General features: G+C 33.7%; 13 protein-coding genes and 1 non-coding gene across 27 annotated transcripts; 7 read left to right on the forward strand and 7 right to left on the reverse strand.

Moving 5' to 3' along the window:
- Nucleotides 1-653: 653 nt before the first annotated feature.
- Nucleotides 654-4,488, forward strand: LOC117927560. 2 transcript variants are annotated; one of them, XM_034847141.1, is made up of 3 exons: nucleotides 654-1,920; nucleotides 2,615-3,075; nucleotides 4,057-4,488. In XM_034847141.1, the coding sequence occupies exons 1-2, from the start codon at nucleotides 1,065-1,067 to the stop codon at nucleotides 3,037-3,039; spliced, it is 1,281 nt and encodes a 426-aa protein (XP_034703032.1). In that variant the 5' UTR covers nucleotides 654-1,064; the 3' UTR covers nucleotides 3,040-3,075; nucleotides 4,057-4,488. The 2 variants fall into 2 exon arrangements, with proteins under 2 accessions (XP_034703032.1, XP_034703021.1); XM_034847130.1 differs by having other exon boundaries at nucleotides 2,615-3,048.
- Nucleotides 4,489-5,561: 1,073 nt separating this feature from the next.
- LOC117928932 (sarcolemmal membrane-associated protein) lies at nucleotides 5,562-9,521 on the forward strand. 5 transcript variants are annotated; one of them, XR_004653677.1, is made up of 4 exons: nucleotides 5,562-6,814; nucleotides 8,165-8,615; nucleotides 8,990-9,098; nucleotides 9,367-9,521. XR_004653677.1 is itself a non-coding variant. In XM_034849090.1 (3 exons), exons 1-2 carry the CDS (start codon nucleotides 6,001-6,003, stop codon nucleotides 8,596-8,598), a joined length of 1,248 nt encoding a protein of 415 aa, XP_034704981.1. In that variant the 5' UTR covers nucleotides 5,562-6,000; the 3' UTR covers nucleotides 8,599-8,615; nucleotides 9,367-9,521. The 5 variants fall into 5 exon arrangements, 4 of the variants coding, with proteins under 4 accessions (XP_034704981.1, XP_034704974.1, XP_034704990.1 ...); XM_034849090.1 differs by lacking the exon at nucleotides 8,990-9,098; XM_034849083.1 differs by lacking the exons at nucleotides 8,990-9,098; nucleotides 9,367-9,521 and adding an exon at nucleotides 8,710-8,966.
- Nucleotides 9,522-12,388: 2,867 nt separating this feature from the next.
- On the forward strand, nucleotides 12,389-31,610 carry LOC117930908 (protein SPA1-RELATED 2; the record flags this gene model as incomplete). Its single annotated transcript, XM_034851698.1, has 7 exons — nucleotides 12,389-14,083; nucleotides 14,370-14,527; nucleotides 22,272-23,109; nucleotides 28,984-29,130; nucleotides 29,712-30,029; nucleotides 30,152-30,211; nucleotides 30,821-31,610. Coding segments are annotated over 7 exons (3,408 nt in total), but the record flags the coding sequence as incomplete, so codon positions are not given.
- A 100-nt stretch (nucleotides 31,611-31,710) lies between these two features.
- On the reverse strand, nucleotides 31,711-34,617 carry LOC117926680 (mitogen-activated protein kinase kinase kinase 7-like). 2 transcript variants are annotated; one of them, XM_034845900.1, is made up of 4 exons: nucleotides 34,446-34,617; nucleotides 34,168-34,287; nucleotides 32,129-34,072; nucleotides 31,711-32,040 (listed from the first exon to the last, which is right to left on the reverse strand). In XM_034845900.1, exons 3-4 carry the CDS (start codon nucleotides 34,005-34,007, stop codon nucleotides 31,913-31,915), a joined length of 2,007 nt encoding a protein of 668 aa, XP_034701791.1. In that variant the 5' UTR covers nucleotides 34,008-34,072; nucleotides 34,168-34,287; nucleotides 34,446-34,617; the 3' UTR covers nucleotides 31,711-31,912. The 2 variants fall into 2 exon arrangements, with proteins under 2 accessions (XP_034701791.1, XP_034701798.1); XM_034845907.1 differs by lacking the exon at nucleotides 34,446-34,617 and having other exon boundaries at nucleotides 34,168-34,402.
- A 4,318-nt stretch (nucleotides 34,618-38,935) lies between these two features.
- LOC117904142 lies at nucleotides 38,936-39,501 on the forward strand. The gene has a single exon (XM_034816657.1). The coding sequence runs from the start codon at nucleotides 38,979-38,981 to the stop codon at nucleotides 39,252-39,254; it is 276 nt and encodes a 91-aa protein (XP_034672548.1). The 5' UTR covers nucleotides 38,936-38,978; the 3' UTR covers nucleotides 39,255-39,501.
- Nucleotides 39,502-49,105: 9,604 nt separating this feature from the next.
- Nucleotides 49,106-50,125, forward strand: LOC117907750 (umecyanin-like). The gene is made up of 2 exons (XM_034821402.1): nucleotides 49,106-49,387; nucleotides 49,550-50,125. The coding sequence occupies exons 1-2, from the start codon at nucleotides 49,216-49,218 to the stop codon at nucleotides 49,891-49,893; spliced, it is 516 nt and encodes a 171-aa protein (XP_034677293.1). The 5' UTR covers nucleotides 49,106-49,215; the 3' UTR covers nucleotides 49,894-50,125.
- Nucleotides 50,126-54,025: 3,900 nt separating this feature from the next.
- On the reverse strand, nucleotides 54,026-55,885 carry LOC117928191 (ethylene-responsive transcription factor CRF2-like). Its single transcript, XM_034848115.1, has one exon. It carries the CDS (start codon nucleotides 55,209-55,211, stop codon nucleotides 54,228-54,230), a length of 984 nt encoding a protein of 327 aa, XP_034704006.1. The 5' UTR covers nucleotides 55,212-55,885; the 3' UTR covers nucleotides 54,026-54,227.
- Nucleotides 55,886-67,876: 11,991 nt separating this feature from the next.
- LOC117932073 (ubiquitin-conjugating enzyme E2-17 kDa-like) lies at nucleotides 67,877-76,268 on the reverse strand. 2 transcript variants are annotated; one of them, XM_034853113.1, is made up of 5 exons: nucleotides 76,161-76,268; nucleotides 75,964-76,060; nucleotides 73,388-73,515; nucleotides 69,002-69,106; nucleotides 67,877-68,268 (listed from the first exon to the last, which is right to left on the reverse strand). In XM_034853113.1, the coding sequence occupies exons 2-5, from the start codon at nucleotides 76,031-76,033 to the stop codon at nucleotides 68,125-68,127; spliced, it is 447 nt and encodes a 148-aa protein (XP_034709004.1). In that variant the 5' UTR covers nucleotides 76,034-76,060; nucleotides 76,161-76,268; the 3' UTR covers nucleotides 67,877-68,124. The 2 variants fall into 2 exon arrangements, with proteins under 2 accessions (XP_034709004.1, XP_034709010.1); XM_034853119.1 differs by having other exon boundaries at nucleotides 75,964-76,045; nucleotides 76,161-76,246.
- Nucleotides 76,269-80,663: 4,395 nt separating this feature from the next.
- Nucleotides 80,664-86,049, reverse strand: LOC117933996 (probable inactive receptor kinase At4g23740). Of its 2 annotated transcripts, none has more exons than XM_034855585.1 (4): nucleotides 85,809-86,049; nucleotides 85,359-85,515; nucleotides 83,719-85,037; nucleotides 80,664-81,822 (listed from the first exon to the last, which is right to left on the reverse strand). In XM_034855585.1, the coding sequence occupies exons 3-4, from the start codon at nucleotides 84,944-84,946 to the stop codon at nucleotides 81,164-81,166; spliced, it is 1,887 nt and encodes a 628-aa protein (XP_034711476.1). In that variant the 5' UTR covers nucleotides 84,947-85,037; nucleotides 85,359-85,515; nucleotides 85,809-86,049; the 3' UTR covers nucleotides 80,664-81,163. The 2 variants fall into 2 exon arrangements, with proteins under 2 accessions (XP_034711476.1, XP_034711485.1); XM_034855594.1 differs by having other exon boundaries at nucleotides 85,359-85,632.
- A 7,634-nt stretch (nucleotides 86,050-93,683) lies between these two features.
- On the forward strand, nucleotides 93,684-93,755 carry TRNAM-CAU. The gene has a single exon. It is a non-coding gene; the product is annotated as a tRNA-Met (tRNA).
- A 60-nt stretch (nucleotides 93,756-93,815) lies between these two features.
- Nucleotides 93,816-99,190, reverse strand: LOC117929231 (putative glucose-6-phosphate 1-epimerase). 2 transcript variants are annotated; one of them, XM_034849511.1, is made up of 8 exons: nucleotides 98,658-99,190; nucleotides 98,406-98,480; nucleotides 96,018-96,074; nucleotides 95,770-95,933; nucleotides 95,396-95,530; nucleotides 94,947-95,049; nucleotides 94,451-94,550; nucleotides 93,816-94,329 (listed from the first exon to the last, which is right to left on the reverse strand). In XM_034849511.1, the coding sequence occupies exons 1-8, from the start codon at nucleotides 98,760-98,762 to the stop codon at nucleotides 94,160-94,162; spliced, it is 909 nt and encodes a 302-aa protein (XP_034705402.1). In that variant the 5' UTR covers nucleotides 98,763-99,190; the 3' UTR covers nucleotides 93,816-94,159. The 2 variants fall into 2 exon arrangements, with proteins under 2 accessions (XP_034705402.1, XP_034705396.1); XM_034849505.1 differs by having other exon boundaries at nucleotides 96,018-96,092.
- A 3,569-nt stretch (nucleotides 99,191-102,759) lies between these two features.
- On the reverse strand, nucleotides 102,760-109,920 carry LOC117907122 (common plant regulatory factor 1-like). Of its 3 annotated transcripts, none has more exons than XM_034820524.1 (12): nucleotides 109,748-109,920; nucleotides 108,247-108,393; nucleotides 108,066-108,107; nucleotides 107,839-107,937; nucleotides 107,608-107,721; nucleotides 106,638-106,798; nucleotides 106,346-106,397; nucleotides 106,185-106,233; nucleotides 105,222-105,427; nucleotides 104,504-104,581; nucleotides 104,252-104,377; nucleotides 102,760-103,351 (listed from the first exon to the last, which is right to left on the reverse strand). In XM_034820524.1, exons 2-12 carry the CDS (start codon nucleotides 108,304-108,306, stop codon nucleotides 103,115-103,117), a joined length of 1,224 nt encoding a protein of 407 aa, XP_034676415.1. In that variant the 5' UTR covers nucleotides 108,307-108,393; nucleotides 109,748-109,920; the 3' UTR covers nucleotides 102,760-103,114. The 3 variants fall into 3 exon arrangements, with proteins under 3 accessions (XP_034676415.1, XP_034676423.1, XP_034676407.1); XM_034820532.1 differs by having other exon boundaries at nucleotides 107,608-107,688; nucleotides 108,066-108,113; XM_034820516.1 differs by having other exon boundaries at nucleotides 108,066-108,113.
- A 2,082-nt stretch (nucleotides 109,921-112,002) lies between these two features.
- Nucleotides 112,003-120,601, reverse strand: LOC117907058 (hydroxyproline O-galactosyltransferase HPGT1-like). Of its 3 annotated transcripts, none has more exons than XM_034820427.1 (12): nucleotides 120,289-120,601; nucleotides 120,049-120,112; nucleotides 119,596-119,645; nucleotides 119,294-119,484; nucleotides 116,734-116,791; nucleotides 116,519-116,591; nucleotides 115,968-116,091; nucleotides 114,929-115,016; nucleotides 114,771-114,821; nucleotides 113,418-113,489; nucleotides 113,192-113,304; nucleotides 112,003-112,353 (listed from the first exon to the last, which is right to left on the reverse strand). In XM_034820427.1, exons 1-12 carry the CDS (start codon nucleotides 120,399-120,401, stop codon nucleotides 112,331-112,333), a joined length of 1,020 nt encoding a protein of 339 aa, XP_034676318.1. In that variant the 5' UTR covers nucleotides 120,402-120,601; the 3' UTR covers nucleotides 112,003-112,330. The 3 variants fall into 3 exon arrangements, with proteins under 3 accessions (XP_034676318.1, XP_034676309.1, XP_034676325.1); XM_034820418.1 differs by having other exon boundaries at nucleotides 116,734-116,797; XM_034820434.1 differs by lacking the exons at nucleotides 112,003-112,353; nucleotides 113,192-113,304 and having other exon boundaries at nucleotides 114,759-114,821; nucleotides 116,734-116,797.
- Nucleotides 120,602-125,054: 4,453 nt separating this feature from the next.
- LOC117904358 (V-type proton ATPase subunit E) lies at nucleotides 125,055-128,954 on the forward strand. The gene is made up of 6 exons (XM_034816938.1): nucleotides 125,055-125,284; nucleotides 125,659-125,759; nucleotides 126,881-127,037; nucleotides 127,607-127,803; nucleotides 128,343-128,442; nucleotides 128,656-128,954. Exons 1-6 carry the CDS (start codon nucleotides 125,183-125,185, stop codon nucleotides 128,689-128,691), a joined length of 693 nt encoding a protein of 230 aa, XP_034672829.1. The 5' UTR covers nucleotides 125,055-125,182; the 3' UTR covers nucleotides 128,692-128,954.
- The last annotated feature ends 7,064 nt before the right edge of the window (nucleotides 128,955-136,018 follow it).

Here is a 136,018-nt window from a genome sequence, read left to right on the forward strand (position 1 = left end):
AATGAGTTTATTATGCGAGTTTCAAATTATTTTTTTAAATTATTAGACTTACTAATGAATCTAACACACTAAATTTTGTTTTATTTGAAACTTATTTGGCTAGTGAAAATTTTTAAGAATAATGATTATCAGAGCTATCCTCAGAGCTATTGAAGGCTTACTCGATCGTTAACTTCAAATTCTCATGAGATTAGTTGTGAGTTGGCCCAAACATCCACAATTATCCATATATATATTAAGTATAATACATCACTTGGTTTAGTGTTTGTCTTTACCAACCGGGACAAGGTTATCATAACCGGTAACTTGTATCACTATCATTGAAATTCAATTCAATTCAATCAAAACTTATGATTTATTAAGGTGATGAAATTGATATTTTTCTTTATTTTATTTGTTTTTTTATTATTTCTCTCCATCCTCTTAACCCAAACATGTAGAAGTAGTAGATAACATCATATGATGGCCGCCACAATCTCATATTTTTTAACATTATATAAGTAAGCAATCAATAATAAGAAGACTTTATAATTATGGTAGAAAGAAATCAACAGCGTACAAAGAAATCAGTTCCCAAAATAAATAAAAATAAGATAAAATAATTAATTTAAATGCAAAAAAGTTGGTGGCACTGCAGATTGGTTTCCACAAAAGGTCCAAATTTTCTCTCTTTCTGATTGACTTCTCCTCTCACTTTACTTTCTTACACGTGATAGGCAATACAGAGTTCCAGGTGGAAGAAAACGTCGGACTGGTCTCTCTTCACTGGACCGGTTTCTTCAGGCCTAGGCATTTTCCACAGCGTGGGCTTCTGCCATTTCTTCATTATTCCAAATCGGAAAGCTGTCTGCTTTCCACCACCGCCACATCCACACTTTCTCCATCCACTTCGCCTTCAATTTCTCTCCCATTCGTCAAAACTCGAGATAGCTGACCACGGCGAGCAGGTTCAGTTGAGCAGAAACTTCAATATTTACTCACATTTTTCAAACCCTAGAGTCCTTACACTAGCCGTTTTTTATTTTCTGGGGTTGGGGGGGTTTTTTTTGTACGGAGCATAGGAAATGGAGTTTGATCCGAGGGTTGTTGTGATTGATGATACAGAGGATGATCTCAACGGCTGCAGTGTTCATGAGTTTATATCTTCGTTGAGATCTTCGTTTCGGCCGCCTGATTTTGATAGAATGGAGGAGTACTTGATGTTGAGGGAGAAGTATCGGAAGCGAGAGAAGGAGGATTTAGAGGCGAAGACGAAGAAAATTTCGGACGCATTGTCGGCTGAACTCGGGAAAAAAAGGATAGAGAACGAGTTGCTTGAGGGGAAACACGCAGAAGAGGTTTCGGAGAGACTGGTGCTCCAAGGCGAATTGAATGAGTGTAAGAGAGAGTGCGAACGGCTCAAAGAGAATGTGACTCGATTGAGCGAAGATCAGAGGGTGATGTGTGATAGAGAGAAGAGAGGTGAGGAGAGGTATGGCAGGTTGTTGGAAGAATTGAAGAGAAATGAGGAATGTATTGCTCAATTGAACTGTAGGAACACGGAATTGGAATGTGAGAAAAGATTGGAGGAGGCTGAGAATGAGATGTGGAAGAAAAGATTTGGGGAGCTGGAGTCTAGGATATTGGCATTGGAAGAAGACACTGAAATGTTGAAGAGGGCAGAACCCAACTTTTATGAGAGAATGAAGGGGGACTTGCGACTGAGAACTGCAGGCTTCCCTGAATTGAGGGCTGAGCAGGAAGCAGGTACCATTATAAAAATTAAGAAAGAGATGGACCTGGAATCAACTTCGGGGAATTTGGAAACTATGCCAATTGATCAAATTGTGGGGAATTCTGTTAAAAAATATCATGCCTCACCAGGTGCAGGCTCTAGCTGCCATACCCCTCGCAAAGGAATCCAAAGTTTACAGGGCGGAGGTATGTAGAGAGTTAGTTTTTAATTTTATTGTGCTTTCTATCCATACTCGGTAATTCATAAGTCCCTTGGTTTATATTAACAAGTCTTTTTCATGTTTGCATAAGCTTTCATTCGGTATAAGCTGTGTTATCAGACTGGTGCTTTGTTTGCATATTTGTCAAAGTGATTTAAGTATGGTATGTCATTTGAAGTATAGGATAATTTGGAGGTGATTCTAAGGTTGGGCATTCGTTTCAACTTTTAGAAGTGTATTTTTGTGGTTATCTTTTCTCATGGCTTAGGAAGTCTTTGGTTGAGGGTCCTTTATCTTTGTTGAATTTCATTGATCATTTAATTCGATCCCTTTGTTGGTACTCTTTGAGCCCCCTTTTCATTAGGCACCTTCTCTAACCAATCCTTTCTTGCCTATCTGAAAAATGATCTAATACATGCATATGGGTGCATGCATGCTAGCCCACTCATGTACACTCATCCCATCTTTGGGTAATAACACTAGGTTTTGGTTAAAGTTACGGTATTGCCAATAACAAGTGTACATATCAGGTTATGAACTATGACAGTGGCTTTATGAAATTTGATTACGTTTCTTTCTTCAGACTTGAACTTCCCTAACATTATGAAAACATCTATCTATCATACACTGAGATCTATTGATCCTTGAAGTTTCTGAAATGATAGTTTTTTCTATGCTAGGTGGTGGAACACCAGCATTTGTAGGCTCTATCAACATCAGTGACAGTGATGATGAAATGCCCAAAGTAATGAGAAGTAATTCAACTGATCGTGATTCAAAAGAAGTTATGAGTGGAAAAGAAGAGCTTCCTCAAAAAATGAAACAGGTTATGCTTTTGAATCATAGAGGTACCCAAGATAAACTTGAAAGCAAACAAGAAAGTTTGGGTTGTACTGGTGCAGAAGATACTCCAAAAAGAAAAGAAGCTTCTTCTTTAACACGTAATCCAGTGTTTTTGAAGCGATTCAAAGGAGGAACTAATGCAGAAGATACTTGCGATATATTTAACAGTGATGATAGCTCCTCTGGCTCTGAAAGTGAAGGAGCTGAGGATTTTACTTTTGATCTGATTATGTCAAGACTTCAAAGCAACCAACGGGGATGATGCATTCAGGTATAACCGTATGACAAACAAAGCAAGGTCATTATTGTTTTCTTCATGTATTACTTTTATTATTAATAGAGATTCTTTGGATTTACAATTAATGCACTCAGACATGACTAAAGTTGCAGTGTCATTATTTAGTTCTTTTAGCGTGCTTTGGCAGAGCATTTTTCATTTCTGTTCTCTGCTGACAACCTACAGCATAATGGGGATATTTTTCCTTTCTTTCTTTTGTTCAGTTGCTCCTAGTGAAGAATACCATTTAATATGACATCAGTCTAATGAGTCCTTTTTATCATCTCATATATCTTCCTATATAAGGAGGTGATTTTGTGTGGTGGCTAGAAGATGCACATCGCAAAATGAGGTTGGCAAAAGCTGGGGACCATAAACATTCCGTGCATTTTTACTGTTTGTTCCTTTTGTCTCCGTGCATTTGAATTGTTCATTTCCTTTTGCCTTTATTAAATGATGCTTCACATGAGTCCTAACGAGCTTCTGCATCATAAAATGGGGCTTATGTCGTTTTCATCTGTTTAATTCTAAAAGCTTATGCCTCATGGGGCCTAGGGTTCCTTGCCAACCTGGAGCCAGTTTCTCTCAAGCTTTCTGGGTCTCGATCAGCAAGGATGCTGGTTTCAGTTGAACCTGGTTTGACAAATGCTTCTGTTAGCTTGAGCAGAAGATAGTATAGCATGGGTGACCTACAGGCCAAAAGATTCAAGCTGATTAAATAACTTTACTATCAAGTTTGTTTCATTTCATCCAATTGTTAGAAAGGAGATGTTATTGTTGTTTATATAGGAGTTGAATAGAATATGTTCTGTTTGCAATGAAACCAATCGTTCTTAATCTCTGTTTGGTTGCCAAGATAATGTTTAGAAGCATCCAGTATCAACCACTTGGAACCATTCTGTTCCTTCCTCATAGAAAGAAAAAGGAGAAGCTACGTATCTCTTGTTACATATTATTGATCTTTCTGTTGGTACTAAATTTTTCTGTACTCATTAATTCCAGGGGGGCTGCTGCTTTGGCCGAGTAACTGAAGAAATTCATTACAGAAGTACAACCCAGAAGGCCTTGATGCAACTGACTAGCCATTACCAGAAGGATGTCAGTTTTTGAATTTCCATTCTTGCATGGATTTCAAACCCTCCATCAGGTTTTTTTCTCCTCTAGGTATGAGCATGTATGTAGTTTTTCCTTGTCCGGCTTTTCTGAACTAGAAGAATACTTGGTGTTACGAATTTCGGTTTATGTAGCCTTTCCCTTTTAAGCCTTCTAGGGTTTCTCATACATGACAGTAAATGTTATGGATCTTGCTTTACGAATACTATCAAATCCTATGCCCTCTAAAATTTTCCATTCTATAGAACGCAGGTTGTATTTGTAGGCGATGCCTTGTGACCGTTGCATCTCTGCCTAATTCTAAATGTAACTTTTTTTGCAGTGTTTGAGTTAGCTTTTCCTTTATAATTTCCTGGAATTAAGCCTAATAAAATGATTTTCTTGTATTTGGTTTATAAAAACAAAAAATGTCAAATGTGTTTAGAAAATTATATGTTTTCAAATTATTTCATTTTTTATGTGAAAAAAAAAACTAAAATTTAAAGACATATGTAAAAATAATTTATTAATTTTAATTTTTTTTATTAAATGTACTAAAAAATGATTCATATGATTGATTTAAGTATAAAAATATATTGCTTTTCAAATAAGCCCTTTTGTATCCTAGTCTTATTTACGTGTGATTTAATAGCTACTATTTAGAATAAAATAGTAAAAAATAGAGAATTTTAATTATAAAAAATAGAAAAAATTTTAAAAAGAAAAAAGAAAACTAGGTGTTTTTAAAAAAAATCATTTTTAATTGTTTTTATTTTTTTAAGAGTTATTAAAAAATAATTATATAAATATAAATAATGATTAAAAGTAAAAAATATATATTAAAAAAATTATTTCTAAAATATATTTAAAAATATAACAAATAAGTTAAAAATATTTTAGGTTAAAAATCATTTTTAAGACCTATTTTTGAAAAGATTTTTCAAATAAAGTGTAAGACAAATTTCAGGGCAAATTTATGACTTGCTTGAAAACTGTTTTTTACAACAGTTTTTTGTTTTATTGAATAAAAAATATAGAAACAACAGTCAAAAATTATATTTTGTTTTTGTTTTAAAAATACAAAGTAAGATATTTTCATATAATATTTTTAAAATTATTTTATGTTGTTTTCCTTTGTTTTTTAAGAACTGTTTTAAAAATTAATTATATAAACATATAAAATGATTTAAAATAAAAGATTAGATATAAATATTATTTTTAAAATATATTTAAAAAAAAGTTAAAAATGTTTTAGATTTTCAAATAAATTTTTATTTAAAAAAAATTGGAGAATAGTTTTTAAAAATTGATCTCAAAATTGATTTTTTAGAATTGTTTTCGAACACCATTACCAAACATGGTCTATAATTTTTCACTTCCAACGTGATTACTTATAGTTAATTATTTTTTAAAAACGTTAATTTTAGTGGAATAACTTATAAGGGCAAAAAGAATTTTATTTGAAAGGGTAATTTTGTCATAAAAAGTAACAACTTCCTCGGGGGAAAGGGCTTTTCAGTGGGCGACATCGAATCAGCCTTCTTGTCGCATAGCAAAAGGTCGGAATGGTCCAAACCATAACAACCTGAAAGGCCAGCGGAGAATCCGTTGGAGTGGAAGAAACCGTTGGAGTGGTGTCTGCACGTTGGAGTGGTGTCTGCTGCACCCTTGGCTATTGCGACTTCTCATTTTCCACACCTCTAAACCTTTCTCTTCTCTCCTTTCCTATTCTCTTCCAAATCCAATTTATCCCCCATTTTTCACAACTGGAGTCTGTTCAGCTTCCGGTTAACAGAACCCTCAATCTCTTTCCCCATTTCCAAACCCTTTTCGTCCGTACATTGAACTTAAACAATGGAGTATGATCCAGAAGTTGTGGTGCTCGATGATAAAGAGGATGGTCTTAGCGGCCGCGGCGTTCATCAGTTAATATCTTCGCTGAAATCGTCGTTTCGGCTTCCGGATTTCAACAAGGTTGAGGAGTATTTGACGCTGAGGGAGCAGCAGTTGAAGCAAGAGAGGGATGAGTTGGAGGCGAAAATGAAGAAAATTTCAGACGGATTGTTGGCTGAGATTCAGAAGAAGGAGATCGAGAATGAGTTTCTTGAGCGAAAACATGCAGACGAGGTTTTGGAGAAACTGGTGCTTGAAGAGGATTTGAGGAAGTGTAAGAGAGAGTGCGAGGATCTTGAAGAGAAGGTGAATCGATTGAGCGAAGATCAGAAGGTGATGTGTGGTAGAGAGAAGAGGGCTGAGGAAAGGTATGGGAAGTTGATGGAAGAATTGAAGAAAAGCGAGGAATGCAGCGCTCAATTAAACTGTAAAAATAGAGAACTGGAGTGTGAGAAGAGAAGGATTGAGGCTGAAATTGAGATGTGGAAGAGGAGATTTGGGGAGTTGGAGTCCAGGGTTTTGGCTTTGGAAAAAGACACTGAGGTGCTGAAGAGGCCAGAACCCAACTTTTGTGAGAGTATGAAGGGGAACTTGGGAGTGAGAAATTCAGGTTTTTTTGAATGGAGAGCAGAGAAAGAAGCGGGTAGCCTTCGAAAAGTTAAGAATGAAATGGACATCGAATCAACCAGTGTGAGCTTGGAGAACAAGAAAATCAATGAAATTAGTGCCAGTTATCATACCCCAACTCAAAGAATCATGGATTTGCAGAATGGAGGTACTGGAGAGTTACTTTATCTTGTTTTCCATCCATCCATAGCTAATTTGGTAGCACATTTGATTTATATCGACAATTTCTTTGCATGTTTGCATATTTCCCAAAGTGATACAAGTATGATGCTTCATTAATAGGAGCCCTTGCTTTGCATGCCAAAAGAATATTTACTCTAAAAAGTATAAAGATAAACAGCCTTATCAAGTGTATCCCATAATGCAGTTGAGAACAATGGTGGCCTGCATTCACTTGATGCTTGGCTTCACCACCATCACCGTGAAAAAGGTGCTTTGTAGTCAAGACTTGAGTGAAAATCAAAGCCCCGGTTTTTTTGGCTAGGTGCTCTTATTTATATATTCACTCTATTTGCCCATAAACATAATGTTAGGAGTAAGTGAAATGGCCACAAGATCAGGTTCAGAGGATTATAAGAACTCTTGTAGATAGAATCACCCAATGATTGGCATGTCTAAGCAGTAGGGAGAAACTATTACATTATAAGGTTGCTTGCCCTTCTTTTTTTATTTTCGACTACAGAACAAAACCATATAGGGATTAAGTAGGTGTTTCATATAGTCTAGTCGTTAGTACTTGGATAAGTTCTACTAATGTTGTAAGGGGATCTCATGTTTGGTTAAGAAGGGGATTCTAAAGGCGTTAGATGAATATTGTTGAATTGTTTCTGAGTAGAACTAAAAGTTACTTCCTTAGAAATGATTTCTTATGTTGAATTTTGGGAATGCATTCAAGAAAATCCATGCAACTTTTGGCTCAATGTCCTAGGAAAGTTAAAAAACTTGGAAAGCTTTACTAAATAATGTGTTGTTTTGATTTGTCGTTATATCAAAGTAATTTGTAGCACCCTATTATCTGAAATTTTCCAACAATTCCTCCTTCCCCCACTCTTCCCCCTTCCCACCCCCCCTGCCCTTCCTGCCCTAACAACAAAACACAGAATTTGCCAATTATTTATTGAGGGTTAAGAACATTATTGGGCATAAATAACAGTATAAGTTTCTGTAACCACTTGGGTGATGCATTATTGTGCAAATGGGCACTCCGCTGACTCTTTTTCGGCAGCAATTACAAAATTTGTTATTAAGGTTTAGGTTGAGTTACAATATCACCAATATGTATCATTGACAACTACGCTCATCAGGTGTATGAACCTTGACAGTGTGATTACGAAATCCTATAAATTTGATTGGGTTTCTTTTTAAGATTACGGACTTCCCAAACCTCCTGAAACCTATATAAAAAAAAAAACTTCCCTAACCTCTTGAAAACATCTATTGCATATTGAGAGCTTCTATCCTTAAAAGTTTCTAAATGACAGTTTGGTCCATGTTATAGGTAGTGGAAGACCTGCATTTGTAGGATCAGTGGACATCAGTGACAGTGACGATGAAATGCCCAAAGTAATTAGAAATGCTTCAACTGATCGTGCCTCCAAAGAAGTTTTAAGTGGAAAACAGCAACCATCTCAAAGCATGAAAAATGTCATGTTTTTTAGTGGGACAGGTCCTGAAGATACACTCAAAAGAAAACAAGAAATTTTAGATTGGTTGGGTGAGGAAGATTCTCTGAAAGTAAAACAAGCTTCTTCTTCAACACATAATCCAGTGTTTTTGAAGCGGTTGAAAGCTACAATTAATGCTGAAGAAAATATCAGGGATACATATGATATTTCAGACAGTGATGATAGTTCTGACTCTGAAAGTGAAGCAGATGGGGTTTTTCCCTTTGATCCAGTTATATCAATTGCTCTCAGCAACCAAAAAGGATGATACACTAAGGTTTGAGGGTATGACTGATGAGGCTATCTCATTATTGTTTTTCCTCAGTTATTATTTTTGTTATTAATAGAGACAATTTGGATTTTTTGTTGATGCACCCAGGTAGGACTAAAGAAACAGTACCATTACCATTTTGAGCGTGGCCTGCAAATTAGGTTACTTATCATGCTAAGTTTCGCCAAGCATGTTCTATTTCTGTTTCTGCTGACAAATTACAGCATTAATGGAGGAGAAAAAGCATATGCTGTGTAAAAGAAAGAAAATAAAAATAAAAATAAAAGCAGGAACCATAACATTCTGTGCATTTTTATTGTTAATTTTCTTATGCCCCCCCCCCCTTACCTTGGTTTTTCTCAAGTCTTTGGTTCTTAATCAAAACCAGGATGCTGATTTTGGTTGAGCCTGGTTTAACAAATGGTTCTATAAGTTCCAGCAAGGTATTCAATGCTGCTTCAATGTTGGTTGTTCAGATTTGTCCAGCATAAAAAAAGGTACATTCCAGAAAATTGAAAATGATTAACTTTAAAGTCCAATTTGTTTTGTTTATAAGCGGCCAATAATCCAAAACTACTTGCCAAGATCATGTTTGTATGTTCCTTTCATCTTCTGTGCAGCCCAATGGAGCCATAGGATACCTTGTAGAGGGCCATTTAATATGGATCTCCAAGGACATGGAGATCTCCTACATTATCTTGTATAAATTAACTGCTTTGCATATTTGTTTACTTTGCTTGTACTAATCCTTACATGTTGATGCAGCTGCTTTTGCTAAGGTCAACCAGGTAACCTAAGAAATTGATCGTAGAGTTGTAGAAGTATGAATGACAGAACAGACTAACCATTGAGCACCATTGTAAAATCAATTTTACTGCCACAAAAAGTTCTGGAATGATGGGAGGAGTTTTTTGATTTTCCATTCTCTCATGGCTTTGAAATCCTCCATCAGGTTTTGATGAACGTGAATGGTGATTTTTTTTCCAGCTTTTCTGAACTAGAAGAATGCTTGATGTTTGTAAGTTTCTGTTTAGGAACTTCTTCCTCGGTTTAACAAACATGATAGTAAATTAAATGGTTCTTATTTTGTGAATACTATTAAATCCTATGCCTTGTAAGCTTATATAGAAAAAAAGATGTAAGGAAATCAAAGAATGATAGTACTTGTTTGTGTACTGTTCTTGAAAATGGAAAACAGTTATCTGACTCTAAAAATATATTTTTGATAAAAAAAAAACGGGTTTATCTTATTTTGATTTGGAAATTGGTTGCTTTTTGGAACAAATTTTAGGTGTTTTTAATTATTTTTTTAGAGTATTCGGTGCAACAATTGAAAAAGATGGGGAATAATTTAATTTTTTTTACATTGTATATAAATATATGGTAATCTTAAAACTATTTTTTATGTTTAAATTATCTTGAATGTTTTAAGTTTTTAAATAGATTTTTATTTTATATAATATATTTAAAAAAAAGATTTTAAGAGCAACTTTCAAAAATACTTCTGAAACCATAAATCCTTTTTTTTTTTCTCTTTTTTATTTTTTATTTTATGTTTTTGCCTCTCTTCGAATTTATTAGCCACTGTAAATTCTTGTGAAGCTGAGGGCATTTACATTAAATTGACTTTCCATGCGGGACGAGAAGCTGAATGGGGATGCCCTCTCACCTTGCGTACAGGCGCCTCACTTGAACTTCCAGTATGCCACTTCACGTCCGACACGTTTCCTCCATATTCTTTCCCGCCAAACGCGCTTGCTTTGCAAGTTGCACGTGGATGTTGCCAGCTGGCAACATGGCTCAATAAGAGCCATTGGTTTATCGGACTGAAACTATGGCCCACTAACGGCCACGTTAGATGCTTTCATTGGATCCACGTGGATTGTTTACGAGAATTAGTTTTGCCTATGATATTATAGGAATTGAGATAATTTGTAAGTCTGTTTAAAATTGTTTTTAATATTTTAAAATTTTAATTGAATAAAAATATACTTTCGATAAAATAATATTATAATTCATATGTAAAAATTTTATTCAAATACCCGTATTATAAAATCTTGTTTAGATATTAAACAATTTTCTACATTAAAAACCTATTATTTGTACTTTTATTTTAAGTTTTTTATGACGTGGATATTATTTATTGATTTTAAATCATAATTACTCTTATCTTAGAGAAAAATAAGTTTTAATTCACTAATTTAAAAAAATTTAATAAAAAGAATCCAAATTTTATAAATTAGATTTATTTTCATTTATTTAAAATTATTTATATAACCTTTAAAGCTATATATATATATATATATATAGATGTAATTTTAAAAAGTAGAATGAAAAAAATTCAAAATGATTTAAGAAACGCTATAGAAAAATAATTAAATGACAATCTCCATCTACAATTAATAACGGGTGAATAAAGTGGAGGAGAACTGCGACAGGCATTTGGGCCAGATCGAGGCCATTCCCTAAACTACAGGTTGGCTTAGGAGGCCCATCAATACTGGGCCCACTACAATAAAGTCTTAATCGGAGGAGCCATTCCCAATGGCACTTTAGTAATTAAAACACTCAACAGTCCCATTTTGGTAATTATAAATATTTATCCTCGAAAGTTAGTGGCCTCTCTTTCTCTGAGCTCGATCTGCTCAGCAACCGCCCGGAAGCTCAAATCAAAGGTATTTATTTACTTATTTATGAAAAAAAGGCAGAATTAATGTAATTTTACTATTTTAGACGGATGAAATTTGCAAATTTGGAGTTATGTATAATTAATTTCAAGGGTATAAGAGGGAGAAGAAGTCAGTATTTGGGTTTCTAGGGTTCCAATGGTTCAAAAATTATTCACTTCTGCTCTTTTTGGAGGATTCTACTCCATGATGTGGTGGTCGATTGGCTCATTTTTCTTCAGGTTTGGTGAGATTGGCGGTGATACTGTCACTTCCTAGTTAATTTTTCAGTTTGCTATACTGTTTGGTTGCTGAGAAAATCGACGGGAAAGTGAAAATTTGTGTGAAATCAGTCGAGAGGGGGGCAATAGTTTTAGGTGAATGAAATTGGGTTTCCCGGCTTTCAAAGACCCAACGCTGAAAAGTTTAAATTTCCTTGCTTTTCCGACTGTTTCATAGCAACCAGACGGAGTATTACAGTTTTTGGAACTGGATTATTGGCTTTCAGTTTGTTTGAGCTGGGGATTTTAGGTCTCTTTTTGTAAGTGTGACTTGTCAGTTTGGTAATTTTGGTTAGTGCATTCTACTTTTTGTTTTGGTTGAATGTCTCACACCCATACCCGCAGTATCTCACAGATACACACATTCACATTCCATCAATCTCTCTGCAAATTTCTGTTTAAAAATGCCTCACGATGAAGGTTTATTGCTGATTATGTTTGTTTGGTGTTTCTAACCTAGTTAATATCGAAGGTATTAACTCTTAGATTTATAAAAATAGAGTTTTGTATCCTATGTTTTTAAGTTTCTGTAGTTCCAAGAAAAAGGAAAGGCTAAACTCAACTAAATCAAAGGGTCATGGGAGGCTGAATTAGTTGGATATTTGTTTCTTTGGGTCACTAATAATGAATCTTTTTCATTTTAGGATATTCTCTCAATTACCAAATGGAGCATCTAGGATTGTTGTCAATCTCCAAAGGTTCTTCCATTATTTTCCTTACTTAAATTTATGAATTAGTGTTACTTTTATCTCATTAATTGTTTTGGCTTATTATTAATTTTTTGTTTCTGGCTTAATGAATATGTTTTTTCAGTTTCACTGCAACTATAACATCTGATTGAATGAACTTCCATTGGATGATATGGATGATGAAGTGACCACAATTGATGTGGCGGAGGGCTCTCACCTCCAAAGAAAAGAGAGTGAGTACTTGCTGAAGCCTGATAGCAGCAGTATGTTGAATTCAAGGGAAATGGTTATACCTGGTGAAGGTGATTATCCCGAGAGCTCACCCCAGGAATTCACAGGTATTTTAGAGGGTAAGAATGTAAATAAAACTGTAAGTTCTTTAGCTGCAGCAGAACATACATGTAGTGGCCATCTCCCTGTGGATGATGCTGGGATCATGGTTGAGGAGTTAACACTGAGAAATTACAATGGAGCAAACTTAGCTGTCGTTGGTCCCTCGAACAATAGAGATAGAATGCAGATCAGGCAGAACCAGTGGCAACATATTCATCTGCTAGCGGGTGGACAAGGAACTGGGAGTTCAGTCCGAGATAGTGTATGTAGGGACAATGGTCAGCCAATGTCAAGTGCATGGGAGGATGTGGGATACTCATCTTTCCCTGAATTTTTAGCTCAAAAACAATCTAGTCATGATCACAATGAAGTCAGGGAACAAGTTACAAATTGTGAAAATAGAGCTGTTTCAGGTGATACATTATCTCCTGGCGGGATCCGGACAAAGATTCTATCTAAATCTGGGTTTTCGGAGTTTTTTATTAAAAATTCATTGAAGGGTAAGGGTGTCATATGTAGAGGCCCAGCACGTGATGGCTTTGGTGTTGAGATTAGAGACTCAAATAATACAAAGGCTGCTGTTGATACTACTGTAGCTTCTGATTCATCGCTGAGTCCAAGTGCCAAAACTGCTACGCCATCTCCCAGTGGTCTTGCTCCGACTCGAGTCAAGAGTGTCATATGTACGGACACAGTATATGATGGCTTTGGGGATGAGTTTAGAGACCAAAACAATACAAAGGCTATTGTTGATAGTCAGGTAGCTTCTGATTCGTCACTGAGTTCAAGCGCAAAAGCTGCTGTACCATCTGCCCATGGTAGTGCTGGGACTGGGCCTTGTCATGGCCCCCTTCCTGATTCTTCTCATGATGGAGTCAATTTGAGAGAATGGTTGAGAGCTGGGCACCGTAAAATAAATAAAGTTGAGAGCTTGTATATATTTAGGCAGATTGTGAATCTGGTGGATGTTTCGCACTCCCAAGGTGTTGCAATGCAGAACTTACGACCATCTTGTTTTAAGTTGTTGCCATCAAATCAGGTTGCATACCTTGGATCTTCTGTCCAAAGAGAAATGCTAGAGAATGCTGTGGATCAGGATGTTTCCTTGAAGAATCTCCTGAGTGGAAAAAGGTCATTAGAAAAAGGTATGTTTCCCTCGATTAGTTTAAGTGGAAAGAAGCAAAAGTTCAGTGAAAGCATGAACACTTTTAGACAGTGGCCACAGTTTTCAGCAAGATATGGCTTCAAACTTGAAACTGCAAATAAAAGTGGCATCAATATTACTCGTGCACAAGATTTGGGTAGTAAATTCAATGAAGAACATAACCAAAATGCTGAATATAAGATTCAACGAAAATCCAGCAGCCAAAATGTTTCTTATACATCTCAACAGCTGTTGATTTCTGCAAGTGATCGGTTAGAAGAGAAGTGGTATACTAGTCCAATGGAGCTCAGTGATGGGGTCTGCACATTTTCATCTAATATCTACTGTCTGGGTGTTCTTTTGTTTGAGGTGCGAAGATAGTTTATTCTTCTGTTTAAGTATTTATCACATGAAACTTTGATCATGGTTTTGTATGATCTTGTGTCTCCTTAATGGATAAAACAGATAAAATAGTTTAGCAATTGCTGTTAAGTTACTAAATTGAATATATGGAGGCATCCTTTCAGCTCTCTGTGTACGCTCAATAAAAGCTATCTTATGTTATAATTGCTTATTGTTGTTCTATTAGTTTTTTGTTCTCCTTATCGAACAAACTGACATTAACCTTTGTGTTAATTTGGGCTGCTTCTTTCAGCTACTTGGATCTTTTGATTCTGAAAAAGCACGTGCTGCAGCAATGTCAGATCTACGTCACAGAATTCTTCCCCCCAATTTTCTGTCAGAAAATCCCAAAGAAGCAGGTTTCTGTCTTTGGCTACTTCATCCTGAATCCTCATCACGTCCGACAACCAGGTGACTCTTACCTCCTATCTACACTACCTATCAAAAAAAAGAAAAATCCTCCTATCTACTACTACAACTATTAGGATATACACAACTTAAGTTAAATGTCAAGTGTGGCGACTTCAGCATTGCGTCTCCCTGCTTGGTTGATGATATTGAGAGATACATTACTGGAGAAGATTACTAAAAAGTAGAAAAAAGGAAAAGAGAGAGGTTGGGTTGATTGTTTGAAAAGTTTAATGTTAAATTATGGCAATAGGGAAAATAAGTTGCTATTATCTAAAAGGGGAGTTGGGTTTGATAGTTTGAAAGGTTTAATGTTAAATTATTGGCAATAGAGAAAATATGTTGCTATCATCTAAAATTCAAGTTCCAATATGTCCTATGAATGCAAACCCAATGCAACCATACAGTAAATCATTAAATGCCATATATATATATATATATATGTATTTATATTTATATACATGTATGTATGTGTGTGTGTGTGTGTGTGTATGTATATGTATATAAAACATTCAAAAGGTACAAATGAAACCTTTTGATGAAATATGTTTCCAGGGAAAAGAGATCCTTTTCTAAAAAAATAATTGAAAAGATACGCTAAAATTTTCACAAATTTCTAGTCAAATGTCCATCAAGATGAGTGTACCCTTGAACCCTATTTGGATGTTGAAAAAGTAGGGAAAAGAATAGGAAAGTGAGATTTGAATCTTTACAGTTTCAGTTTTGAAAAAATGATGGAAAATGCAATTGAGTAGGTGTTTTGATTATTTGGGTCCCAAATTCCTCCTCAAGGCATGAGGAGCATCAGAAGTCGGATGACAAGAAAATCCCTTGCATCTTTATGAAGATGCCCTTGGAGTGGGCTAATATTAATACTTGTATAATTTGTTGGCAAAGAGATGAGCATTACAAGGAAAAATGGCATAAGAAGCTTGTGAAGTAAATGATAGGACCTGGACCATATACTCTACTTGATGGAGTGTGAGAACTATTGACTAGAAGAGGTGGGTAGTCGAGGAGATCAGGTCCTACATAAAAAAAACCAGCAACATGGTATTTGAAGAGAGAAAAGTCTAGTCTTTTAGTTTTTGTGGTAAAATTCTTAAAGAAAAATACCATTTTATGTTTGACATTTTAAAGCACAATCGCTATGAACTTGTTTTTGCATTCACTTTTCAGTTGGGTCTTCCCAACCAACTGAATTTCTTTTAGTGATTTTTTTTTTTAATCTTCACCAATTTTTTTTTTTTTTTTTTTGATAAATAAACCTTAAGTATATTATCAAAAGGCAAACAACCACAAAGCATACAGGATGTATACAAGGTAGCCTAAACCTCTAAGAGCAAGCTTCAAAACAAAAAACCTCACCAGCCCTTAAGTGGAAGCTAACCACTCCAAAAAACCTATAAGAGACGAGGACTCCTCTCCAATATACACTCTAACTCAACTCCCCAAATTACATATAAAAGAATTTTTGAGTTTTTGTACTGCTAAAGAAACCCCCCCTAAAAGTTAATCTTCACCAATTTTATTGTTATCAAACAAACTTAATTGACCGCATCACCAAAATTTAAATTTTGAAAGATGTTGTTCCTTCTCCTTGTAGCCTTGCTATTGCCAAGAGTGAAGAAGTGACAGATTTATGGGCTATTGAGGGGGCTAGGGACATTGGAGCCCTTTCTTTCAAAGGTCTTTTTAAGATTGCAAGTTAAGAGTTGGATCATTTTGGAGTGCATTTAATCTGTGAGACTTCAAGGGGTGGGGGCTGATAAGCTAGTTTGGAGTGGCATGAAGGAGGGTTGTTTCCCAGTGGAGTATGATCGCAACCTTTTCAGTTGCAAGTTTAACTTGTTTTTCCTGCTGAGGGGTTTGGTGATAAAGTGCTCCTCTAAGGGATTCTTCCCCCTTCGTTTTTTTTTTGGCTTCGAAAAGCCACATGGGGGAAGGATTTTAATTGTAAACAAATTAATGAGGGAATGACCCTTGGTAAACAAACATAGTTTATATAAGGTGTGCAAGGAGACAACTATCACACCATTGTTCCTAGTGGCAAACCCAATTGCTTCAAAATCTCTTATTTGCAATGTTTGAGATTGAGTGGGTTTTTTTCGGGGATAGTCAAGCATCTTCTGCTGAACTAGCATGTGAGAGGCTTGGACAAGGGGTAGAGAAAGGTGTGGAGGTAGGGTACTTTATTTATTTATTTATGACAAATAAGAAAAAAGATATATTAATAAGGGCCGCCTAAAGAGTGACCCACGATATACAAGACGTTTACTCCTACCAACAACAAACACTACCAAAAGCTAAAGCTACAAAACAAGAATGACTTAGGCCAAACCACCCTCACCAACAACCCAACCAATCGAGAAAACTGAAAAGAGTTGAAGGAACATCATTTATAAACAACTTTGCACATTGTCGAGTTTGCCTATTTATTTTTTTGTCTATCCTCCGCTTACCAAGGCCAATGAGATTGAGGTTGGAGCAGGTTCAGAGGGATTTTCTGTGGGTTGATGGGGCTCTTGAGTGAAAACCTCATTTGGTAAGGTGGGCGACGATTTGTTCAGATAAAAGAAAAGGGGGTTTGGGGGTTAAGAGTCTTGCTATTCTTAATAAGACTCTCCTTGGAAAATGGAGCTGACATTTTGCGAATGAGAGAGAGGCCTTTTGGAATCAAGTAATAAGGGGGAAGTATGGGGAGGAACGAGGTGGCTAGTGTTCTTGTGATGTAAGGGAGGTGCATGGTGTAAGGTTGTGGAAAGCAATTAGGAAGCTTTGGCACCTTGTTAGTGGTAGACTTTTTTTTTTTTTGTGGTGGGTAATGGGTAGAGAGTGAGTTTTTGGAGGGATAAGTGGTGTGAGGACACGCCTTTGTGTGATTCTTTCCCCTCTTTATTTGCCATAGCTGTTTCTAAAGAAGCTTGAGTAAAGGATGTTTGGAATGTCTTAGAAGGTGGGGGGAGTTGGAGTCCTCGTTTTACTAGATCTTTCAATGATTGAGAGGTGGATGAGGTGGAGAACCTTTTGTTATGGCTGGGTGGGAAGATAGTGAATATGGATGAGGAGGATAGGGTGCTATGGATGCCAATGAAGAGTGGTAAATTCTTTGTAAAGTCTCTCTATAAAGCCTTAGAGCTAGAATCTTCAGTTTACTTCCCAATAAAGATCATTTTGAATTCTTGTGTGCAACCAAAAGTAAGCTTCTTTGCTTGGGAGGCTTCATGGGGAAAAACTTTAACTTTGGACCAAATCTAGAAGAGGGGTTGGGCTTTAGCAAATGGGTGTTATCTTTGTCATTCAAATGAGGAATCCATAGATCCCTTACTTCTCCATTGTGTAAAGACAAGGGCTTTGTGGGAGATGTTCTTTTCTCTTTTTGGAGTTTCGTGGGTGTTTCCTTCTTTGGTTAAGGAAACCCTCTTGAGTTGGAATGAGTCTTTTGTGGGTAAGAAGTGTAAGAAAGTTTGGAGAGTAGACCCCTTGTGCATTTTTTTGGACAGTTTGGAAGGCAAGAAACAGAATTGCCTTTGAAGACGACGTGTTGTCCATCCAAAGGCTAATAAATGGTTCTTTTGTGTACTTATTATAGTTAGAGACTAAGTTGTTTATAAAAGATGATTCTTCGATGTTAATAGATTTCATTGATTGGGTGGACTCCTTTTGAGGGAGGAGTTGTCTCTTGTATATCTTTTTGGACGGTTTTCTGTTTCAGCAGCAAGGGGGTGAGTGTATCTCTCTTGTATATCATGGGCTGCTGTTTTAGCGCTTCTTTTTAATACAATTACTCTTTTTTACTTATATATATATATATATAAAAAATAAACAACTTTGCTTCTGACGAAAAAAGACAAACAAAAGAATATTTTAGACTTTGGATTGAAAACTCATCCCTATCGAAGGCGATTCTATTTCTTGCCTTCCAAATTGTCCAAAATAAGCATAAGGGGCCTGCTCTCCAAACCTTCCTATTCTTTACCCACAAACGAACCATGCCAACCTAAGAGTGTCTCTCTAACCAATGAGGGTAGCACCCAAGACACCCCAAATAGGGCAAAAAGCAACTCCCACAAGATTCTTGTCTTTACACAATGAAAAAGGAGATGGTGTATGGATTTTTCCTCAATACGACATAGAAAACATCTATTCGCCAAAGACCTTCCTCTTTTTTGAAGTTAATCCAAAGTTAATACTTTTTCCCATGTCACCTCCCAAGCAAAGAAATTGATTTTAAGTTACACTCACGTCTTCCATATGATGCTCCATGGAAAAGAAGTTGATATCCTCGGCTCTAAAGCAGCATGGAGCAACTTCACAGTAAACTTCCCGTTCTTTGTCTCTATCCAAAGTACTTTATCTTCCTCATCCTTATGCACCCTCAATTCCTTCAAGCGTGACAAAAACCTCTCCACACTTCCCACCTCCTAATCATTGAGGGGTCTAAATAAACAAGGCTCCAACCCTCCTTCCTTGGAATAGAAAAATCTCAAACATCCTTCACTCACGCATCCTTAGAAATTGTTAAGGCAAATAAGGACGGGAAAAAGCTATCCAAAGAAGTAGTCCCACACTAGTCACCCTTCTAGAACTTGACCCTTCACCCATTATCCACCAAGAAGGAAATCCTACTACTCACAAGACCCCACTCCTTATGGATTTCCAAAAACCAACACCAGTTCCCTCCCTCATTTCCCTAAAACACCACTCCACTTCTTCTTCCCCATACTTCACACTGATCATACAATTCTAGAGGGCCCCCTTTTCAATAGCAAAGCGCCAGTTCCATTTGCTCCGAAGAGCCTTATTGAGTGTGGAAAGATGCTTCACAGCCAAGCCCCATTTCCTTTTGTCTAGACAAACTGTATCCTACTATACTAGACGTGGTTTCCGCTTAAGAGCCCCACCACCCCAAAGAAAGTCTCTCTGGATCTGCTCCAATCTCAATCTAATTAGCCGTGAGAAGCACAACAAGGACATAAAATACAAGTTGCTTTGAATAAGGGTAATTCTCCTTCCTTTGGAGATGTATTATCTCTTCCACATGGCCAATCTTTTTCAAAACCTCTCTTCCACTCCATCTTAAACCTCCACAGACTTAAATGGGGCACCCAACAGGAGGCCCAATTTAGAGGAAGGGAGCCCACCCACCTTGCAATCAAGCTCAGAAGCCAAATCCTCAATATCATTCACCTCTCCCACTAGAATTAACTCACTCTTATCCAAATTTATTTTCAAACCCGATATTGCCTCAAACTACATAAGCAACCAGCTTAAATAAGTCATTTGCTCCTTAGAGGCTTCACAAAAAACTAGGGTGTGGTCTAGAGTTCTGTCCTGTTGGCATTGGAGAATTTCTTTCTATTGGAAATCGTTGATGGGCTAGAATAGGGTGAGATTGTGGTCCCTGTTTATTGTTTTTCCTTTTCTTCCCCTTTCTCTAGGCTCTTTATTGGCTTCCTGTTTTGCCTTGCTTTTGCTAGGCCTCCCCCTTTTTTCCAACATTTTCTGCTATTTGGCTATAGGAATAAATACTGAATATTGTTATCTAGGACAAACTATTGGGTATTTGACATAAATGATTCAGGAGTAATAGACTCCAGGCATGAGGTGGCTGTGGGCTGTACTATTTTAGGGGAATTGAAACTCATTTTCTTTTGTAGGTTCAGGTTGAAAGGTCAGTCTTGCTTTGTGATTCCAGTAGGGCTTTGTCTGATTAGTTGTATATTTTTCTTCTTTTTTCCCAACTAGTATTTCATTTCTCTCCAGTTTTTTTCCTCCTGTGCATACCATTTTTAACCGTCATCATGCTCCTAATCTCTCCAAATTAGAATGAATATACCATACTATCTTGGAGCTAGCAAGAGAATTAGAGTAAAACACCCCACTCTCCGTGACTTGATAATTGTCCATCACAAGCATACAGGGCAAGCCTCCCTTCTGTAAACATATAACTTAAAATAGAAGTATATCCCTACTATAGATTGCTTTGCCACATAGATTACTTCCATCTAGTCTTGTTTGGAATGGTCTAGAGACCCCCTAGACATGGAAAATTGTACATAATTGGACTTGATAGATGGGATAAACTGTGATGTAGCTTTGCTGTTTTTTGGTGGGACCATTTGCTTTTCCTTTTCCTTGGTGCCTCTTGGTATAGTCCTGTGTACATGGGGGGCACACCCCCTTTTTGTAAGGCACCTATTAATAGATTTTCTCTTTGCCTATCTAAGAAAAAAGGAAAAATCACATTGTTTCTAGTTAGTAAATCACATAATGTTAAGACTGATAGGACCGGTTCAATCCTGGTTCGGTTCTTTTCTGGTTAGTAGAAGAATCACATAATGCTAACTATGACCCTATGGCTTTTCCTGTTTAATGACCTGTTCAGTTATGGAAACATTGCCTAATAGCATGATAAAATCATCCAATGATGCTTGGAAATTAAGTTCATTTAGCACAAAAAGTGCATGAAAGTGGTTCTGTTTAACATATGGAAATTTCCATGCTGGACCCTTTCACTGGTGGGATATGTCATTTTTATGTTCTGTGCATTTCCTGGGAGCACAACATTTGTGAGTGTGTGTCTGTGTGTGTGTATAGATGCCTTAGAGGGTTTCTTTGGATGCATAAATGAATTCAGTTTTACATGCTTTTTTGTCCGTTCCTTTGTCCCCAACTGTAATGCGCTAATTACCAATGTTTTTAGAATCGGACCGGTGATCGAACCGGAAAAGTTACCGGTTCACGGTTCACTGGTCAGACCGGCGGTCGAACCGGTGACGTCATAAATATATAATTTATATATTATTAAAATTAAAAATAATTATAAAAATTTTAAAATATATATGAATAAATTAAAAATCAATAATATTATCAAATTAAATTATATTAATATTTTTAATTTTATTAAATGATATATGTAAAATATTTAAATGTGAATATATTAAAAATGAAAATTTATAATTTTATAATTTTTAAAAATATTATATTATTTTTATTTAATAATATAAAAAAATTTAAAATCCAATATATATTGTTTTGTTTGGCATATTAAATAACAAAAGGTGTGTAGCCGAGTGGTGTCCTAGGATGGCTATAGGATGGCTATAGAATCTAGGGTCCAAGGTTTCAAATCCTCTTGGAGGGATTTGTTATTTTTTTTCATTCATTAGGTTGGTTGGCAATCTTACATCGGATTGTAAGAGGAATGAGGATGCAAAGGATGCCTATAAAAGCCATCCTCATGGAGAGCCAATGCATTACCTCATCTGGTGGGCTCAAGACTCAGCCCACAATATGGTTGAGTGGGGTGTGGGCTTTGTCATTATAAGACAAGACCCAGCATGGGCTTTTGCCAAAGCTTTTTAATTTTTATACAAGGGAGCTTGGTTTAACTTGAACTGTTTGGTTCGATTAGAACCGTCCAGTTCCACCGGGTCACCGGTTCGACTGCTGGTTTAGGCGGTTCGTTACCGGTTTAATCTGTAAACGGTTTAATAGGGCAAACCGGACCGGAGATGCGACCGATCGACGATTGAACCGGTTCGACTAGCCGGTCCGGTCCGGTTTTTAAAACATTGCTAATTACTCTTTATGTTGATAGACAGATTGGCAAACCAATATTTGAGTGGAAATCTGCTAATTTTTAATTGGGGTCAAGCATGTTATCATGTTATTTACATTTTAGACCTTGAAATCAGATCATACTCTAATTTGGAGGTTTGACTTTACCTTTGATGTATGACAGAGAAATCCTACAATCTGAAGTAATTGGTGGACTTCAAGAGGTACATGAAGGTGACTTATCTTCATCTATTGAGCAAGAAGATGTTGATTCAGAACTCTTACTGCATTTTCTTATATTAATGAAAGAGCAAAAGCACAAACATGCCACCAAGTTAGTGGAAGACATTAGGTGCTTAGAAGCAGATATTGAAGAGGTTGAGAGGAGGACCTCTCCTAAAAAATCTTCACTCCTTTCTTGCTCACATAAAACTGCAATATGTGCAAGTGAAAAAAGGTTCATTCAAGAAGGGACCCCAAGTGCAGAAGCATGTTCTGAATTTCCTCACTTTTCTGATACATATGGATTAAGGTTGATGAGGAATATCAGTCAACTTGAAAGTGCCTACTTCTCCATGAGATCCAAAATCCAGCTTCCTGAAACTGATGCTTTAACACGTTCAGATAAGGATTTATTGCTAAATCGTGAGAACTTTTATCAGGCACAAAAGAACGGAGAAGACCTGAAAGTCACTGATCGCCTGGGAACCTTCTTCAATGGGTTGTGCAAGTATGCTCGTTATAGTAAGTTTGAAGTTCGTGGGATATTAAGAAATAGTGATTTCATCAATTCTGCAAATGTAATTTGCTCTTTGAGTTTTGACCGGGATGAGGACTATTTGGCTGCTGCTGGGGTATCAAAGAAAATAAAGATATTTGAGTTTCATGCTCTCTTTAATGACTCTGTTGACATTCATTACCCGGTAATTGAGATGACCAACAAATCAAAGCTTAGCTGCATTTGCTGGAACAACTACATCAAGAATTATCTGGCTTCAACTGACTATGATGGTGTAGTTAAGGTAAGCGTTTTCTCTTTTGAAAAAAGTTTTAAGGTATGTATTCTTGCACATTATAGAGTTTTTACTGAAATAGGGATGCTTGTGTTGGCATTTCTATGGTCTAGTCTCAATTTATGCTACCTTAGCATATTTGATGTGGAGAGGTAGAACTTTCTGACTGGGTAATTGATTATCATCATCATAGAGGCTATATGCTTGGTAAAATATAATCAATCCAAGTTATAATCTTATCTGCATTGATTTTTAAGGATATAGGTTTAATAGGTTGTGATTTGGCATCTTACATTTTGGATGCCATGGCCATATACTTTTGTTGCTGCAAAATTATTGTGTATCAAATCTCTCTTGATATATACTGATATATTTCATTCAATTGAAAATAATAAGGTTTTTGTTTAATTAAGATGATTTTCATTTTTTGATTCCCTTTGGGCCTCTGGCTGTTCTGAAATGAACTATAGGAACTTAAATTCCAGCATTTGTATGTATAGTTGGACAACAACTCAAAGTCTCCTTATGTGAGAAAGTGATTTTAGGCTTAAAGTACTTGAAAAATAGGGTTTCATGGGAATAATAATATTTCATTGAGATTATTCTTTTATAGAGTTTACAGCATATACAAATTCTTCAAATCAGGAGACTAAATCATTGATTAAAGGGAAAGAATTACTCATAACAATTATTTTCCTAAAAATACAAAGATTGACAACTAATAGCTAATTTACAACTTTACAAAGTTATTTCTTTCCATATCAGTTTCGGTTTTCCAACACTCCCCCTCAAGCTGGCTTAAAGATATCTTTTATAGCCAGCTTGCCAACTAGAAAATCGAATTGCCTCTTGTGTAGTCCTTTGGTGAAGATATCAACCACTTGTTCCTCAGTAGGGATATAGGTCATACAAACCAATCCGTTGTCCATCTTCTCTTTAATGAAATGCTTGTCCACTTCCACATGTTTGGTGCGGTCATGGAGAACCCGGATTGTGAGCTACTGAAATTGTTGCCTTGTTGTCACAATACAACTTCATAGGAGATGAACTTGTCATCTTTAACTCTTCCAGTAATCTTCTTATCCACGTAATCTCACAAATACCATGAGCTACAACTTTGAACTCAGCCTCAGCACTGCTTCTAGCAACCACGTTTTGTTTTTTACTTCGCCACGCAACCAAGTTGCCACCTACAAATGAACAATACCCAGAGGTGGACCTTCGATCCACTATGCTTCCAGCCCAGTCTGCATCGGTGTAGGCTTCAATTTGTAGGTGTCCTCGTAACTTAAACATAAGGCCTCTACCTGGTGTCCCCTTTAGATACCTTAGAATCTTGTAAACAACTTCAAAATGTTCTAGTCCAGGCGCATGCATAAACTGACTAACCATACTCACTGAGAATGTTATGTCAGGGCGTGTATGGGATAGGTAAATCAATCTCCCAACAAGTCTCTGATAACGATCCCGATCCTTCACATTCTTGGCATTTGTAGGTTGCAGTTTTACATTCGGCTCTATAGGTGTTTCAGCAGGCTTACATCCTAACATACCTGTCTCATCAAGAAGATCAAGAACATACTTCCGCTGATTTACAAAGATACCTTCTTTGGACCTAGCAAACTCCATTCCAAGAAAATATTTTAATGCCCTCAAGTCCTTAATCTTAAATTCCTCAGCAAGTTTCCTCTTTAGCTTCTCTAGTTCATTGCAATCATCCCCAGTTAACACAATATCGTCAACATACACAATTAAGATGACTACTTTACCTTCATTTGAATGTTTGTAGAACATCGTGTGGTCAACTTGACTTTGAGTATATCTATAATGCTTTATTACTTTGCCAAAGCACTCAAACCAAGCTCTAGGCGACTGCTTAAGTTTGTATAAGGACTTCTTCAATTTGCACACTTTCCCAACTCCAAAACTTTCTTCAAAACCTGGTGGAGGACTCATGAACACTTCCTCGTCTAGGTCTCCATTAAGAAAGACATTTTTAACATCCAATTGGTGTAAGGGCCAATTGGAATTTACTGCAAGGGACAACAAAATTCCAATCGAGTTTATTTTAGCTATGGGGGCGAAAGTCTCTTGGTAGTTTGAGTAAAACCCTTTGCCACAAGTTTGGCTTTGTATCTCTCAACACTTTCATTTGCTTTACTCTTTATTGTAAAAACCCATTTGCACCCTACAACTTTTTTTTCCCTTGGTAAATCTACAACCTCCCAAGTGCCATTCTTTCTTAAGGCATTCATTTCCTCAAATACTGCCAATTTCCAACTCAGTTCATCTAGTGCTTCCTGAATATTTCTAGGTATCACAAGTTTTGAAATATTTGTAGTGAATGCTCTATAGTTGTCAGAAAGGTTACTGTAGGAGATATATATGGCAATGGGATGTTTAGTGCAGACTCGGGTTTCCTTTCTAAGAGCAATAGGGAGATCAAGGTCAAGGCCCTGTGCAGGAACAACTGGGGCTAATCCTAAACCAGGTTCGGGTGCAGATATTTCTAGACTTGGATCAAAGTGTGATGGTAAACTTAGATCAGTAACAGGAGAAGAAGAAACATGTATAGGAGTAGGAACAGAAGGAGGGTTACCTGAGGCATTTAGAGAGCCATTGCTCAGGGCTTTCGGTTGACCATGTGCTGGGATGATCAGCTAGTCTTTACTTCTTCCAGAGACTTTTTTCCTTGAATAAACCACAAGTTCAAGATTGTTTTTTTTTTTTTTCATTCGTAGTATTTTTTCATCTGACAGACCAATTTCAGATTCGGATTCAATAAGCTTAGTTTCCTTATTTTCCTTTTCAAGAGAGATATTAAGAATTGCACTAGGCAAAGGTTCAACAATTTCCCAAAAATTTGGTTCCTTATAGGCTTCTTGGAGTGGTTAGCCTCCGACTAAGGGTTGGTGGGGTTTTTTTTGCTTTTCTTTTTGGTTGTGAGGCTTAGCTGGTTTGTATATTCCCTGTATACTTTGTGGCGTTTTTGCCTCTTTTTAATATATTCAGTGCTTATTTATAAAAAAAAAAACTTTATTAAAGTACTTAGTCCCATTATCAAATCTCAAAATACTGATTTTTGTTTGAAATTGGTTTTCAATCATTCTGTTAAATTCTTTAAAAATCTTTTTTACTTCAGATTTTTCCCTCATTAAATATACCCAACAAAGACGTGTATGGTCGTCTATAAAGGTCACAAACCATTTTTTTCCTGAAATTGTGGTTGCTTTTGAGGGTCCCCAAACGTCATTGGGAAAAAGATAAAATGGTTTTGATGCATAGTAGGGTTTTGGAATGTAAGTTTTACGTTGGCTCTTTGCCAATAAACAACTTTCACATTGAAATGATAAATGATCAACCTTTTGAAATAACATTGGAAATAAATGTTTTAAATAAGAGAAACTAGGATGGCCTAATCTGCAATGCCAAACCATTATTTGATCACGAACAGAAAGAAAACTAATACTACTTAGTCCTTGAGCAATTTTATTACTAGGAAATTATCCTCGAAATAATAGAGACTATTGATCATCCTAGCACTGCCAATCGTCTTCCCCGAGCTCCGGTCTTGAAAAATACAATGGGATTCATAGAAGATAACACAACAATTAGAATCTCTAGATAATTTGCTAACAGACAAGAGATTACAAGTAAGTTTAGGAACATGGAGAATAGATTTAAGATCTATTCCCTCAGAGATTTTTATTAGACCTTTTCCTGCAATAGGTGAGAAATTACCATTAGCTATCCTAACCTTTTTATTTCCAGGACACGGTGAATAGGATTCAAACATGTTTGAGGAATTGGTCATGTGGTCGGATGCTCCAGAATCGATTATCCATGGAGTAGATTTAAAACGACAAGATAGAGCATATAATTAATTACCTGTGTGAGCCACAAAAACACTAGGAGTACCGGATGTCAAGTTGGATTTCAGCAGTGCAAGAAGATGCTCCATTTGCTTAGTGGTGAAGGGGTTGGTCTCAGCCTCATTAGCAGTAGGAATAATAGCTCGGCCCGGTTTGTCACTTGTTTTTCCTTTCCAATTCGCAGGTTTCCCATGGATTTTCCAACAGTTCTCACGGGTATGACGAGGCTTGTTGCAAAAATCACACCAAACCCGTGGTTTTTCATTTGATTTGCGTTGAAACACAACGGCTTTATTATAGCCTCCACCCGTGGTAACCAAGGCTGAACCTTCAATAGCAACTCCAGGTCCCTTCTTGCCCAACATCACATTCCTCCGACTCTCTTCTCTTCTAACTTCTGAAAAAACTTCATCAATTGAAGGCGTCAGGGGTTGTCTTCCAATGATTCTCCCCCTTACCTCATCAAACTCGACATTAAGGCCAACTAAGAACTTGAAGATCCGATTGTCTTCCATGGTCTTCTTATGATGACATCCATCCTCGGCAGATTTCCACTCATAGGTGTTGAAGAGGTCAAGGTCTTGCCAGATCCGCTTCAAGGAGTTGAAGTACTTTGTGACGTTGTCCTCCCCTTGTCGTATCTCATCGAGTTTGAGGGTTAATTCAAAGATCTGTGATTGATTCCCTAGATCAGAATACATCTGATTTACATTCTCCCAAAGCTCTTGTGCTGTTGGATAGCACATGTAATTAGATCTAATGTCTTTTTCCATAGAATTCACAAGCCATATCATCACCATGGAATTCTTAGCATCCCATATAGCATAGTTCGGATCATCCACTATAGGAGCCTTCTTTTCACCCGTCAGGTAGCCCATCTTTCCACGTCCTCTGATGTACATCCGAACTGATTGAGACCATCTCAAAAAGTTGTCACCATTCAAGCGAATCGTGGTGATTTGGATAGAGTGAGATTCCGAGGTGGTAGGACTGATTTTTGAAGTATCGGTGATGATGGGATTGTTTAGAGAAGGTTGAGGAACAGTAGTAGACTCATTTGAAATATCCGACATGGTTTTAGAGAGAACATGGATTGAAAAAGAGGAAGAAGGAGGGTTTCGGCAAGCAAATTGCTAGCTCTGATTCCAACTTGAAAAATAGAGTTTCACGGGAATAATAATCTTTCATTGAGATTATTCTTTTATAGAGTTTACAGCATATACAAATCCTTCAAATTAGGAGATTAAATTACTGATTAAAGGGAAAGAATTACTCATAACAATTACTTTCCTAAAAATACAAAGATTGATAACTAATAACTAATTTACAGCTTTACAAAGTTATTTCTTTCCATAGCAGTTTCGGTTTTCCAACAAAAGTTCTTCAAAATAATTGCATTTCAAACTTGGTTGTCATACTCTCTAAAGACAAAAATAACTGTTTGACTCCTAGAATCATTCTATTCTCTCTCAAGACAATTAAGTCCTGACATATATTTGAGGCTTGTGGAAGGAACTATTCTGGGTAAGAGTTGTGCAATGTGGCTAGCATGAGACATGGAGACTCCTCATGTTGGCTGGCATTGGTGCATCATAAGTCTTTGAAATCAAATTCCTGTAGCCACATCAAATTCCTGGCATAGGTAGACATAGTTCCTAGTTGTTATAAATTCATAAAATGTATTTAGAGAATCCCTTTCAATATAATATTAATGTATAATTTTGACTTAAGTGGCTGCAGAGGACAATGGTTTATCTAAAAATTATGTTTAGAGATGTTTATGATCAAGGTGGGTGGTGGAGGTCCCTTAATTTTTTGTATTTTTTATTTTTTATTTTAATTATTATTATTGTTATTATTTTAAATGGGTTATGATAGCAACTTTGTATTTATTTGTATATTTAAGTGTATTCTCTTCTTAATTGTTAGACCTAAAAATTACTGGGAATATGCTATTGTCTGCTTAGTAAATTTACCTGCATTGCTCATGATGTGAATTGCTTGCTTCTAGTTATGGGATGCGAGCACTGGTCAAGGCCTTTCTCAATACATTGATCACCAAAAAAGGGCTTGGTCTGTTGACTTCTCTCGAGTGGATCCCAAAAAATTAGCCAGTGGAAGTGATGATTGTTCCGTAAAACTGTGGAGCATTAATGAGGCATGCTCTCTTTCTTTCTCGTCTTCTAAATTTTATGGCTCAAGAAAATTGTTGCTTAATTAAACCTAGTTAAATTTGTGGAATGCATTGTTTTTTTATTTATTTTCTCTTAGTAATCTATTTGGTTGGTCTTAAAGACATTGTAAATAAAAGGGTTGTTTTCATTATTTGTTTTATCATGAAACTAGATTTGTTCATATGAACATAAATTTCAAGATTGCTTCAAGAACTTTTATTTTCCTCTGTCTGTGTGTGTGAAGCTATACCTTCCCTGCAACTAAAATTGTAAAATATATGTTACTTCAGTAATTGTGAGTTTTTATTTGAGGAATGCCCAAGTAGGATCACTAGAAACTGTCCTGTTTGGCTGAGCTCCCAAGTGATGCTTGATCAAGGTAATTAATGGTCAGCATTTAATGGCATACTTTAAATGATGAAATATGCAGAGAAAAAAAGGAGGCTCCTGTATTTTTCTTCAGTTTAGCATCTCTTTGATTTAGATCTGGTTACTGCTTAAAAATCCTTTAAAAATTTACTTTTATGTTAGTTTAAAAGCCCATATGTATCTGTTTATTGTGCAGAAAAACTGTTTAGGCACGATAAGGAACATTGCAAATGTCTGCTGTGTTCAGTTCTCTGCTCACTCGTCTCATTTGCTAGCCTTCGGGTCTGCGGATTACAAAACCTACTGCTATGATCTGCGGAATGCTAAAAGCCCCTGGTGTATATTGGCCGGCCATGACAAAGCTGTAAGCTATGTGAAATTCTTGGATGCTGAAACCCTCGTTTCTGCATCCACTGACAATTCTCTAAAGATTTGGGATCTCAACCAAACCAGTTCTACTGGTTTTTCCATGAATGCTTGCAGCTTAACCCTCAGTGGGCACACTAATGAGAAGGTTGGTTTCTCCGTGCTAGAATCTGGGTATATTTCCCTCTCTTCTGAAGTTTGAATATATTTTGTCCTTCAATTGCATCTCTGAAATCTTACTTTTTCTTGTATGAACCTTTTGCCTCCTAGAACTTTGTGGGTCTGTCTGTTGCGGATGGATATGTCACATGTGGTTCAGAAACCAATGAGGTAAACACCTATTTGTTATGTCTCCTTGAGTTCATTTGATTAACCAAAAGAAAAAGAAATCTTTGGTTTGAAGTTTCAGAAAATATCCTGGATGATAAAATAAGCATGTCAGATGATTTTGATTGCAAGTGGCATAACTTAGACTGCACGACACTTTTTGTGCACCTTATGAAAAAAAATTTCTTGATCTGGCTGTGTATGTTGAGTCAAATTTATCATCACATGGGTCAAGGGTGTTCCCTTTTTCTTTTTTCTTTTTATCAAGCTAATTTTGGATTAGTTGCCATGATAATGGAGAAGAATGCTATTGCATGGGAAAATCCATCAATTTCTACTTTTAGTGTTGGAATAGGTCTTTAACTTTTTGAGTTAGTTATGCTAACCGTAAGTTTGGGCATCTTACGGAGGTCTTGTTTCTTCCAAATTTTATTTACTGGTGTGATTTCTACATCTTAGGTGGTCTTGTTTTTTCCCAGTTTTATTTATTTATTTATTTAGTGGTGTGATTTCTAAGTTTTATTTACTGGTGTGTGATTTCTACATCTTAGGTGGTCTTGTTTTTTCCCAGTTTTATTTATTTATTTATTTAGTGGTGTGATTTCTTCTTAGGTTTATGCTTACCACCGATCTCTGCCCATGCCAATCACCTCTCACAAGTTTGGATCCATAGACCCTATTTCTGGAAAAGAGACTGATGATGACAACGGACAGTTTGTTTCAAGTGTGTGCTGGAGAGGGAAGTCAAACATGGTTGTTGCTGCCAATTCCACTGGATGTATAAAAGTATTGGAGATGGTTTAAGGAAAGGGCACCATTCCTGGGATTATTATCAATGGCTTCTTTGCAGCTCAAGATTCCCAAAGTTATCTGAAGGCCTATTGTTGGACTGGGGGATGTAAACTTTCACTGGAAACACTATTGAAATTTGAGAATTTGAAGATGTTTTTGAGATGGGAATGTTGAAGAAGTCAGCTGAATGTCTGACAGCATTGAAGCTTGCAGTCCAAAGAGAAGCCAGCAAGAGTCACAAAAACTGACTCCATATCCTCAAATCAGATTTCAGAAGAAATTAAAAGCTTGAAACCCAAATTTCTTACTGCCATTTGGAAGAGGCCTGTGACTAAAGGTTTGAGTTCTGTGTTGCTCAAGATCAATGTCAATCACAGGCAAGTCTAAATGATCGGAACTCAAGATTGTGTTATGGTGACCGTTCCCAGAACTAATATGGTGAAAAAGGGAAGGTTGCCGAAGTTAAGAAAACTTATGGAGTGCTACTTCAACCACTCTTGAGGAAATTCCATATTCTGTTGTATATAAGTAATGTTGAGAAGTCCAAAGCCTACTCTTGCTATTGTATAGTTCCTAAATTTTGATATATAGTACAGTTTTGTTTTAAGAATTCTTACAGAAAAGGTTTATACCATATTCATTTTTTGCCATTTCTTGAACTACTTTGCCATGATGATGTCATGTAAACCAGAAAAGAAAAGAAACAAAAATGAAAACCAGCTAATCAATTACAGATCGTGGAAAAAGAACTGGTGTTCCTACTTCACAAGACAAACGGGATGCGGACATGGTGAGAATTCCTCTGTTCCTACCTATTAAACCAATATAACAATGATCTGAATCCGCATGTGGTGGTTGTGAAAAAAACACCTAGATTGTATACCAAAAGTTCAATAATGAGACGAATATGTGCTATGATACATCTGAATCTAAGGCATGCCCGGATGTTCTTCCCAGTCCCATCTGTGCCCCTCGATTCAGTTTCATGCCGCCACATGGTTTCAATGGCGCCGGTTTCTGAGCTTGAGCTTTTGGTGTTCCTGTGTAATCAAACATGTTTCAAGGATAAATACTTCCTGTAATGTGAGTGTAAATGAACGATATGAATGCAGGTAAAGGTAGACTAACCTAGACTTCTTCGGGTTTTTGATTCTGCAGATATCTTTGCGGGTGATATTTTCTTTTCTGGAGTCTCTGAACAAACTAACCTACCTTCGCTTGCTTGCAGAAATGGATCATCTACTAGCGCAACATTCTCATCCCCAGAAACTGAAGCTGCTGCCTCACTTGCTGATTCCGAGCTCTTGTCTTTATAGTCCAGTGAGGTCTTCTCTTTTTCTACTAGTCTATAAGCAAACATCTGAAAAGGAATTTGTGATACAGGCATTGGATCAAGGTTCCCCTCCACTGTAAGCTTCTTCACAAACCCTGCCTCCAGTTCAAAGTAATCTACAGGTGGCTGTGTCAATTCCGGTTGACTGTGATCAGGGTTCTGCACAAGGAACCTCTTGATGTAGCGAAGAATTCTACATATGGAAGAGAAACTTGGGCGCTGAACTGGGTCAGTGTGCCAGCATCTTTTGGCTAGGTTTGCAAGGTACTTGTGTGAAGGGAATGGGAAAAGAGGCCTCTCGCCTGCTCTTATGTTTCTGCTCATCTTGTCTCCTTGAAGATGGCTATCCTCAAAAGGAACTTTCCCAGTCAGAAGCTCAAAACAAAGCATTCCAAAACTGTAAACATCAGCTTTCTCTGAGAACTTGGAACTACAACTACTTCCTAGCTGTTCTTGCTCAGCCAGAACCTCTGGTGCATGCCAAATGAGAGGGTCAGTTCCATTCTGGCCTGGGGAGCTCCGAGAAAAAGTGTGATTCTTGATGGACGATAGCCCAAAACCCGAAACTTTTGCATGGAAGTAACCTTCAGTGGAGGAGTTCCTTGCCTTCAGAAAAATATTAGAAGGGTTTAAATCTCCATGATAGACCTTCATAGAGTGAAGATACTCCATGCCTCTGGCAATCTGAAGCATGAGATCAACCATGACCGGGAGAGGAAACAGAATACGCCTCCTTTGTCCACAATTTTCTTTTATCTGACTGTGAAGATCCTTGTTCATCATCTCCATCACAAGTAAGCACTCTTTCTTTTCCTCATCATAAAATCCACAAAGGTACTGCATTATGTTGGGGTGGGAAAGTGACAACAGAGAAGAAATCTCTGAATTCAATGGCTCAATCTCCCCAAAAAATTGCCTCAAAGCAAAAGCCTCCCCCAACCACTGAATCTCCTTACACTGGCTTCCCCCTTCCAATCGACGCTTCACCTGATAATCCTTTGCTCCTACCAATACTGAACCCGGGAAAAGCTTCCCGTTGAACTGCTCTGATCCATTTAGTTTCTTAAGCAGCAGGTCTCCAAGCTTCTGCTCATTCTTCCCAACTGACCCTGAACTTTTCTTCTCCCTAATCATTTCAAGAAGAAGCCACCTATCTTCCTTCCAAGCACTCTCCAACCTACTGCAAATTTCTCGGGTAACCAGGTACTGCTTTCCAAATTTCCACTGGAAAAGCTTGGGGTCATTCCACTCTTTCTCATACTTTGTGGCAAGTGCAAGTCCCGACATTTCTCCGGCAGTCTCAATTGCTTCAATGACAATAGGATAAGTGCAGAGCAAGTTATGGATGTGAAACTCAACAGAGTCATTGTTCTGGTGGAGGCTCATTGCTTTGCCCCACCAGTCCTTGGTGTCCAAGCAGTTCCTGATGTAGAGTTCTGCGTCTTTAAAAGCCCTGTGAAGCTCTCTTAAAGGCTGTTCAAGAGCTTTCCATTTGGTGTTCTTCTCTTCTAATCTCAGGTTCTGCCTGATCTCCTCTACAATTGTTTTGAAGGCTGAACTGAAGATATCAAACAATAAACAACACTGACGCCTGTTTATCGGTATGTCGTCTTTGAACACCATTAGAGCCTTCAAACTCCCCCAAACCTCTCCAATCTGCCGAAACTGCTCCATTCCAGACTTCACAGTGAAAATCCACTCTCTGGATACCCCAGAAAACACACAAACTGCAGCTAAATCTACAATACACACATAAAAAAACCCGGAAAAAAAAGTAAGCAACAAAAATTATGTTGTGGGTTGGAAATAATTTGAATGTATTCAGTTCTAGAACCTGCCGGGGAGATTTTCTTCAGCTTTAAAACTGCAACCTAGAAAAAACGCTGATTCCGATCTGATTCCTCCGAAACCAAAAGAAACTCAGCGCTATCCAATCTGATCTGATAAAAAACACCTGAATTGAATTGAAACAGAGACAAAAATGAAAACTGACGGAATCAAACTGTACTGGTAAAAAATCAACCATCACCTGGAAAAATCCAAACAGATGAAATCAAAAAGGAAAAAAAAAACGGAGTTTTCGAGGAGGAAACTTGGAGGAATCTAACCAACCTTTGTTTGGTTCGTGGGTAGTGGAAAATGTTTGATGAAGCAGTTGTCTGCTTCTAATTTGAATTCAATTCTTTGTGGGTGTGCGTGGCCTTTGAACTAGTCCGTTTCTCCATTGTTTTTCCTTCTTATAATTTATAAATGTGTTCCCGCCGGTTTCGTCTTCGTTTCAATTATTTTTTTAAAAGGCGGTTACTTTCTGTAACGCCTAACCGTTCATATCACATCCAACACGTTGTGCCTTCAGTGAGCGAGACGTCGCCGTTTTGTGCTACTACGACGTCGTTTTTGCAACTTCAGCACGTCGAGCACGTTTCTGCAACCGTTTTTTTTTTTTTCTTTTTATAATTATCATTATTATTTAATTTGGGGGGACAAATACTATGAATTGTGATGGGCTCAGAAAACAGGAAATGGTGGGAGTTGATTTGTAAATTTTAAGGTAGGCCTTAACGCGCAGTCTTATAGCTAGGAAGTGGTAGACGTACACACCTTTTAACCACCACCGTCGAAATAGCATATTGTCAAGGTAAGAAGTGATGATTAATTGAAGTCACATTGGTTATACCCTAAGTTCATTTGTTTTTCTTTGTATTCTTGTCCCTTCATCCTTATATCCTTATTCAATGGTTGGGATTAGAAGTTTTGCAGGGAACATTACCTTACCTTAGCATTTCTTTAAATGAGAATACTGAGCAATCCGTTGACGGTGAGGGTCACGTCCATCGGTCCTTGTTGGCTGAAGGCGTGGCGTCCACGATGATGGAGATGACCGTAGAAGACGCGGAGGCAGTAGGATTTTGTCAAACATTTGAAGTGGGTTTTGGTTCATGTACCAACAATTTCACGCTATTCAATATGGCCCCCATCTCAGTTAGAGAACCTTCCTGGACCTAACACTTTCAGAGACCTCCAAATCACCGCCACTGGGCGAAACTAAAACGATGCCGTTTCACAAAATTTTAAAAAAACCAACTGCCGTCGTTTTTCTCAAGAAACATCTAGGCTTTCATAATAAGATTTTAGGACAACAAAACAAGCCATTTGAAATAGGTTTTTATTTATTTTTTTGGTTTTACCCTTATTTTTATCAGGAATTCTTTTTTAAAATTAAATTATTTAGCTTATTTCATAAAGGGTAGATTTTTTTTCCATCAACGTTGTTTATTTTGTAGTCTCATTAAATGTGACAATTACATGTAACTTGTGAATGAGGGCATGAGCATATATTTGAGGGAAGGTGAAGATGTGAAACATATTTGTTCTTTGGACCATGCATCAATTCTATTTTTTAATAATTGTTTGTGCCTAATTGTTAAAAGGGTATTTTTGGTATATTAAAGGTATGTTGGGTTACTAAAAAATTTGAGAAAATATGTAAAGAAAAAAACAATAGAGAAAACAAGTAAAAAAGAAAATAAAAAATAAAAAATTTAAAATTAATAAATTACTTTTATATACTATTTTAAATTCATTTAATTAATTTAATTTTTTGATATTTTTGATAGGACAATAAAAAATATTTTCTTAATCATTTTCTTTTTAAAATTTTTTTAGTACTTTTCATAAAACAAATGTAACCTAACGATTTTAATTTATTTTTATTAACCTTGAGAGAAATAGAATATTGTCTTTACTTAATAGTTGAAGTGAAATGATGCGTAGCATGCAGAAAAACATAAAATCTAATTAGTGATTTTGAAACGGAAGAAAAGGAATATTATTCTAATGGACAAACCCTAGCCACCTTGTTTTGTGGAACTGAGAAATGATTTTGAAACGGAAAAGGAATATTGTTCTAATGGAGAAACCCTAGCCACCTTGTTTTGTGGAACTGAGAAAGAGCGAGCCTTTTAGCCCATTCCTCTCTTTGGATTAATTTTCTTGGTCGCCAAACAAAGGGTAAGAAATAGTTTCTCCGTTCAATTTTATTCTCCCTTCATAATGTCACACATGTTGGGTAAAATTCACTTCCAAGGAATTACATAAGGGGCATTCTTGTCAGTTTCATAATTCCTTTCCCCCCTAAATATTGCTTCCATGACTCGAATGAAGCTTGCACATTGTATTATGAAATTATACCTAAAGAGGATAATTAGGTAGTCGAGCAAAATTTGATTTTTTTTCTTACTTCTTTAATTAAAATATCTAATATCACTTCATCTATTGAAAATTCTAATAATATGACATAGAAAACCACCTATGCCTTCTAGAAATATTAAGGAATTAAAATTACGAGATCATAAATTGTGCAATTAAATCCACACTAAATATGAAGAGGAAATATATGTATGTACCTTGTAATCGTCGTTTCTTTGAAGGTTACACCTATTCTCATATTTGTGACATCTTTTTGCTTTTTAGTGGACTTGTCAACAAGATGCAACTACAAAAATGTTTTGGGTTAAGGGTAAATGATTATGACATAATACTTAGGACACAAGTTCTAAACTTAAACAATTATTAGACATATTTAGAAAATAGATCATTGGAAAGATTATCAAGTCTAGGTAAACTTAGAAACAATTTTCATTAAACCAAATTTGGAAACTTCGATAATTTTATAATGAGTTGAAAATTAAATTTTCAAATATGGGCAAATTAAAAAAAAAAAATCTTATAAAACCTAATTTAGAAAATTGGAGAATTTTGGAAAGATTTTCTCACCCAATTAAAATTCCAAAATTTTCATTTTTAGTTCATTTCCTCACCTAATTAAAATTTCAGAAAATTACCATTTCTATTTGAATTTCTCTACCAATTAAAATTTAATGAATTGTATGTTTCTTATACCTCATCATGGTCTTAACAATCTAACCATACTCACAGAGTTACAGGGGCAGATGAAATCTTTAAAAATCTAGCCTTCAAGGGCAGAATACTAGTAGGAACAAAATTGACAAGTTAATATAAATAACATTATATATACCAACATCAACCTTGGTTTTGATACCATTTGCTTGATTTGGACTTTGAGCATCCCATTGGGGTCGGAGCGTTTTATCACATAGGAAGTTATACTTATCTTGGCTTACCTTTTACATTTTTTCCATGACTTATTCCTAGAGTCATAATAATTTAAATACTTTAGCTATATATGATTGATTGAATTTGATATTAGAAAGGATAAGAGGGAGGATAACTTATTTTATATTCAATCAACCATAAAATAGGATAGGTGGTGAAATATGTTATCCATCATCTTCTTTACAATCCTTTTATATAAGATATATTAATCATAAGTTAAGTCGTAAGATATACTACCATATGTATCATATATTTATTTTGTATCAATTTTTTTTATATTACTTGTTTTGCAAAATAATTTTTTTTGTTATAAAATTAAATTTATGGTTAAAAAAAACTAAAATATTTATAAAATACTATATATATTATGTCGATCAAAGGTAACTTTTGTATACATAACCATGAAAGAGGCACGATATGTAACATCCTGTCTCCAACTATATAAGTATTATTCGCTCTAAATTCAAAAGGGTTTTTGTGGCTTTGAAATGTCTCATATAATTAAGAGGAACGCATATTTATATAGTGTTAATAACTTTTTTCCCTATTTAATATGAAATATTACAATATTCTTACTATGTGTCACAAAATTGTAAGATCAAACAAGAGGTCGAACAAACAAAGACCCACATTAAGATTGAAATTGACTCTAATACTATTTGTAATAACCCATTTCTAATCATTATATATAAATATTATCCGCTCTATGCCCATAGGAACCCTAATGGTTTTAAAGCTCATCGATATGGTTAAAAGGAACTCATGTATATACATATAGAGTCTACACTTTTTCCCCATGATATCACACGATAAGTCCATTTTGTTTATATTTCCATTTCAAGTATCATCACACATATTCCAGGCAACAAGAATACTAATATTTTCATGCTTTCAACTTCAGAAACATCAATATTATTAGCTTAAGGTGCTGTGAGGATTTCTCCTTCCTGAAAATTAATTAATTCACTGCAACAAGTGTTTTCATGAACATAGAAACTAATGGTAGCACATTAACCTCTTAAATTTCAGCAATTCTAGACTTTCATCTTCTATTTCAGACTGATCAAGCTGAGAAAGTGATGCCCCCTTTGGCGGTAGACTGATGATGTGGATATATATCTGCGGGGATGAAACCTCAAGCATCAACTTGGGCACATTATTTCTTCTTTGGGTGATAGCTAGCTTTCAGAAATATGAGGCCAACAATGTGTTGGGAATTTGAACCACTCAATTCTTGCTGCATTTATGCTTCATTTCCAATAGATAGCTTACGTTTCATTTTAGATGCAGTGACGAGTAGCTCTCAAAACCTCATCCTTGGTATCATAAACCGGATAAATTAAGAGCCGTAACCATCTTGCTTTCATGATATTAATTGCCCCCTCTCTTTTCCTTTTCTTCCAGTACCTACTCCAATCCTCCATCGCTCTCTATACTGGCTATAAAAGAGCACCTTGGCTTGAGTTTTAGTCACGGGATAGTGTAGACAACTTATAGTAAGGAGAGACCATGATGAGTGGAACTAGCTGCTCCAACATCAATCCCCATACCTTGTCTGGCTTAAAGCCAAATGGGCACCAAGTGAGCGGGAGTGGAAGCGACAGGGGCTGTTACTTCCAGATGCCTCTTCACTATCCAAGGTATCGAAAAACCGACTATGAGACCATGCCCGAGTGGAAACTCGACTGCCTGCTCACTCAATATGGTCTGCCTGTCACCGGAGACCTCACCCAAAAGAGAAAGTTTGCCATGGGAGCCTTCCTTTGGCCTTCTCAGAACGAATGAAAGTCCACGACTGATCACTACCCTACTCAATAATTTCTTGTGAATATTATAGCATTATATATATGTAAGTGTGCGCTAGAGTGCATGTATGTTAGCATAAGATGATGGTCTTGTATGAGCTTTGCCTTAGTATTATTGAGTGTCTGTATGGTTCAATCATCTAATGTTCATTCCACCATTCAGCAATGTAACATATTAAAGAAACTAGTGATTAATAGAAGTGATGAGTTCCAATTTGTAGTGTGTAGATCTATTTTTCCATGGCCATAAGCTAAATATAACTGCTTCAGCCTAGCTCCAACTTACATACTGGGAATATCTTTCCAAGTCATCTGTATATGAATCTAATGTTGTTAATTGATGAAAGACGAGATAGTTCAAAAGAATCAAGGTTTCATATATATACTAAGTGCGTGTTTGGTTGTGATTCTATAAGAAGTGTTTTTTACCTTTCTAATACTTGAAAAATAAAAATTTTCAAATGTTAAAAAGACTTCCCAAAATCACTGCCAAACGCGCGACTTGTTATGTTTAAGCTGAAAGGATGAGATAGAAAAGTTATTGGTTCTTTGGAGCTGGTGGGATGGCTTCTTCACAAAGACATCTATGAAGTCAATCTTTAATTTGGTGTCTCTGTTTTCACTATTGCAATCTTCTAATTATTTGTGCATCTTGTGAATTTTGAGTTAATCAGCTCAGCGACCTGGACAGATGCTAAGTAGAAGATCTCCATCGCAGAACAAAGGGAGTGGCTTAGTTCTTATCTGCACTAGTAGCCTTGTAATCACTCTTCACTCCCCAAATAATCATTAATGCTTTTCTTTTCTTGCGGAATCCGCTAGTTTATCCCAAAGGGTTTCTTTCCCATCAAATGGAAGATATAAGCCCCTATCAGTTTGATGGCTCTATGAGCTAGACATGGATGAAGGTGTAGTCGTATTATTGTTTTGCATTATTTTCATCTGTGAAGAAGAACATCCATTATTAATGACGGTATGACACCATGCCACAGGTGCAATAAGTTTTATGTGTGGTTTGCTTTGGCAGTAGGTCTCATTAAATATGACAACTACAAGTGACTTCTCAATGAGGGCATGAACATTGTGGGCAGTGGGAGCATATGAAATATTTTTCTAATAAACATTAGTATAGTTTCATTTGGATTTAGTGGACTTGTTCTAAATACATGAGGAATAACTATGCAATCAAAGTAAGTTCTTAATAAAAAATAAGTAGAGTTTAATCTTTCGTGAACTTCATGGTCCATGTGAAGATGGGTTTGGATGCATTTTAAAGACATGAAAGCTAATGGACCTAAAATGGACCATACCTACTAGTGTGGTACACATCTAGTAGTATTTTGAAGGATTCTACATTCAACCTCCACTAGATACAACTCTTGTCTTTAAATTTAAATAAATGGGTTGTCATCCAAGAGCTGGCCAAGTTTGGTACTTCATCAAGTTTCTTGATCTTTCTCAAATAAATCCTCTATGTGTGAACAGGTTCACTACCAACAAGACAATTATGATTTTCTAGAGATTAGGATAGGGAGCACTCTAGAGGCCCTGTGGCCTATCCTCTTCTTCAAAGGCCAATGCCAAGACAAATATCTATATCTACGTTCTAAGCGACTTTTTCATCCAGGACTTCTATTGATATTCCGGTTATAGGAGGAAAAAAATCTTGACTTTATAGATGTATAAGCTTATTCTAACCATTTAAATGAGTTTTAAAGTTATGAAAGTTTATTAAACTCGAAAGGGATGATATTTACACAGTTGAAATATCAGAGTTGAAAGTTGATTTTATACCTTGATGTGGGAGTTTGTTCGAACTTGCAAATGATCTCTGTTTATTTGGTTTTTTTATCCTATGGAATATAATGAAGACATTTTTTTTATATGGAGGTGATTATGATATTCCGATAGAAAAAATTTCTTATGCCGTACATGTACGAGTTTTTCTTAATAATGTAAACGATTTTTAAAGTTACAAGGGTTTATTGGACTTAAATGGAAAATAAATGCATGATTGAAAACGAGTGGTTATACTATATCTGTATCTATGTGCTATTTTTCATCACTAAATTGAAATAGTGAGTGTTGAAATGATAGAAGAGATAGGTGAGGGTGAGGGGGATGTAATGTAAGTCGAGTTGTGGATGGGTTTCATTAATTGTTGAGATGGAAGAGTGAGCAGTCCAGAGAATGATGGGTCATTTCTCTATGGTTGAATAATTCTTAGAGGTTCATCCCTATCCAACTTGTGAATTATGGCGCCCAACTACCATTGCCATCCTAAAAATGACCTCTTACCTAGTCAAACTCAGAGCAGAAAAGATCAGCATTGAACCAGAATATCAGTGGGCATTTCAGGATCGTTCATGATTTAGGGTTTATCATATTTTCAGACTTATGGGTCTACAATCGCTTCATGGTTGATTGTTTCTTTTCTTTTCTCTGGCTTATTCTTAGGGACCCTTTCTTTGTTGGCATTTGTTTCAGGGCATGGAGGTTTCTTCTTTTCCTTTCTTTCCTCTGGTTCTTTCTTAGGGACCCTTTCTTTGTTGGCATTTGCTGTAGGGCATGGAGGCTTTCAAGATTTTCAAATTTCAGTTAAGATTATAATGTTGTGAATCTGTCCCACCAAATAACGTGTATGCACATGGTCTCATGCAGAGCTGTCTCATACGTAAGGTATATGTGTAAAAATAATAATAATAATAATTAAAAATTAAAAAAAAAAATTGTATAAAATTTTGATAAATGATGAAACATTAATAACACGTACATTAAATTAGATTTTTTTATTTGGAAAATAAATATAAATATAATATAATAATATTAGACAATAAAAAAAACATGGGAAATTAATTGCACAAAATGGAGTGTATATAAGTATTTTGATTTCTTCTTACAAATTTTATGTATTACATATAAAAATAAATAAATAAATTTATAAGATGCAGGCAACTTAATTTTTAAAAATAAAATAATGACATAATCCTATGTGGCATGAAGAGGAATTTGATAATAAATGACAAAGGAGGCCAAAACCTCAATTTTTTGGCCAACGAGGCCATTTTGGCTGCAAACTAGTAAAAGAGATTTTCAATTCTGAGGGAGCCAGTACACAAAGGGCCTTTGATAAAAATTCAAAAGGAACATGACTCCGCCACACACGTCGGCCCACAGTGCCAAGCAAGACATTCTCAATTGGGCTTCTTCATTGGGCGCGCAGTGGCCCACCGGCCGAACTTGGGCCCATTCCAGCCCAGAAGAAAGAAAAGCACAACGAAATCTCCTTTAACGCCTTTTCATTTCATGGCAAAACAGTGAATGAGAAAAAAGACAGGGGCAATTCAGTCAAGAAAAGCCTTAAATGAAAAGAGAGCACGTGGGAGAATGTGGTCCGCATCATGTGGCGCCAACAAAGGGCACAGACTGGCGAAGCTGTCTCAGAGGAATCCAACGGAGACTCCTCACATGCCCTTACCTTCTCCCGATACGTACGCCTCTGGGTCCCACCACTCCTTTACCGGTTCACCGGTTTCCTCTCTCTACCTTGAAACATAATCGTTATTTATTTTTCCTCAACACTCGGCATCAGCAATTCGCCGGTGCAAATTATCCCATCTTTCACGCTTTCTCAAAGCGGTGTCGTTTTGTTCCTTCTTTTCACTACCTTCTGCTTTGTTTTTTTCTTCTCCTTTCCTGTGATATAATTTTGTTTCTCTCTCTCTGCGCGGCTCTCCTGAGCCAGTTGCAGGGTTGTCTCGGAGGTTTGATCTGAGAGGCGTCGCAGAGAGAGAAAGCGAGCGTTTTCACTGGAGGAGAAGAAGAGGAGGAGGAGAAAAATGGCGGTTTCAAAGGTAGTTTTGATGGCACTGGCCGTTCTCGTTTTTGTTGTTGCTTTGCCTGCCGTTCGGGCTCAGTCCATAGCTCCAGCTCCTGCGCCCACCAGCGACGGTCAGTTCTCTTTCTTTTTCTCGCTCTTCTCTTTTCGCTTTTTTGTTTGATTTCGTTTTGCTCTGAGCTGTATATTTCAGATCTGAGATCGGTTTCAGAGAAAGTTTGAAGTTGAGCTGTGAATGTATAATGGTTGTCACTGTCTCAACAATGAATGAAACAATAGTAACAGTTGTTTCTCTCTCAGATCTAATTTCAAGTTTTGAATGTGATGAACTTCCGCAATATCAGTTTTTTTGTTTTTTTTTTTCCTGTTTCCAGAAACGGCATCGTTCCAAAGCTCAAACTCCCTTCTTTGTTCTTACGTTTTGCCGTGATGTTGAAGTTTTGTGAGATTACTCGCATAGAATGCCTTGGTATTATTTGTTGAAATAGGACTGACATTAAAATGAAATGGATTATGTTAAATCACTTGAAATTGGATTTAAATCACACTCTTTATCATTGGAGAACCGATTCAAAACTTATATCTATGGTATAACATCTCCTATGAAAAAATTCATTCTCATTGTCCACAGCATTTGAATCACAAATTTTTTAGTTATTACCAAAATTAGAGCGTAATTATTGGACTCAGGTAGAAAAGAACTCATTGAGTTGTATTTATTGGACAATGTGTAATTTCGTGGTCAAATTCTTCTATTTTGCTTGTTTGATACTCGCAATGACATGGCTGTAAATTTTTTAGAAATCGAAATAATTTGAAAAGCTGGCTTAATAATTAATGTTAGAAACTTGCTTTCTGACAACTTCTACTATAAAAGAACGGGAAATATTTCATATTCACATGATTTCCAGATGGCTATATATTAGAGCCTTTGCATGTTAGCTATTAATGCAATTCAGTTCTTGTATCAAGGTGATACTGATGGTATTGTTATGGTTTTTCAGGTATAACCATCGACCAGGGAATTGCATATGTGCTGATGTTGCTGGCACTGGTGCTCACATACATCATCCATTGACCCACAAAGTGACGGAAAAAAGCTGAAAAAGAAAAGGGGAAAAAAGAAAAGATGTTTTGGTTGGAAGCAGCTAAGATTTAAAGAGTAGGAAGGAGAGAGTGTTGGTGCAGTATTTATTCAGGAAGAAGACTTGTTGGTAGATGGGTTATGTCTAGGTCGGACATGATGGTCTTGTTGTATGTAGCTTTCTGACTAGACAATATTATTTGGCGTGTGTTTTTTGCTAATTTTATATTCTGTTTGCTTGCAGAATTTCTTCCTTTTTTGGAAGAATTGTTTGTGAATCCTGTGTTCATTTTTCTGGTTGTTCACTTTGTGAATCATCTTATCTACAGACCTACAAATTAAATACATATCTAAAGGTCTATTCTGCATGGTTTTCAATAAGAGTAATCAAAAAACCGGTTTTGAGAATAATTTTAAAGCCAGGTATCTAAACTTTCAAATTAAAAAGTTTTCAAAATATTCAGTTATTGGCTATAACATCTTTTTTTTTAAAAAATTAAAATTAAAAACACCTGAAATTTAGTCTAAATTCATAAAAGTTGCAACAGGTTTTACCTAACAGATAAATGAATGAAAGGAATGGATAATAGATTGGTCACATTTCGGGGTGGCAAAGCTGTGATGTGACTCGAATAAGAAACCAGTGTTGTATGTCCCTTTGATAATGATAATTACCTGAAATGGAACGATAAAAGGACTAATTATCATGCATTTCCCTTGCCGTATATGAAAATCCTATGGACACGTTAATTCAATCCGCTAGGTGCCAATCCACCATTATAACGCCATTATTACCCAAGCGGCCACTTCCACCTGGTCCATCACTAAAATACAAAATGTTTAACTCAATAGATGTGTTTGATAGGCAAAAGATCTTCTGTGGGGCTGGCCTCAACCGCAAGCTGTAGCGTCTGATATCAGTTTAGGGCCGAAATGGTCTCGACGGGCAAAAAAATTATTACGTGTTAATTTCATTGCCTCAAGCTTTTTGCTAAATGCACCTAACCCTTATTAAATACCTTACCTCTTATATCCTTCTCATTTGTTATTTTTATTCACCTCAATAAAAAAAATATTTAACAAAATTTCAAATCAATGAATCATTTACATTTAATTAAAACATCAGAGAAAGTAATCTATTTATTTTTATTTCAGATTAAATCCATATTTTGAAAATATGCTTTTTTTAATAAATTACATGACTCCTGGGGAGGGCTAATTCGATAATAAGTTTGGCGAAGGTGCCTACATAGGGTTTTTTTTTTTTTTTTTTTTTTTTTTTTTTTTTTTTTTTTTTGGGGCAATGAAGCCATTTTGGCCCCAACTCTGTAATAAGACAAATATCAAGAAGGTGCGTTAAGTATGCGAAGATGGTGCTGTACTATCACTACTGCAGAAAAATGCAAACTCAATGAATACCCACAAAATAAACAAAAGGGGGTTCGAAGTTTATATGAAACCTTCAGAAAAATAGATGAACCATGAAGTGATATAAATGTGTCATCTTTCTATCCTTCCACTGTGAAATTGACCAAAATTAACTCTTACTAGAACCAAAATCAAAAGTACATCTTCCGGAACTTGCAAATTCTTTATAAATCCCCAGATTGGGTAATGATGAAACAATTTGGTGAGTCTGATATGGCTGGTTAATTCCTATTGAATCCAACGATAAGAAACAATTCAATCAAAGCTTCTTGCCAACAGGACCTGCTTCCTGTTGATTCTGGTCAGCTAGAGAGAACTTTTTCACTTTCTGCAGAGAAATTAGCAAAGGGAAGAATAAAGCCAAGGAATCGATTTCAAATACAATAAAGGGAAATCACAATAAAACAGCAGTATATATATGAGCAAGCAAGAAGGAGGATCATAGATGGCTAGAAAACAAAATGAACAACTGCAAGATTAACTTATAGGTCTTAAAAAATCAATTCCAAAATTATCATTTGCACTTCTGATACATATGTTTGATTAATTACATTGCAAGCATCTTGGGTGGAATTCACAAACTCAAAGCCACTGTTGACTCAGAGGGATGACCATCAAAGAATTATGCCCAATCAGTTATCGAATGCTCAAAACTACAAAATCAGAATCTCACAAAAGGCAAATTACAGTTTTCAGTCTACTATCCAGAATCTCACAAACAACTAAGAGCACTAAAATCCATAATTACATTATTTGGAGCCATTCCTGAACTATGGATATATTTAGGGGAGCAAGGGGTTGAATAAGGATGGTGCAAATGAGTAGCATCTTTTAGAAAGAAAAGAAATAAAACCACTAGCAGGAAGGAAGAAGGTGAATTAGATACTTTTTATTCTTATAATCAAGCTGCATTGTGAGAACTACGAAGTACCAGTGAAAGAAAAATGATTAACTATAAGGAAGAAAACATAATTGACTTGTTTGGTATTAAAAATGAGTAAGTCTTTTCAATGTTTGGTAACATGGAAAATTGAAAATTATATTAAAAAAAAAAAACAGAGCAACATATTTTCAAAAAAACTGTATCCAAAACATTTCCTGAAAATCAATCAATTTTAGCAAAATATTAAGCTATTGCTTTTCATGTTTGAAAAAATACAAACACTTTTAACATAGAATATAATCCAAAAACAAACAAGATGAGATTCATACAGATCACCAATAACTGAAGGTCAGGATCCTAATGAACAAGCAATATCATATACCTTTCAGTATCAAATACTTCATAAAATATAAAATGCAGGATGAGAAGATAACTGCCTTCAACTCTCTACATTCTCATTACAGTCACACAGAACATATGGTTAGTACTCCAACCTTCAAATTTTCCAATTATCAACAAAACTCTTTACAATTAGCACCTAGCCACAAATATGTCAAAAAAAAGCATAATTCCATCTCAATCTCAATGTTTCTTAGACTTTCTATCACACAAAGCCAGAAAAAATCGAATCTATTGCTAAAATCAATTTTCAATTTTAGAATCGAACACAGAAAACCACAACCAAAGAAATGAAGATCAAAAGATTATCAAATTCAGAGAATTGATCAAAGATAGAGACCGGTGGTTGGATCAGTAGAAGAGACCTTGTTGAGAACGCAATCGCGCAAGCCCTGCAACAATCGGAGGCATTTTTCTTGATCGAAGGCGGACTCCGTAACGCAGTTGAGCAGATTCAGGGCCTCCTGTCCGCATACGGCCTGAGCTCGGGGAGGTTCACCCATGGCTTTCTTCGCCTATAAACTTAGGGTTTTCAGAATCGTAGAAGAACCCTAGATGCTAGAAATGAAATGAACTGAAACGTGGATTTCTCTCTCCCGTGAATACAACTATTTAATCTCTTTCTCCTGTGTGCGCTCCTGGTTTCCAGAAGAACCGAAGCGCAATCTGGTAAATGGAAGTCAAGAAATGTTTCACCTTCTCCCGTGTGCGCTGTCAGTTTCTCAAGGAAAATTAATAGATTTTTTATTTTGTTTAATTTTTATAAATATTAATAATATATATTTGATAATTCAAAAATAAAAAATAAAAATATTATATAATAAAAAGTGAAAGGTTATTGGGTGTTAATTTTTTATTTTAAGTTTTAATTATAATGTGTTTAATAAAAAAAATGTATTTTTACATTTTTTTTTTTAGTATTATTATGTTTTAAAATAGAAAGTAAAAACAAACTACTATGGATTATTAATAATTTTTATTTTCAAAAAAAATCAATTCAAACAAGTGTTTTCAAATAATTAATTCATACCAGAAACCATATGGTATATGATGCGTAAGTAAGCTTTTATTTATTTTTATATTTTAACTCTATTTGGATAACTTTTAAGAAGTAAAAACACTTTCTTTTTTCAATTAAGGACTTTTAGTTTATGTATAGTTGATTAATTTTATTAAAAGAGCTTAGGACTTGAACATGGCAAGGTCAAAGATCAATTCAATCTTATTAATTTCAATTATTTTTATGTTTAGTCATAAGTCCAACTTTTGAATTTAGTTCCATAGGGAAGTCCAAAGCGGGGAAGATCCTTTGTTCAGGTCATATCCATTTCTAGTCATGGGTAAAAAGGAGAAAAAACTTAATATAAAAATTTGAAAAATATTATTTCTTGTAAAAGTTCTATTTTTATTTATTCAATTTGGTTTATATTTAATAACGTTTTTATAAATACTTGTTTTAAAATTATGACTTTGACTTCAATTTTTTTTTCTAAGTAAAAAAAAATAAAAATAGAAAGCTATCTAAGAAAAGGCATTATATTTAATCTTGTTACTTCTTATTCAAAATTTATAGCTTTATACTTTAGTTTTTTTTTATATATATTTATACCTCAATTTTATACATTTTGACTCTTGTTGTTTAAATTTTACCATAAATCTTGAATGACCTAAATCAAAAGTCCAACATGTTCCAAATCAATGTCATAGATTTTTTCAACCAAAATATTCTAATTTGATAACCTTAATTTAGGTCATAATTTGAAGGGTTATTTGATTAAAAGGGCTATTGAAACCCGGTTTTGAAAACTTAACTCTTCATTTTTTTTTTGTCATATTTTGACTAAAATACTCTTGTTTTTCTTGTAAAATAGCTCTGTCTTTTAAAGCTATATATAAAAATTTAAAATAATTAAATATATTTATGTAAAAAATGAGTCACTCTTTAATCATAAACGTGAAATAGGTTAAATTCACATATATAAAATTTATTTCGGTCTTTTTAACTAATTAGTTCTAATTTGGAATGTCAAGGGTATGTTTGGTTCCATTTTGTCATGACAGTGTTGCATTTCACTAAATATAGATACCAAATCCCCATCAGTAAAACTGAAAATTTTTGTATCCTCCCATTATAAAGCAGAATTTGACTTGTTCAAGAAACCTCCAACACAAACACAAGAACCATATACACCAATGTCTGTGAATAAAGCGCTTCTGGTTTTCTATTCAGGCTTGTGTTGAAGGGCACCAAATCCCTCCTTCAACCCCCACAAGGCACCAAAAGAAAGAGGAAAAAAAATCTGGCCAAAATGCATATCGTCAGCTTCCTCATGTTGGCGGCTGTGGCCTGTTTTATGACTGCACCGGCGGCTGCCTTCAGCCACATTGTTGGAGGAAGCTTCGGCTGGAGCACCCCTGGGAACCTCTCCTTCTACGAAGATTGGGCTAAGCCCAGGACCTTCGGCGTTGGCGACAAACTTGGTAAGTCCCCCAGCCCTTTTGTCCTCTCTTGTCTTTGATAATAAGTTCAACGATCAATTACCCAAGAAATTTAGGCGGTAAGGAACGGCCCAATTATGCATATCAAATCTATAGCAGATGTTTAAATATGGATGATTTTGCTGAGAGAGGAGGGAAATGCAGTGTTTCCTTTCAGGACGGGGGTGCACAGTGTGGTACAGGTTAGCGAGGAAGAGTTCCACAATTGCACGCAGAATGACGCGATCGACATGTTTTATAGCGGGCCAACGATTATTGAACTCCCAAAGACAGGGACCTTTTACTACTACTGTGGCGTCGGGACACACTGCGAAGCCGGCCAAAAGGTCAAGGTCACGGTGGTGAACGCCGAGGGCTCAGCTGGCACCCCTATCACACCTAATGCCTCGGTGCCAGCTCCTGCCGATCACAAGTCCTCCGCAAAGGAAGGTTGTGACGTTGGTACGGTTTCAGGAATGCTGGTTTTGCTGCTTTGGGTATTCATATGAAGTGAGTTGTCTAAGCGTACGTAAGAAACATTCAGCCTCGTGAATTGTTTTGTGATTCATCCACTTGGGCTGTATTTTTGTTTACCAATTTCCAACTATTTTTAGAATTTTGTGATGAAATGAGGTTGGTATTCACATGTTTATTGTCTTTTTTTTTGTGATTTTTGTGAGTGCTGATATATTAGAATGTCCATTTTTCTTCACAAACTAATAAGGCGAGTTGTGTTGGAAGCTATCACTTCATCTCTCATGTGGGATTGCATCTTGGGCCTTAATTACAAGCCCACCAGCCCAACAAACATGGTTCCACATACTTACTTGAAGATCTAGGTGTTATTTGTTTTTTTTACTTTTAACTCTAAATAGAACTTTAATGCTTAATTATTAAATTGTTTATTTTTGTAATATTTTATTTTTATTAAATATTAAAAAAATTAAAAAATATCAACATATTACTTTTTCCATTAAGAAAAAAATAAGTATTTTAACATTTTCTATTCAACAAAAAATTTATAATAAAAAAATATATATATTTTTTTAATACAAAAGCTTAAACAAAATTATAATTAAACATAAAATTACATTTTAAATTTCAAAACTAGGGTTAGTTGAAATCGGAAAATCGGTGAATCATAGCTTGTTTCCTGGTTACTAAAAATTGAATGAAATCGATATTTTTGGTATTTGATGAATGTTTTTTATATTTATTATTACGGTATATTTTATAAACTTTATGTGGAGTTAAAAAAATTTAAACGAATTTAAAAATCAATTAAAGTTAAATCCAAACAAACTTTGATCTAACCAAAGTTGATTTCACTCTTTCTTCCTTCTACATCAATCTAACCATAACTTTTTTACGAAGGAAAGTGAAGAAACAGGACCAAGGCATATGAATAAGTGGGAATCCCACAAGGAGTGCGTGCTGAGTAGTGGTGTAGGTGTGGGCTACCAAATAAATACTGAGAGGGCCGAAGTCATGATATTTACGAAGGAAAAAAAAAAACAGAGTGGATGGTTGAGATAAATCAGCACAAGGAGAGGAGATCTCCAGCGTTGGTCCCATCACTCTCTTGTCGGTATGTGAAAAGGGACAGGAAGAGGGCCTGCCTGCCCTCTCTCACACCCACACACTCCATCACTACCCCATTTCCATGCTCACTATGTCCCCCCCATTTCCCCCCTCTCCTCTCTAGTAGGAATCAGGAACCATTATGTTTTTGTTTATATTTCCCCATACCCATTTCACGTGACCACCTCCCTCCCACACCCTCCTTCATTGCATTATTATCATCATATTTGGTGGAACATCCATTTTATTTTATTTTTAAAATAATAAATAAATTTCCTTTTTTTTTGGGCGGGGGGGGGTGGTGGTGGGGGATGGGGGTCATACCGTCATGGTCACGGTCTTTCCAGCTGCAGCGGTGAGTAGGGGACGGGAGTCTAGTTGCAGTGGACCCAGTGATGGAAGACCGTTAACCTGACACACGTGTACGGCCATGGTTTCTTCTGATTACAAACAAAGATTTCCCACTGTTGTTTCCCTTTCAATGTATCTGTAAAGATTTTGGAGCCGTGTCTTTATTTATTTTTTTTATTTTCCTCTCATTTCCCAATCGCCTTCTTGTCTCTGTTTCAGACTGTTGTACTATATTTAATACCAGGTGGTAGAAGACTACAAGTCGATTCTTTGTCTTTTCAAATCAAATCCATTTATTTTTCATAATGTAAATTTGGTGGAATTGTGTGATATTGAAAGTTCTCTCTTAGAATTTGGTTAATTTAACAACTTAATATCAGTTATGAATTAAGTATCATAACTTAAAACCTATCACTTAACTCTCAATTTAAATAATTTAAAATTTTAAAATTATTAAATGTAACATTTGCAACCTTGCTAACATTCGGTAACATACAAATTTTTTCAACTCATCATGTTGAAATTAATTTATCAAATATTTTCATCTAGTAAATTTATGTATGTTATGAGAAAGGTTGAACATGCCATGCAAAATAAGAAACAAAAATCATACTCAGAAATCAATTTAAAAAAAGAAAGAGAAAAACACCCAACTGGGCTTTGAAGAGAACAAAAAGGTCTCTACTCAGATAACCAAGCCTTCCAAAGAACAATTGGTCAGAACAGTGTGAAGACAAAGATTAAGATCCCAAAGTATCCACACAATTAAGACTCTTCTGATATTGAGCACACTTCTGACTTCACAGCAACACTCATATGCAAATTGCAAGAGAAGAAGTAGCACCCTTGTACACGCATATACATATATACAGACTCAAAGCAGTGATTCAATGTGGGGGACCCTTAAAAAAAGTGGAAAAAAAAATTGTGAGAAATGAGAAGAATAAAAGGACCCAGTTGGCGGACCCAGTTGGCCTTGCAAGTAGGCCTGTGGCCAGTGCTTCCTCAACTTTTATTATGAAGGCCTGCTGCAAACGGGGGCAGTCCCTTATCGCCCAAGATCTACCCAGAAAGCGACTTCTCTTCTGGCCTTTTTCATGTGAAATTTCGGCTATTAGAAACCACGGCTGAAGTTCACCCAGATGGGAGGGTGGAAATGACCTGGAAAAGCCTTGGAAATTTCACTGGACTCAACCCCATTTTGGGAGGACCACGCTGTTGGCCAAGTATGTTTTTTGTATGTGATGTGGCAGATTGATTTATTAAGTCCCTTGGCGTTTTTTATAGCAGGTGTTGTTTTGGCTTTTGCATGAAGGTTATGGAATGAGCTGAGAAATCTGATGTTGCTGCAGAGATGGATTAAGGGTATTGGATTGCCAAAATCTGGTGTCATCTTTTTATGGGCCCCCAGTATAATATGCACTTCTTTTTATAAAAATTTCCAAAAATCAGAAACAAATTTCAGTATACACTTCTTTAAAACCCCTCTTTCATAAACAAAATTCTCCAAGGAAGAAAATAGTTTTCATTATTGTTTCCAAATCCAAACCAGGCATAGGAAACTTAATCCAGAAGACAGTTAGAGATGCTTACAAATTTGGATGTATGTGGGAAGCTGAAACAGCAAAATATGGAGGTGGGAGTGTCCATAAATTTGGATGAGTGTTGGGTTCGCATCACCGATCCTCTAAAATGATGGGAAGCTGCAGAATCCATATATAGCAAAGGCCCCACTCACAAATAGTCCTTCATGTATGGCCCAAATTGATGCACTTTGATTAACAAAATTTTACCCACAGACAAACATACGAGAAGGGTCCCAGAAGTAGAGAAAAGCCCTTAATCTCCCTATTTCCTACCATCATTTTGTGTGTGCAAATTGCAAACCAATGAATGGTCGGTCTCAAGACACAATAATTGCTCCTTTTTTCAAGATCCTGCTCCCTTGCTGTATTTTTTTTTTTTTTCCCTTTTTCCCTTTTTTTTTTGTTTGCTATCTTTCCTTAAAAAAATGAAATGGGTAGAATTCTCTCTGAGGTTTCAATATTCTTGTGTGGGACTCACTGCATTTTCAGAGCTGTGGTTTTGGTAGAAAGTCAAAACTGATTCGTGGGATATTAGACCAGAAAGTCTTCAAGCCAACTTCCCCAAAAAACGTAAGCTTGTTTGCTACCTCATTTCCTCTATGGAATATGATCAACTTCTCTGTAACTTCAAGTATATTGAGTAGACTAAACAGGAAATATCACATGTTATCATATTCTTTGCAACTTCAAGTATCTTGAATAGACTGAACAGGGGACATCAAATCGGAAAATGCACCTTGTATTATCAATTTTAGCGCCAATTTTGCTACATTGGCAAGTGACAGATAATGAAATGCTAGCGACACAGGTGCTAGCCATTTTCTATGTCTCAAAATGGCTGGATGCTAGTGGGAAAAAAGAAAAAGAAAAAGTTGCAAGTGTAGTATAGAGAGCCAAACTCCAATGCCAGCCGCCCAAATCCGTTTTTACCCACCGCATCATCTGGGCTATTCTTAGCATTCAAAAATGAAAAATCCATTTCAGCCTTTTTGGATATATTCAAGAGTATATGTGTTTTGAATTTTCATGTCACGTGCATTTAACAATTGTAACCAAAATTCCAAAAAGTTAAAAAAACAATTAAAAAAAAGGGGGGGTGGGGGAGAGGCAAAAGCAGATAAACGAACCCATCACCGTTACTTTGACGGACATTAAAAATCAATATTAAAAAATATCTATTATATATGATATGATAAATAAAAAGCAAAAAGAAAAAAAAAAATACAGCCGATTTTTTTGCCTGCCGGAACAAAATCTGCCGAGGAATTGGCAAAGCGGGCATGGAGATCTTTCATTGAACTTGTATGAATGAAGATTTTATCATTTTAAAGCGCGACGAGAGGGTCGGAGACGAATAAATCGCCGATGTCTTGAAAATACTCATCAACGGGACTCGTCGGGAATCTGAATCCGAAATCTTCACTCGATTTAAGGAAGATATCGCTGCAGTCTTCTCTCAATATGCTGTCTAGAAGATTCGTCTCGCCGAAAAACTCTGGTACTGAACTTTGGAAATCGAAGGCATCGTCAACAAATAGTGTGTCAAATTCCGAAACATCCAAAAAGTTATCCGATACGCCTGTGTCGTTTCCGATAATTAGGGGTAGTTCAGTGCTTCGAGTTTGTTTCGGGGTTTCGGGGATGGGTCCTTGCGACTCGGCTTCTTCGTTGATATATCGGAGAACCGAGGTCGGAGAGCAGAGATTGTTGTGAGACTCTTCGCCGGAGCTGGAGCACGTCACCGTCACCGGCTCTATTTTTGGCTTGGTCACCGCGGGGGGTGAAGCGAAGTTGGTGAGCGCGTCGGGTCCACGCAGCTGAATCGCTGCGTTGTCGTACACCATGGCGGCCTCCTCCGCCGTATCATAGGTACCTAACCAGAGCCGTACACGTCGCAGAGGATCTCTGATTTCAGCCGCCCATTTCCCCCAAGGACGTTGCCGAACGCCGCGAAACTTTTTACCCGTCGACGGCTTCGCCAGCTGCCGGACAGCCTGAGCTTCACCTTTTCCGGTGGACTTCTTCCGGCCATTTCTCGCCGATCTGCTTCTCCAAACAGTGGTGCCGTCGCTGTTATCTCCTGAACATGACTGAATAGTGATCTCGTTAACGAACTTCTTCACACGCTGACGCGCGAAAAGCTCACCCTCTTCGTCGCTGGAAGAGTCCGTTGCGTCACCGTCAGTGACGGAAATCCGTACAATTCTGGGCCCATCAGCATTCATACTCCTGCCGGTGAATTTCTCCGACGAGGTTGTCAGCAGCTTAGTACGCTTGCGGTGCTCACTGTACTTGATTGGGGACAACATGTTTCGGGAGATTTCTCAGATTCCCTCCGTTAGCATTGAAAGCAGAGGATGAAAGGGAAAGGGAGAGAGAAGGAGGGTGTAAAAATAGAGAACGGAGAAAAAGCAGAGATTCCTCTGAGAATAGAGAGGCACGGAGAATAAAGAGATAAAGAAAGCTGAGGAAAGAACACACGTTAAAGGGAAGCTTGAAACGCAGATAAACCTGCCATTAATGGATTGAAAACCCACAAAAAGCCATTAAAGCACCAGAAATTTCACGGAAAGTCACCAAAAAAGAAGAGAGAAAGAGTGATAGTCCTATAGATTCAGAGAGAGTGTAAACCGAACAAGTGACGGCAACCCAGTTGATATAGCACAAACGGTACGGAAAGCAACAGGATATGGTAGAAAGATAAATCCCGGAGCTTGTGTGGTATAGAAAGAAAAAGTAGAAATTTCCGGGAAAAGTTGCAGAAGAAAAAAAAAAGGAAACAGAAAAGAGACACTGTAGCAGCCCCTTTAAGAGTAAAGGAAAGGGAAGAAGAATAAATGTCGCAAAGCACCCAAGTTGGACACACGAAGCTCAGGACTTGCCCCTTCCGGTAATCTTCGAATGTACGTACTATTTTCAGTTATTTTCTCGGCCAGTTTCCGGGAAAATCAGACAGAAAACAGAGAGAACAATAGCTATGGAGACTCTGGACAACGGCTCTAGAGATGCACAAATGCTTTGGACTTAGCCAGTTGCTGTTTTATAGGATCCACCAGCCGAAATCGCCAAAACCCGTTAAACCATTATTATCATTATTTTATTATTATTATTATTTCTTTTAAGTACATTTTCCAAATAATAAACATCTTAATAAAAATTGTTTATAAGGAAACATGTCATCCCGGCGGCGACCGGCTCTTTTTCAGATTCCGGCCACTTTTTGGAGATATTTCACGAGCCGCCGCATCTGATGGGGACGTATGATTTCGACACGTGGTGATCTGGTCCGATAAAAGTGACGATCTAATGGGAGAGACGAGTTCGTGCTGACTCAGCCAAAGATTTATTCTTGGAATCAGGGATTCAGGTCACGTGAGACCGGTTCTGTTATTTTTAAAATTTTAATTAATAAAATGAAAATTAACTCAGTCAAATCACTGTTATCAGTCTTGCTTTGACCAAAAAGATTAACCGCCTGTAATTACGTTCACTGCCCATTAATTACTTCTTAATGACGCTTTATCCTTCGGTTTTCGGCTTGGCGGTGAGGGTGTTTCCGCCATTTCAATGGCTTTAAAGACTGTTAGTTTTGCTTAACAAGTGTGCTCCCTCTGGCCCATTAATTTTTTTTTACTTTTTACTGCTTCGTTTCTTAAATCTTTCACGTAAGATTGACGTGGCAGCACCCATAAAAATAATCTAAAGAGTTATGATTTAGTTTTGTTTTAATTTCGTACCAAAGGCTTTGGATCATTTCATTGTAAGGAAAAATAACAATTTATAATAAATTTATATATCTGCGCATTCTTCATCTATTTAAAAAAATAAAATTAAAAATAATATATATATATATATAATATATTATGTTTAATGGAGATGGAGTTAAATCATAACTCTTAGAAGCAGTTATTCGGTGGGTGAGAGAGCACACTGATGTATCTTCACCGGAATTAATCACCTCTTGCCACGTACAAACACATCAAATCACCGTCGTATGATCTCTGTTACACAGTACATTTCCATACACGTGGCGTGAAGTTGAAGCCTTGATCTGCCATTTCCAGGTGTAGTTTGCGCAGTAGGAGATTGTGGCCATGTTGATGAGGAGAGTAGCGCTTCATAAAGACGGTGTGCTTGTTCCTCTGGTGAAACGTACCAGGTTTTAAATGGGTCACGTGACCTACAGCTTTGAAAGCCTTTATTATATTATTTTTTATTTCCACAAGCAGAAATTATATTTCTTTCTTTTCCTTTTTCTAAATCAAAATTTTACAACTTATTTATTATTTTGAGCCAATGGCATTCAATTATATTTTCAGTGGTTGGCCAAACTTTTACTTAGAGTCAGTGTGTGAAATTAATATCCTCGTTATGTTAAAAGTAAAAAAGAGAATTGATTTTATTCTGTAAAATAATTAAAAAAATTAAATTAAATTCTTTAGATTAAAAGCTAAAAGAAAAAGTTATAACCATGGTAAATTTTTTTTTTTTTTCTTATTGAACTAAAAATAAATTTTCAAAAATATTTTATTTATTTATTAAAAAATCACTATTCACATTTAAAAGTTAAACTTCCTTTATTTTTACGGATCCTTACAATTTAACAATATGCGCAGGTGTTAAAAATTAATAACTGCAGTTATATTCCTTTAAAAATCCATCTAAATTTGGTCTTTACCATTATTAAATTTCAGGCTTTTAATTATGGGTCCTGTCAGAAACCATGTTCTCTTCTTTCCCACATCTCAACTCCCCCCACTTGAGACAGAAGATACCAAAACGCCCTCCCCAGCAAATGTTTAGAACCGAAATCGAGCAGGGGTGATTTAGTAATTTTAACTATAAATGGGCCATGTATGAGTATGATGGGCCGACCCATGTTTGTTTGGTTGCTTGGGCTTCAAGCGTGAGATCCGAACATCCCATCAGACAACGCAGCCGTCCGGCGTGTTTTTCTTTTCCCGCGGATATTAAACTTTATATAAAGGGGTTTCGCTACAATGACTACATGGTGTTGGGGATTTCCATGCTACCATTCTGTAAATGGAGTCTACTCAGTCTTTGGTGGTGTGTAGGTGTGTATATATATATATATAAAGCACTGTTAAATATTAAAATAAATTAAAGTACTTACCCCAAATTTGTGGAGTCAATCTAATGATTTTTTAAATACATATAATTTATAAAATATTTTAATTATGTCTACACTACTCAATATATCAACAAAATATTCTAAATAATAAATTAAAAAATAATTTTAATGCAAAAAATGATAAAATTATTAAGAATAAAGTCTAAAAAGCACTTTTTTTAGGATTATGATCTATAAATTATGATGATCCCTTTGGCAATTTATAAACATACAAGACTGATCCAAAAAAAAAATAATTGAAAAATAGCATAATATAAACAAAATTAGGAAGTTTCCACTTGACCCCAACCTTCCAAAACCAACCAAGCAGGCGCTTATTGGGAATTGCTTATTTGCACGTTGATCTGGGTGAGTTAGTGTTATTGGGTAGGTACGATTTGGCTTATTTGGGGAAAAAAGCACTTACATCCATGGTTCTGGATTGGGTCTTAGGTGTCAATGGATGATTGGTTGTTGAGCTCTCAACATCAACGGTAGATAAGGGAAAATGAAAGAAGGAAAATCTAGAAAGTCTAAAAATCTCAAGTGAAAACACTCCAATCATTTGCCGATTTGTCGTATAATCTACAATCAAACTTTGGATTATGCCTCAATGGCTAGTGCTTAGACACTTTCACAATGTAGACAGCTACATTCTTTTGGTCATTTTCTTGGGTCATTAAGAGAGAAAATCAACAATTTTATAATTCTAGTGAGAAAGAATTGTGGGCATAATGGAACCCAAATTTGGCTTATACGACGCTGAACTTTGATAATCATCTGATTAGATTTGTCTGAATTTGTACCCAACTATTTTGGAACCATTTAAATGTATAAAATCCAAATTTATCAAACAAAAAGAACGGTGGTTTTGGTTTTTTATTTCAAGCTTAATAAGTTCGGCCCAATTTCAAATTTGAATAGAAATAGACGTAAATATATATATATAATATAAAAAATAAAAAAAGAAGAAAAAAAAGGGTAATTGACCTTGGATAAAGTCAATCACATTTTTTACAATAATGAGAGTTTAAAAGTCAATTTTTTTTTTTGAATTTAATAAGGTTATATTTGGTCTTATAAAAAAATTAAGAAAAATAATTTTCTCCTATTTAATTTCATAGTAGTAAAACCCAAAAAAATAAATAAATGCAATAAATTTAAATATATATATATAGAAGCAATTCATTAATTTAATTTTTCTTTTATTTGTTTTCTTTCAAAATTTTCAAGAACCAAACATAATTAAGTGTTACTATTGTACTAAAATGTGGGGAATGTGTTTCATAATAATTATTATTTTTTTTAATATCAACATAAGTTCAATTAAAAATACAAAATTATTCCAAGTTGAATTAACCGCACTACCCATCATTAATCATATAGCAATAAAACTATTCTTTACTTTGACCAATAAAAATCTTGAGATTAGAGAAATTCAAAGGAAGAGTCATGACTCCATTGAAGGCATGGAGAAATGTGAGTGAAGATCCAAGGTGGGTATGTGTAACGGGAAAGACAAAATTAAAGCTGTTCAATTTCTTGGACTCTGCCCCCACCACCCCGTTTCTAATTTATGTGTAAAAAACCATAAACAAAAGACAAGTGAAGAAGCACACTGGATTCGACAAACCCCCTTATAACTTATAACTTATTGCCAACACCCGTATTTTTTTATTTTTTATTTTTTTATTTATATATATATTTTTGTTTGGCCTTTCAAATTTCGAAATTTCTGGTGGGTTTTTCTATTGTAAGTTGCGTGATTAGATTGTCGTCTTTACAGAGATACAAGTCAATCAACATCGTCTCCTAGAATGCCCTCTTTGAGCCACCAAATGGAGAGAAAATTTTGCTTCATTTTCTTTTTTTATTTATTTATTTTTTTTTGTGGACTCTTGTTGTGATCTTAAATCAGCTTGTTACGACTTACGATGCTGGAATCGAGGCGCCCTCTTGAATTGAGGAATTAATTATTGCATAATCATAAGTCTATAATGTTCTAAGTACAAAACAAAGAGAAATTCTAGGCGCCTCTTGTGTCAAAGTTTTTGTAAATTTGTTACATTATTTGTCACCAAAATATCTATAATTTCATCAAGGAATATATTAATATTAATGAATTTCATTTTGAAAAAAATAATAATTAAAAATATGAAAATATTATAAAATTTTGAATAAAATTAACTAAATTAAGTTATTAAGTCATTTTAAGTTATTAAATTAATTTACTGGAAATCCACTTAATATTACATAATTAAAATAAAATTTAAAGCATTAAAAGTAAGAATATGTGTCAAGTGTTACAAAATTTGAGGAATGTTATTAATTCATTAAAAATAAATTTAAGTTTTTAAAGGGAGTGATAGTTGTAAATGAATATCGCATGCCTCTTTACCAAAAAGGGGGGCCATTTCCCAAGATTTTGAAGCTTTATTTTGGTGTTTGTGAAGAATTGGGAAAAGACAAACAGAGCTCAGACTTTAATGGATTTTTAAGAAATTTGAAATTGGAAAGTAACTCCCATTACTGAATTTCAAGTGTCCTACTTCTTTTTTTTTTTCCTTTTTTTTTTTTTGCCCTCTTTTAACTATAGGCCTAACACACCATCTAAAATGATTTTCATTTAATAAGATTTTCTAATGAAAATAATATAATTTAATAGAGGTTGTTGGACATGATTCGGTTCGATTAAAGTGTTTTAATTTGTATAAATTTTATTAGAATTTGATAATTTTAGGAAACATTTTTAATCTAAAATGTGTTTAAAAAAAATAAGAGTTCATTTAACAATGATTATAAAAATTGATTTTAGCTTTAAAAATATTTTTTTTTAAAAATTCAAGTGTTTGATAAAATTTAGAAAATGTTTTTAAAAATATAAAATAACCACTTTTAATGCTTAATGAAAATATTTTTAAAAGAAATACCTATCAAATTTTTTTTTTTTAAATATCAATTGTTTCTTTTAAAAACACAAGAATTAATTTTTCAGTACTAAAAGTGATATTTTAGGTTTTCAAAAATGTTTCATAAATTTTGCTAAACACTTCAGCTTTTTTTAAAAAACATTTTTAAATTAAAAATGCTTTAGAAAATTATTACCAAAATGATATGTAATTTTTCTAAAAACATTTTCATAGAAAACACTATCACTAAAAATACTTTAAATAAAAACATTATAAAATAAACTCTAAAATTGACAAATTTTAAAAATACGAAAAATCTTTTATAGTATTAAGAATGTTTTATAAAAAATACTTTATAGGTAATTCTTTTCAAAACACATTTGCAGTAAATATTTCAATTAAAAATACTTGAAATATATAAAAAATCATCAAAATCACTCTTAGTATTAATTTTATTAAAAGTTCATTTAAGAAAAATGAGTAAATCTTCAATTATAAATAATCTCCAATTTTGATAGTAATTCTTGTAATATATCATATCATATTTTAAAATTATTTATCAAATCGTTATTAAAAAAACTTATTAAAATTTAAATAATATTGAAGAGTCGCACCATTTATTCTACATGTAAAATAGAAGCTAATTTGGGGAAAAAAAATAAAAATTCAGCGGCTCTTTTTATTATTTAATAGCTGAGTGGTTGCGGTAAATCTCATTGAAACACTTACCGACCCGTACGGATTTGCCTCGAAATGGAGGACAGAAATTAACTGCTTGGTCCGGTGGTCCCATGGTCCTCTCACCTTTCGAAATAGTGGGCGACCGGCAATGTTCGCACTTATTAACCTTTGCCGCCGATACGTGTGGTCCTCACGTGAGGCTGACGTGGCTTTTCATCAGACTGGAATTACGATTTAGACCCTCTTGAGTTTTCTCTCTTCCATTTTTCTTTTAAAAAGTTGTTCGACGATGTTTTAAATAGTATCTGAAACAAGCTGGTTATTATGCCCATTAAAATTTTTTTGTTTGCGTTGGAGTTGACTTTGATTGCCCACTTAATCCATGCAATAGATGAGAAAATTGAATAGCAATTTTTAAAATTTTAAAATTATCCAAAATTTATTACCATAAAAAAAATATTTCAGATCATTTTCTAAAAAAAATAATATATTTTAGGAAGACTAACACTCTGGAGTTATGAAAAAGAATAATTTTTGTATTTATAATTTAATTAATAAAAAATTTGATTAATAAAACAATGATTTATTAAGTATTTCACCAAATAACTAAAAGTCTTATTTTACATCAATTTGAAACCTAAATATAAAAATAATTTAAAAATATTTATGATATTTTCAATTATTTAAAAATTAATTGATTTAATTAAACAAAGTGATGAAGTCAACGAGAAAAAGACCCTCAAATTATGGGTTTAGGTAACAAGTATGAAACATGAGAGAATAAAGCCCTGGGAAGAATGTCATCAAACGCTTTGATGGGTTAGTTTACATCTCACTTGCCCACTATTATTTCAATTATTGGCTTAAATTATTTTTCACATGGCTTATAACTTTTATTTTATTTTATTTTTAATGCTACTTACAATAATATATTATTAAAATCTTGTTTGGTAGCGTTTGTGCAAGGATTAGAAATGATTTTTATAATGGTGGGAATTTGATAAGCTTTTTGAATTTAGAGAATTGGTTGGAGTGATTAATGGGTGATTTTAAAAAAATTATTTTTTAATATAAAATATAATTAAAAATACTATTAAATTATATTTTTGGTTTCATTTTTATCCAAACACTAAGGGATTTTTTAAAAAAATAAGGGAAATATTATTATTAAATACATTTTGTGATTTTAAAAAGGGTTGAAAGTGTTTTTTTTATAAGAATAAAGATTAGATAAATTTTTTAAATTCATTTTGAAAAATATTTTTAGACTTGTATTTGATATTCATAAACATTGTAAGTAATTTATTTTTTTTAAATATATTTAAAAAAATTTAAATATTTAATTTAAGAAAAAACATATTTATATATATTTTTAAAAGAAAAGCACCGTTAAACATACTTTTAAGTGGTTGTTCAATTTTTTTTTTAATATAAAATATTACAAAAAATACTAAGAATTTTTTTTCTTTAATATCAAAGAATTAAAAGATTTTTTTTAAAACGTTTTGGAATATGAAAGGAATGAAAAATGAATAAATAAATTAAGTTATGAACCAAATTATTAATGATTAGAATACAAGTGAAGAATGATTAGAGAATCGTTTTTCATATAAATTAATTAAATAAATACATAAAACTTAGGACAAGTCCACCTCAGCAACTGCTCCATCCATGTGGCGACTCGATCAGACCCTCGCCACCTCATTCACCACTGAGATTTTTTGAGATTCTCACATCGTCTTCAAAAATAGACAAATCTTCAAATTAAATTAGGGTCTATGTTACCTGATTTTCAGGGCCATGCCCCTTCCTCCACTCGTGTGCACGACTCCTTTGTCCCCTTAAAACTTTAGTATATAATTTTTACAATAAGGTTTACACATGAAATTATTTTTAAAAATTTGGGTTTGGAAGAAAAAAAAAATAGTTCAAATTAAATAATCCAAATACAATGTTCAGGACATACGACACAGTGTCCCATACCCTAAAATAATAAAAATATAAATGAAGTGAAACACAACTAGACCTTATGTACATGTTTTCCTTCTTTAACTTTACGGGGAACAAGACCACCTAAAAGAGACTCCGGTATTATTGACTCCTTATTTTCCGGGGTTTCTGACGACTCACTTGGAAATGTAACGACATGTCATATAATTATTTTATAAATTAATCATTTTTCATCGGATTGAATTTATTTACCTATTTGTTCCACATCATTATATTTTTTAATTCGTAGTTGCATTATTCTTCGTATCTTGATTATATTTTTCAAATCCTCGATTATAGTTTTTTTATTTAATATCAAAGATGGACCGACCTCGGGTTTAATAGGTTGAACCTACTAAACCCGAGGATAATAAAATTAGATTCACATAACTTTTTACTAACTCATCGAATTAAAGTCAACAATGCTAGGTTTTCCAATTTTGATTATCTAGTTCTAACCATCTAATACAATTATTTAAATGAGGCCAGGTGTTGCCTCACAATTGGCCAGAAAGTGACACCAACCTACAAGTCATCCAATGACTAAGTCTGCAGGATGTGGGAGATCAAGAGTTATGGGTTTTGACTTTGAATATGAACATCAAGAAAGATACCAAAACTAAAATTTAGGGCCTTGATGGGAGGCGATGTGCCCCTTTTCAGTGTCCGAGAAGGGGAAAAGGGCCATAAACATTGGGACATTGGCTTGAGGACAGGTAGATAGTGGTGGAAGTTGTGTATAGTGGGATACTGATGTGTGTTATACTCATTTAAAGAAACAAGGGCATCCCTAAAGTTTTAGGGTAGGTTTGAGGGTGTGCCCCATGTTTTCATGGCAAAAAAAAATTGCCTTTTGGGACTAAATTGGAGGGTTGGTGGAGTTATGGTCCATCCACCTGGTCTGATTCTGAAATCATTTTAATAAATGTTGTGAAGTACATACTCACCGGAGGATTCAACACATTAAGAGCCCACTATAGCGACATGACAGGAGATTTATGGAGGTTACCTTCAAACTTTTAGAGGAGTTATAAGAGTTGTTATAATTGGAATGAGTAGGTTATTCTTGGAGAGGATGTTGGGTGCGACATCATCGGGATGAGTCATTCAAATGAATGGTAATAATTGTCGGAGTTATTATTAGAATGATGTTAGTTGTAATAGTATCATTTTTAGAACATGTCGGTAGGGCGTGAGGGTGAACGCAATAAAAATTTCGTATATTTTGGATATCAATTGATTTTCAGATGAGATAATTAATAATAGAATGAGAAAAAAAGTTTGGCGGAACACGTGGAAAAAATATTAAAAGTGAAGAAGAAAAAAAAAAGGAAAATTAGACTACTCATTTTTTTTTCTTCTTTAATGATTTTTATATTTAAATCATTTTTATTATTTTTTTATTTCTTTATATTTTTCAGAATAAAACAAATAAGAAAATTGTGATATTTTTTTTGTATTTTTTTTTCTTTTTTTAATCGAGATTAGGAATTTTGGTTTCCTCTATATTATCAATCAAAAAATTTACTTTAAAGTTAAAAATATAAATCATATTATCAAATAAAAATTTTCGTAAAATATTATTAATTATTGATTTAACATGAATAACTATTTATAAATTTAAACTTCAATTATTAAAAATATTTTAACTAATATTTTTTAGTTTGTATTTCTCTAACCTAAATTTGAGTTTAATAGTTCAAACCTTAATCATATCATCTCTAATGTTTTTATTTCTTTTATTTTTTTATTTTTTTTTTAAATAACCAAATAGAAATAATGTCATAATCATCAAAACCTAAAATAAAATATGAGTAGTTTATAGAAGTTTGATAGCTATTATTTATAATTTAAAATATTTTATTATCATATTATCTCTCGTGATTAAAAATAATAATAAACACTATAAATAATTAAATAAGACTAAATTTTCTATAAAAAAAAACCACATAAAATATTAATATAAAGAGTAAATGTTTTATTTTTTCAATAACATTTAATTAAAAACAATTTTTACTTTTAAAAAATTCAAATTCTCAAGTGGTAAATTATTTATTTATTTATTTATTTATTTAAGGAATTCTTCCATTATATTTGATTCCAAGAAATTTTGAGTGAAAATATAAGGAAAAAAAATAAAAAAAAATAAAAAATAGATTAAAACTCAATAAATTATTTTATTTATTATTTCTAACTTATTTTATATATTTTAACTCCTCGATATAATAATTAAACAATTTTAAAATATATAATTTTAAGTAATTTTAATTATATTTCATTTTTTAAAAATATTTTTTATAACAAAATCAAAACATAAAAAAATTATTTTTTTAAATATTTTCTTTCTTTCCTTATTTTTCGATAATCACTGCATAAGTGCTATATATAAATACACTCTACTGGACAAGAATTTAAGATAGGTCACCCTTGCATCATAAGTAGATTAGATGTGAGATTTATTATTATTATTATTATTTATTTTTCAAATTGCCTTTTCTAAAGGAAACAGACCTCAAATGGGGCCTTCGGACTCGCACGTTTTCAACAGAGAAATGAAAAAGCTCACATAAGGTGATGAGTTATGATAAGAGCAGACTGCGGAAACACCACCTTCCTCTGAAGCCTTCAAGACAACTTCTCCCCATCTTTCCCCTTCCCCCTATCAACAAAGACTTCAATGAGTGCTCAGAGTCTCTGTTTTCCACGAATTTGTTTTTCTTGTTTGTCTTTTTATGAATTCAGTGCTAATCTTATTTTCAAAAGCGCAATACCCACCAAATCAGTCCCAAGAGAGAGATGATGTTGCAGAGGAAAATGACAAGAACGGATACATCCTCCCCATTTCTTCTCCAACTAATCAGAAACATGATTATTAACATTCATCCATGTGTGTTTCTAGGGTTTTATTTTGGCTTCGAATAGGCACCATTAAAATCAAATGTGTTGTGGAAAAGAATTAAGAGAGTGTGTTTGGTTGTAATATTATGAAATATTTCTAATATTTTTAATACTTGAAAAATAAATTTTTTTAAATGATAGGAAGACTAAAAAATAATTCTTAAAATGACTATCATACACGTTTTAAAGGTATGTTTAACATATAAAAAGTATTTATATTATTTTTAATATTTGAATTATGAAATTTTTTACAGAGGTTATAATCAATTTTCAAAATTACTATCAAACACACGTAAAATAATTGTCAAACACATTTTTAATATTTTTAATACTTGAATTATAAAAATTTTATTTTCATAGGGATTAGAATCACTTTTCAAAATTACTACCAAATGTACTTTAAATGTAGCATGTTAAATTTTGAATTCCATAACTTTGTATCCAAGTCTTAATTATTTGTATTTTTATACATTATCTAATTTAATGATTTAAAATTCATCTCACATTTGAGGGTTAAGATGAAGAGTTTGATAGGTGGTGATTTCGTAGTTTCCGGGGCTTTACAACCTCTTGAAGGCAACAAGAGAAAAAAGCAAATACCAAGAATATGGTAAAGGATTAAATCAACCACTGAAAATAGATATAATAGTTTGATAAAAATAGACAATTTTCCACTCCCAGCCACTTGGAAGTTTCAAACTCTCATCCTGGTTATAAAAATAAAAAATAAAAAATAAAATTTAACCAAAAAAAAAAAAACTAACTCAACCGCAATTCCCCCTGAATTCGTTTCAAAGTGAAAGATGGTGTTGAAATGTGGCATCCTAAATGAGATGTCTCATACAACTAAACGTCAATATTTTAGTAATGATCCATGCTCAGGCTGGAGAAGCTTCGGACAATCATCTATCATTTTAGATACTTTCCTATATAGTCTTATTTTATTTTTTGTTAAAATCACATTTTCTTTTTGAAATAATACCACAATTTGAATTTAAATTTTGGTATAAACATAAAAAAAGATGAAGTTAAACTCGAATATGACCCAATTTCATTTATCATCCGAAGCATGCCCCAACCAATCCAACCCAACTCGAATACGACCCATCCACGGCCAAACTTGACTCTAATTGTGCACTAGAGGTTTGATTGGATTGATTTTGAATGAGTTATCGGATTGATGGCAAACCCAACCCAACCTGACCCATGCAGTCCTGTTCAACAGGGCCAGGCAATTCTTCAGGCAAGAATCTCCAAGTTGTTATTTTCTTGGTCACTTTGGTTAACATCCAGTTAATGTCACTTGGCAAGAATCTCAATTTTTTGTAACCACCAAAAAATAAAATAAAATAAACAAATGGGTAAGTGAGGTTGAAGGAGCTTTTGGATATTTGATAGAGTCTGAAAGTTCCAAAGGCAAATTCCCATACAAACAATGAAAGCAGCAACTGTGTCTCAAGGAGGGCAGAGTGTTTCAAGCCATTCCCTTTTGGTCCCCATCTAATAGAATACTGAGATAGATCACACTTTCTTCATTTTTCCATACATAATTAACTTAAAAAAGACCAAAGTCGCAAGGGAAAGGAGCCCTCCTCTCACACACACGGTAGCGTACTAACCCATTGCATACTTCTGGGTCCAGCTCCTTGCAGTTGTCTCGTACTTGCTCCTGTCTGTCTTGTACATGTGAGCAATCTCGGGCACCAGAGGATCATCAGGATTTGGATCCGTTAGAAGAGAACAGATCGAGAGCAACACCTGCCAATGAACAAATATATGAACACTACCAATGCTAACTCACAAACAGCTTCCATTAAGTAACAAGGAGCTTGTAACTTTTTCCCCTCAAATGTGCTTATGGAGCACCATACTGAAGGATTATGTTTTTCATTGATAGCTCAGATATTTCAGAATGATTCCATATGACAACTCGCAGCCAAACCCTTTCATTTCTTTGAAGATATATCATATAGCACTAGATGGGCTAAGGTTCCATCAAAACACAGCAAAATTTGTTGCCACTTGATGGAGAGTATCTTTTGTTTCCTTTTTTTTGTCCATGGTGACCCATTCTCATTTCATTAAAAAAGGGGGTTGAACTCAATGATCACATCCTTTAATCAGATGTTTCTATTTTTTTCCCTTTTAAAACTCTTAGGCTCTGTTTGGATATTGGAAATCTCCTGGGAAAGAAAATGAGGAAAATAGAAGGAAATAAAAAGGTTTGAACTCAATAAAACCTTCTGCATAAAAAATAAAATTTTGACAATGCAGAAGTATTTATATATTCTTCATCAGATTTTATTTTCTTGCTTACTTTACATGATAAACCAAACAAGAAAATTTGGATTCTTTCATAATTTTTTTCCTTTGCCTAATCCTCTCTTCTTTTCCCTGGTACTTTCTGTAATCCAAATGGAGCCTTAATATATTTTAATGGTTGTAAAGCACAATAGATGGCAAGGTATGCTAGGGTTAAAGAACAATTGACCTTGGAAATTGTAAGGGCTGGGCTCCACTGCTCCTTCAAAATATCAAGGCAAATACTACCATTACTATTGATATTAGGGTGAAACACTTTAGTCCTGAAAGCAACCTGCATAAACCACCCGAAGTAAATAGAAAACAAGATCAGATCAGTAAAACTACTGGATGGTAGTTTCATTAAATTTTCAGACATTATACAAGAATAAAATTAGTAGTCAGAAACTTCAGCATGTAAAGCTATAACTATTACAACTAAATCCAGTCCAGTAGGGTCAAGTGGAAAGGAATTCCATGCATATTTGCTTGGAGGCCAAGGCTGAACAAATTGTTGCTGGGAATGCCATATGTTTTATAAGTGAGGCAGGTCCAGAAAGTCAGAATCAGTGTATAGTTTTTCCACAATAGGTTTCAATAAAGAATAAAATCACAATCTACCTTGCCCCACGCAATATATGTGGTGCTAAGGAACTTGCTTAGATCACAAGGCTGAGAGACAAAACGCTTTCAAGTGCGGTGTCTTTTATAAGAGTGGCAACCAGCATACTCAACATTGTTTTGCCCAGATCCCAAGGTTGGGACTAAATGCTGTTTTGATTGTTGCGTCTTTCATAAGAATAGCAAAATAGAATACTCAGCATTGTCTTGTGGATTTTCCACAGGGAAGTGGATTCTATTATCTTAAATAGACAACCATTCATCCTCCCCACTTTGCACCTATACATGTGTGTCACTCAGCATTGCATTCGGGTTTTTTCATGGTGACTAGCTGCTGTTTCCTTAGCTAAATGCTCTCCCACACTGCATACATATGCTTTTGATAGGCAAAGTCCAACTATATGCTTTTGTCCTTAATATACCACAAATTCTTCACAGGACAACTATTCACACAATCTGCTACCATTTGCAACAGACACATCTCTTACAAATGTTAAGTTACTCTTTAAATTCATGCCACTTCAATAAGGATTCTATATATGCCCCTCTACTTTCATAGATAATACTTCTGTTATTCACTTCCTTTAAGTCTCCTTAGGATACAAGTAAAGACTCACTTTTCCCGAAAGACTAAAAGTACAAATGGGACTCTGAAGTATCTCATTAGCTTTCCCCTATTCAAAATTATTTATTTTATTTTTCAAAGGTGGTCAAGCATTTAGTGTAACCACAAGTCAAAAACTTTAAGGGTGCAGCCTAAGAGCATAGAAATGCATTTGGGCCTTGCATTCAGGGGCCAACATTTTCATGGAGTCCACCAGTAAATAACTGTTATATATTCTATATCCAACTTCTTACTAGTAGTTTTCAACAAATGAGACATGGCTTAGTCTCAAACTAGTGAAGGAGATACAAGACTTGGGGAAGGACCAGGAAAGAGAGTACACAGGGGCGAGAAACCCATCATGTCACTCATGTGTACTTTGATGCACCCTTTCATAGGTGCCATTAATATACTTTCTGTTTTGCCTATCAAAAGAAAAAAAAAGTAACATAAAGAGGAGAGAAACCTATCAAGTGATGGAAAGACCCATGGAACCACCAAATAGGATCAACCATATCTGCAAGTTCATGATGGAAAAGACAAACATGCTTGACCGACATCTGCACTTCAGAATATTAGATGGTTTCATCCATTTATATTCAAGCAAGTTCTTTGTACAGTGGAAGACAAAGAAAACTGTGCTAAAAATGAATTTTTAAATCAAGCTATCTTTTTTCTTTGTAAAATAAATCTATTGTATCTTACCAAATGTAGATAGCATTTGATACAGGAGTGGAGATTTTATGACAAGAATCTAACAAGCTATAACCTAATATCCACCAACTTCTTATGACACAAGAGGCAGTTTAGGATGGGGTTGAAGAGCGGTTTCATAAAAGACTTTTAATGTGAAAGAGGCAATACATCTCAAAAGGGGGAAGGTTTATGCTGATTTGTAGCACATTATCTGGTTTGCCAATTTACTTCATATCTTTGTTCACCATCCAGATAAATGTTAGATTGAGGCCAGAGAAGATACAAGGTATTTTCTTAGGGGAGGAGGAGCCCCAGAGAACAATCTGCACCAAAACAAGCAAAAGGGAGTCATTTGTCAAACTTTTTTCTGCCTCTTTTTCAAACCCTAAACTTCTATCCTAATAGGAGATCTCATACTATTTTTGGAAATACCCACTATAGTCCAAAAATAGCTAGTAACATGTTGTGACATAATGGGTTAAGATGTGGTTTTTTGATTCTTAACAGACTTTGCAAAGATTACATCTATTCAGCATCAACCAATCTCTCTCATGAGTAAGTCTCTGGTTAAAATCTTCCCATAGACTGCCTCCTAAGGAGGAAAAAAGAGGAGGAAAAACAAAAAAACAAGTTCTCAATGGGGTGCAAGTACCCCAAATTTCTTTTGCTGGGAATGACTCTAGATTCTTAGCATCTAGAGAGTTGTAAAAAGATTTCACTTGAAACCGCCTTTTTTCCTCCATCCATAGTTAACTGTCTTCCCCTGCTCGTAGACTCACAGAATGAATGAGCTCCATAACCTGATCCACATCTTGGATCTCCTAATTCTGAAAAGCAGGGACCATTAGCCTCCACCCTCCCCTACCTCCCACAAATCTGTCACTCTATAATTCCTAGAATATGCTAGCCTGAAAAGCAACTGGAAAGTCTCTTTCAAGGAGCACTCTATCACCCATTTGTCCAACCAAAATCTGGTTCTCTGACCATTCCTCACCAAAATAGTAGATCTAAGGATGAATTCTTCTGACCCTCTTCTAATGTCTTTTCATAAACCCACACACCAAACTTGCCATGGAGAATCTTTCTCCACAGACTATCACGCTCATTAACATATCCATTTGTCTTACAAAGCACTATGTAGGACATCCATCTTTCTCATATCTAAGCCCCCAAACTTTTTATCATGCGCATTATCTTCCAACCAACTAGGAGCATCTTCCTCCCTTCTAACTGATCGACGCACAATAAATCTCTTTGTATTTTTCCCAACCAATTCTCACTTCCCTGAGAATTTTAAAAGGATCTGAAGTATATCAGAAGACTTGAGAGAGTGCCCTTAATGAGGTCAATCTTCTTCCCTTAGACAAGTATTGCTTCTTCCAAGAGGCCAATCTCCTATTAAACCTCTCCTCTACCAAATCCCATACAGCACAAGATTTATGAAAAGCTCCCATAGGCAATCCAAGATAAGTGACAGGGCAGCTCCTGACCCTACAACAACCAAAGAAAAATGCCACCCTATTCACTCCCTCTACTTCACCAACAGCTATCACCTCACTTTTTGCAAAATAGTTTAATTGCTCCAAATGAACCTCACAGAAGAGTATAAGTGTAATCTGCACACAGAAAATGATAGATTTCCAATGTTCCATTCCTTCTCCTGCTCTGCCTTCAGCCTCAAACCACTACTAAACACATCCTTGCACTACTCTGGAGATAAGGCTAATAAGAGTTTCCAAGTACAAACAGGTAAAAGGATAGAGGGATACCGAGCCAGAATTCCCTGTGTGTGAGAAAAAACCCTTCTAGAGGCTGCAAGAAACAATCGTTGTTGGGGCCAAACCTTCCACATCACACTAATGACATAACCAACTTTTTCATATTTTCTGGCTGAAATTCCAAGTGTAAGGTTGAATTTTCTAGCCTAAATTGATCTGAATTCAAATCCACAACTAATTACCCAATATTAAATCATGGCTTTGAAGGTATTAATTTGCCAATGCTTACAGAGAATGAAATTATAGAGGACAATCAATCCACTCAACACTAAATAATGAGATAAAATTTGAAGGGAAAAAAGTGACAGGATCACAAAATCTCCACATGTAAGTTAATAATTATCACTAGAACTAATTTTTTTTTAAACTTATAATTATTATTAAGTTGCTTTAAGAAACAATTACAAATTATAGTACCATGAAATCAAGGGATAAATCATTAACCATTAACCATTAACCATGATGACTCCCCTTAGAATAATCCAAGCTCTGCCTTAACACAAAACACTTGAGGTATAAAATTTTTCTTAAACAGTTTGCTCATGCCTTCATATAAATTAAACAGCCGGACTTGGGCTCCATAGCAAAAAACTCAAGCCAAGGAGACTTGAATGCATTGAATCTACAGCTTGGCACAGCAAACTGCCACCCCTACTTATAGATTAGCATTGAGCCCACAAACATTCAAACAAATAAAAAGAAGCACCTCAAAGAGATGTGCAACTAAAAAATTTCATATTGTAGTCTTGTAGACAATTCACAACAAATATACTGCACACTTCAGCAGCATGGCAACCAAGGCACTAAAAGAGAATAAAGGATGGGCTTGCCAGTAAAGATACCAACTTTTGATCAAATCAATTAAAGATAGCAGTACCTTTGGTGGTTTAAATGGATAATCTGGTGGAAAATGAATGGTGACTAGAAACACTCCACCAGCATATGGACTGTCAGGAGGACCCATTATAGTTGCTTGCCAATGAAACATGTCTTCAGCAACTGGGCCTATAAAATGTTGAAAAGAAAAATGTTAAACCAACAAATTGTACAAACTGTCTGATAGATAAGTTAGAACACTTGTCTCAAACTATCTTTTCTATAAATAAAGTAACATGTTACAAACAAAAGAAATTCAAAGTGTGTCCAAAATTTACATCAAATTAAACGTAAACACGTGTATAATCAGCTTAACAGCAACAGAACACATTAGAAACATTAAAGTCAAAAAAGAAAAAGATCAGATGAACCAGTAGGACCATTGCTTTTATAAAGACTTCTAATGCAAAGGGTGACAAGATCCACTTTTGAAATAAAGTGGATTAAATTCAATTACAAAATAAAGACGAAATGAACAGAACTGATAGAAATCAGAATGCAACAACATATTGGGTAATAAGGAATTCAGTCAGAGGAACAGAAAACATAGAAGTACTCAAAAGTAACTATCAATTTCAACTCTTGATCAAAATCCTTAGCACTTGTAGGAATCCTATCCATGGGAAAAAAAAAACATAAAATTCATCAATAAATATCTTTTTAATGCAAGTATTGTTTCAACTCCCAATAAAAATACTTAGCCTACATAGGAATATTTCCCACCAGAAAAAAGTAAAAAAGCAATTGTAAAGTTCATTCATAATTTTTTTTTGATAGACATAAAGTTCATTCATAATATCAATTTACTACACACTCATGCAAATGCATGTGTTGCAACATCTGGCCATAGACACGCCAACATACAGTTTTAGATTAAGTTTTTCTGAAATGTGTTTCTGTTTTGGCATAACTGTATAGAGTCTGCCAATAAACGGATGGTATGGATAAGATTCCTATGCTCACAAACCCAAATGCAAATTGATAGTATGTTTATAAATCAAATCTTAACATTCTTTGGCATGTGATACACAGACATCCTTTCAAAATGGGCCAACTTGAGCTTGGTCCTTTTTTCTCTGTACATTGCAACCTCTGTACAGAATGGTTGGAAATAAAAAGATTACTAACACAGACATCCTTTGGGTAAATAAGACTACACAGCAGGCTTCCGTGTTTAACTTGAAACAGCATCACAATAAAGGCACAAAATTTTCCAAAAACCAGTATAAGCTATCAAGGTTCTCCAACTTCAGCATACAATGTTACTGGGGACACTAATTGAAAAGTGAACTACAAGCATTTCAATTACAACAGATGGAATTGGAACCAGTCCATTTCATAGCATGAAATGATAACCTGGAAAATGATGTTCCAGCTTACCTAGACCGTTCACATGGTAGGCACAAACATTCTAACCTTGTAAGGGAAAATCATTCAAGATTCACAATTAAAAAAAGGCTAAAGCTTAAATTCGAATTAATAAAACCTACATATGCAGCAAACTTTATGATTCACAGGTAGCATGTTGGACACGTCAAAAAATGTATGGTGGTACCAGTGAATGCTTTCAAAGAGTTTCATAAAGTTCCATTGACAACAAGGAAAATCTGTATTTCAGAATCTATTATCAAACAAGATTAGCATAGCAACATCTGAAGTTGGTCAAATTACACGGAGGAATGGAGGATAGTCACAAGAATAGAAAGGGAAATGATTCCAAAATTACAGTAATGATATTGACAGAATTCTTTGGCTGCACTGATGAAACAGTACTTCCTGAAAAAAGGGAAGAACAACACAAAATAAGATATTCAATAACATGGTAAAGACAGAGAAAAATTTTAGGCTGAGGTGCACGCAGCCAAACAATACTGATTAAACAGCTAAATTTGCTATGCAGACAAGGACAAATGCTTTGTATATCAATGCATTTCCCAGAACTCATACCTGAATTCAGTATGAGAAGTTGCTTGGGTATTCACATGAAGCCTAAAAACTAAGCATATAAATTCCTAGGAACTAAAAGGCCCCTTCCCCCTTTTATCTCTCTACTCCAAATCCTAAACAATAAAACGGACCACCAAAAGAAAGTGAAACCCCAGAATCAGAGTTTAAAATGTCTACAACTACGGCATCCACTTCTTGTGCTTCATAAATATTCGGAACTCAACCCATTGACGGCATAAAACCAAAAAAAAAAAAAAAATCCCGATAATCTCAAAAAAAAAAAACCACACACAACTCATTTCTATGAGCCCTCTGTTCGTTTCAACAGAAACCAGCTTCTGAAACTTTCCTAGAAAATTTCTCCTCGAACATTTAGATGTCAAGCTTCAGAAATTTCATCATTCTAACTTTCCAACATTAGCTTCAGGAATATAAATAAAAAGAATAAGAAAATCTTCAGAGCTGAAATTTTATTTTTGTCGAAAAAACTTATCCAGGAAACATTTCGAGTCAGAAACAAAATACAAAGCGAAGACAAATTTCTCCGCAGATCACGCACACCAAAACAGCAACACCGACGAAAAGGCAAAGAAAAACACGCGGATCTAGGGCGAAGAACGAAGATGAGACCTGCGCTGCAAGACGTGGGAGGATCCTTCTGAAGATCCTTGAGCTCTTTTAAGATCCGCTTCGACGCCATCACGACCAAACCCTAGGTTCCGAAACCCTAGATCAGACGAACAATCAAAAATCGAAAATCGAAAATCAAAACCAAATCGCAGTTTCAGATATGAAGATTCGGAGATCGATTTTTCTTTCTTTTTCACCTGAGATCCTCCTGGTTGGTTGTTTCAGAGAACGGGAGAAATTTTCATCGAATCGGGAAAATGGATATATATTCACGCAACTGCGGTATCAGGACTCAGGGCTCCGGACTCTTGAACCGGCTCCTGATTGGTTTGTGTTTCGAGTGGGGCCCACACCGTGGTTTTAAAATTTTAATTTGCCAAGACAAATGATGCTGCCAGGAATATTTTTACTGTTTCCACGTAGAAGGAATGGATGTCATCGGATGAGGGGGCGTGGGAGCAGTGTAAAACGGTGGTAGTGATACATGGGGATGTTTGAGACGCGGATTTACCGGTTACCGGGTGATTTTTTTTGTTTTGGGTTCGGACAAGAGTTCGGCCTGGATGTCCTGTTTGGCGAATTTTGAGTACCACGTGGAGTGTTTATCCTTAAACGAATTACCGGTTGGAAGGAAATTAAGGAACGGTAACCGGTTCCGCCTATTTCTAATAAAATTATCTTGGGGAGAGATTTTAATTCAATAACAGACCATTCTAGACTTTGAACAACAGAAATTTTTTTTAAAAATAAAAACAGATTTAAATTTAATAATTTTAACTCATAGTTTTATAACTTTTTTTAATTTCAAAAAATATATATAAAATAAAATAAAATATTTTTTTCAAACTTCTTCCATAATTCAAACGATAAAATTTGGATAATTTGGAGAGCACGCATAAGCTCACATTTACCTCTCCACAAACCAATAAGGCTTAGGTAGTAGGATTCAATATATGCCACATGTGGTTCTCCATTTTCAATACAAGATTTGAATCAACAAGTTTACACATGCATGTTCCCAACAATCCTATGAACCAAACTTAGGATAAGTAAGTTGTAAAGAGCATAAATTTGATGCAAAATAAATTTTCCATGAACCAAGATTTATTTATATGAGATACAAAACCTGATATCCATATTTGTTTTACAACTAAGATACATAGGAAATTGGCACAATTAGGTCATGCGCTCTATTTAGGTATTCTTGAGAGTTTTAGAAAATCTAAGTTCTCACAAAAAATGGCCCTACCTCCACTTTCATGCTTGAATCCATCAAGTGCGTCATGAACCTAAACATACCACCCAAAAAGGATGTAGTGTTGATTAAAAGTATGCACTCATCCTCGATAATGGTAAAATATCTTTTATCTATATTTTAGGAATAGACTATTAAATATAAGTAGTTGATAGAGCATCTCACAATCAATAAGTGACTCATTATTATCAATATGAACCTACTTATTGTGATCTCAATTCCTATAGGTTGGTTTCCCATCACTCATGACTTTGTATTAAGCATAAGTCACATGCCCCTTGACGTATCTTCCACTAATCTCCTATTAAGTATTTTAGTAAAAAGATTAGTCACATTCAACTTTGATCTACCAAAATCTAGGGATATGATTCTTGTCTCAAGTCATTGCCATAAGGGTATATGTTTGCTCTTTTGATTAAATATCTTACTTTTCGCATGGGTTATTGCGACGTATGTTGTAATCACTTTTGACTTTATATTAAACATAAACCTCACCTTCCTCGATGTTTCTTCAATTAACTTCATATTTAGTAGTTTATTTAGAGGATCAATTAAATTTAGCTTTAACTTAACAAAACCCAGGAATATGATTCTTATCTCTAACAACTTTCACATAATGTTGTGTCTTATATGTTTGTTCTTTCCATTAAATACCTTATTTCTAACCTTGATTATTACAATTTGAATATCATAATGTATATATATAGACAATGATAGTCTCATTTATGAAGAGATATCTGCCAAAAGGTTTTCAAGTTATTTGGTCTCAAAACTTGTCTTCTTTAAGGGGAGAAATTTGGCTTTTATAACAAACTAAGTGATGTAAGGTTACTTTTAAGACTTCTAAGAAACCCCGCACCCTATAAGGGTAAAGACATATTCATATCCATTAGTGGATTTCATTTAACTAGAGTCAAAGATCTATTAACATCATTGTACCCTTCAAATACATTTGGAAATCCATTATAGCATAGGTCATGGTCGATGGTGTCTCTCAAGTATTTAATTACTTTGTAAACAATCTTATAACGGTCCTGGTTAAGACTTTAGGTATATCGGACTCAATCTGCCTACCACATAAGCAATGTTAATTCTAATACAATTAGTTAAATACATCAAACTATTAATGTAAAACCTCTAATCTTGAGCAATTGAATTAGAAACCAATGATTTCTCTTGCACTTTACTTAAGTTTAATTGGGTAAACCTAAAACCATTCAAAACAATTTTCACATTCTCAGTTTAAGAAATTAAATAAAAAGAAATCATTTAAATCTAGTTTAACAACTTTCATAACCCAATTATTGAGGGTAATACTCGAAGCATTACAAAAGTCATAGTAATTATTTTTTTATATTTTTCTTAGTCAAAGTTGTTTTGTATAAAAGCTTAGTATTTTGGTACAATAAAGAATAACAATCATCACTCCATTAAATTATAGGACATGGTGAAAACTATAATAATGCAGTGTTCACCTTGATCAATGATAAAATAAGTTATGTATCATAGTATATAGAGGATTGTATATAATCCTTGAGGATGGTGTGTAGAGGGCAAATTAAGGTAAATACGATATATATCAAAATCAAAATGATCAAGTGAAGTGGATTCCAAATCAACTAAAAGCAATGAAAATTTGTAAATGTATTTGAAAAAAATAAGAATGTGATCAAAACTTGAAGAAGTAACTGTTGATTAAGAAGTTTTAGGAATCGAATTGTCCTAGTAATTGATCATTATGATGAATTGAAACCTTTCCCGCATCTATCTTAGGTTTGGCAACAGGTCTATATCTCATCAATCTCAAGATAGAATCTCAAGTTTGATTAAACTAATTTTGTATAATTCAATTCAATTTCATCTCTAATGACTTCCTAATAAATCATATAGTGAATCTACACAACGTTATTAAAACTACTATTTTAAAAAAACATGCAATGAAGAAAGTGGATCTTAGTATGTTAGGTGTGTGGTTGAAAGTTTTATTGATTCTTTTGATAAGCCTTTCTTGCACAGTTTTGGTTGAGTGTGAAGAAAGTTTTCCAAGATTGAATGAAGTTTAATAATATTTTTAGAATTAGCTCAATATTGAGCTAGAAAAGTCATTGGATTATGGTTTATTAGGCGGATCACTGGGTCAATCATAATTAAACCATGATATCTATGTAACTTTATAAATATATAATTTATATATTAAAATTTAAGATAATTATAAAATTAAGAATATATATATGTAAATAATTCAAAACTTTATAATATTTGTTTTTTTATTTATAATATTGTAAAATTTAATCCAGACAATGATAAATATAAATCTATTAATATTTTTTATTTTATTAAATAAAACACTCATAATATTTAAGTGTAAAAAACGAGTCAATCCATGAATTGTGAACGTCTCGGGCCCGAGGCATAGTTGAGAAACATTTTGAAAGAACTAAGGGTCTGTTTGGTTCCTGTTTTCAAGAATTATTTTCTGTTATTGAAAACAAAAAACACAAAACACTTGTTTAGGAAAAGATGTGTGTTTTTATTTTTTGTGTTATTAAAAACCACTTTTTTGAAAACAATAAAGAGATGTTTTCATTATTTTTTTCACTGTTAAAATAATAGAATGTTTTTCGTGTTTTTTTTCCTTCTTTTTGTGTTTTCTTAGTTGTTTTTTGTGTTTCCACAAATGTAAGCTCCACCCAATCACCACACCCTGATCCGCAAACCCTTTCTTCTTCCTTAAATTATTAAAATTAATATAATTACACTTTGTCATCATGTGTTTAAAAAAATCATAACTGGTATAAAATTTTCAAAATATGGAATATTTTTTTTAAAATTTAAATGAATTGTACATATGAAAATTATTTATATATTTATAATATCAAGTTAATGGAAGAAAATATTTTATTAAAAAAAAAAAAAAACTTTCAAACATGTTTTTGTTTTACTTTTTCTAAATTTTTTTTTATAAACTCAACCAAACATGCTTTTTTTGTTTTTGAGAACAAAAACTGTTTTTCAAAATTCAGTTCCCAAACACATTTTAAAAAAAAAAAAAAAACACAAAAAACTGTTCTCAAAAACTGTTTTTCAAAACAGTTTTCAAAAACATCAACCAATCAAGCCCTAAAATTCTAGCCTGTAGCCCCGGTGTTCTTGTTATCTTACGTGAAAGCTTACTAATTTTGTGGAGTGCATATTCTTAAAAAATAATAGATTAATGTGCTACACAAATGTTTATTGCTAGGAACCCATCGGAAAGCTGGATTTCACTCCTCTTGGCCGTTTATGCTCCTATATTTTAGCTTTTGTTCATCAATTTTATTACAAATCCAAAATAAAAATACTCCAACAAATCTGTAAAATGTGATCATTCGTTATAAAAGGCTTGACCTATCATTAACAAACTTTAATTATGTAAGATGGTCAAAATCCAAGATAGCGACAAGTAGACAGAAACAAAAATTAAAAGGGAAAAAAATTTAGATGAGGTGTTCAAACCGATCCAACAATAAGTACAAGGCAAAAGAAAGGGTAATAATTGATGTTTCGGCTGGGCGGAGCAGCACATGGGGTTGTATCATCATCATGTTTTTGTGAACAGTAATCGATAGTAGAATCAAACACACTGACTTCGATAGACCAGTTGATGCTCAAACGGAGATGAAGAATAAGAGAGAACCAAATTGGAGATTGGGTTATGTGCATGAAGTTAAACATGAAAAATACAGAAACAAGACCAGGAAGATTACATGATCTTCGGCCTGATGTGCTGATAAGTTGATAACAACCTCAAGCGAGAGACTAAGGTTACTGGGATCAGTTTTGATAAAACTTACTGGAATTTGTTCATTGACAGGGAGAAAACAGCATTTCATGATGAGTTGAGATGAAAAATACACAATAAATCAACTTTAAAAAGATGAAAATAGAGGGGTGTCAATGGCTTGCTCACTGTGAGGGAGAGGAATATGTTCCAACCGTGGTTGGCAATGGTGTTGAGCCTTCAGACCGGGTTTCGAAAGATGACCGATTGTCAGTATCAGTATGCCGGACATTTTCTATTAGTCTCACTACATCTGGCATTTTAGGTCTTTGGTCTGGCATCCGAATCACACACCCCATTGCTATTTGTAACATCTCAACCATCTCTTCCTCTATGTTTGGATACCTCATCAGCTCTACATCAAAGACTTCTGCTGTCCACTCTTCTCGAACTACAGAATGAACCCACCTGACCAAGTGGATAACCTCATCACCGCCGGTGGCATGGATAGGGGACTTGCCAGTGAGGAGTTCCAGCAGCACTACTCCAAAACTGTAGACATCAGAAGATTGTGAAGCTTTCCGGGTATCAGTCACTTCTGGGGCTCGGTAACCAGCAGCACGGGAGATTGGTGGAGCAAGTGGGCTCATTACTGTTGTTAGACCAAGATCTGAGACACAACCATATCCTCGAGCATTGAGGAAGATGTTTGAGGACTTTATGTTGCCATGGACAAACTTCCCGCCATTCTCTGCATGGATACGAGCAATTCCTCTTGCTGCACCTAGGGCTATCCTCAATCTTGTATCCCAATCTAAAGGCATCCTATCGCCTCCTCTTTTACCTGCAAAATTACAATTCTTCAGATGATGGTTAAAAGCTGTGCACTCATTTTACTTCTTTACATGTTCAATGCAGTGGAGACTACTTGGATTGAAGGAATAGGGCAAAACTATTCTGCATCTTTTATTATTCATTTGAATTACTCTGAGTAAGCAACATAATAGTAAAACAAAATGAGACTATTGTAGAGGATTTATTTTGCTTTTCACCTCAGAACGGTCATACAAATGGAACAGATCGTCTCTAGCTTTGAGTCTGTCAACCAATGACCAATGCTCATGTTAAGGAATCTCTGTCCTCAAAAATCAAATTCCTCACAATCTGTATGTGACCAATTGGTCTATAAAAACCAAGTCAGTATAGGAGAACCAACGAAGTATGTCCCCAAAACCTAAATATGGCATCATTAAACAAATTTTTAAATTAGGTTGAATGAGCCTAGAAATGACTGTCAAACCTTGACAAAGAGCATATCCAACTCTTTCATCTGGAATAGTTTTGTATTGCATTGATCTATTAGAAAATATGTTTAGAACATGATGAACATAAAAATGTTACTGAATCTCACACCAAGGACAATTTTAGGGTACAGGGAATGAAAACTAGTGGTAACATTTCCTTGGATGCCAGCAAAATTATACTTGTGTTTCTAAAGCATAGTTGACATATCATTTGCCAAGTTCATTTGTAGTACTCCTAAAGCTTGAAACTCCTCTGAAAAACTTGGTAAACCAGAAGCCTACTGATTAAAAAGTCTGAATTTTCCATATATGGAAGATATTGAAGTAAGTGTTTTTTGTGACATTATCCTTTCCAAGATTACAATCTTGTGCCAGAATGTACCTCACAGCTAACGGATTTTCTTGTACAACTAAACCAACATAAGCATGTAGAAACAAATATGAGACATAAATTCTAAGAAACCGGAGTTTTTGAGTCATGCCTCAAATGATCCCTTTTTACACCTGTGGTAAGTTCCCATTAAGACTATTATTCATTAACCAACTTGTGTAACAATTCCTCTTTTAAGTGAATCTTTAATATGGTTTAGAGACATATAAAGATGACAAACAACAATAGCCATGCGGAATGTCAATTAATAAAAATAGAGAATTCCAGTGAACTGAATATGAATCTGTAATGAATGTAATTTATAACTCTTTAAAGTTTATTCTGACATTAAAGACGTTACTTTTTTAACAGTAGGAATGGCTTAGAAAAAATTCAAATGGAAACTCAATACTTAGGATAAGGTGTACCACTTAATAGATGATAACTTGTGAGCTTCAGAAAGCTCCTTTCGTCCTGCAGAAGATTCAATCGAGGAGTTACCAACAAAATCCATGATTCTGTGTTTCCTCACTAGGTACCACATGGCTATCTAGAGGGAACCTACTAATTAGGAATCTAGAATGGGTTGAAGGTTCCATCCATCTGTAGCCACCCCCATCAAAACCAATCACAACTACTGGCTTGCTAAAATAACAAGATTGTTCCCAAGTTCAAGAAAATATTATTTATAACTTCTTAAGCAGCATAAAAATGAGTAAAATCCACCTTGAAAAAGGTAAAATTGATCAGAAAGGAGGTTGCCTTGCCTTTCCATGGAAATGATCCAAGTTCTAACAAACTATATATATGCATAAACCCTATAAAGCTAAGGGTCTTTTTTTACCATGGTAATTTCCTCCTAATTCAGAAAAAATATGGTCCATCTAGATAAAGAAAGATGGGTGATAAAGAAGTTTCAGATAAATTGCAACAAGATTAGCAGACTTCTCTAAAGAAATTGCTACTAGCAATAGCTGGCTTTCAGAACTTCCAAGAGAGAATAAAGCAAAATGGAAGATAATTGCATGAACAACTGTAAATAGCAGAGATGAAGAAAGCAACATACCATGTAATATTGTAGAAACACTCCCCAAACTGTAATAATCATACACCATTAACTTCTCATCCTTGGAATGGTAATATGCCCTTAGTTCAACCACATTCTCATGCCTAATATTCCCAACAACCTCCATCTGTTGCTCAAACTCCCGCTTCCCAACACTAACCTCCTTCAACCTCTTGACCACAACTGTGGTAGCATCCTCGAGAATTGCCTTATAAGTTGTGCCGAATGTACCCTTTCCCAATACCTCAGCAGAAGCCCTCAATAAATCCTCTAAATCAAATACAAAGTTACAGCCGTCAAAGAAAATCAGTCTATTATTCGCATCTTGACTCCCTGGAATTCCTTTCTCTGGTGACATTCCACCCTTTTGCAACTTCCCTGAAAACCCATCACCTCCTTTTCTTTTTGAGCAACAAACTATCAGCAGGAAAGCAAAAGCCACAAGCCCCAGAGCACAAGCAGCAACAATGATTCCCAGTAATGCCATCTCCCCAATCTTTCTAGAATTCCTAGGTTTTGGATAAGGGGGAAAGGAGGGTGGAAGAGCAGGAGGAAGGGGAGAGGTTTCAAAAGTAATGTTGTTACCGCTGAAAACCAATGATGGAAACCTCAGAAGTGATTTAGGCATGCTGCCACTGAGATTATTGTAGGATAAATTTAGTTGCTGCAAACTGGATAATTGAAGATCAGGAATTTCACCAGAGAGTGAATTGTTAGCAAGATTCAAAGCCTGAAGGCTAGTCAGATTGGATATTGAATTGGGAATACTACCATTGAAGCGGTTGTTGGATAAATTAATAATGGTAAGATTCTTCCAAACTGAGAAATCAGATGGCATTGGCCCAACAAAGTCATTATATTGAAGATATAAAAAAGTTAAATTTTTGAGGTTGACAAAATCAGAAGGGAAGAAGCCGGATATTCGATTGGATCTAAGACTCAATATCTGCAGTGCTGAGAGGCGACTAAGAGTGTTGGGCGGAATTGCACCCTGAAATCCAACTCCAGGCAACCGAACACTTATAACTCGGGACTTATCATCACTACAAGTCACTCCAGTCCAGTTATTACACACAGGAGAGTCTTTATCCCAATTGATAGGGTGCAGGTGAGGAAGATGGCTCACAAATTCAAGTAAGGCTTGCTTATCATCAACAGGATCTGCATTCCCTAGCGAGAAAATCAAACCCAGCGAGAAAATCCCAGAGAAAATGTACAGAGTTTTCATGTCTTCACACTTAGCCTGAAAATCCAACAAGTTAAGCTAAAGAACAAGCTGCTATTTCCAAGTTTCTTCCCGCCCTCATCTAAAATTTCAGCTGAACAAAAACCAAAAATAAAAGTAAATGAATTCAAAATAAAAATAAAAATTGTAAGGAATAAAGAAAAAGAAAATCAGATTCCAAGATTGTTGTCGACAAAAGTAGAAGCGACTCTGAAAATTTTCCCTTAAAAAAACGAGCTTGCAGGCTTTGAATTGGGCATTTTGGTCAAAGGAGCAGCATTTTTTAAAGCTAAATTCGCCAGAAATCGAGCTTCTTTTTGTTCTTTATTCTTTAACTTTATAGTTGAATGGCGAAATCGAGACTTGTAGAAGAAAACCGAACCTCGGTGGAAGCTCCATCCACCAAGCTACGTACCTCGCTTTCCAGATCTGACCACAGCACACTCTTTTCCACCCAAAAATCGCTAAACTTCGAGCAACTCCGCCTCCACGCACCAACAATTCACCGAAACAGCTAATTGAAAACGTCGATTGAAGCTTCAAAGTTCATAACATCAAAAATGAAGAAAAACCTAGACAATGAAAAGGGTCGCAACAACAGCAATAGCAACATCATCATGATTCATACTTTGACAACAGTAACCGAAATGTAATCCATCATGATAGCTCCTCTACCCTGATTTCCCTCCCTAAAACAGCATCCAATGCGAATGAGCAATAATACTCATTCAAAAAGCGTTGAAAAGGCACAGAAAAATAAATAATAATAATACTAATAAATAAACCATAAATTTACAGAAAAATTTGCAATTTCGATTGCGAGAGAAAACTTCGCGAGAAAGCGGAGAGAGAATGTGGGACTCACAAAATCACCAGCATTTCGCCATTGCAGGGCTGAGTCGAGGTCTGTGAAGATTTCAAAACCACAGTGTTTTGGGTCCACCACTGTATGTGCCAGAAAGCACACAGAGAGAGTGTGCGACTCAGAAAATCACCAGCGTTTCGTCATTGCAGCGTTGAGGCGATGTCTGTGAGATATTAAAACGACAGCGTTTTCTGCTCCGTCACAGTAACTGACGGCAGGGGATAAAGAGATGGGGGGGCATTTAAAACTGCCAGCCTTTCGGGCGGGTTTGTTGCGTTGGGTTTTGCGGGGTGATGATGTGGGATACCAGCCTAGTGGGGCCCACCAAGTTTTATTTGTTTTGTTATAAAATAATATTATTCTATTCTGTCGCTTCTTTTTGGTGACTAAGACAAGAATAGATGTGCCCCACGAAACGGCAGCCGTCGATCGCAGTTGAGGAGTCAGATCTAGCCGTTGGATGGGCAACTAATGGTTTGTCTGCTCTCTGCGTCTCATCTGGACTCGGTCACTCAGGCGAGGATATCTGGTGGGGTGGAATCCTCTACAGTCGAGACTTGTGTATTCGCTACAACCACAAGGAAGAAAATTTAAACTATTAAAAATCGTCCGTACGAGTACTAATGTTGTTTTGGATGAGTTTAAGTTAAAAATAATCTATTGGTAGAAAAAAATGGCAAGAATAGTACCCATCTCAAAATATTTGTCAAATTAATCTTTTTACATCCACGTAAGCATCTACATGGATTTTTTTTTAAGTGTGCAAAACCACCGTTGGTGACTGTGGTTTTAAAAGTTTCAAAAATATCCTTAAAACCACAGTTTGTAACTGTGGTTTTACAATTTTCTTTAAAACCACCATTGGTAACTATGGTTTTACAAGTTTCAGAAATTATTTTTAATTCATCTATGTTTTAATGATATTATGATTTTAATACTATTTTTAAAATATTTTTTACCATAATAACCATAAAACCACTTTTATTAAGGAATAACCTAAAATCATAATCATTGGCATTAATTTTTATATGAAATATAAAATTTTAAAATAATATAAATAATTTATTTAGTTATTTTAAAATTTTAAAATAATATGAAAAAATAATTTTCTTTAATTCATATGTGAAAAAATTCATAACACAAATAAATATTTTATTTATCATAAATATATAAATTTTTATGGAAATGCAGACGAAATTATTTTCTCAAAATTTTAAGGAAAATATGAAAAAATAAAGATAATATATATATAATTTTAAAACGTAAAGAAAAAATTTATTAAGGATAATTTGTAAAAAAAAAAAGTAATTTTAAACCGACAATGGAAAATTGTAAGAAATTTTGAAAATATCCTTAAAAATCACTGTCATAAACTGTGGTTTTACAAATTTTTTTTAAAACCCTAGGGTTTCACAAATATTTTTAAGGGGAACTCATGTAACCATACATCAACTAAAAAAATATGAGATTTTAAAACTTTGCTTTTTTATTTTTAATTTTAGTGTAAATTATGGATGTACCAAAATTTCTTAACGATGTACCAGATTTTCTTAAAGTTCTTTTTGAGTATGAAAAATTTATATATTTATAGTAAATAAAATATTTATTTGTTTTATGAATTTGATCACATATGAATTAAAGAAAATTATTTTTTTCATATTATTTTTAAATTTTAAAATAATTAAATAAATTATTTATATTATTTTAAAATTTTATATTTTCATATAAAAATTAATATTAATAATTATGATTTTAGGTTACTCCTTAATAACGGTAGTTTATGGTTATTATGATAAAAAAATATATTTTAAAAATAATATTAAAATCATAATATCATTAAAACATAGATGAATTAAAAATAATTTTTGAAACTTGTAAAACCACAATCACCAACGATGGTTCTAAGGAAAAATGTAAAATCATAGTCACAAACTGTGGTTTTAAAGATATTTTTGAAACTTTTAAAACCAGTCACTAATGGTGGTTTTACACAATTAAAAAAAAATCCATGTAAATGCTTACGTGGATGTAAAAAGATTAGTTTGACAAATATTTTGAGATGGGTACTATTCTTGCCATTTTTTTCTAACAACGGATTATTTTTAACTTAAACTCGTTTTGGATCACCTTGGCGCCATCTCTTGATGACGTGGCAAGAACAGGTGCACAGTTGAGTGAAGCCAAGTGGGCAGCTTGGTGGCACGTGACTATGTTTAAAATTACTAAATGGTCCGACTGTTCAACTTTTTTATTTTTCATTCAAAGCACATCATGGTCCGGTCCACATTTGTACGGTACCGAGCGTGACATCCTATTTTTCCTTCTTTATAATTTGAAATTTATTGAAGATCCAATTAAAATTTTGTAAGATCCCGAGCATATAAAGGTATTCTATATTTTCACTTTTTTTCCTTATTTTTATTCTTGAATCTTGGTATTTGTTTTGTAAAGTATTTAAAATTTATAATATAATAAAAATGATTTATTATCAACTTAAAATTCTTAAAATACATCTAAAAATTTATATATATATATATATAAAAGAAATAAGAAATAAACTACATTAATTCCACTTTTAATCAACTTCAAGAATTATAAATAAAAGAAAATTTGCGCCCTTCATTCAAACAATCCATCAAAGATAAGTCGTTGCTGCATCTAGACAAATATAACTGTCACATAACTCAAAATCATGCACATAAGAAAATTGATGTACTCATATGAAGTTAAAAAGGAGATATTCATTTATATTTATAAATACTAACTAAAAAGTTAAAATCTTATGTAGTATTGATAGTGACCATATTAAAGCTATAAAATATTTAGTAGTTACGGTGGGGAAGAGAATTGAACTTAAAGCAAGTCTCTTTCAAGGTCCCAACAACCTATGAACATCATTTTATAACAACCTATCTTAAATCTATAAAGTGATTAGTACTTAATGGTAGGAAGAAAATTGAACTTAATGCAAGTCTCTTTCAAGTTCCCAACGACCTATGAACATCATTTTATAACATTCTATCCTTAAATCATATCAATGCATTATAAATGTAAGAAGCATGCTTGCAAGTTGAGGAATGGAGGCCCATGGCTAATTGAGCAGATAGAATTTTGACAAGTGTCTGAAAACTATTCTCATATTTGCAACTACTTCCTTTGGGAGCATCCAATTATTAAAGCAAGTTTCAATTGGATTTTACTAATCAACCTTCACCCAATGCACGTGCAGTATCTCAATTTGTACACAAACTTATAATAGGAGAAATTAATAGGTTTTTGGATTGTATTCTTTTAGCAATGTTGGACTTGGGTTTGGGCAATTAAAGGATTGGAAGTGGATAGAGAGTTGTCCAATTAAAGGATTGGAAGTGGATGGATGGTTGAGACATGTGGGGAGGGATTCTACGCAAAATTTTCAAGTTAATTTAAGGGTTTTGGAAGCATTTGTTTGGAAGGAGAATAATGTAAATGGGCACATCCTTTGTGGGGGTTTTGGGATGCCAATGAATATTTGTTGATAGGGTTTAAGGGTATGAATTATATGATTCCAAGGAATGGTCCATTTTGGTCACTTTAGTGGGGTTTGGGGCGCCATGGCCATAAAACTTATATAGGGTTTAAGGGTAAGATCCTAAGAAATGGTCCATTTGGGTCACTTTGGTAGGGTTAGGGGTGCCTTTGGCCATATAAAACCAATATAGGGTTTAAGACCATGGTCCTAAGAAATGGTCCATTTCCTTCACTTGGATGGGGTTTGGGATGCCCTATAGCCATAAAACTTATATGGGGTTTAAGGGTAGTGTGATTCTAAAAGATGGTCCATTTGAGTTCAACCAATGGTATTTGGGGTCACCATGATCATAAAAGTTATATGGGTTTAGGGTATGATCCTATGGAATGGTCCATTTGGGTCCATCTAGGGGTTTTTAGGTTGTCACAGCCTCACAGGACATACAAATTATTAGGCCTTTAGGGTGTATGTGATCCTAAGGAAAGGTACATTTGGGGCCCTCCAAGGGATTTTGAGGTGCCAATAGCCCTAAAAATCATATGGGTTTTAAGGGTGTGGTACTATGTGTTGCCTTCTTTTGTTTCACTACTTATCTTTCATGTCTTGATTTTGTTATTGTCCTTTTTTGCAACTTTGTTTCACTGCTCACTATAGGACCTCTGGCTCTATCAACTCTCCTAACTATCAACTCTCTTAAAAGCATTTGTTATTGGGAAAGACGCATATCCTAACCTTATAGTGCATTTACCCAAGTGCTCACGTTGAACACAAGTGGCGCTATCAACTCTCATAAAAGCAATTGTTATTAAGAAAGATGCATATCCTAACCTTATAGTGCATTCACCCAAACGCCCACATCGAACACAAGAGGAGTTGATGGACGTGACCAACCCTCCAACTTGCCAACATTTATGCTAAAAATAAAAAATCCTTTAGTTTAAAAACTTTTAATCCTAGATGATTCATTCTTTAAGGAATGGTTTAAGGGTATGATCCTAAGTTCATTTGGGTCACTTTGGTGGGGTTTGGGGTGCCTATGGCCATAAAACTTATTGTCAATTGGCGTCACTTGGGTGGGGTCTGGGGTGCCTATGGCCATAAAATCTTATATGGGGTTTAAGGGTAATCCAAAGAAATGGTCCATATGGGTTCATCTGGTGGGGTTTTGGTGACTATAGCCATAAAATTTACATGGGTTTTAACTTCTAAGGGTAGTATGATCCTAAAAGATGGTCCCTTTGGGTCCATCTAATGAGATTTGGTCTGACCTCGGTCGTCCAAAAGACATACACATCAGTAAAGGTCCATTTAGGTCCCTCTAAAGGGTTTTTGGTGCCAACAACCCTAAAAATTATAGGAAAAATTACCCTTTAAGGTAGGCTGGGGAAAAATATGATTGAAAATGGTGGATAGATTTGATAATTCTTTTGAATAGTAGGGTGAAATTATAATAATTCTTCCAAATACCTTATTTTGTTTAAATGCCAAGACTACCCTTAATAAGTGAAAAGCAATAGTAAAAGAAAAAAAAAAATTCTTTAACCTAGTTGCAGCTTGTTGGTATTGAAAAAGAAAAAAGGAAAAAAGGAAAAAGCTCTAACACTTCAGGTCATGATTTAAAACCGTCTCCACAATGCTTGTTTTTTTGTGTGAATCTAACAAGAAATCCATTAAAGGTAAGATTTTTTTTTAAATGTCAAAAAAACAAAAATACATCAATTTATGCAAAATAAATAAAGAAATAATTTAAAAATCAAATTGAAGGAACGAAATGTTAATAATTTTAACAATGTAGGTCTAAGATATTAGATTTGAAATATTGAAGGAGGTTTTGAGAAAGAAATTACGTTTTTTTTTTTTTTTTTTTTTTTTGTAAAATGTTATTTATTTATTTATTTTTATATTATTTTGGTCATATTGAAGATGTGTTTTTATTTTTAATTTATTTTTCGGGTGGGTTGTTTGATATGATTATTATTAATTTCCATTAAAAAGGTTTGCACTTTAGTTTTGTTGTTGAGACTTGTTTGACATGGCAGAAGAAAAAAATTTCTCAGTTGTTTCATACTTGTTTAGGACTACTTTATTTGTGTATTTATGAACATATTTGAATTTTCATTGAAAACTAAAATCTCTTTTATATAGGACCACTTTGTCTTTTATTATGAATTTTGTATAAGTATTATTTTGGCATGATGTCTTGAATGTCTAGTACTTTGAAGGTTGTGTAAAAGAACCATTACTTCAGTTATAAAGTACAAGTACAATACAAATGCAATATAGTTACAATAAAAAAAACATTAACATTACGATATATTACAATATACCAAAATGACAAAATATTGAATTCGTTTTTTACTAAACTAACATTTCTAGGTTATCATGTTGTATTCCTATCATAAAGCATCCTTGCAAGCCAAAATTATAAAAAGATAACAAAAATACATTATTGTAACTCCAATACATGAAGTTGTTGATGGTAATTCAATGATGTATAAAAAAAAATCTATAAAATTAATTTTTTTTATATAAAAATATAGAGGCACAATAAAAATACATTACAATAACATTACGATACATTACAATAACAATAAGGTAAAATTTTGAAAATTTCAAATTTCTTATGAAACTGGGTAGTTGTGGGTTTTTTGGCATATCCTTAACATGTCTAATATACAAAAAATATTGTTCTTTATTATATAAAATATGTCTCAATTTATTATAATTTTAATTTATTTATTTTTTATTTGTTGTAAAATTTTCCTTGGTTGTAATATTGTGAAATATATTGATTTGATTGTCGGTGAAAGAAGATGTACTTCTCAATTAGTAAATGGACTTGGGAAATTTAGGGTAAATTGGTCTAACAAAAATGTTAGGCCTTCAGAAGAATTATCAAATCTACCTACCATTCTCGGTAATTTTTTTTCCCTGCCTACCCTTAATGGTAATTCTCCCAAAATTATATGGGTTGAACCTTGGTTTGGTTCTTCAAAATTTTCAAAAAAAGAATAAGATTGAAAAATAAATAAATTAGAAGATAGATTAATATTAATAAATTATTTTTACATGTTTATTTAAACTTATTTCACTTATTTTTTTTTCATCTTTTATATAAATATTAAATAATTTATAATATAAAATTTTTAATTAATTTTAATTGTATTTTATTTTCATAATACTTTGCAAAACCAAATATCACTATTTAACTCTCATGTCTTATCAAAGTGTTTGGTACCAAACATATTATACCAGCATATAAAAATATTGCATCATAAAAAGATAAATCATTCGGAAAGGGTAAAAATCCTTTAATTTAAAAACATCTAATGGTAAAATAACTAAATCCTCAAAAACCCTATATGAATTTACAAAATAAAAACATAAGAATGAAAACAATAAATTATACCATATCAATGTGAGTAAATTGATAAATTTTTTGTCGAAAATATTAAGGAAAAAAATATTAAGAAAAATGGTTTTTTTTTTTTATTTGATTACATAATAGGAAATATAAAAGAAAATAACTTAATTATTAAACAGGGCATAAATCTAGCATTATATTAAGTGGATGTTTGGTAAGCCAACTTAATAACTTAAATTCATTAATTATATTTGGTAAAATAATTTAATGGTATAAATAAAAATAAAAAACAACTTTAAGTAATAAGTAAAAATAATTAATTTATTCTTAAGTTTATATTTTCATTTTACTTTTTTACCTTAATTTGTTCTGGATATCTTTATGATCTCTTTTACTACTCTGTGACCTTCACTGTTGTTTTACCTCATTTTTCATAATTATAATTTATAAAGATAAATATGTTAATCTAATAATTTAAAATAAATTTTAAATTAATTTTATCAAACAACCTTAATGTTTAAAATAAAAATTAAGTAATAATACGGGTGGTGTTTGTTTTTTTGACTTTTTACTGAAAACCATTTAGTTTTAGAATTTAGGTTGTTTGTTTTTTTACTTTTTCATGACTTATTATAAACTTTTTACTAAATAGAAAAAGCCAAAATATTTGGCTTTTTCTAAATAGAAAAAATAACACAATAGTTTTTTTTACTTTTTAATACTTAATAGAAATAAAATACTACAAAAACAAACAACCTAATATTTAATACTATTAAGTATTAAGGTTCTATTTAGAATTAAGTAAAAAAACAAACACCACAGTTTTACCAAACACCCGGAGATTACACCAATACATCCCCACGATAAATATTAAAATAATTAAAATTTTAAATTAAATTCTACGTTGATTTTGTGATTGGGAATTTGGGTCGGGGTTGGAATATAACGTGTTTGGTTTTAAAGGTATTAGTTAAAATGAATTGCCATGAATATCATCAAAATCAGAGTGGCGCAGCGGAAGCGTGGTGGGCCCATAACCCACAGGTCCCAGGATCGAAACCTGGCTCTGATAGAGTCCTTTTGTTTCATTCTCCAATTATACATTTTTAAGCAATGAAACTGCAACTGCCCAGATGATCAAAATGAAGTCTTCATTCTCGTAGGTAATCACAACAACATTTATACATTTTTAAGCAATGAAACTATACTGTAGAAATCTCCACTTCCATGGAACAAAAAAACTACCCAGATGATCAAATGGATCAAACTATACAGTAATGAAGCAAAATTACTCCATCCACTACTTCCATGCAACTGAACAACTGCCCAGAGGATCAAAATGATCAGACTGTATACTCATGAAGCAGAAGTAATCTACCGTTTTATTCGATCCCGGATTCCAAATCCAACACTAGTTGTTGTAATTAGCAGCAGCAGGAAGCGGGTTGGTTTTGGTTCATTCTCAGAAAACTCAGGTTAAGTTGAGGGGATGACATAAATTTCTACCCTGCCTGTCCATTCCTCTCCTGGCCTCAAGGTGATCTGTTTCTCGACTGCTGCCCCATCAACACACAGCATCTGTTTGTACTCATCATCCCCAAAATCAACCAAGGCCTTGGCTTTCTTGTCCCATGGATTCCACACCACTGCATTAAAAAGCAGCACAAGAAACAAAAAAATAAAAACAAAAATACTAGATGTTGAGACAATGGTGTTGTTCATTGTTTGCTGCTTCTCTAGATTGAATTCATGAAAAATGGAACTTACCCACATCTGGAAGTCCTTTCTTCTTTATGAAAAATGTTCTCTTGTTTTCATGATCAAAAACTGCAACTACATCTGGAGAATTAACATAAACTCGATCCACCTGCAAATTGGACAGTGCTTAATAAGAAAGAGCCATTGATTACAAAATCAAAGTAATTTCGCAGAATAGCAACATAAACCTAAATCCAGTTCAATATCTATGGATAAAAGGGAGACCATGTGCATTCTATTCTTCAGTTGTTAGCATCAAAATATTATGACTCCTCCAAATATGATGGTTTTGTAGTGGGGTCTGCACTATCTCTTATTTTTTCACCAAGTGCAAACAACATCAGAAGTTCAATGGAGACCAGTGAGTATCCCTCTTTGGAATTTGGTTTTAAAAATAGTTTTATTTTTTTATTATCTAAGAATATAAAACAGTTCCAAAACTATTTTTGAAAACGTTCCCAAACAGGTACAATTTGGCTACTTGTGATAATTAGAAAAGGTTTACCTCAGATTCAAATGTTAACGTATTTCCTTGATCCGTGAAACACTCTTTCTGGAGTAAGTTGTCAAGATAGTGGAGAGTCTCCAACCCCTCTATCCTCACTTCGCTGTTAATTAAATTTATGCTGATTAAAGTCCAAACCTCACTGGAAAAACATCTAACAGTACAAGCCTTAAATTGATGCTACATGAATAATGCAATGTACTAATTCTACTCCAGATTTAACCACAGATATAGTACATTTCTTCCTTGTTTGAACAGATTGCTCATGATATACCTGCCGGCAAACTTGTAGTTTCTGATATACTTAATATGGGTATCATGGCATGTTACTTCTTGATTTTTATTTTTCGTATCCTTCAAGTGTTAATAATCAAGGTGATATCGCCCAGCTTTCACAGGAAATAATTACAAGAGAAACTAATCCCATTTGAACTAGGAACTTGCCATACCTGATGTCTGATATGGAGAAATATGTATGAAACGCAATGGAGAAACTAAAAGGCTTGCCATCGACATTCCTGATGCGTGATATTAGGGTTAGATGCCCATCCACATTCAGAGACACCCTAAGACGAAACTCGAAACTGAAAAAGATTGCCCAAGCCATTGACATAAGTGAGGAAATTTTCAGTTGAAGTGTTCATTAAACTTGGCATGAGATAATCTTGGGTTAAGCCATAATGCATGCAAGTGCTCATAATCAGATGACCTAAAATTCTTTCCCAAGTTAAAAGGTTAGTTAAATGTTCAATAAAGATCCTTGACTTCATCATAATTTCATCTAAGGACGATCATAAAGTTTCATCACTATAAATGTTTATACCTGTGTGGCCAAAACTTCAGATCATTTTCTGTTGGTTTGAGCAGCAAGTCAACATAGGCTTTGCCATTGGAATCATTGGGAGGCAGCAGAGGAGGATTATCATCGATAATCCAAATCTTGTTACTAGCAAATCCATGTTGCTCCAGCGTTCCATGGCTTCCAAACTTAACACATATTGAAGCAAACCCATCAGTCTTAGTGTAATCAAAGATTGGCATTTTACCCAATATCCATAACCCTAAGACTACCTGTGGAAAACAAATAGGAATTCCTCCTCTCACTGCTACTGGTGGCTTGAAGATCGCCTGCAAGAGATGGAAACCCTAAAGTAATTCAGTTTCTTGATCATAAATAGTGCAGTTAATGTTATGTCAGCGAAAGCTTTGATGCCAACAATGTTAGTTCAAGAACACAAAGATAAAACAATCACACATGCGGTACACGAGGTTTTAACGTGGTTCGACCAATCATGCCTACATCCATGGATGAGAGAGAATGATTTCACTATACAATAGAGAATATTACAAAGGACGGAACCAAATACAACTATTGGGTTCCTGAAACATCACATGTTTCCCCACTCCTTGTATCCATACCTTACTACGAGCCCTCTCGCTCCACAAAGTACCTCTCGTTCTTCCTCACATCTCTATCCACCTCGTATAGTCTCTACAGATCCATTTTCATCTCATAACTTTTCCCCCCCATAACCTAGAATATTTATAGAGATATTTCCAACAACCTTCCTTATTCTATAAGGAAGTCTAATCTTACAATAATATATCAACCTAGAAATATTCTATATAATATTCTTTACAAAAAAATGAATCTATACTAATTAGGAATTTGGGACACTTCCTAACAATCTCTACCTTGGACCAAATTCCATGAAGCTAATCTTCAATCTCTCCATGACACAAACCTTTTTGTATCATATCATCACGAAAGAGCAATCGACTCCACCTTCAGTGAAAATTCCTTTTGTTTTCATCTTGTGTGCTTTGTGATCTTTTACTCTTCCAGAAATCTTCAACCCAAGCTCTGATACTAGTTGTTATGCTAGCGAAAGCTTTGATGCCAATAATGTTAGTTCAAGAACACAAAGATAAAACAATCACACATGCGATACACGAGGTTTTAATGTGGTTCGGCCAACCATGCCTACGTCCACGGATGAGAGATAATGATTCCACTATACAATAGAGAATATTACAGAGGACGGAACCAAATACAACTATTGGGTTCCCGAAACATCACATGTTTCCCCACTCCTTGTATCCATACCTTACTACGAGCCCTCTCGCTCCACAGAGTACCTCCCGTTCTTCCTCACATCTCTATCCACCTCGTATAGTCTCTATAGATCCATCTTCATCTCATAATTTTTTCCCTTCATGACCTAAAATATTTATAGAGATATTTCCAGCAACCTTCCTTATTTTCTAAGGAAGTCTAATATTACAATAATATATCAACCTATAAATATTCTATATAATATTCTTTACAAAAAAATGAATCTATACTAATTAGGAATTTGAGACACTTCCTAACAATCTCTACCTTGGACCAAATTCCATGCAGTTAATCTTCAATCTCTCCATGACACAAACCTTTTTGTATCATATCACCACGAAAGAGCAATCGACTACACCTTCAATGAAAATTCCTTTTGTTTTCATCTTGTGCTCTTTGTGATCTTTTACTCTTCCAGAAATCTTCAACCCAAGCTTTGATACTAGTTGTTATGTCAGCGAAAGCTTTGATGCCAACAATGTTAGTTCAAGAACACAAAGATAAAACAATCACACATGCGGTACACGAGGTTTTAACGTGGTTCGGCCAATCATGCCTATGTCCACGGATGAGAGAGAATGATTTCACTATACAATAGAGAATATTACAAATGACAGAACCAAATACAACTATTGGGTTCCCGAAACATCACATGTTTCCCCACTCTTTGTATCCATACCTTACTACGAGCCCTCTCGCTGCACGGAGTACCTCCCGTTCTTCCTCACATCTCTATCCACCTCGTATAGTCTCTACAGATCCATCTTGATCTCATAACTTTTTCCCTTCATGACCTAGAATATTTATAGAGATATTTCCAACAACCTTCCTTATTCTATAAGGAAGTTTAATATTACAATAATATATCAACCTAGAAATATTCTATATAATATTTTTTACAAAAAAATGAATCTATACTAATTAGGAATTTGGGACACTTCCTAACAGTTAATACCATAAGAAAATTGGAAAATTGGGAATTATAAGACATCTCGATAATTTAGAGACAAAAATCAATTTGGGAGCAAGAAAAGCCAGGCATGTTGTAGTTTGCTCCCATTCCACATTCTTGAAAATGATTCAGCATTTGCCAATAATCCAAGAATAATTCATTCTCTGGGAATCTCAGAGCAATTCCAGAATTTCATTACCATAGCCAGGACACTAAGCAGAATACTCTCATTCCACATTCTTGAAGATGATTCAGCAAGTTTGCCGATAATCCAAGAATAATCCATTCTGTGGTAATCTCAGAGCAATTCAAGAATGTCATTGCCATGGCTAGCTAGGACACTGAGCAGAACATGATAAAAGGGGAGGAAATGGTTCATTTTGCTGAATACCTTACTACTTGTGAATAACAGTTCTTCTCCCCGATGGGTTTTCCATGAAAGAACCTGGCCTCCATGCAAGCTAACCTGAATGCATAACATCAAAAAATCATAAAAACCATAAAGCAAGATAGAAGCTATGCTCCAAAGCCAAAGCTAAAGCTTCCACAATCTCAGTTAGCTCCTCTATATGATAAATTGAAAACAAACAAAATCCAGAGGTAGCCACAAAGAAATGAGAAAAAGGAGGGCAACGGATCATACCCTAGCAGAAGCCCCTCGACTGTTTTGGAGCACAACTTGATCAATTCCATCGCTGGCCTTTACAACTTCAGCTGCTACTCTGTGACCCCCAGCTGATACATCCATTTCACAAAGAGAAAAAGGGCGTAAGTAGTAAGGAACAAGACCCCGATTCTCCTTCTCTCTAAGAGACAAAACTTCAAACACCTCTCAGATATAAGCTAAAAGAATAAAAAATCACTAAAACAGTTGAGAGTCTTCAACTTTTCTCCGAGAAAAACTTCCTTGTGACAAACTTATATTCTTGTGAGCACACACCAAGAACCCAACAGCCAACTTAACCGTCTGAACGGATCCAGTTACAGTCTGACACAGTAACTGAATTCCCTCTAAACTAACTCACACCCATTTCCCCATTTCCCCTAAAAGTCACTTCCTGCATTGTCAAATGTCAATGGCACAGAAAATAACCAAAAAGAACTACTAGTTTCCCATGAAATGAATGTTGAAAAAGCCCAGTTTTTGTCAAGCACAACAATCAGAAAAGGTGGAAAAGTACAACACATACATTGGGGTATAATGGGGGGAAGATGGAGCCAAGTTTCGGTGTATGGCACTGTTCTGACGATAAAGAAAGATTGAAGGGTCAGAGTGGAATAATAACATTCCACATTGGATCTCTTAGAAGATGACTGTCTTGTGACAGAAGGAATCTTATAGAAAGTGTGGGAAATTGTGGATGTAGAAGATGCGTGAGATGTGGTGGCTTCCAGGCTTTGATGTGGACTTCAGGGCCATGAACATGCCTCCATGAATACCTGAATTAACCACCCGTTCAAAACTAAAAGCCAAAAATCTATGACTAGTTTTCACTGTTTGATCACTTTTCTAATAGATTCTTTTATTTAAAGGACTTTTTTTAAATAAAAAATTAATTAAAATAATAAAAAAATAGTCTTGATATTTTTAAAATAGTATATGTTTTAAAAAAATATTAAAAGGAATATGTAAAGAAAAATTTATTTTTAAAATTATATAATCTGATTTTTTTTTTTTTTTTTTTTTTAATTTGTGAGGTTGGGCAAGGAATAATATTTTCCAACATCATGTCCTCAAAGACTAATGCTTAACCATGGTAAAATAAAAATATGAACATAGAAAAAACGTGATTATTAATATAAACAATATATCATGAAGATACAAAAAGCATTACTAATAATAAAAATAATTTAATATCTAAATATTTTAAGTCTTCATTTTTATTTGAAATAAAATAATTTAAAAATATGTTTTTTTTTTTTTTGGGAGAAATGTTATAAAAGAGAGTGGTTAAGGAAATTATTTTCTAAAAGGGGTTTAAACTTCCTACTATACTATTTTATTTTTATTTTTTCATGTTTAGAAGAGTATAAAAGTAAATAATAAAATATAATATTTTGAAAAAACTATTCAACAAGTCATCATGTGAAAATCGAATCAAGAATCAATTAGGATCTTCTAGAATAATAATTGCGAATGGGTAATGTAAAATTTTCTAATTTTGTAATTATTTCAAAGTGTCATAAGTTGAATCAAACAAATTCAATCTTAAAAATTGACAAAATGATTTTTTCAACAAAGTGTATAATAGCACTTTAATATCGCAATCATCAACATCTTATCATTATTATTATAATTTATGAATTTTGTATTGTAGGCTTTCAACTCCCAATCTTACAATCATGTAACTAAATCCGTACAAAGAAGGAAAATAAAAATTATCAATGAAACCAAACCACGTATACTCGTGAGTAGAAAAAAAAATTAAAAAAGATTTTTAACATGGTTTGATAATTAATGTGATTCCTACGTCCATGAAGTGCATCAACCCTTAATAATCCACTAATTAAAAATAATAAAAAGAGTTAAAATTGTGAAACTCTCGAAAACACCTCTTAATTGTAACCGCATTCTTTAAAAAATTAAAACTCATATAAAATGGTTAAATATATAATAGGGGTAAGTTCGACAATCATCATATAAAAAAATTTCTCTAGGATGTTCTATCCCTCAACCCCTATGAACCGATTGGGCAGCTCAATTCACACGAACTCACCAGGGAGCTCAAACCCTACGAGCTGATCAGACAATTTGACCATTGACATCCCGAGTAAAACGTAACAAAATTGATTTAGATTTCACAATTTAACATAAATGATGTTAAATAAAAACTTAAGACATCTCTAAAGTAAATTATATTTATTGTTAATTTAAAACTTATTATTTAATTTTTAATTTAAATGCTAAGATGAATTTAAATATTAAGACCGTCTTATAAAACCAACTTAAAATTTAAAAGTTGATATCACTAAATCATATTAAATTATATCACAATATTAAATTGATTTATCGAAATGAGAAGCACCGCTGAAAAAAAAAACATAGTACAAAGTATTCATAGTATAATTGTTTGGTTTTCTTGGTTACACTCATGGTCCACAAGAGGAGATATTGACCCATAAATAGCTCAAATCTTTGAATTTATCCATGATTTCAAAGATTCCAAGGGAAAAATGAGTGTAGGTTGGAAATAACTTCACTTGGCAGATAATATCCGTCCGAGTCTAATTCATGCTCTCCAGTTTCTTTTCCAATCTGAAACCTTCATGCAGCTTCTTTTCAGAGACCTGTCCAAAACATACAAGCAAGCAAAAGCAGCTATTTGCTGTCACTATTAGTTACGTGCAAGTGTGCAACTTCCGTCTCTCTGCTTCCTTCATGTTCTTTCACTCTTCAAAAGGGAGGTGGAAGGTGGGAGGCTGACATAAATCAACCCATATTTAGAGAAAAAAATAACCCAATAAGATTAGAGACTAACTCTAAGGGTATGTTTAAAAAAAATTTCAAAATTGGTTTTGACAACGGTTCTTAAAGACAATTTTTACTTTCTTTTAGGAGCTATCTTTCATTGATCATAAACCCAAATGAAAAAATAGAATTAAAAAAAGGAATAGGGATTAAGTTCTAAACTTTGATTTTTGATGATATAGTTTTATTGGAAGATAAAGAAGTGTGATAAAGATAGAGTCCCGATGTAAAAGATGTAACCTTCCATTAAATGAACTATTTTAGGGTTTGTTTTTTCTTCCACGACACTCCTTAAAAAAAAAAATATTCTTTCACTACCTTACTAAAATTGGTGAGACCAATGTTTGAATTTTTTTTTTTAATATCTCTTTTCCTTGGATTAGTACTCTGGACTCATATATCAAAAGCTTGGTACGGAATTTGAATGAAATCAATTCTTTTAATTTGAATTAGTATTGAGATTACACAATATCGAACCAAGAAAAAAAGATACATTAAATTTATTTTCTTTTTTGTATATTGCAAAAAAATATATATATATTTGTGCATGTGCCTCCGAGAACCATATGGTACTCTATTCTATTACACGATTTGAAGTAACCAAAAAGCCAGACCTAGCACGGTTGGATACATAAATATAATGCCATCAATAATTTTCCTAACGCACATATAATGCTACCAATAATTGTACTATTTGTTAGGTACCATTTCTTTCACTCCGCCTTACTTCAAGCTGTGTCGCACTTCAAAAGGGAGCTTGGAGGTAGACATTTATGGCATCTTGCCTAGTCTCAAGCATAGATTTAAGATGGGCACAAGGCAATCCACGTCAACAAAGAATACAAAACAAAAACTGATAAGTTTAAAGACTAAGGGGCATGTTTAAAAATGTTTTCAAAAATAATTTTTAAAAAATAGTTTGGAAGATGTTCTTAAAGACAATTTTTTGGCTATTTAGGAACTCAAATATGAAAAACAATTTTCTTCGTTTCTTCTTTCATGGTTCACGAAAAGTATCATGCACTAGGTATATTATTCTTTATATTTTTAATTGTTATTCAAAATGCTATATAATTAACAAGTGAAAACAATCAAAATTTATTCCAAAAAAACATCATTTTTTTCACAAGAAGTTCTCAAAAATTGTTTTTTATTCTTAAATTCACAAAACTATTTTCGAAAACAGTTCCCAAACATGACCTAATTTTGATAATCAACAAGGCAACCAACAATAATCACTATACATATATGGACAAACTGATTGGTAATTAGGAGATCTACCAAGCAAAAGCAACATGCTTTATTTTTAAGCCCATCTTACTGCAAGAATCCATACACTAAACCTCTCTTTCAACCCCTAAAAGGTCCTCTTGAAGTTTTCAGCAGAATCTGGAAATTTAATAAAACCACATTAAACCAAACAAAATGGGAGAGTTGTGAAACTAGGAATTAATCAATGCCACTAGTATTTATCTCTGTTCTGCCACATGCTGGCCTGGTTTCTAACTGCATTATCTAAATCTACCGGTGTTTTATACAAGTGGACCGGGCTGCAAGTCAGAAGCGGAAACCACATTATTAAAGAAGATTGTGATACACTGTGAGGATACAGATTAAGACCAGGTTTCTGATCAGCCTGCCACAATTGCATCTGTCCTAGAGTTTGATTTCAATAACTGATGGAGCTTGGTTTCAGAATTTGGGTTCTCTTGGATCCCACATTCCATCTGCACATTTTGGTTAAGAGAGTTGGAGTCATTCAGCTTATATACCTCCTCAGGACTGTCAGGAAGGATCAAATCAGCCTCAATCTTATATAGAGCCATCTCTCCTTGCAGTTCAAGCTGCTGTTTATTTTTCAGCTTCTCCTGCAAGATCAAATTCATGTAAGCTGCAGTTGCAAATGAAGAAGAACAAGAAAATGTTTGGTATGAGAACAGGCGAACATGACCAGACATGCCATCTCAAACATATTATTGCCACTGGGGTTAGCCATTTGAGCTTCCCCATTTTTTTTTCCATACCCAACCTGCAGGCCATCTGTTCTAGTTCATTGCCAAATACACATCTGCAACCTCACTTGGTAATTTGTATAAACCATAGTTCCAAAATAAAAATTAACTATTTAGTTAACCCAAAAAACCTAAATGCTACTTTAATTGCTTGCTCTTGGTTAGACTCTGTCTGCATGCAACCCTAATTCCAAAATCTTCATTCAGAGAGCTAAAGTCCAGATAGAATTAAAAAGAGCAGGGGGAATCTAAATATCAAGGACACAGATTGACCACGGGATAGGATGTGCTTGAACAGAGGGAATCCAACCATTTCAGTTGGCTCATTTTTTTTGGAGAATCCACAAAAATCCCATTCCAATTTCATGAAAATAAGTCCCATATTTTGTATTAAATCTTCAACTAACAAAAGTCCCTTTTAGTTCATTGAATTACAAGATCACCTTAGACCATATTCATTATTCCATGCACCCAGCTTTAGTGTGAAGCAATGCTACCTATCCACAGGTCAGTGTTTCATGGGAAGTCAAATTGCCAACCTCCTTTAGGAGAGCATCACATCTGTCAAGCTAGAAATTTGATGGTCAGGCCACAGTTCTTTATGACCTTTGTGAATCCAATCATCAAACAGCCAATTGTACATGATGTCTTATGCATATTGTTTGAGACGCGAGAACTTCTTTCTCCAAGACAAAACATTGCTAGAAATGAAACATATAAATAAATAAAATTTTCTGTGAGGGGAAGGTATAGTACCCGTAATGCAGTATTTTCTAGCCTCACTTTGTCCAAATGCTCTGTTAGCTTGCTTATTTCAAACTTCAGTGCCTTATTCTCCTCATTCAGGGTTTCATATCTCATTCTCAGTTCCTCATTTTCAGCCTAAAAAAGATTTAGAGTAAAAAAGAACCAAATGAGCTAAGAGACAAACTGGCATCCATGGATAAAGATACATTGAGTCGAATGATACTGAGAAGTCTAATGAACAACAGTTTATATTTCAGATACCTGCTTCCTCAACCTGGACTTCTTAGCAGATTCTCTATTAGCCTGTTTCCTCCTCTCTCGCTTCAGCTGCCGTTCATCCTGAGAAAATCAACAGCCAAAGCAAATAGACCATGAGGGGACCAGTGCACTGGAAAGCATAAACTCTAGGTTAATCTATATACCAACTTGGTCCCAACCCAACAACTTGTTAAAATTCAGCAAGTCAACAAAGTCTTAAAAAATGCACTAGTATTCAAAGAAATAAAATTTGTGATTTATAAGCTCTCTCTGTCTAATTGAAAAACAGCAAAAACAACAAAGAGGTGTATGTGCACCTATATATTATGTCCCATCCACTTGGAAAATAGTTGTGCCTGACTAAGAATATAAAATGTGAGGATCATCTAAATCCATATTTTTCCATCATTCTGCCCTTGAGGCCTAGTTCAAGTGGCAAAGTCATGAGGTGGGGATGCTGGATGTTCCAAGTTCAAATCCTAGAATGAAGAAAAGAAAAGAAGTCTCTATGAAAAAGGAAAAAGAAAAAAAAGAAGAGATTATTGCATCATTCTCACAATTTATAAATTGCAGCAGTGTCTAAGACCATTGGAAACAAAAAGGCAAACAAGTATTGGGCCCACAAGCCTCCGATTATTAAGGACCAAACAAAGTACATAGGCAAAGACTTCTTAGCACAAATAAGCAGGACAAACAAGATTGCCATGATCGGTTGTCATACCTGTTGACAGACTTCAAAAGGTGACCCTGCACTAGTGCTAGAAGTAACACAAGCTGCATGAATTTCTTCATTTCTATTAAGGGGTCTGACAGATTTTCCTGCAACATTTGTAGGGGCCACAGAGTTCACAGAAACCTTGTGGGAAGCTGCATATGCTTCTCCTTCAGATAAGGAACCAGCAAACCTATGGAAGTTCCCATCATTGTCTGTCACACAAATCAATAACCAAACAAAACAGTAAGTAGGGAGTGATTACTATTGACAGCATTTTCTAACTATTAGTGACCAGAAACAAGATTTTCTTTTCCATTATTCCCATTCTTTAACCAAAATTGGCAAGAAGAAAGGAGAATGTTACGTGCAGGGTATGGACATGATACAATTTGCATAAGCTGTCAAAACAAAACCTAAAACACTAAGCCATGAACACAGAGAGGGAATTGGCAAGAAGTACAGAGAAAGTTATTTGCAGGGTGCAGACACGATACAACACAATTATGCTGTCAACACAAGTCCCCAGAGACTTGGCCATGGACAGAGCAAACATAAGATACATGTGTGTATTTGTGCATGCACATCCTAAATTTTGCATAACTTGTAAGATAAAGCTCAACAAACATATCAAACATCATAATATTTAATATTGACAATTTGTTATTGCAAAAGACATGGTTAAAATTATTATTCCTCTCTTCCCTTATTATATTGATTCTACACAAGCATATTTTTTTATCTAATGAAATGGCTACTTGCGTTTCACCTTTCCTGTGTATCTTACAATGATAATTAATAAAACTGTTAGACCATACAAGATTTGTCTGACAGGCATCCAAACAAGTCAGAAGAAGTCATACCAACACAAAGGCACTGTTCCCTTTTAAATCAAATGATTGTGCAGTCCAAGCAGTGGAAGATACTATAGAATAAAGCTTAAAATATAATAAAATTAAAAGCATATCATACCAGTAGAAAGGATGCCCTCAGAACCGCTATTCCTCTGGGGTAGGAATGCCTAATAGAACAAAAATTGCAATTACTAGCAGGTTCATGCTTTACAATGCTTACTTATCAAATATAAAGGACAAAAGAAAAGATATAAAACATATAGTGAAAGGAATCCTCACTCCAGTGTTTCCATCACTTCCATCAGTAGAACCATCAATACCATGTTTCACACTGTATTTGATCACAAAATTTAGAAGTTTGTTCAGTTATGTTCTGAAAAAATATCATCAAAGCAGTCAATTTTTTACCTAAAGAAATCTATCAAGTGGAAGCATTTGAATGGATAACTTCAACTCATAACCAAGAACATGATGCACTTAGAGAGTTTCCATCATCTCAAAGTTTACCCAGTTTGGGCAGTTTGCTTCCAATAAGATGAGTAAAAGCAAGAATGGCTTTAGGCCCACAAACCTCTGTGACACCTCATAGACTGAGCCTCTGGCATCGTCCTCAGTGCTAACATTGCCTACAGGTACTGCCAGCCCATCCAATCTTTTAAACTTCTTTCTAACGCCTTGATCCATATCCACTGATGATCTAGAAGGAGCTTTTTTGCTTAATGGAGTTGCAACCTGCATCACAGTTAGTATGGTAAGATCCACATTCTATTTGTCACTGCCACCATGCAGTCGAAAGACCTGCTGCTTCATATCTTGCTGCTAGATGAATATTGGGTAAGATAGGCTTTTGACACTAACACATTATATTGACATCTTTTAAAGAAAAACTCAGATATCCATTCTTGGCCTTCACAGGCAATAACAAGGTCTTGTACCCATTTGGGTGTAACCTCTAAGCATATGCAAGCAGTTTATGGATGTATTGATGTATAAAAAAATTTTCAGGACTTAGAAATATTCACAACTAGGAATATCAGTAATTCAGGACACAGTAACTAAAAATATCATGAATAGGAGGGGAAATGTTTAACAAAGAATTTAGGTGGAGAGGATGAAATGCCCGACACAGAAAGAAAGTGGTGAGAAGCAGGATGGCATGGAAAAAGCACGATATGTTAGCATTCTGGATCAATCAGAATAATTCAGAGATTTCATGAATAATGCATAATTATTTTGCAACACTCAAGTTAGGATCAATACTTAATTATATGCCATAAGATTTGGTCATATAAACTCATAAGATTTTTCTTGTATAGACTTAATGAGTATAATCTGATTTCAGCACTAACATTTCAAAAGTACCCTCTCTTGGACCATGTCAATACATGTTAATGGGTGTTGCTCGACCTTTTTTGTTCTGTAACTCGAGTAATATTCTTTAGCCCCTTCAATTCTTTTTTGCAAGTCACTTGTATCAAGAACAGCTGAAAAACAAAGAGTTGCAAGTAGAAAACTACAATGCGAATAAAAGGCAGACTTACAAGAGGAACTGCAGGATGTGCATGAACACCTCCATGTGAGTAGATTGCCGTGTAGGGCAACCCATAAGGTGGAATCAGTGGCTGAGATATCAATGTGTCAGATGGAGAATAACTCTGTCAAATATTACAATTGGTAGCAAGGATCCTTAAATGAGTCTGACAGAATTGCAAGCTAGAAAAGGCAATCAAGAAAGGAGAAAACACCATGGATTATTACAGGAACATGAATACCTGAGATGGAGCCCATACATATGGATAAGGAAAATGACTGCCCGGGACTGCAGAGTTGAAATGTGGTGCCAGAAGAGGGACTCTAGATCCATAGTATGCCTGATGGAAGAACAGATTGGTTGAATTGCCAATAGATTATAAACTCATGAAATTAAAATGAAGATCTATGTCCAAACTGTTATATTGCCGACCCAAGAAAGCAAGATTGGACTTATAGAGGGAATAACCTGTATAGATGCCCAGTCAGGGTAGAGAAGATGGATGTTGGTCTGTTCCTGGCCATGAAAAATAGACAGACCATTACAAGAAGAAACAAAACAAGTCTCTTTCTCTCTTTCTCTCTCTCTCTCTCTCTCTCTCTCTCTAAATTATAAGTTTCTAACAAAGGGACATCCAGGAACAGCTCACCTCTGCAGAGGAGGATATTTTATCAGATTTAGAAGACATCTCAGCTTCACTTTTTCCCATGGTCAAGTACCAAATTAAAGAGGATCAAATTGCTTTTCAGCAGATGTAGGATCATATAATGAGGTAGTCCAGTATCCTGTGTTTTACCTTTTATTTTTCAAAATTTTCATGAGAAAAATTCAATCAGCACCAATGGGAACAACCATACCGATATGCAATAGACACAACACGTAGTAAAAGAGATTAAGGAAATGCATCAAATTTGGAAAATGGTGAGACAGAGTATAAAAAAGAGCTTGGGTGGAATAGATTTTATTATTTATCTAGCAAGGACAGACACAATGACGCATGCACATCACCAGATCTTCAGTCCCAGGTTCAATATCACCAGTCAAATGAAGAAAATTGAGCTCAGATGGGCAATGAAATTAGAATCTAGCTCATCAGAGATCCAAAAAGAATCTGTCAAAAACCATGAAGTTGCCTCACTATAATCACTATGCCTGCTAAACGAACTACCATCACTATGAAACTTGTCTCCAATTTAAAATTCAAGATTCAACAAACCACGTAGTGTTATCAAAATTAAGTAATTCATTTCACAAAAGTGCTAGGAAATATTGTAAGATTTGGCCACGCCTGAAAGATATAACCGGTTCAAGTTATTTCTCCAACAGTGAGCAAAATGGTTTACTGTTTTCAGCAAACAGAAAAATTGAATAGAACGAAAAAAGCTATTCAATCCCAACATGAGTGTCAACAAACTCACGCACATCAATATCTTTTCACCCACGACAGCCTTCTAATAAGGAATGTTGAATACCCAAAAGAAAAACAAAATAAAATTTTTCTAACTTTAAGTTTGGGCTAAAAATTTTCAGAGTGAAATTCACCAAAGTACTTTCAAGTTAACAAAAGCAAAAACTAAAGTTATTTATAAATTTCCGAGTTTCACTCTGAATGAGCAAAGGCAAATTCCAAAGAACTGTACAATAACGTGAATTTAGTATCTTGGCTGTGACCTTTCAGATTAAATCCATTACCACAGCATCTAATGAAACCAAAACCTACAATTCCAATGACAACTTTAAGGTTTTGCTGGATAGATTCTAAGTTGATCTCCCGGAAAAAGATAATGCGTTCTACCAATATGAACTCCAATCCAAAGCACAGGTATTTAGGAGCTTTACTCAAAAACAATCTTCACAAATACTTCAATCCCCATGCCTGAAAATTTTCCGTCTTGCATCCCAACACTCAATTTCCAGTGTCCAATGGTTTAAACATTAAATTCTAATTAAGAAAACACAAACATGGAAGATTGAGGACATCATCGTTGAAAAACATTTAAACTTCACAAATAAAGGAACACTCAAAATTCCAGCTTCTCTGTAAATGTAACAAATCAAAAACCTGGATGAATTCCATGATAATTCTGAACCTTGATCAAAGTATTCAATAATCTTCTTTTAAAAAAAAGCAAAAATTACATTCAATGTACCTGAAACTGTGAAAAATACGAATGCATAGTAAAAAGGAGCGACGCTGCTACGACTTCATTTTTCTGAAGCGAGAAAACACCGACCCTAGGGACTCGGTTTCCGGCATTTTCTTTCTCGGTGTCGTGTGAGAAAGGAGAAGATTTTCTCGAGAAAATGATGCGGAGGAGAGAGAGGCGCCAAGACAACGGCCACGTCAGGCAACGCGTGTCAGTTGATTGGATGGTGTGAAATTTGAAGCGAACACGCCAGCTAGGAAGCGGAAACTGTGGGGCATCATCTTATTAATCACGGGGCCTGCATGACTGGCGATCTGGAAACGCCTAGCTGGCTAGCTGCCAAGCCAGCTATGACACGAGGCTTACGTGGTTCGGATATCTGGCCCACGCCACTCACGTGGTAGGAGACATGCCGGCCCATGTGGGCCCAAATTGTGTGGTGAATGGTTGAACACGTGTTTTATTATTTTAGTGCGTGTCATTCCAAATATATATCATTTCATTATTCAATTTATATATACTAGGGTAGTCATAATTTTTGGCTACCATATCAGTATCACATGGTTGCCACTGGCGGAGCCAGTAAGGGACCAGGGGGGGCACATGGCCCTAATTTTTTTCCCCCAAAAATTCTCAAATATAAAAACTTTAAAAAATAAAATTTAATTTTAAATTCTCAAATAATAAAAAAATAAAATAGAGACTTTGTACTCCAAAAAAAAAGATAAATTCAATTTTAAATTTTTGAAATTTAATTTAATTTAATTTTTGTCATGCATACAACATCTTATTTATTTTTTATTCTTTTTTCCATATATAAAATTTAAAATTTATTATAATTTTTTTAATAATATTAATTTTTTTTGGTAATTTTGCATTTAACATTTTATTAAATAATTGTTTTAAATTGTAAGGTTTTTTTTTTCCAATTTTGAGTTTGAATTTTTTTTAGTTTTGAGACTTAGTTAAACAATATCTAATTTAGAAATAAGTTAAATAAATATATTAGATTGCAGTGCTATTTAATTATTCACATTAGAATTTATATTTGGCTTTAAATTTGTATTTTACTAATAGTGTCATTGTAATATTATTATATCATAAAAAAGTTTAAGGAAAAATATCATTATTCTCAGTTGATTTTATCCTTGATTCATTTTGGTAACAATTTTTATCTATTTTTTTAGGATAGTTTTAAAAAAATAATTATATAAATATGCATAATGATTAAAAATTAATTATTATATATAAACTCTATTTTTAAATATATTTTAAAACATAGAAAAGAAATTAATAACATTTTAGAATTAAAAAAAAACTTTAATTTTTTCTATAAAATTTAGGAGAACAAATTTAAAAAATCATTTGTAAAAACATTTTCCCGTAAAAGCCTTATTCATAAAAGAATTAAATTTATTCAAAAAATATTAAATTCCTTTGATTTTTTTTTTCTATAAGAATTAATAAAATTATAGTCGTATTTCTCACTATTTTCTAGTCTCTTTAAAAATTCCTTTGAATTATTATTATTATTATTATTATTATTATTATTATTATTATTATTGTAAGTGTTTATCTAGAGATATATATATATATATATATATATATATATATATATATATATATATATATATATATATTAAATAATAGAAATTTATTCTAACTCTTGTTTTATTAGTAATTATTATTTAAAAATATTTTATTGATATAACTTATTAACTTATAAAATAAGATAAAAAGATAAAATTAATTAAATATATTCTATCTAACACTCACTAAATTTTAATATATTTTATATTATTTTATTTATTTTATATTCTATGTTCATTCTTTTTCTCATACATAATAAAAATCATTTTTTTTAACATATTTTTTTTCTTTCTAATTTTTGGAACCAAGCGTAACCTTAATGTCATAATCACAAATTTCTTACCTCATTACATTAGTTATATTTTTCAAATTCTTCTTATTTCTACTCACATGTTTGTATCGTGATCACATTCTTAATATATTTTACCAATTTATTTTATAAAATAATTCAAATATTTTTTTAACAAATTCTGAATTAGTTTACAAATTTATCCTTTATAATCTATTTATAAATATGTATATACATCTAACCTAGGATAAAATTTGACTAAATAAAATATTCTATTAATTGGTAAAATGTTTGCAATAATAGATTATAATATATTAATCAATAGCAACTTTTTTCCTTTAAAAAATTAATAATAATAAAATAAAATATAAAAAACAAATTTAAAATATATTTTTTCTATAAAACAATGAAATCATTAGTACAGGTACTGTCAAACAATGAAAATTAATGGAGAAAGATAATTCTCATGATGCATCATACAAAGGGGAGGCTCCTTGTGATTGTTTCAAAACCTCTGTGAATGATGAGCAGAGCTCTGGACAGCCGACAGGGGCCTTTTTGAATCAACAAACTAACAAATTGAGGCAGCCAGAGCTGAAGCAAAACTCAAATCCTCCCTTGCTCACATCGAGAGGCAGCCAAGGGGTGAGCAGTAAATGAATGATTTTTACTGATTAAATGTACATGACGTGTTGAGACAGCTCTAATCATACACCAGCACATATCGCTCCTGAAATATAAGAAAGATGTCAGCATGGCATTGGATTTCACATTCCACTGTCAGAACAGACTATGGGGTAACTCAGAATTAAAGTCCGTTTTGAAAGTACTTTTAGAAAATATTACTACCATAATAAAAACCGTTTTTAAAAAACAATTAAATGTTTAATAAAATTTAAATAGCATTTTTAAAAGATTGAAAAATCAACTTTCACAGTGCCATTGTAGCAAACTGCCAGGTTATCACAAGCACGAAGTTTAACTCCAAAATTTTCACATCTAGCCAGCCTTTTCCGACACATGCGACACTGTTTTTAAGTGGTTGAAATGTTAGACATGTTTTACAGAATCATTGTCAAACAAGCTCTTAGTGAGGAACAAAACCCCAACTTGTATTAACTTTCAAAAAGATACAAGAAATGATCAAGGCCTTCTCAGAAACAAGACTCCCACAATACTTCTTGGAGGTAAATTTTGTGCTTGTGTTGTGACCACCAGTTCACCACTCTTGTGGGGATGTAGCACAACAAAATCTGGGTAGCTCTAACCCTTTGATCATTCTTTTTTCTATCACATGCTTAAAAATTTATCATTTTCCCATTTCCACCTGTCCAAAACACAAACAAGTGGACTGGGGAAAATGGAGGGACGCATAATAAGGGTTTGCTCCTAAAGTCATTGAAGATGATTTGTGAAAGAAATCAGGAAGCCAGAAACAATGAGAAACTTGACCAGAATATTGGAAATAATCAGATCAGTTGTCGCAGAGAGAATATCAGAGGTTCAAGTAGGTTTTCCTGTTCTTTTTTCTTCTTTTTTAAAATTAAAATGAGTGGTAAGAGAGATACCTGATGCCCAGGATGAGCAGCAAAATTTTGTATCATCAATATACTTTACATCAAGTCCAATAAACCATGATCCCGTGGTAACATCATCATGGGCATATGAGAGGAGGATAGATCTGCAAGAACAAAGGATGTGATTGTCAATTAAGGCGCTGCCAAGTCTCTGTATAGCGGTTTTTTTTTAGGCAAGGAGAAAAGGCAAAAAGTATTCAGACAAATATATACTGACCTATTTATTGAGATAAACTGAGCCAAAGCTTGCGAAATTACATAAATCTCACCTGATGCATGCCGGAAGTACCTGCAAGATATAAGAAATAATGTAACGTCGTAATTTCCTATCAAGCACTAAGTAATCACAGAATAAAATAAGACCCCATGGTTAATAGCATGTTTGCCACCCGGTTAAAAATGCCAGATTAGGACAAGGGGTTATGACTTATGTATGCATAAAATATTCTATACTAAAACTGCATATGGTCTTATAAAATAAATTTGGACAAAAGGTTCAAATTAAGTTTAACTGAACTACCAGTTCATGTTTCTCTTTCAATGCTTGATAAGAATGATTATTTCATCAAGAAATGACAACTGAGCGAAATTTTATAGAACAGTAAAGTGGAAAACTCTCAAGAAGTTATTTCCACCTATAGATAGAATAATTATTCTCCATGTTCAAGATTTACTCTCCATACCTCATTGAAGCAAGCACAAGAGATCCCTCTTATTGTGAGGGCCCCTTTGGGCTCACAAAGGACAATATCTACAAGGTTGGGTGTGGGTCATTACAAATAGTACCAGAGTCGATCCCCAACCCCGATGTGGGAGTTTGTTTGACCTCATGAGGGGTGTTGGTTGTTTAGCCCTGTAATTCCATGGGATACGAAAAGGACGTTATGTCTGCATGGGGAATGTTTATGATGTCCCACATCGGATGAGAGATAAAGTTTCTAACGCTATATAAGTATGGGTTCCTCTTAATCCTGTAGATGTATTTTAAAATCATGAGGGCCCCTTTGGGCCCAGAGCGGACAATATCTACATGGTTAGGTGCAGGTTTTAACTATTGTGAAATCAGAAACTTCGCATTGTATTGACATTTCTCACATACAGATCATAGGGCATAACAACAATAAAGTTCAAGTGTTTGAGGATTTGAGTCACGAACAATGATTTAGATGGAAATCAACATCATATTGCAAATCATCACAGTACGGTCCTTCAAATTAGGGTTCTCCCAACCTTTTTTGAATTTAGGTTCTAACTCAGTTAATCTAGTGATAGATTCTCCTTGTGGAAGGAGACAAAACACAATGAGAATTTAAGAAGCAATAGAACGAAAATTAGTAAGGAATGATAAGCCGGAGACTTTTGATATCATGAAAGCAAAAGAAACCCAGATTATGAAAATGCAACATATGGACAATCAGGAATATCATGAAAAATTTTCATGAACTAAAATGTGTGCTCCCAACTACTCAGGTGCAACTAAGAGACTTCCTAACTAGTTAACAGAACTACAAAGTAATAATTACTTATCTTAATATAAGAGATGAGATGAAATCAATACATAATTACTTACGACTTTCCATCACCAAATTTCCACCAGTCTGGTTCATACCACTTGTGGGTCCTACATAATTCAAACGATATAAAGAAAATATATGAAAGTAGAATATAATACACAAGTCATTTTCTCATTATTAAACAAAAAAAAAAAAACACTTTGATTATACTCACGACTCAGAGAAAACTTCGCCTGATTTCATACACCCAATATAAACTCGAGGCTTATCCAAATGAGTTGCAAGAGTTGCTCCTAGAGTATCTGTATGAAAATGAAGGGTAAGCCATCACACCTTTGTAATTGCATTTTATTTGTCAACATTTGAACCGGTAAACATTATAAGAGAATTGCTTAGGCTATTAGCCTACCTGTTAGTTGCCTTAATATACCATTGTCAGTCTATTCTTTAATTACTTAAAAGTTTTGGGTAAAGTGGTGGTTTAACATTGAGGTCTTAATCAAATTCACCTGAGGAAGGCTAAAGTTATTGGGGAATTTTGGGTTCAAACTTCACCCCTTGTGTTTGCTAAGGCTATTAACTTAAGTATCAATCACTCAGTATACATTGTTGGTCAATTACGTAATAGCCTAAGCTATTGAAAAAGGTGAAAGAAAGAAAGATTAGTTATGGCAAAAGTGATGCTAACATATAAGGTTTAAAGTAATGCTCTCAAATAAAGAATAACAGACTTTTGTGCTAAGCATTTAAGAGCAGTTTAGCACATAAGTTATGTCAATATTACTTTTCACAGAAGGTGAATCATACTATTACTTCTTATGCAAATTATTGTCGCCCTTATTACATTAAAGACAAACTAAAAATTTCTGTAAATAGGGGTATAGAGGCTGCAGGGCAGTGGCAGGGGTTCCTGATGGTTTTCTTCTTTCCATTGATTTAAGCAGATTTAGAAAAATCCTAGAGAAACAAGGTTTTAGCTTCCCATAACTTGCACCAGTTAACTCCGGGGCTTTTCAAATTGGTATGGAGTTTGCAAACTATTAAAAGATGACTATTGCAAACTGAGAAAATAAACAAAACAATGAAAAAAGAATAGAAGAGAAATGGAAGTTCACTAAAAGTTTCATGTTAATAAGAGTTAGCCTACAGGCCTCCTGCTTTTTCAGATGGAACAACATGCAGGTGAGAGATAAAGCAACCCTGAGAGGCACAATATTGTTCATTACCTAATCAAATCATCAAGGACTACATACCAATATTCACATAAACATCGTCATTGACCTTTGCATAGAACTCAGCATTCCAATTCTCTGCAGCATGAATAAAGAACAATTTTGACTTTTTTGGATGCTCCTCAGGTGCCTCCACATGGTTATTCTGTTGCAGAAAGAGATGAAAAGGAAGAAAAAGTTACATACTAAACTTTGCTCCTTTCCTTATTTATGTTGATTGGCAAACATGCAAATGATTTTTTTTCTTTCTCATTTTCCTTTTGACAGCGAACCATTAAGTTGATCAAAAAAGGTCTACTAAGAAGAGTACAAAGACCTCATTTTCATTTTGACCAAAACTGGAGGTTGCATTGGCTAACATTTAAACGGAAATGGGAAATCAATAATCAGTTTTGATGGGCCAAATCTTGTCGGTCTCCATTATTGAACTTTCAAACATTCAGCCTCAAAAGCATTGAAACTTTTTTCAAAATAGCCATATATTCAGGAAAGTAGTAATGTAAATCAAATCCTTCGTAACATGTGAGACATTATAAAAAATTTAAATAACTCCATTTAACAGTTGAACATACAAGAATAATGAAGTCATTAGTCCGCATATTTTCACTGTCAATATCCTTGTCTGAACTGTCTCCGCGATTTGCACTGCAAGATAAACATAAAGTTAACTAAACAGAGAACTGTAAGCATCTTTTAAAAAGACAAGATTTTAAAGTTCAATTGGTTCAAAACAAGAATAACTGGTATTTTAAGCATGTTTTATATATTTTAATCATCAAATCAGGACCTTCTTCCTATCACAAATCGTATAGCAATGCCTTTTTGGGCCTCCAGTCTTCTTAAATCTGTACCTGCAGAAATGGCACTTATTAGGTAAGTACTATCTAAAGAAAAATGTTAAAGAGAGGTAGCAAGTTACTTCTAACAGACATAAATGTAAAATAAAAACTATAACAAAGGTCAAAATTAGACAGTATTTCATATTCTCATTTACATTACACAAACTCAGATTAGTTAAAAATAGAAAAATTCAATCTCGATAAAAACAATATCCAACCATTTCTAGCATCCTGGAAGGGTACTATCAACAGACCTCGGCTTCAGCCTTTTTGCATAAAGTGGTCACCGAAAAGGCTAAAAAACTTGTTTTCATGGTTGACCCCTGGAAAAATTGCCACTACACCAAGCAATAGCCACTTTGATATTGATTGAGGAATCAACTTAAGTTTTGAAAAATCAAGCGTATATAGAAAGCTCAAACAGGTAGAACCCAAAATCAGAATAAGGTTAACCCAATTTCAACCAACTCTATCAATTTTAATTCACATTCATGTGGCTCATTGACAAGCAGAAATATATGAAGGATACCGGCGATCAGGTCACATTTCAACCTGGACCATTTTCCAGTCATATTCCAGTTCAGTGCAATCAAGAAAACAAATTATATTAAAAACTGGAAGATAATGAAGACAGATTCAACCAAATAAACCATCCACTTCCATAAGAACCAGTTAGCCCGATTTAAGGAAAATTAATATGTATGTGTGTGTATTAAAGGTGGCATATCTTTGTGCACACCTACAGAGTCAATCAAATTAAAAGATGGATAAACCATCCTAAGAATTTAAATTTAAGTAAATATATCCAAAACCTCAAATAACAACCTTTTTTATGGAATTAGTATAACTAAAACTTGATGTTGCATGAACTTTCAAACTCAAGTTAAAATTTTATATTCAGAACCAAAGACTCAACCAACAGAAAGACAAAAAAGATTGGATCAGTCACTATTTCAGTTTGGTGATCAATTTAATTTTACTATGTTCATTCACTCAATGACACTGTCTAATTTGTCCAGGAATTTACATTTGATTTGGGGAAAATGAATATTAATCAAAACCATCACAAGAATACTCTGTTTGCAATTATTTAGAGCTGATTATTGTACACCATTCTATCAGTACAGTGTATCTAGGCTATATAGAATTTTTCAACACATGAACACCAACAACTAACTTCTCATTATGATGATCTAAACTCATTTTGTTTTCCTTTTTATTGCTATAACATTTTATACCAATGAACTCCTGTCCAAAAGCAATTCCTTTATTAATATTAATTGGAGCTATTCCATGTATTTTCAAATGTAGATATTCTTCATTGTTATTCCTAATTTCCTACTCAGAATTTCTTCATCTTAAAACCTTCATGTTGGCTCCCCAAGCATTTGTTTTTCTCCATTTCCCAAGTTCTAAATCCATTATCATAATTATTGCCTTGATAGGAAACAGGAAATATTTTATTAACAGAAACAAAGAAATGGGCATTATTTAGTACAGGGAAGGATAAACTATCCTTCAAACTGACATAGAAAAAAAAAAAGAGACTAAATACCAACTTTCTAATCTTATTCATGTCTTCCAAAACTTTTATTTTTTTTAGTTGTCATCCAAACTTTCCACTTAGCATACATTGTTTACAAAAATTTCATAGCACCAACACACACATCTCAAATATAATTACCTAGTATTCCAATGAGCTGCATTCTCTGATTGGCACGAAATGGCTAATACAATTATCGCACAACATATATCACTTAATAGAATATCCTGTTCATGCTTAACAAGTGCTTCCTTAACTAGCAACCATGACCCATGATAATAGATTCATTCCATAAACTTAACATTTCCATCTGCACACTTTTCCCCTTTGTTTTTCCTTTTTCTTCTTGGGTGGTTAAAAACGATAAGATAATTCTCAAATGAGAAAAATAACCACTTTTTGAACATGATCCCATTTGGACAAAATGCCCTTCACCAATTTTTCCCTCCAATACTCAATTTTTACCATCTGTTCTTCTATTCTCTTATCTGTTACTCCCTCTATTTTTCCTCTCATCTGTCATTCTCTTTCTACACATTCAGCTATGCCATCTATCAATGTAGATGTGTCACCATTCTTTCTCTCTAACAAGATGTTCCTTTTTTTTTTCCTTTATCTTATGTCAGCATGAGTCTGAAGTGAGGGTACAAGAAAATAAATGAAGGATATCATCATCCAAATGTCACATTGAAATTTTCCAAAAGGAGGAAGTTATTTGTCCAATTTGGGAATTATCTTGCCCCTTTTAATCAAATATCCCTTTAAGATATCAAGGTATTATTTCAAAGTTTGGTTCCTGTCTTTATCCCTTATAGGCTTATGAATTTTCAGCTAAATTAAAATGGTACACCTGGGAACAAGATTATAACAGAAATTTCAGTGTGTTAAGTGCAAACTGGGTCATTCTCTGTGTAAATCATACAAAGAATAAAGACCGAAACTCACAAACAAGAAGGGTATTCTACCAGTTGGCATCCATGCCCTACGGATTGCATCTCTATTGTTCTTGCGGCCAAACTTTGTAATAATTCCTACAACAGCTAAAAGCTTTTTCTTAGGAGTCCTCTTATTTTCTGACAAGTGATTTGAGACAAAACCTTCCTGCTGTGCTGCTGCTAGCTCCATCTCAAGGGCCGCTAACTTCTTCTGTTGTTCCCTAAAAAATAAAAGAACCACCACTATGACCTCTAGATTATATTTTGTCTATTATAACAAAATCCCCAAAAAGGAACCCAACATAAAGGAAGGATAGATTTCATCTATTTACCTGCATGCTATAATTTTCAGTGTGTCATCAACTGATATGGCTGATTTCGCCTGAAAATTATAAAAATAGAAAAACCCATTATCTAGTCAATTACTCTGAATGATTAATTTCAAAAAATGAAAATAGGCTGGTATCAACTCCAATTATTTCAATAAAAAATTAAAAAAAAGGACAAAAACAGAAACAAAGAAAGAATAAAAGGATGAGCTCATGCAAATCACCAGTTTATTTGACATTGTAATGTAATGCTATAGAAAATATAATTAATTTAAACCATGATGGACTGATTCTGTTTCCGAGCAATGTCCAAGACCCCCTCCGTGTCATTATAACTTAATCTCAATAACAAAATAATCCCCAAAAAAAATGCATGAACAAACTGCGAGGAAGCAAATTTGAAGCTACAATTGAATACCAAATGGTAATACATAAAATTAAGGATAAAAAAAATACCTGACCAGTTCTCCTATCAAGCTCTTTAATCAAATAAACCCTATTCTCAGAGTCCAGCCATAGCCTACCAGTAAAAAAATTCCATAATAACAATTTTTGAAAGAAAATATAACAATTATAATCAAAATCAAAGCATCACAAAACACAAAATCTAAATCAACGGAATTAACCACACCATCAGCGCTATTACAGCTGAGAAACGAAAATTAATTCACAATACGAAACAGTGCGAAAACTCACCGGCCGGCGACGTAAATCGATGCCATAGAGGCAAACATGGTGAGCATGAGAACCGAAACTTGAGATCGGAAAGCCGAACCAGCTAGCCGGTGATTCGATCCCCGGCTATACATTTCTTCCCTGTGAAGCAATGAAGACGACGATCTTCAGAGACTTCTCATCAATGGCTGCCCGACCGGGTTGAATTTCGGGTTGTTGGATCTCTCCGACCAGATTTCGGCTCCGAATTTGAAAAAACACGAGTATTTCGGAGAAGATAAAAGAGAATAGGAGTTGACAGATGAGACGTTTCAACAGTTGGCCCTCGACGGCAACGAAATGGGGGCTAATGTTGAGGTGGTATGTCCTTTTTCGGAAATTAATTTAATTATTGAATATTATTAATAATTGGAAATTATTTAAAAATATATATTTAAGCGAATGCCGGTTTTAATTAATTATTTCTTTTATATATAAAATTACGATGAAACCCATTTGATCGGTCTGAATGTAAAAATTAAAACTGATTTTTTTTTATTTTTTATGATTCATAAATAATTGATTAAATCTGTCTAAATTGATATGTTTGGTATGAATAAAAAAGCAATTATTTCAAACACTCTAACGCAAAAGTTAAAACTTTACTTAATTTAATTTTATTTGAGGACTTTTCTTATTTGAGGTCCTATCCTCCATGTGAGAATCCACCATAGGTAATAAATACCAACTTTTGAAACACTATAACATGTCTTGTTTCCTTCGCTTTTCTTTAAAATTTTGGAATGGGAATTATGAATGGAATCTATTTGATTTAATTTTAAAATTTTAAAACCATAATTATCAAATTATATATAAATTTTCATCAGTTATAGTTGTCGAGTTGGGGTTTATTCCGATCATTTTTACGCACCCTACTCAAGCTTTTTTGAATTTGTGTTCTTGACATATTTTTGTTTTTTTTTATATTTCAAATCGAAGTTAGGGATGAAGTTGAAATTAAAATCACTTCATCAAAGTCATAATCCCGATTTTGTTAAAAAAAAAAACAATATTTATATGTAAATACAAAAGTATCATATCGATGCCTCAAGCTATAAATTTAGACCGTTAAAGTTATATAATGAAATCTCAACCATTAAAAAAATATAAAAATATATAAAACAAAGTATAAACAAACTAGGGGTTTTTTTTAACATCTAGGACAATTTAAAAAAAAAATCTTAAAAATGGGCCAAGGTTGCATGGTCTCCCATAATTTCCATGTTAGTCATACAATAAAAAATTAAATTTATATTAAATATATCTTAAAAGAAAAAAAAAACAGTTTTTCTTAGTAAATGTCATTACTTTTCAATTTTTCTATAAAAAATAGTAAATAAATTAAATTTATCATTTTATTTTAAAAAAACAATTTATACTGAAATTGATTTTTGAAAGAACAACTTTTATAAATATAAAAAAATAAAAATTTGATTTCTATAAAAAAAGAAAAAGAAAAAGAAAATTATATTGAAGTTATCTTTTAAAAAATTGTACATTAAAATATACATGGAACATGTCATTTTAAAAAATTACTTCAAAATTGAATGAATTATTTTTCTTATAAGAGTTTATGATTTCAAAATGAATTTATTATAGAAGTCAAAAAAAAAAAATTGAATAAATCTACCTTTAACCTATACAATAAATTACATCTGATCTAACATATATTTTTTTAATGACACCCTAAATGGTATCTTCCAATCCACCTTTGATTCAAACTCATTTCCGTTTTTCAAATTTAGTATGAATTAATAATTCTTGAAATAGATCTATGGTCATTGCAATGGTTTGAATATGTCCACTATTTTTATTTATTTTTTATACATTATAAATTTATTTTGAAATATATATATTTCTTTTTGCTAAAAATTAAATAATTTAAGGAAGTTTTTTTATCCCATCATTAAACTCTCCCTCTGTACTACCAACTATTGATAGAAAAAGTTACACCAAATAATTAAAAAATAAATTTCGAGTTAAAGTAATTGATTTCATGGCTGACAATAAATAACCTACACAAAATAGTTTTTAAAAGCAAATTTGAGAAAACATGATTAAACATACTTATGTTTTATTTTGCTTTTAAAAATTAGTGAAAACAACTTATACTTTAAAAATTGTTTTCAATTTCATTTTATTTAAAAAATTATTTTCAAATAATAACAATATTGTTATGAATTTTTAAAAATTGTTTTTTTTTAAATAAAAATTTGTTTTTAAATCATATGGTCAAATATGATTTAATTTAATTAAAAAATATCAAGAATATGAAGATATATTTCACATTATTTAGATCATATTTTTCTTTATATAATATATTGTTTTGTAAGTAAAATTTCCTTTAATCTAGTTTTGATGAGTACTAATGGTTTAAATCAAGTTAAGTATTTTTGGGTTTATTTGTGAGAATTTTAAAAAAGGTCAAACAACTATATAAAAAACTAATACCATGAAAACTCGAAGGTTGTAAAGACTTGAAATGACCTATAATAAATTGTAAGATGGTGTTTGTTGGTATACTTAAATCTAAATTGTTTTTTATGCGCTATAAGGTTTATTTTCATATTTCCTTAAACTTAAAACAAATATTTTTTATCAAAAAAATTGATGAATTTTTGTGTTCAATTAAAATCTTGAGCTAAATTCTCTATAAACTCGCTTTAAAAGATTTCAAACTTCAAATTGAGATTTTCAAGCACTTCAGAATGCAATTAGTCAAGAGGGTTTTAACATTTTATTTATCTCTTTAAATAGTCAGGTATAACTAATCGAGGCATGACTTCGACTAGTCAAGGACCAATCAAATCGATTACCTGGTTAAGAGTCCTAATGACCTTCAAAGTATTAAATGACCAACGAGTAATGAACTAATTAAATTAATTGCTCAATAAATTGAGACCTCATTTGTAACTTTTAGGGTGTTCGAGTTATAAACCTATAAATTGAAATACTTTGGAATTTTATTAATACGAGAACAACTATTTTTTTTTTTTTTTTTTACTCTCATTCAAAACTTTTCCTCAAATTGTATCAATTTCTCACATGCAAATCTTTTTGTGGACCCTCATATCCATCTTAGCTTCTATCTGTATCGTGAGATTAAATTGATATTCAATTTGAAACCCTTAGAAAAGTAAATGAAAATGACATGTCAAACTATTATTAAAGAATTTGTATCTTTTTTCGTAGTTTGAAACATTCACTTCACCATCCTTTTAGGTGATTTCTTTAATCTAATCAGTCGCTTTTCACACGTTATATTCTTATTTATTTATTATTTTTATTTTGGTTTTATTTATTGGTATTTAAGCAATTTATTTTTGTATTGTTATTCAAGGATTCAAAGTTTACTGTACATCGAGGGTTTAAGTTCATCATAGTTGGGCATTTGTAGTCATGTAAACTACTTCCAAAAAGAACTTTTTGTTTTACAGAATATAAAATTATTTTTTAATTTTTAAAATATATTTGAGAATTTTTTCATTAAAAAATAGTTGTCTAATTTTAAAATTATATTTGAAAATTTATTTATTTTAATTTTTTGAAAAACAATTGTTTAAAAAATAAGTTGTTTTAAAAACAGATTGACGTATTTGCAGGTGTTTTCTAAATAAATATTCTGAAAAATGATTTAAAATATACAAAATATTTAGAAATTTTTTACATTATATCATGAAACTCTTATAATACGGCAAGAAAACTATTTTTTGTTGGCCTATTTTTATTTTATTTTTTTAATCATTTAAAAGATATATTAATTTCACTTTATACCCCTTAGTCCAGGAAAAATGGTATTTTAACCCCTATTTACCTCTATTATTCTAAAGTCAAACCCAAAATTTTTAGGCGGGAATGCCTCTACAAATGAGTGGTGATATAAATTAAATAAATGTATAGGGGAAAGCAAGGGAGGAATATTTGATTATTTATGATATCGAAGAACCTTCACCCGCATGGAGTGACAAAATTCGGACCATGTGTCATTTATTGGGACGATACTTTTCAATATTCGTCCTAACTAATTGGATGGCCCTGATGGGTCGAAGGATAAAACTTATTTTAAAAAATAATTTTTGTAACATTTTATAATATGTTTAGAGAAGACCATATGCCATGCATTCTTAGTCCTTTATTGCCATTTTTTCAGATATTAAATAGTATTTTAAAAACGAAAAAAGAAGAAGTTAAAATGTCAATTTTTATTAGACAATGCCAATATTAAGTTAAAGGTAAAAACGGATAAAATAATATTTTAAGCATTGATTTGGATTTCAAAAATTTTGAGGAAAAAAAAAAGAAATATAATAAAAAATAATTATAAACTTAATTTTGTAATTCTTAAAAAAAAATCAAATATAATTAAAATTAATTAAAAAATTATATATTTTTAAATTATTTAATTTTTATAGAGAAAATGAAAATCAGGTTAAATGAATTAGAAGAAGCTTGTAAAACTAATTTAATAAATTTAAAATTATTTTTTATTTTTCATTTTGTTTATTTTTTAATTTTATTTTATTTTTATATTTTTTCTCATAATTTTCGAAAACTTAATAAAACTTTCTCACATCTTTTAATTTTTCCTTTGCTCACCAACCCTCGAAAATTGGTGGCGGAATTGCATATGTAAAACTATATGGTGGGGAATTGAAAATGATAAAACCTGAGAGGGGCAAAATGCAAATTACCCATAAAAGATAATAATGTACAAAAAGACAAGGCAGGGAAGGGCCATCATCTCTTAAGCTGCTCTTTCTCGGATCTTTCTCCATTCTCGGCCTTTCGTCTCTTTCATCGGCGATCGACGAAGGCTCTCAAACTCTAGAAGATCTACTGATTCCACAGTTCGCGATCTCCACCGTCAGATCCGAAAATGAACGACGCAGATGTCTCCAAGCAGATCCAGCAGATGGTGAGATTCATCCGCCAAGAAGCGGAGGAAAAGGCGAATGAAATCTCTGTATCCGCTGAAGAAGTAAGCCTACTCACTCAAATGTGTACTCTCTTTTTTCTCTTCGGATCGTTTGGTGCTAGGAAATTGCAAGAAAATCAGAGGAAGGAAAAAAAATTAAAAAATCAAAGGAATCTAACTACAGGCTGTTGTGAAGTTCCTAATTTTCTTTACTGGCAGGTTTGGTTGGTCGGAAGTTGCTAGAAAGGAAACTCGCTACCGTCTCTTGTGAATTTACTATTTTTTTTTCTCGTTTTCTTCGATTCTTTAGATTTTAAATCAAATTAAATACATAAATTTGTAGTCGATTAAGCTGTAGAGTTTGGATCAGATTGATACATAACGTATATGGATGTGGATTTGTTATGGTATTGATGGTTTAGTGGCGGTTTTTGTAGGAATTCAACATTGAGAAGTTGCAGCTTGTTGAAGCGGAGAAGAAGAAGATCAGACAGGAATATGAGCGAAAAGAGAAGCAAGTTGATATTCGGAAGAAAATGTAAATTACTGAATTATGTACTTGATTTCTTTTGCATTTTTGGTGATCACATTGTGAGAATTGGTTTGTTGTTAAGCTCTAAGCTATGGATTTCTGATCATTGACTAGATTTTAGTATCGATTAAACTATGGACTAGGTTATGGTAGGACATTGATTCATCTAAAGTTTATGATATGCCCGGGTCATGTTGTTAAGATGCTGTGAGGATTTGCCCTGATCAATATTCAGGTACCGCAATGAAAGACAGATTGTTTTGGCTGCTCGAAAATTGTGTATTGAATTAAGAAAGTCAGCTTTAAGAGTTTCAATGTTTTAACATGTCAATTTATTTTGGTTTAAGTATGCATGAATTTGGTAACTTCATAGAGTAAGGAATTTGGGCTGAGTCATATTGGAGCTGGAAAGGATTTGTTAAATGAGAAATCAGATTAGGGCCTAGACATTTGGCTGGCAAAAGTCAGAACTAAAGGATTTGGTTGATTAGATGATTGGGGCTGAAAATTATTCATTGTGATTTCAGGAAATGGATCCTATGTATAAGGCTTTAAAATTGATGTGAAATTGTACTAAGCCTTTTGGTGAATATTTCTAATAGAAAATAGGTGTATGAAAAATTTTCTGGTTGGAATTATTGCAGTCTAGGTTGACATTAACCGAAGTTTGCTTTATAAAATATCATTTTCTGTCATTTGGGAGATTTTTTTGGTATCATCTCATAGAACTTGGATGATTTAGTGGATTTTGTTAATTTGTTACTGTTCTATACTTTGAAAAAAAAAAAAGGACTTCAGCATTGTCTTTCTGGCACTCAAAAAGGAGCTTTGCTTTGAAAGGGTTGTCTATCTGCTATATGGAAAAATGATACATGGAAAATATAGAAAAAAAATGCAGGAAGAGTATTGAAAAGTTCGGGAGACTTGATCACTTGGATGACCTCCGTCAACATGATCAAATGTGTGGGTATCCACTACTGCGATAGTTGTTAATTAAGAAATAAATAATAAATTTTACAAGAGGGGCACTGTCAGAAGAAAAATGAATCAATGCCTCACCCTTTTGTCATTACTAGTAATATAGGATCTACTGAAAAATGAAATGAATTTATATTGTTTTGTTGCAGTGAATACTCCATGCAGCTCAATGCCTCTCGGATTAAAGTTCTTCAAGCTCAAGATGACTTAGTTAGCTCCATGAAAGAGGCAGCATCGAAGGAGCTCCTGCATGTGAGCCATGATCACCATGTCTATAAAAGGCTTCTGAGAGATCTTGTGGTTCAGGTCAGTATAGACTCAGCTGATTTGCCAAAATTTTATTTTGTATAACTTTGACATCAGGATCATATTGTTGTAGGTATGACTAACGTGCTTCAACATTCTGAAATTGATGGAATTTCTTTCCTTTGCTGCATAGATCATGTACACCTGGGTGTAGTTCTCTCAGTTGTTTATGACTCTAGATACATTTTTGAAAATTTCTTTCAAGGGGAGCTGCAATGAGACCTTGCATCTTTAAAAAAGAAAAAAGAAAAAAAACAATTGAAGTGGTTTATGAGAAACTTCATTTATTCTTTTCCCAGGATCTTGAAGTTCTACCTGAAAACATGAACTCACGTTACATAATTAGTGGGAATGGCTCAATTTCTCTAATTGTTCCATTCTTGAGGATAGGTTGTTGCTCCCAAATGCTGTGGACCACAAGTGGCTTGATACAATCCCTATAGGATTTCCAAACATGTGAATTAACTTTTCTAATTCATGACAAGTTGTGGCATGATATATAATAATATTTAGTCATTGTCATGTGTCCTTTGATATAGTACTTATGAGTGTAACAATATGTGTTGCAGAGTTTACTCAGATTGAAGGAACCTGCTGTCTTATTGCGTTGTCGGAAAGATGACTTGCATTTGGTGGAATCTATCTTGGATTCCGCAAAGGATGAGTATGCAGGAAAAGCAAATGTTTATCCACCTGAAATAATAGTTGACCATCAAGTCTATCTTCCTCCTGCGCCTAGCCATCATCATGCCCATGGCCCCTTCTGGTAATTTTATATAAAGAGAATTTCCAAAACTGCTGGCTTTATTTGCATTCATTATGTATCCATGAGTTATTGCATTCAATAATCCAACATAATTTAACCATGAGCATTATTCTTCGTATGCGTGCAAACTGTTCTGTGAATCTAGATCTAAGGCTGTCAAAACAGGCTGAGCAGACTAAAGTATTCTCTTTTTATTGGCAATAAAGCAATTACCATAAAGAGAGAGAGAGAGAGAGAGAGAGAGAGAGAGAGAGAGTTGCATGAGCATAAACTTTTGATCCTCCCATTTTTTGTGGGCATATGGTCTGTTTTGCTTACAAACAGTTGGTATGTATACGAATTCTGAAAGGTTTGTAAGGTACAAATGAGCTCTTTCTGTGAGACTGTTGATCAAGCAGCTTTAAAAAAGTAATATATTACTCATGCATCTTTTACTCTATATGGGGCTGTTTGTGGGAAATAAATAACATTTGTAAAACAGCTTTTGTTGAAAGAATAGTGATGGAAAAGCCCTCTGATATTAGCTTTTCACTGTCCAGCTCTGGAGGTGTGGTGTTGGCTTCTCGAGATGGGAAAATTGTATGTGAGAACACCCTTGATGCAAGATTGGATGTTGTATTCCGTAAAAAACTTCCAGAGGTATTCGCCCTTCAAAGTTCATATTTTTTTTTCCCAGTTACTTGGTTTATATACCCCAATTATCAGTCAATTGGACATTTCATCTTTATGTTATTTGCTGCTTTCATCTTATATAGGCATGTGTGTCTCAAATTTAATTGTGAATGACAGCCTTAGTTTATCTATCTATGGCCATTCTTCTTTAACCATGTCCATGTTTTCTTCCTATTGCAGATTCGCAAGTGGCTCTTTGGTCAGGTTGCTGCATGATGAGCTGGATCATTATGGTTTTTAGCTTCTGTTTTGTTGGTAGTCTCTTGTTTAAAGAGTGGTCACAGACTATAGCATCTATTGTCCAGTTGCTTGTTTGTGCACTTCCTATTCTCTTGCCATCCGTAAGATCTGAACTGCTTTATTTGTTTCAGTTACCAAAGCTGTTATTTGCTTTTGGGCTCTGTCATTTGCTGCATAGAAAAATGCTCTATTTATTAAATAAAAATATTAAATGATTCATCTAAAGCCAAGTATCTCAACACTCCTCCACCAGTCATGGTTATGATATATAGCATGTTGGACTTGTTTTGCAACATCAATCCGAAGCTTGCACACAACTTGCCCTTTTTTTTTTACCATGTCTCTTCTTTTTCTTTCTTCACTACCTTGGATCCTAATGTTATTTTGTGCTCAGAAGTGATATTGCTTGTTTACGGTTTCTTGATTGCATGGCTGACTGACCTGGATTATTACAGCGAGGACCTTCTGATCTTTTATGCACTGTATTCATGGTTCATTAACTTTGTTCACATCAATTTTGTGTTGATAATTGTAGTTATAGTATGGCTCATGATTCATTACTCATTTCTCTTAACTTTACAGAGTAGTTGATCCTAGGTTTTGTAGTTACCGAGTCTGAAACATAATACCCTAAGGTGTGTTCTACCTTTGTTGGGATCATTCCTACGGTCATTTCTCATCTTAGTATAGTGCCTCACAAAAATATTATCAATTTTTATTTGATCTCCAGATCCATTTCCATGCTCCCTTAGTGACTTCCCTCCAGAAGCACTGGTGATCTGAAGGACTAACTAGGTTATTCTCTTCACTGAATTTGTTTCTTACTTTAGCCCACCATCCTCAGAAGATGCCAGCCAAACTCCAATCCTGCTGGAAGCCCATGCCCCAGACCTGGACTCAGCCATCTTAGTTTTTTGGCCAGAGCCTCAAAATCCTTTCAGTAGAGGGGTTTTTTTTTTTCATTGGGTGATTCATCCCAAATCAAAACATGATGCTCCTGTGATTCGAACTATGACCTTGGCTTTGAAACTAATTCTTATATCGAGCTTTGATCATTTTATTTGAAAATCAATTAATATCTATTGAGGGTAGCTCAAACCATTTAGGGCATTCGATATCACCATCATTTGGGTGATTCATACTTAAGCTTAATGAGGGGCATTGATGCACTCAAGGATTTCCATGGATTAGACAGCAATTGGCCCTCAAGTCAAAAGATGGAAGAAAGCTTGATCACTATTCGTAGGCATTCTACCTCCATGCACCATTATTCCCCCCGACTCTTGGCTAGGGTGAAGTTTGGGTTCTATAAACTCCTGATATGGTTTATCCTCTTATATTGACCTTTCAGATTAGCCACAAATAATAACACTATGGAACCGAGATTTCTTTTGGTAACTTGTCAGTCATCACTTGTAGGAGTTAACGAGTTCAATTATTTTCCAACATCGGTTCGCCTTGGCTTGGGTGGGCCGAATCCAGCCCTTGCTAGTGTGTTCTGCGGGACTCGTTTTCAGCTTATCACATGCACATCAAAAGGAAAAAAAAATGAAAGAAATACTAGGTGTTGTTAGTATAATAATAATAATAAATTTAGATGTTAATTTTTTTTATCGTCAATTTTTAAAAAATTTAGGTATTACTTTTTATTTTATTTTTTATTATCTTCAATTTAAAAAATTTTTAGGAGTGATTTTTAATGATGTATTGTAAATACATTTTTTTTATATATGAGTTACAATTGCTATATAAAAGACCATTAATATCTGTATAATAATTAAATAGGGTTCAACAAATGTTAAGACACTTCCACATTTTAAAACATAAAAAATAATATTTTTGACATTTTTTCCTTCTACCAATTCACCTTCATAACATGTTTTGTAAACCAAATGGACAAAACCACGAGATCTTGGTCGGCAAAGGAGGCATCTCATTTCGTAAAGAATTAATTATGTGGGCCATTTGGGAATAATTTTATTGAAGATGTGCACTACTTGGATTTAATTCATGGATAACAGGAGAACATCTTGTATCCATGTTTTTCATATTATTTGCACTATATTCACTTTTTTTTTTTCCATATTTAGATCTTATTATTTATTCCTCTTCGTATTTTATTTATTTATTTTAAACTTTAATCGTGTCTAAGTAAGATTTGATGAGTGCATTAGGCATGTTATCAAAAAGTGTTTTTAGTGCGAGATTAGGAAGAATCCCGGAAAATGGAATGTTGACACATTTTGTTAATTTTTTATTCAAGTTGCTTTTAATAAAACGAAAGACAAAAGAAGATTAAAACATTAAGTTTTATGCACATAGAGACTAGGGACAAAGGATTTGAAATGAGAACAAAAATGCATAGAGTTAGGATAAGAGAGTGTAAGGTTGGAGAATGGAACATTTCCAGCCTGGTATCACAACCTGAGTCACTCTCAATTGATATATGAATATGAGATAACAGGAGAACATCTTGTATCCATGTTCCTCATATTATTTGTACTATATTCACTTTTTTTTCTTCTTCATATTTAGATCTTATTATTTGTTCCTCTTCGTATTTTATTTACTTTTTTCAAAGGTTTATGTACATATAGACTAGGGACAAAGGTTTTGAAATGAGAACAAAATGCACAAGGTTAGGATAAGAGAGTGTAAGGTTGGAGAATGGAGCATTTCTAGCCTAGTATCATGACCTGAGTCACTCTCAATTGATCTATGAATATGGGATAATATGAGAACATCTTGTATCCATGTTCTTCATATTATTTGTACTATATTCACTTTTTTTTTTTTCATATTTAGATCTTATTATTTGTTCCTCTTCGTATTTTATTTACTTCTTTCAAAGGTTTATCTACATATAGACTAGGGACAAAGGTTTTGAAATGAGAACAAAAATGCACAGGGTTAGGATAAGAGAGTGTAAGGTTGGAGAATGGAACATTTCCAGTCTGGTATCACGACTAGAGTCACTCTCAATTGATCTATGAATATGGGATAACAGGAGAACATCTTGTATCCATATTCTTCATATTATTTGTACTATATTCACTTTTTTTTTTTTTTTTTTTTTCATATTTAGATCTTATTATTTGTTCCTTTTCGTATTTTATTTACTTCTTTCAAAGGTTTATGTACATATGGATTAGAGACAAAGGTTTTGAAATGAGAACAAAAATGCACAGGGCTAGGATAAGAGAGTGTAAGGTTGGAGAATGGAGCATTTCTGGCCACGACCTTTGAGTCACTCTCAATTGATTTATGAATATGGAAAGTTGAGGTCTCCAATTTAATATAACATATGAAAGAAAAAGATAGATGGGACTTTTGTCTCACGATAGAAGTCACGTTTTAATCATCTAGGAGAAAAAAATTAAAGGAAAAGGAAAAGCTTTTTCACTCAACAATTATTTGTTACAATTTCCTAACGTGAATGAATAAAAGTAAATAGGGCATTTTCTGTTGTCAATCAGTTAGAGAAAAAAATAAAAAATAATTTATTATATGATATCAAGATATATAGATTTACCTGACAACTTTATCCATTTTCCAATAGATTCACTTCAGCCTTTGAGGAGATGTGGGTTTTTCTAACAAACCAAAATTCTTGAGAAAGTTTGGAAATGATAGGATAAATTAAGGATGATTTTATAAAGGTCCTGAGACTTAGAGGACCGGTACTCGAATTATTTTTCAAAAGAAATAAATATTTAATTTCCAAAAATACAATTTACCCTATTTTGCTAAAACAATTTAGAAAGTTAAGAATTTTAAAAAGATTTGGAAAGATTTTATATTTTAAATTCAAAATGATTTGGAAAAAAAAATTCTTTTTAAAATTATTAATTTAAATTCTTTTTCAAATCCATTTTCCATTTTTTTTTTTTAAGATTTAGAAAAATTCTCAATTTTAAATCCTCAATTTAAAATTTATTTTCAAATTATTTTTATTGTTTGGAACAATTTTTTTTTTATAAAATTCTCGATTTATTTTTTTTCAAATTAATTAGAACATTTTACTTCTAATTCCGTTAATTAAAAAGTAACCTCAAATCTCTAATAGAAAGTAACTCTATCAACACTAAAATTGTGAACAATAAAATTAAAATATACTGTCCTAACAGATATTATTTCTTAAAAATTTAAAAACTATTTAAATGTGAAACTTTCTATTTATAAGTTCTTAACACGATTCAAAAGATACAATTAAAAGTTACGAGTTGAAGAGAAAACTCTTCAAGGAGATCAAATTTTTTACATATCTCTAATAGAATCTTCATTATTACAAAGTTTTTTCAAATTGTCAAAATATTTAAAACAGAAAAAGATTATTTTGATTTGAGATCAAGTTGTTTAAAACTCAAACTACACCAAGACTTAAGTCATGTTAAGACATAAGTCACATTAAAATTCAATCAACCCTAAAGCTGAAATCATGCCAAAACCCAAGTTATGCAAAACCTCATTAAACTTAAAACTCAAGTCATACCCATGTGGTGAAATTTAACAAATTAAAAACCAATTCTAATCTTTCTATTTTGCTTAAAAGGAACATAGTGGAATTTGTAATTTATTTATTTTTAAATTATTTGCTTCTTTAATTAATTTGCATTATTGTGTATTATCAGAGCACCTTAATAAAAATTGATATTTTCTATTCAAGCTTATAAAGATTAAATAATTTTAAAATATATAAGTTTTAAAAATAATTTTAATCATATTTATTTTTCTATTTTTTTTTCAAACATTGATTTTTTTTCCTTTCCTCAACCCTTTATTGGAATCAAACATGAGAAAAATCAATCAATACATTCTTGAAAATAAGATTTAAAAATCTTACTCAAATAAGTGAAACAAATATATTCATGGAATTATAATATCCCATCCAAAGATCAATTTTTTAATCTCATTCTTAATCTCAAAACAATTGAATATAAATGGTAGATGATGTAATTTTCTTTAGCCATACCTTCTCCATACAATATGAAAAAAGATGCTACCAATTTCACCCTCATTACTTTATCTCTTGATCCTACTATTTTATACTATAACCATTTTTATATACTTCTCCCTTGTTCTCATATTTTATACTTTTATGTACATTTTAATGTCATGTTTGATACTTAGAAAATATTAGAAAAAAAGTTGTTAAGAAAAATGATTTTTCTTATATTTGATTTTTTTATCATAAATTTTTTTTAAAGAAAATAAAATATAATCAAAATTAATTAAAAACTTGATTATTTTTCAATTATCTATTTTTATATAAAAAATTAAAATAAGTGATATAAATTTAAAATAGTCTAAAAAACTAATTTCTTAACTTCAAATTTAATTTAATTTAATTTATTTTTAAATTTTCCCTCAAACCTTTCAATAACCAAACATATTTAAAATATTTGGATTGAAAGTTTGATACCTTAGATTTATGGTAGATCATGACTTTTTGAGTGAGTGTAGATAAGGGAGCCATGAGTCACTCTCATTTTATCAATAAAGGTGGAAAGTTGAGGTCCCAAATTTAATGGAACACATGGATGAAAAAGATAGTCAAATAATGTATACCATCGTTTACCATGCTTGGTTATTACAAAAGTGAAAAAAAGAAATAAAAATAAATTTAAATTTAATAAATTATTTTTATATATTTTTAAAATTTTATTTCATTATATAAAAATTAAATAATTTAAAAATAAATATTTTTTTATTTTTTTTTTACATTTTTATAATAAAATTAAATATAAAAAATTCATTATGCTTAATATTTTTTTTTTTATTTCTTTAGTACTTTGCTGGACTAAAAATAACCTTAACTTTTTTTCTATTTTATTCAAAACTTAAAATTTTTTAGAAGTTATTTTTTAAACAATTTTTTATTCTAAAAAATAAATTATTATTAAATTTTACTTGTTTTGACAACTTATGATAATATATTTTAATTATTTTTATTTATTTTTTTTGAATTATTTTAAGAAATATTTATATAAGTATAAAGAAGGGTTAAAAATAAATTATTGTAAATAAAAATTATTTTTTAAAAATAATTAAAAATATGAAAGACAGATTAAAAAAAAATTAAATTCTTAATTTTATTTTAGAAACTATCATATGTTATAATTGTAGTAATGAATGCCAGCACATTAATGTTAATTAAGTATTATTTATGACTTCCATTAATACTCATTAATGGAAACCATTAATGTTATTTATGAGTTTCATTAATATTCATTAATGGAAGCCATTTGGAAAGCCTATAAAAGGGCTTCCCGTCTCCTATAATATACATCCCGAGAAAAAGAAAGAAAAGTTCTTCCTCTTGTTCTCTCTCTCTTTCTTTCGTTCTCTCAACTCTATTATCTGATTTCTTCTTCTTTATTATATATCAAAGTAAGATATATTTCATTTCTACTACTTTGATTTGCATTGTATTTGTCCTTATTTTACAACACGTTATCAATATGAATTACTCTGAAGGTAATTCTCGTATCTTAAATTTGAAGTTATTTATATAGAATATAATTTTACCTATTTATATTATTGTTGATTTATTTTGTTACATATTGTTAAAAGTTATTAACAAATTATTTGATTTTGTTTATAATCAAAGTTATACCAATGCTATCAATTTATTATAATTGATTCTAATAATATTATTTTGTCATATATATGAAGTTATTTGACAATGTCAAATATCACAAAACTCGAATTTGTGGCACTTCATATTTCGGGAAAGAACTATCTATCTTGGATCCTTGATGCTGAATTACATCTTGATGCAATGAACCTTGGAGCTACGATCAAATAAGGAAATCAAACATCTCTGCAGGATCGCACAAAAGCATTGATTTTCCTTCGCCATCACCTCCATAAAGGTTTAAAAAATGAGTATCTTACGGTAAATGACCCTTTTACTATATGAAGTAATTTAAAGGAAAGATATGACCACCAAAAAACTGTGATTCTCCCAAAAGCTTGATATGATTGGATGCACCTAAGGTTGCAAGATTTTAAAACTGTTAGTGAATACAAAATGATCTATGAATATGGGATAACAGGAGAACATCTTGTATCCATGTTCTTCATATTATTTGTACTATAGTCACTTTTTTTTTTCTTTGCATATTTAGATCTTATTATTTGTTCCTCTTCGTATTTTATTTACTTTTTTCAAAGGTTTATGTACATATAGACTAGGGACAAAGGTTTTGAAATGAGAACAAAATGCACAGGGTTAGGATAAGAGAGTGTAAGGTTGGAGAATGGAGCATTTCTAGCCTAGTATCATGACCTGAGTCACTCT

The sequence above is a fragment of the Vitis riparia genome, chromosome 2 (assembly GCF_004353265.1).
Source record: "Vitis riparia cultivar Riparia Gloire de Montpellier isolate 1030 chromosome 2, EGFV_Vit.rip_1.0, whole genome shotgun sequence".
NCBI classification, from domain to species: Eukaryota; Viridiplantae; Streptophyta; class Magnoliopsida; order Vitales; family Vitaceae; genus Vitis; species Vitis riparia.

Excerpts from the sequence above, each read along its gene's own strand:
- LOC117928191 (XM_034848115.1), bottom strand. The coding sequence starts at position 55,211 with ATGTTGTCCCCAATCAAGTACAGTGAGCACCGCAAGCGTACTAAGCTG.
- LOC117904142 (XM_034816657.1), top strand. The coding sequence starts at position 38,979 with ATGATGAGTGGAACTAGCTGCTCCAACATCAATCCCCATACCTTGTCT.
- LOC117933996 (XM_034855585.1), bottom strand. The coding sequence starts at position 84,946 with ATGAAAACTCTGTACATTTTCTCTGGGATTTTCTCGCTGGGTTTGATT. Across the intron at positions 81,823-83,718 it reads TGTTTCTACAATATTACATG|GTAAAAGAGGAGGCGATAGG; the intron begins GTATGTTGCTTT and ends GTAATTTTGCAG.
- LOC117929231 (XM_034849505.1), bottom strand. The coding sequence starts at position 98,762 with ATGGATGTATCAGCTGGGGGTCACAGAGTAGCAGCTGAAGTTGTAAAG. Across the intron at positions 98,481-98,657 it reads GTCGAGGGGCTTCTGCTAGG|GTTAGCTTGCATGGAGGCCA; the intron begins GTATGATCCGTT and ends TTATGCATTCAG. Across the intron at positions 95,050-95,395 it reads TTCTCCATATCAGACATCAG|CGAAGTGAGGATAGAGGGGT; the intron begins GTATGGCAAGTT and ends TTTAATTAACAG.
- LOC117928932 (XM_034849090.1), top strand. The coding sequence starts at position 6,001 with ATGGAGTATGATCCAGAAGTTGTGGTGCTCGATGATAAAGAGGATGGT. Across the intron at positions 6,815-8,164 it reads CATGGATTTGCAGAATGGAG|GTAGTGGAAGACCTGCATTT; the intron begins GTACTGGAGAGT and ends TCCATGTTATAG.
- LOC117907750 (XM_034821402.1), top strand. The coding sequence starts at position 49,216 with ATGCATATCGTCAGCTTCCTCATGTTGGCGGCTGTGGCCTGTTTTATG. Across the intron at positions 49,388-49,549 it reads CGGCGTTGGCGACAAACTTG|TGTTTCCTTTCAGGACGGGG; the intron begins GTAAGTCCCCCA and ends AGGGAAATGCAG.
- LOC117926680 (XM_034845900.1), bottom strand. The coding sequence starts at position 34,007 with ATGGAGCAGTTTCGGCAGATTGGAGAGGTTTGGGGGAGTTTGAAGGCT. Across the intron at positions 32,041-32,128 it reads AAAAACCCGAAGAAGTCTAG|GAACACCAAAAGCTCAAGCT; the intron begins GTTAGTCTACCT and ends TTGATTACACAG.
- LOC117904358 (XM_034816938.1), top strand. The coding sequence starts at position 125,183 with ATGAACGACGCAGATGTCTCCAAGCAGATCCAGCAGATGGTGAGATTC. Across the intron at positions 125,285-125,658 it reads TCTCTGTATCCGCTGAAGAA|GAATTCAACATTGAGAAGTT; the intron begins GTAAGCCTACTC and ends CGGTTTTTGTAG. Across the intron at positions 128,443-128,655 it reads TCCGTAAAAAACTTCCAGAG|ATTCGCAAGTGGCTCTTTGG; the intron begins GTATTCGCCCTT and ends TTCCTATTGCAG.
- LOC117907058 (XM_034820418.1), bottom strand. The coding sequence starts at position 120,401 with ATGTATAGCCGGGGATCGAATCACCGGCTAGCTGGTTCGGCTTTCCGA. Across the intron at positions 120,113-120,288 it reads TCGATTTACGTCGCCGGCCG|GCTATGGCTGGACTCTGAGA; the intron begins GTGAGTTTTCGC and ends TTTTACTGGTAG. Across the intron at positions 113,305-113,417 it reads CAGTTTATCTCAATAAATAG|ATCTATCCTCCTCTCATATG; the intron begins GTCAGTATATAT and ends TTGTTCTTGCAG.
- LOC117927560 (XM_034847141.1), top strand. The coding sequence starts at position 1,065 with ATGGAGTTTGATCCGAGGGTTGTTGTGATTGATGATACAGAGGATGAT. Across the intron at positions 1,921-2,614 it reads CCAAAGTTTACAGGGCGGAG|GTGGTGGAACACCAGCATTT; the intron begins GTATGTAGAGAG and ends TTTCTATGCTAG.
- LOC117932073 (XM_034853113.1), bottom strand. The coding sequence starts at position 76,033 with ATGGCGTCGAAGCGGATCTTAAAAGAGCTCAAGGATCTTCAGAAGGAT. Across the intron at positions 73,516-75,963 it reads TCCCACGTCTTGCAGCGCAG|GCCCAGTTGCTGAAGACATG; the intron begins GTCTCATCTTCG and ends AACATTTTATAG. Across the intron at positions 68,269-69,001 it reads CAGCCCTTACAATTTCCAAG|GTGTTGCTCTCGATCTGTTC; the intron begins GTCAATTGTTCT and ends GTTCATTGGCAG.
- LOC117907122 (XM_034820516.1), bottom strand. The coding sequence starts at position 108,306 with ATGGGAAAAAGTGAAGCTGAGATGTCTTCTAAATCTGATAAAATATCC. Across the intron at positions 106,799-107,607 it reads CACATCCTGCAGTTCCTCTT|GTTGCAACTCCATTAAGCAA; the intron begins GTAAGTCTGCCT and ends ACTGTGATGCAG. Across the intron at positions 106,398-106,637 it reads GTCTATGAGGTGTCACAGAG|TGTGAAACATGGTATTGATG; the intron begins GTTTGTGGGCCT and ends GATCAAATACAG.